General features: G+C 33.9%; 1 protein-coding gene across 13 annotated transcripts; it reads left to right on the forward strand.

Moving 5' to 3' along the window:
* Nucleotides 1-30,698: 30,698 nt before the first annotated feature.
* Nucleotides 30,699-86,952, forward strand: LOC100062681 (cylicin-2). 13 transcript variants are annotated; one of them, XM_070251889.1, is made up of 9 exons: nt 44,587-44,677; nt 51,868-51,908; nt 53,132-53,253; nt 54,881-55,241; nt 55,323-56,599; nt 76,456-76,626; nt 78,311-78,370; nt 86,080-86,125; nt 86,788-86,952. In XM_070251889.1, the coding sequence occupies exons 1-5, from the start codon at nt 44,661-44,663 to the stop codon at nt 55,964-55,966; spliced, it is 1,185 nt and encodes a 394-aa protein (XP_070107990.1). In that variant the 5' UTR covers nt 44,587-44,660; the 3' UTR covers nt 55,967-56,599; nt 76,456-76,626; nt 78,311-78,370; nt 86,080-86,125; nt 86,788-86,952. The 13 variants fall into 13 exon arrangements, with proteins under 13 accessions (XP_070107983.1, XP_070107985.1, XP_070107982.1 ...); XM_070251882.1 differs by lacking the exon at nt 44,587-44,677 and adding an exon at nt 30,699-30,780 and having other exon boundaries at nt 54,881-56,599; nt 86,080-86,129; XM_070251884.1 differs by lacking the exon at nt 44,587-44,677 and adding an exon at nt 30,699-30,780 and having other exon boundaries at nt 54,881-56,599.
* The last annotated feature ends 57,227 nt before the right edge of the window (nt 86,953-144,179 follow it).

A 144,179-nucleotide genomic window follows, 5' to 3' on the forward strand; every position in this document is an offset into this window, starting at 1 on the left:
ATAAGTCACAAGACAGTGCAAAGATTTGATGACATATGTCTGTGAATTCTATTAAAACTATTGTATTTTTGGTGGTGGTGGTGATGGTGGGGAATGGATAATTATAAAGCAATCACAGTAACTTTGTCATTCAATGAAATGGTGAAGAACGTATGCATGGAGTCTGTAGTTGCTGGAGATAACACAAATTTACAAATAGTTAATAGTTGTAATTAAGTGAACCTGCTTATTGATCTTTGCTTATCTTAGTATTGAGTAGTGAAAGAACAAGATTGAATATTCTCCTATTAGTTTTAGACATTCAGTTGTCTGAAGGCAAAGGGACAGAATTAAATGATTTATGAAGGTCTCTTATAGCTGTTTGAATAAAAGCTGAGCCCAAACCCAATTAAATTAAATGAAGGGCAAAGTTCTAATTTAAAATAGAATTGTTTTTATCAGAAGCCTCTACTGTCTGTTCCAACTTCTATAGTATTTCTGAAGACATAACAAAAACAAATGAACACTAACAAAAATACCTACAAAGACTTCTTACTCACAAGCAAGATGACAGAAAACCTAATATTAGAATTTTGAAGAACTCTTACAAATAGACAGATAAAATTGAATTGAGAAATTGATGACCTGAGATTTCTTTCATGGCGTCCACAAGCTTTACCTCATAAAACAGAATACTTTATAAAATATAGAAAGAGGTTTCATACTCTAGCCACCTCTTCCCCTAACTCTAAGTCCCAGTGTTTGGAAATAAACAAACAAATAAATAAACTCAAAAAACTGGGCAGCCTTGTCTCTATTTTACAGGTAATACAGTTGGAGACGTCTGAATCCTGTCTTTCTGATCTTCCCACAGTTTTTCTATATTCACTCAGAGACAGCAATTTCTTCAAGGAAGACAAGTAGAAGATACTTCTCCCGCTGTAAGTGTGTGGAGAGATAGGAAAATAGTAGCACTTCCTGTTGGAATGAGGTTAGTTCAAGCATCTGAGGGCACATCACCAAATCTTGGTGAAATTTGGCTTCTAAATATTTCACAATATTTTCTAGTCTATTGTAATCCCTCAAACACATAACCACTGCAAAAGCTTCCTAAAATACTTAATTCCTTTCTTCTTTGAACCTTCTTTTCTGCAAAGACCTTTTGAAATGCATATCTTAATAGGTAAATCCTTATATAATAGCATTTAACGTCCTTTCAATGATCATAGAAATAAATCTATCTGCTGAAATTCATCTCATGCTCCTTTCCACTTTCTCTTTGCACCTCAGTCACACACACTGGTATTGTTTTCGTTTGTTTGTTTGTTTGTTTGTTTGTTTGCTGAGGAAGATTCATCCTGAACCAACTTCTGTTGCCAATCTTCTTCCTTTTTTGCTTGAGGGAGATTTACCCTGAGCTAACATCTGTGCCAATCTTCCTCTGTTTTGTATGTGGGTCACCACAACAGCATGGCAGCCAATGAGCGGTGTAGGTTTATGCCTAAGAACTGAACCCAGGCTGCTAAAGGGGAACACGCTGAACTTAACCACCAGGCCACAGTGCTGGCCCCCACACTGGTATTCTTTAAGTTCGCCAAAGGACATCCTCTCTTCTGCCTAATGTCACTGCAAAAATATTGCCTCCTCAGGGAACTTTTCCTCTCACCTTTCCTTTAATTGAGATCATTTGCATTTACTTCATTGCATAAGACTTCCCTGACTGTGAAAACTAGAGCAGGCTTTTCTATCCTCTTATATTTAGATCTCATGTTGTTTTCAGTTATATATTTATGTGACTGATTATTGTATTTTCTGCACTCCTTTGCATGCATACACCAGGAGATGAGAGATTATGTGTGTGTTAATTACCACTTTCTCCTCAGCAATTAACACAGTGCTGAGCACTTGGCAAATACTCTCTCTCTATATATATACATGTTAAAGGAATGAATGAAAGAGTGAATGGAAGTAATGGGTAAAGCTAAGTTTCTATAAAGTAAATCTGCATTAGATGAAGCCCTGCTAAGAAAATTATAATTCTGCACACCAAGTTTCACCTATAGCTGAAAATCAGGAAAAAGAGAATTGTCATCTTTGAAATGCAGTTAGAGCAGGGACAAGGGAAGTTCACACATCATATCAAAGGATTCTGATTATATATGACTTATTCAAGGTCAACTTAACGTTCACCATAAATAGCCTAGAGAACGTTACCACAAAATACTGCACTGAAAGGATAGAATCAAAGCACACCACTGAAAATTATCTGTTACAGGTTTGAGTATAAAATTAAAATACTAGTGAATATTTAGTAAGTTTTAATAGAATAGAATGAGAAATGGCTGTATTAAACATGGCCAGAAAGCCTTATGGATAGCACAGATTCAGTTGAAACTATGAAACCTTGATGTGAAAACACACAATAAGAAGATAAACATGATGAATAAGCATGGAAGATTACAAGGAAAGAAAACATATAAGAGCACTCATAACAGAAATACAGTAAAATACACTTCAAATTAAGGAAGATGAGACTTGAGACTGAAGGTTATTAATATTGACAATCAACTTTGTTTCAAGTGTATAAATAAAGCAAATTCTGAGCAAAATACTTGTAAGAAAATAGGTACAAAATTATCATTCTGTGAAAGTGATATCATTATCCTAGCGATTCCTGTTAAGAATTGTGAAGGTTCTGAGATTTTAATGAGCCTTCCACAATTCCATGGATTCCAGCAGATGATAGGACACTACTGGGTCAGAGACAAAGGACTTATTATCATAGAACTACATGCAGCATGAGCTCCATGATTGCATAAGTTCCTCTCTGCTCCCAAGTCCGGTAAGTTTGTTATGGAGTGTGTAGATGCTGCACACAAGTGGATTTGTGTTACAGCCAACGAAGCCAAAGATTAGGAAATCTCAATCTTTTAAAGGAGACTTCTACCAAATCTTCCAAATCGTTTTTTTCTCTTTACCTTTCGACTCCCTTCACCCATTTCTCCTGCCCACCACCTCCCACCTCTGGCAAGCACCAATCTGTTCTCTGTATCTGTGAACTTCCTTTTGTGTTTGTTTAGATTCCACATAGAAGAGAAATCATATAGTATTTGTCTTTCTCTGTCTGACTCATTTCACTTAGCATAATGACCTCAAAGTCCATCCATGTGTCACAAATGGCAAGATTTCATTCTCTTTTATTGTTGACAAATATTCCATTGTGTACATGTATATCTACCACACTTTCTTTATCCATTCATCTATCAATAGGCACTTAGGTTGTTTCCATATTATGGGTATTGTAAAGAATGCTGCAATGAACATGGGGTGCATAACTCTTTCTGAGTTAGTGTTATTTTCTTCTGATAAATACTCAGAAGTGGAAGTGCTGGATCACATGGTAGTTCTATTTTTAATTTTTTGAAAAACTTCCATATTGTTTTCCATAGTGGCTACACCAATTTACAAACTCACCAACAGTACACAAGAATTCCTTTTCTATACATCCTCCCTAAAACTTGTTATTTCCTGTCTTTTTAGTAAAAGTCATTCTAACAGGTGTGAGGTGATGCATTTCAGTTTCGATTTGCATTTCCCTGATAATTAATGATATGAGCATTTTTTCATGTACCTGTTGGCTATCCATATATCTTCTTTGGAAAAATGTCTATTCATATCTTCTGCTCATTTGTTAATTGGACTATTTATTTCTTTTCTGCTATTGAGCTGTGTGAGTTCTTTATATATTCTGAATATTAACTCTTTATCAGATATACAATTTGCAAATAATTTCTCCCATTCAGTGGGTTGTCTTTTCAGTTTCTTGATGGATTCTTTTGCTGTGAAGAAGCTTTTTAGTATGATGTAGTGCCACTTATTTATTTTTATTTTGTTGCTTTTGCTCTCAGATTCAAAAAATCATTGCCAAGACCCAAGTCAAGGAGCTGACCACCTATAATTTCTTCTAGGATTTTTATGGTTTCAGGTCTTATGTTTAAGTCTTTAATCCACTTTAATTTTTTTGTGTATGGTATAAGACAGTGGTCAAGTTTCATTCTTTTGCATGTGGCTGTCCAATTTTCCTAACGCCATTTATTGAAGAGACTGCCTTTCCCTCGTTGTATATTCTTGGTTTCTTTCCAATAAATTAATTGACTGTATATGCATGGGTTTATTTCTGGGCAGTCTATTCAGCTCCATTGATCTATATGAATGTTTTTATGCCAGAACCATATCATTTTAATTACCATACCTTGGTAATATAGTCTGAAATCAGGGGTTTGATGCATCTAACTTTGTTCTTCTTTCTCAAGACTGCTTTGCCCCTTCAGGGGTTTTTGTGGTTCTATACAAATTTTAGGATTATTTTTTCTATTTCTTTGAAAATTTCATTGGAATTTTGATAGGGATTGCATTGAATCTGTAGATTGCTTTGGGTATTCTGGACATTTTAACAATATTGTTTCTTCCAATCCATGAGCACAAAATTTTTTCCATATATTTCTGCTGTCTTCTGTTTCTTTCATTAATGTCTTATACTTTTCAACATATAGGTCTTTCATCTCTTTGGTTAAATTTCTCCTAGATATTTTATTGCTTTTGATGCAATTATAAATGGGATTGTTTTCTTAATTTCTCTTTCTGATAGTTTGTTACTAGTGTATAGAAAAACAACAGATTTTTGCATATTGATTCTGTATCCTGCAACCTTACTGAATTCATTTATTAGTTCTAACAGCTTTTCAATGGAGTTTTTCAGGGTTTTTATATATAATATCATGTCACCTATAAATAGTGATGACAGTTTTACTTCTTCTTCTCAAATTTAGAAGAATTTCATTTCTTTTCCTTGTTTAATTGTTCTGTCTAGGACTTCCAATACTATGTCAAATACAAGTGGTGAGAGTGGTCATCTTTGTCTTATTCCTAATCTTAGAGGGAAGGCTTCCAGATTTTCACTATTGAGCTTGACATTTCCTGTGGTTTGTCATATATGGCCTGTATTATGTTGAAGTATGTTCCCTCTATATCCACTTTGTTTTGAGTTTTTACCATAAATGAATGATGAATTTTGTTAAATGTTTCTTCTGTATCTATTGAGATGATCATATGATTTTTATCCTTCAATATATTAATATGGTATGTCATATTGATTGATTTGTAGATATTGAGCGATCCTTCAGTCCTTGGAATAAACCTCACTTGATTGTGGTGTATGGTCCTTTTAATGTATTGTTGAATTTGGTTCGCTAATATTTTTTTGAGGATTTTGCATCTATATTTATCAGGGATATTGGCCTGTGATTTTCTTTTCTTGAGGCATCCTTGTGTGGTGTTGATATCAAGCTAATATTGGCTTCATAAAATGAGTTTGGAAGAGTTCCCTCCTCTTCTACTTTTTGGAAGAATTTGAGAAGGATTGGTATTAATTCTTCTTTGAATACTTGGTAGAATTCACCAGTGAAGCCATATGGTTCTGAATAATTGTTGGGAAGTTTTGGATTACTGATTCCATCCCCTTCCTAGTAATTGGTCTCTTCATACTTTCTATTTATTCATGACTCAGTCTTAGGAGACTGAATGTTTCCAAGAATTTATCCATTTCTTCTAGGTTGTCCAATTTGTTGGCATATAATTGTTCATCATAGTTTCTGATGATCTTTTTGTATTTCTGTGGTATCAGTTGTAACATCTCTTTCACTTCTGATTTTATTTCTTTGAATCTTCTCTTTTTCTTAGTGATTCTAGCTAAAAGCTTGTCCATTTTGTTTATCTTTTCAAAGAACCATGTCAGTTTTATTGATCTCCTCCATCCTCTTTTTATTCTCTATTTCATTTATTACTGCTCTAATCTTATTTTCTTCCTTTTACTAACTTTGTGCTTCATTTGTGCTTCTGTTTCTAGTTCCTTGAGGTGTAATGTTAGGTTGTTTATTTCAGGTCTTTCTTGTTTCTTGGCAAATCTTCACAGTCTTTGCTCCAGAGGGAGACAATATCTTTATTTTCATGGCAAGCAAACAAATCTGGCTTATGGCCTACAGGGAGGCACTATCTCTACTGTGCAAAAATGTTAGCTGTAGAAATATCTTTGAAAAACTAGCCTTTTAAAAAAAACTGTAATGACTTTGCTCCAAAGATATTCAGCTACCCAAGGCCTCCATGGAGAACTGGCTGGTAACAACATCAACAAAAAACCCCAAACAGAAAAAGTTTAAAAATTTCCTGCATATGCTGGATAAGAAACATTTAAAAAAAAAAAAAACATGCATCTTGTCTATGGATGGCAAGTCTCAATATTGCTGATGAGTAGTTTTTCAAAATTTACATCTAAATTTAAAAACTTCTAATTGAAATTTCAAGGGATATAAATTTTTTCCAAAGAACTTTTAAAGTTTAATTAGCAAAATTTGTCAAGGAAAACTTTGATTTACAGGGCTATTCAGAGAACTTTTATATCTTGAATACGGATGGTTATAAAAATGTATAATAATTTTTTAAATGTGTGGTATTGTAACAAAAAAGATAAGTTAATCAAATGATGAGAATATAATGCCTTGATCTGAGGGTCTCTCTTCCATATATACATATTTCCATTTCTATATACTCCAAATAGATTCCTATGTGCATATCAATTTTCAAATGTACTTCAAAATTAATCTTCCCTAATTCTAATAAATCATTTTTTCACATTTCAATATATCTGAATTCAAGAAGCCTCTTAAAATTAACATGTGATATACAAAGTTTAAGTTTTCAAAAGATAGATATAACTAAATAGGCGCTATTATAAATTAGAAAATTGAGGAAATATGGGACTATAAAACATATAAATACTTATGTGAAGCAGCCATTTGAGTTCACATAAATAATTATACTCAAATAGTTGATAATTAATTTAAATAAATATACCTATATGGTTGGTTTGTGGTATATACACACAAATAGCTATCTATCTGTTACCTATCTATCCATCTATCTATCTATCATCTATACATAAAAAGGGGAAGCTCAGGGCTGGCTTAGTGGCATAGTTGTTAAGTTCATGCACTCTGCTTCGGCAGCAGAGTTTCATGTGTTCGAATCCCAGGCACGGACCTACATACTGCTCATCTAGCCATGTTGTGGTGGCATCCCACAAACAAAATAGAGGAAGACTGGCACAGATATTGGATGAAGGCCGATCTTCTTCACCAAAAGAAAAAAAAGAGAGAGAGAGAGATCTCTAGTTTAAACCAAAAGAGAGTAAACAGCTGTTGAACCTTGGAATAAGAATGTCTTTCTAATTCCACTTGCAGACTTTCATATTTAAAGAAATAGACTGATAAATTTAAGACCTGTGTATCCCAAAAAATCACTAACAAAATTTTTAAAAACCACATTCTGAGAAACAATTTCATGCTATAGGATAGAGAAAGTGTAAAGTGCCTTAATATTTCTTGTGTTCTTACAAATCAAGTAGAAAAAGCTCATATGAGGACACAGGGAGAAGGCAGCCATCTACAAGATGGAATGATATCTCTCATCAAAATTCAAATTTTCTGGCACCTTCATCATGAACTTCTAGCTTCCACAACCATGAGAAAATCAAGGTCTGTTGTTTAAGCTGCCTGGTCTAGTATTTGGTTATGGAAGTTGAGCAGGCTAATACATTTGCAGACACTTTAAATGCATTTGATAAACATCATCTTCATTATTTTTTTCAAAAGCCACCAAATTGGAAATAATGAGATGTTTACCAAGTTTAATTAATAGTAACCAATAGCATAAAGATCAACATGAGGAGAGCTTCTAATAAAAATCATATTATCATTGTTCTGAAAGATATGTGAAGAGAATTTAAGAAAAATAAATAAAATGTATTCTACAAATGAACACCAATAATATTTGACGTACAATTTTCACCTGAAAATAAAAGGAACCATCTATAGTTAGACTAATGAGATAGTTTGGAAATGCAGTTTGTTGAAAATTATGTATTGAGAAACTTATACTGTTCTCTAAGCAAATAGCACACAGTTAGAAATGTAAAGGAAAAAAGTTCAGAGAGAAAATTTTTTTAAACTTTAAAATGAAATTAACAAACCAGCAGAGCATTTATGAAGAAACCTCAAATCTTTAACAAAGTACTTGAAAGAACTTTACATAAATAGAGAGAGCACAAAGATTTCCTCTAATATTAAACGTTTTTTTTTTAAATTTCTCTATTTAATTTGTGTATGTGCAAATAACTCAAACCCTACGTTAAATCACTAACACTGGTTTACTCTTCTTGAAGACATTTTTGACAAATTAAGAATTGTTTTATATTCTTTTCCAAACTTTTAACATTCACAATATATGAATGCTTAATTAGAAAATATTTAAAGCTACAATATTGACTTAAATTCGTTACTAACCTGTAACAATGTGCGAAATACCTGGCTGCTCTGCAAAGTATCAACTCACATGTTTTCCACTGATTATGAATAACTCCCTCAAGAAAACATTGCTTTTTCCTGCATTGAGGATACACTTTCTCAGGGCAAAAGTTTACATTTTAAATATAAATTTATTTAATATTTATAAAACGATTATATGCACAGCATACAATACAGTATGCTGTAGATATAAACATACAGCTGCGTATAGATTGATCTGGGTCAACAACTGTCAAGTCAATGGATCAGTTTGCAGAGAGCCCAGTCAAACACATCTTTTAGAAATTTAGCAGCATCCAGAGACTGTGAGAAATTGATTTTTTTTCACTTTTTCTTTCTTTCTTTTTTGTGAGGAAGATTGGCTCTGAGCTAACAACTGTTGCCAATTTTCCTCTTTATGCTTGAGGAAGATTGTTGCTCAGCTAACATCTGTGCCAATCTTCCTCTGTTTTATGTGGGATTCTGCCACAGTATGGCTTGATGAGCGGTGCTACACCTGCACCCAGCGTGAACCTGCAAACCCTGGGCCACTGAAACTGAGTGTGTGAACTTAACCACTACCTCACTAGGCCGGCCCCTTTTTATTTTTTTTAATGCAGTATTTGCCTTAATTTTTGACTCAGCCCATATATTTTTCATGCTGGTTTCTGAAGTCAATGATTATATGGCATCGTGTATTGAAAGATTTTCTAAAGTTCTAACATTAATGTTTTAAAAAGTCAGTCTTTGAAAAAACGCAATTGAATTCCAACATTTCCTGCGACTGTAGGTATGTTGACTTAAGGGTATTTAAAAAGATCCTATGAGATGTAGCAATTTCAGTACCATGATGTAAGCATTTTAATATTTGAAATGATAGAATAGGGCACATCTACATAATAAAATATATCAGTCAAAAATGTTTAATAGCATTTGACTCTTCATTTATTTATTTTTAATTTATCTAAGTGAATGACTTTACTGTGTGAGTATTGTCCTTACTCAACAAACCACATAATTCTCTGGTAGAATATTTGTGCATTATTTCATATATCATGTTATTATGGGGAAGGTAATTCCTTTTTGTTTGGATTCTTTTCTGTCTCTCTCTTACTCTCTCACTCTCTCCATATATACCTATGTATGTATAGAAACTATATCTCATTTACACAAAGTTCCTTGAAATCAAGTATTACTCCATTCTCTAACTCCAGTTCATAGCACAGTGTACCAGGTTAATATAAAGTAATCAGTAAATATTAGTTGAATTCAACTTTACCCCATTTGTGTAGGATTGGTGTTGTGGTATAAGTATTTGCTGCTTGAAATTAAGCTAAATTTATCATATCTGGAAGATTGATAAGAGATAAATGATTAGTATAATTTTCTTCTGGCTCAATTCTTGCAACTCACTTATTAGCCTTAGAAAAGGGAGAGAAGCTATGAGGAAAAACCATAAAACTCTGCATGACCTGAGGAATTTACTTTGCCACTCTCTCTAAAAATAATCCAACAAGAATAGAAGCCATTGTTCTAGTCCACCTTGCAATGACTTTTGCAACTTTTTATGTAGCTACTAGGTAAATGCAGTTGTTATTATCTGGAGAGAAAATAAACTTTTAAAAATACTTCTGAGAATGTAGATTTTGATTATTGAATAACAGGACCTGCATATGGGAAAGGAGAGATGCCACTGATATATGGAGCATCCTAGGAGGCAAGACTTATGAGGACAAAAGTACATAATACTGGAAGTGTAGAAATCAGCAAATGCCTGTCTAGTTATATACCAAAAGGTCAATCTCTATATTACAGTAATAGTATATTTCATATACTCTCACCAATGCATTTGTTCCTTTGAAGCCATCAGAATCTATTATGGCATATCCTACAAATATATGATATACATTTTTAAAAATCTTTTTGAATTTTCATATTTTGATTTACCATTCTCTGTAGATTTTCTATCAAATGGAAGGGCAATATATCTTTTTTTTATTCTGGTAAAAAACACATAACATAAAATTTACCACCTTAACCATTTTTAAATGTACAGTAATGTCAACTACATGTGAATTGTTGTGAAACATCTGTAGAATATTTTCATCTTGCAAAACAAACTATATCCATTAACAATAACTTTCCTTTTCCCCCTCTCTCTAGTCCCTGACAACCACAATTCTACTTTGTTTCTAAGAGTTAGAGTATTTCAGATACCTCCGATTAAAGGAATCAGGCAATATTTCAGTTTTTCGTGACTGTCTTATTTCACTTAGCATAATGTCCTCCAGGTTCATCCATGTTGTAGTGTATGATAAGATGACTTCCTTTTTAAGGCTGAATAATATTCCATTGAGTGTATATACCACATTTTCTTTATCCATTCATCCACTGATGAACATTTAGTTTACTTTACTTCTTGGCTATAACGAATACTGCTGAAGTGACCATGGGACAGCAGATATCTCGTTAAGGTAATAATTTTACTTCCTTTGGATAGAAACCCAGAAGAGGGATTGCTGGATTATATGGTAAGCGTATCTTTACGTTTTTGAAGAACTTCTATACTGTTTTCCATAGAGAATGAACCATTCTACATTCCTACCAACAGTGAAAAAGGCTTCCACTTTCTAAAGCATCTTCTCCGACACTTCTTATTTTCTGTTTGCTTTGTTTTATTTTGGTAGTAACACTCCTAATATGTGTGAGGAGATACCTCATTGTGGTTTGGATTTATATTTCCCTAATGATTAGTGATGTTGAGCATCTTTTCAAATGCTTGTTTGACATTTGTATATCTTCATTGGAGAAATGACTACTTAAGTCTTTGGACAATTTTTTTTTCTTTTTGAGGAAGATTAGCCCTGAGCTAACATCTGCCACCAATCCTCCTCTTTTTGCTGAGGAAGACTGGCCCTGACATAACATTTGTGCCCATCTTCCTCTATTTTATGTGGGACGCCTGCCACAGCTTGGTTTGACAAGCGGTGCATAGGTCTGCATCCGGGATCCCAACGGGCAAACCCAAGGCCACTGAAGTGGAATGGGCACACTTAACCACTGCACCACCAGGCCAGTCCCACTCCTTTTTAAATCAGTTATTTGGTTTTTTATTATTGAATTGTAGGAATTCCTTAACTTTGGGTATGTGTCCCTTAGATATATGGTGTGTAAATATCTTCTCCCCCTCCATAGATTAAATTTTACTCTGTTGCTTGTTTCCTTTGCCATACAGAAGTTTTAAAGTTTTATATAGTCACATTGTCTATTTGCTTTTGCTGGCTGTGCTTTTGGTGTCATACACAAGAAATCATTGCCAAATCTAATGTCATGAAATTTTTCCCTTATGTTTTATCTTAGGAGCTTTACACTTCCAAAGTTTTACACTTTCTTGTGATTAGGTGTTTAATCCATTTTGAGTTAATTTTGGTTTGGGATCATGGTTAGGCCCATATTTCTGGCTCTTACTATCACTCTGCGATTATAATATGGGATGGAAATATTCTTTCTCATTATAATCCAGCAACCAGATAATGTAAGGTCAAATATTTTCTCTTTTCTCACTATTCTAGTGCTATTTCTTTTACTTTTCACAGATTTATTATTTTCCTTCTTTTTTTAAAATTTAGATCTGTTTTATTCCAAAGCACTATTAGATTTACTGTTATATTTTATTCCTGTTTCTATTTTAGGAAATTGGTAACCAAGGTTCTCTAGAGATACCCATTTCTTTGTACACCTACATTGATTAGCTGTTTCAGCTTTATTTTACATTTTTAAGAAAACATTTTATCTATGTTATAGTCAGAAACTCCTTTCACTTTTTTCTTAACCATTAGCCTGAAAGGTTTTTCTTTTTTTGCTTTAAAGTCTCAAGAGTAGAGACTTTGCCCCTGCCTTCATTATGACTGATAAAGAGAGGTTCGTCCATTGTGAAGCTCTGAAAACATAACCTGTCCTCTGCTTCTAAGGACCAAGGTGATTCAGTTCTCTCTCTTATAGTTGAAATGATTGACAGTGAAAACTATAGCTTTTCTTCCCAGGGAAAATAAATTTTTGAGATTCTTCTCTCTTCTCTCTCTCTATGTGTGAGTGTGTGTGCATGCGTGCGTGGGTGGGTGGGTGTTTATGCTGTGTGTGTTCTAATGTGCATATGCAAACTCTATATACATAGATATGCATATGTATGTATTTAAAAAGTAATACAAATTCATAATTTCTCAAGGCAAAAATGAGGACACTAAAAGAATATCAGACAGACACCTCACACTTTCCATCCTTCTCTTTTGTTACATATAAATGATCTCTAGGGAAACTGAACAGCATAGGCCTTGCTGTACCATTCACTCTGACACTATCTAAACTATCTCCTTTTGCAGGTGACTCAGGGGTGCAGCAAGGATTTTCTCGGGTTTTTCTAGCAATCTCTGTTCCATGTTTATGCAGTAGCAGGTACTCACCTGTCTTGATGACACTGATTCCATTTAGGATAAATCTAAATTCAGAAATAAATCATTCTTACACACAACTAACTTATGGTTATCCACAAGCTGAGAAATATCTAATCAACAAATGCATGGAACTATGAGAAGTTTAAGTTTGACACAAAGCAAGTAGAGATAAATATGTTATTGCGGGGTTGAGTCATTACTGAGGTACTAAAGCATTATATGATCATGATGCCAAGCCTCTGAGCAAACACGGCTTTCCTGTTCCTCAAAATACGTACAAATCCTCAGTCAGCAGTTCATCATTCCACAGTTGTCCTGGACCATGGTTCGCAAATCGAATACCAAATTCTCAACACCATCACAAAACACACCAGCCAGAGTTTCCTTTTTAATCAATGCGAGGGAGAAACAAATGTGAAGGTTTCCTAGTCTCTTAATGCACAAAATCTAAATTGTACGCTTTACATATTTAGAGTACCAAATAATTACTTATTCCCTTGTAGAATTCTTCTTAAACTCTTCAGCGCCCCCTTTATTTATCCAATTAATAGATAATCCAAATTGGATAAATCCAATTTATCCAATTAATAACTTTCTATCCTCCTGTGGAAAAGACAACACTGACACTTGATACTCCCCTGATGAGCCTATTAGGTCCAGTTATATCCAACATAGCAAATATTTGTCTCTTTCCGTCTGTTTGCTGGAGCAAACTTAGAGAATGTGGTATGTTATGGTGGCCTATCGACACTCAATGTTTGAAAAGGGCCATACTGTTTCCGCAGTTTTGAGGACAACAGGCAAGAACTCTGACAAGACCCTTCATTCATGTTGCCTCTTTTGCTGATACACTCTGTTGACTACTGATACCTAAATTGTGCATATCATTGCTCCATCTTCAAAAAAGAGATAATTATCTTCAGAAGAGCTATTCTAGATTTCTGGGAATGCCTGCAAGAAGGGATGAATGGCATCTCCCTCCTCAAGTGGACAATTCTAAATTATTTGATGGACCTGAGATTTTCTATAACCTGGAAGCAGGAGGTTTGAAATAACTTGTTTGAAAGCAATGATGAGAGCAAAATAAAGCTGCATCCTACCTGGTCAGATCATTCAATAAACTGTTTACAATAGCATTACGATATATTGTTATTGTCTGTTCTCATGTACATCACTCCCAACACCATTAGACTGTAAGCTATAAAAGACAGAGATAATGTCTTATTCTCTTTCAAATTTTCAGACATTTAAAAGACATTAATACCTAAGCCATGGTCAATATATAATGGCTGAATAAATCTATATTAATGTGATAAATTTTTTTTTGTATTGATTCTTTCAGTCAATCTAGGAATCATTCACTCTCTGTTTAAGCCTAAGAAGTTAAAATATAGGTAAGCATTTTCAGTCATTTCCTCAGTTGGTCTTCTTTGGACAAGGTTGGAAGTGATTATTTTCCCTGTGTTCTTTTGTGTGTGGGGGTGTCTTTCGTAAGAACACAACATTAGCTCTATCATCATAACATGCTTTAAAGATCACCATAGGGCATCATTAACTATAAGTACTGTGTTGTACAGCAGATCTCTAGAATTTATTTATCTTGCATAACAGACATTTTATATCCTTTGAAAAACAATTCTTATGAATTATGTTTAACATTTTACTTACAAGCTGTCAAACAAAAGAGAAAGACATAAATAATCCTTGAATATTTAGTATATACCATTAGTATATATATTTAGTATATACCAGCTAGGGGCACTCTTTATAGAAAATTGTGTTTAATTCTCACAACAACCATAAGCAGGAGAGCTAATTAACAATTATTCAAATTTATGATCACAGGTGTAATAAAGTTTTACATTGTATAATTGTGCATATATGACTCATACAGATAAATTCTTAAATCCAAAAATACTTATAAACACATTTATAGCTTTATATACTCTCACACATATGTAAGAAAAAATGCAGATTCTACTGTAAACATCAGGACTTGGTTACATCATGTGTGTGAGTCCTATTCACTCAAGAATTAAGGAGCATTCAGCATAGCAGCTGTAGAGATCTATATCCATATGTACTCTATCAAAAGCCTGTATTTAGTTTATAAATTACTCATTTTGTATTATTGAAATGCTACAAAAGGAGAAGGAAATCTTCCATTTTGTAGGTAATTATGTGACACATTAATGACAGAGGTTTTATGACCATCCTCTTGGAAGAAATAAATAAATACATGAAAATAATTGTTGACATACATTTTTAAAGTTGAACAGCTTATTTCTATCATTTGGAAAGCTCACAAGAGAAGTGTGAATGGTACTTGACATTGTTATGGGAATTATTAAGATATAATGATTTTTCATGAATTTAATACAAAGTAAATATATATCCAGTTACCCATATTATGATAGTCATACTTTAAGGCTGAGTATCATTTCCTTACAAAGGTTATAGTGAATCAGTGTTTTTAAAACTGCAATATATGACCTGCCTCTGGGTTACAGATTTTGTTTTTTAGTCTATGACTAGGATTTTAAAATAAGAGATAAGCTAGAGTGTATTGAAATAATAGAATAGAATAGAATAGAGTAGAGTAGAGTAGGAATTGAAAGTATGGTTCATATGTAACATGGAGAATTTTTTTAATAAACTTTTTTTCTGTATATTTACTTATATGTATGAGTGTACTGGGTCAAGATGAACAAAACAGCATATTGTTATTGTGATCATAATCAAAATTTTCGAAATCACTATTTTAAATCACCGGCTTTTGTGAAAACTTAAGATTCTTTTGAGAATCGGATGAAATTTATGTATATGCAACATTTCCATGCCAATTAATTATGGTTTCCCTAAAGGTCTTCTGTGGATTAATCTCTTATTAACTGAGAAATGCAGGTCAAGTAACTATAGACTATGTATGTTCTAATTGCTTCTCTAGTTTTAAGTGTCCTAATGATGGTATTTTCAGTTATTAAATAGCCTAAGTAGGAGGTTGGTGTCAGATAAAAAATATTAATTATATTGAAAATAAAGAAGGAAAAACTCTGGAATTGCAGCTAAAATGGGATTAGCTTGACTTAGATTGGGAGGTGATAAAAATGTAGCTGAGTTGAAGGAATAATACATGGGGTCTAGGAGATGTGTACTGATGAGGATATAAACTCAATGCCAGTGTAGGTTGATGAGAGGTCAGTGACCATTTATTCAATACATATATATTAAGCATATATTATATGTCAAGAACATTAGAGAAACTAGTGATACCGAGATGAAGAAAAAGAGATAAAAATCCTCCCTTCATGGAGCTTGTGTTCTCATGTGACCTAAGGGGAAACATGTGTGGAAGATGGTTTTGTAGCTGGCAAGGCAGGCATACAGACTATAGTAAGACGGATTCTGTGAGAACAGTACTATGAACCAGAGGAAGTTTACATTAATTTGGTAACTTTAACAAGAAATAGAGGAAAACACATCGGAGCAGTTTGTTTGTAGATACCTAACACATAGGTAAGAAAACTTTGAAGAAATTTTGACACAAATTATCATTTTTGTTTTAAAGATAACATTAAAATCTTCTCTCAGGGTGTAGTTTCATTCTTGTCCAACAAGCTTGAAAGTTAGGTCAAAAAAGTTGAAATGCAAGGGCAACCTAAATATTATTCTGGAGAAAAGACAACATAATAATTATACATCTCACAGAAAGAAAAACATATCTATATAATAATCTAGACAAACAAAAAGAAAGAAAATTGACTAAAATAACAATGAAAAAATCTTCAAACCATATGTCGTCAAGATTTAAATATGTAATTTTCATACAATAGATGCATTTATAAATGATTTTAATCCTCTGTATGACTTCTCAAATATTGTTAATATTTACAGCTCTAGACAAAAATGTCACAATCATGTCACAATCAGGATTGTTGAATTTTTCAATAATACTATCAAAATGGTCTAGTTAGTAGGAAAAAAACTTAAAAATTAGTTCTCAACTTCCAGAAAATATTCTCATGCTTCATAAATATGTATATTCTCTTTGCATACTATTTTAAAATTTTATGAACAGAATGAAAAATACTGCATTTTCAGCAAAAATTAATTCATTTTACAAATCTGAACTAGAAAGAAAACATAACTTTGGAATAATTAGACATCTGTTGTACTGTCTTCTTATTACATTCCTTTTAAAAAAATTCACTGCAGGGGCCAGGACAGTGGTGTACCGGTTAAGTTTGTGCAATCTACTTGGGCAGCCCAGGGTTTGCTGGCTCAGATCCCTGGCAAGGATATACACTGCTCATCAAGCCATGCTGTGGTGGCATCCGACATATAAAATAAAGGAAGATTGGCATAGATGTTAGCTCAGGGACAGCCTTCCTCACACACACACACACACACACACAATGTTAACTGCAGAAATTTACATATTTGATAAAACACAACTTATGATATGTAATTATTTTATCATTTTACTAAATTCCATGACAGTTCTAGAATAATGAAGCCCAACTTTTGCACTTGAGAACAATATAGGTGAATCATTAATATTTTGAAAAAAATAAACCATTATTTACCTATATACACTCTATTTTTACATCTTTGAATAAAAACATGATAAACACATATCCAAACGCACCCTCATGTAATGTGTGATACTATTTCTAACACTTGATCTTAGAAATACATTTACATGTTTATTTTCACGTGTAGATTATCACCTGATGGAGGGCAGAAACCATGTCTTTTAAATCATTTTTTATTAGTTTAGCTTTCATTGTTATTCTTTTAAAATTGATGTAAATTTGTGTGGCATCTTTGAAGATTGAGTAAAATGTTTGAGAAAGCATCAGCTCTACTCCGTGGAGTCCAGAGCAGTGATTGTCAATGCTTATTAACTCTTGATAAATATAGTTTTGAAATTTATACTATTTCATTTTCTAAAATGAACATAGTTAACTTTCATAATAAGAACAATATAATTTATTTTTATTGTTTAAACTTTAATATATTCATTTTAATATCATTTTCATAGATAACATTTCAGATTTAACTTTCTTTACTGTTTTTAAAGTGAGTTCAGGAAAACTCCCATTCAGCATGAATGCTCACTATTTTTCTGACCAGAATTCCTTAGTCAGCTTCTTACTCAAGGTTAATCTCCAAAAAGTAGCCCTCAGTGTTTCCTGTATGGATAAAAAGATTTAACAAGGTACTTCTGTTGTTTGTAAGGTAAATATTATGCTGAAATTTATGCCCAAACTAATGTGCTTCTTTCTTTTTACTTTTACTCAGTACTTATCCTCATAGTGCCATTACCCGACTATCATTGCGTCTCGGGCATTTTGCTGAACATTAGAAGAAAAATGGGAAAAAAGGAAACTATTATCTTTATACACTATTATGCTGTCCTTCATAGTTTATGTGTTTGTCCTACCTAATTTCAAATTAATCTATACCATAACTTTGTGAATCATGTTTCCAAATTATGAAAATATAAACTTTACAGTGCCCAATATTAACTTAAAGAAGTCATATACAGATGGGTAGAAATCTTCTATTTTTTATTTTATTTTATTTCTTTGAGAAAGGTTATCCCTGAGCTAAAGTCTGCCACCAATCCTCCTCTTTTTTCTGAGGAAGATTGGCCTTGAGCTAACATCTGTGCCCATCTTCATCTATTTTATATGTGGGACGCTGCCACAGCATGGCTTGATAAGTGGTCTGTAAATCCGTGCCAAGGATCCGAACTTGCAAACCATAGGCTGCCAAAGTAGAGTTCATGAACTTAACCACTATGCCAACAAGCCAGCCCCTTGGGTAGAAAGCTTTTAAATGGTCAATTCCTCCATTCTCTTCTTAGAATACCCTCAAGGTAGAGTAGTTTTGAAGGACTTACACTGGACTCTAGCAAGAATGATCTTTTATAAGGCAAATCATCACACCTCTGCTTAAATTCCTCCCATGACTCTCAGCTATTGGAGGATTACATGAGAAATTCCCCCAACTATCTTCGTGTTACATTGGTTTCCATAATTTGTTCATCAGTAACAACATCAACGAAAGCAGAAAATATCATTTAAACTTATTAATGATTTTGATAAAGTATAAGGAATTTAACCCATTTGTCTGGCTTTTATGTGGGTAGGTGTGTGTGAAACTTCTATATCCAATACTGAGGTTGCCATTTTCCTCCTTCACACACACACAGATCTAAAGAGTAAAGTATTCCTATCTATGAATTTTTGCTTAAAAAAAATGTTGATTCAATAGAAATGGATCTGAAAAAACATCAAGCTCTATATTTTTCTTTTACAGTCGGGGACACTGAAACTCAGATAAGTGCCTTTTCTTTGTCTCATGCAGTATGATAGAGATGTTAGGTGGGAACCTACAACTCTTGACTCCCATCCCAACACACTCTTCCCATGTCACTATCTTGTCTTGTTATATTTCTAACCGGTGTGCTTGCTTCCCCCACTACCATTGTCTAACCTTCTTTTCTCAGGATACAGACATTATCACAACCTTATTCCTGTCTAAATCCCAACCGCATCTCCCAACATCTTTCCCTTTCCTTCAGTTGTTCCACATAAACTACTTTTGTTTCTCCTTTACTCCTTGACTTTTTATACTTCTATTACTTTATGGAAGCTCATATACTTCTCATCCTTTGAGAACCAGATTAAATATCAACTTTCTATAAAACATTACTCTCTGAATTCTCTGGGAAGGTTTTGTTCTCTTTGTGAGCACATAACTTCTGAGATTTGCCTCTGCAAATAGAAAGATTATGAGGTATTTGTGCAGTGGTTAAAAGAACTGCTTCTGGAGCCAAACTGAGGAGGTCCGATTCTGCAATCTGCAATTTAATCAAATGTTGCCCTTGGGGCTTGGGATAATAATAGGGATAACAATGGAAACGATTTCATAGTGCGAATTAACAGAGAAAACACAAGATAAATCTTTGATGATTTTTATTTTTACTTTTACTGCAAATTCCTCAAAATATCATTTCCTCAAATTGGTTGGAAATTACTTGCTTCCATGTTTCTCTGTATTAATATACTCAAGAAAATTTATAATGTAATTCTTGGGTTTGCATATCATAAATAGTACAATTCCTCGTGTGCAATAGAAATTCAATAAATTTTTGGCATATGAATGACTAAATAAACTGAGCATCTGTAATCCTGTATCAAATGATCTAGCCAAAAGTGACTTTCATGGAATCCTATATTAAAAAATACAATGTTTTGACAATCATTGTACAAAAGATGCTTAGATTTGACAGATCTTTGCATTTGGAGATTACTCTCCAAACAAATAAAACAGATATATATTACCATCAGAGTTGAATGGAGTAGTTGGAAAAGAAGATTTTCAATCACCAGCTAAAATCAGTTTGCAAGGGGAAAAGAGTACTGAAGCTAATTAAATTTGTAGCTAAGCAGAAAGGAGGGAAAGCAACCTCCTAACTACACAGTTTAGATGATTCTCCAAGCTAAACAGTGATATATGGGTAAATGTCATTGATGATAAACTGTTTACCCAATAGCGTTTGCATTCTCTTGGTTGTAACAGAAACATAATATATAGTAAAGATAAACTAAAAATTCTTATCTATACTTTTATTTCCCTAGATTACTTCTTACGAATTAGTATTCCAAAATGATGAATGAATTTTGAATATGGGCTTTTATTTTAAAGCAGGAGAAGAAGGACAGATTACCCATTTTTTCTATATAAAAAAAAGACAATAAGACCTGTCATTTACTGAGATATGTTTACACATAGCAACAACGACTCCTCCGTACTCCAACAATCCCTTACAACAAGATTCAATAATCATTTTAAAATTTATCAAATCATAGCAATATGCCTAAAGCAACAGTTTTCAAAGTGTGGTTCCTTAACCAAGGAGCATCATTTTCATTTGGGAACTTGTTAGAAATGCAAATTCACAAGCCTTACCAGAGAACCATTAAATCAGAATCTCTGGAGTTGTGTCCCAACAATCAGTATTTAGCATGTCCTTGGGTGATTCTGATACATGCTAAAGAAATGTTCCCAAATAAAAAGATGCATATTGATACCAGAATTGAACAGAGGAAAGTAGATATATGTTAATACCCAAGTTTAATGGAGCACACTAAACCATGGTTTTAGATGTCTGAAGTTCTTGAAGATAATTAATCTTGTCTATATTTACAGATAAAAACTTGAGGACAAAAATTAGATTATATCTTTTATTCACTGCTTCAAGTTAGTCAATATTTTGGAAATAGTTTTTTCTATGGAAACATCTTGATTTCTTCAATCTGTAAAAATACACCATGCCTGAAAATACTTGATTTAACTTTATTACTAAACTTCTGTTTTATCAGACTAGTTTCACACAACTTTGCAACCATTTGGACAAAGGTGTGGGAAGCCAAAATTGACCACTGCTTTCAAATTCTAAGTTGTGTTTCCAAGAAGACGGTGGGTAAAGACTCTGGCACTTATTTATTTGACTTCGTACTCAATAATTTACTCAATTTCAAATTTATTAATTTATTCAACAAATGTTTATTGAGCATTTACTTTGTCCCAGGCACTAGATAAGAGGGAGATCTCTCCAGAGGTTTCCTGAACAGTGACATGAGCTTACAGAAAGGAAATTCTTGAGGGTCACAGGGAGGACCACTGGGAGGGCCACCCCTTGAATTTTTTTAATCCCTGTGGACTGTGAGCAGATAGTTTCAAAAAGGGTATTAGGTATCCTCAGGTTCTAAGTATAGAGCTACCAATATTCACAAAATGCATGTACAAAAAACTTTAAAGTTTGCTTTTGACATCAGTCATTATATGAAGCAGAATAATACTTTTAGTTGCTTCTTACTGATAATCTCTCCATATTTACATGTTCGATTTGATGTGGAAATTCAAAGTTTATTTCAATAGTCAAATAAATTCAAAGCTCACTTCAAATCCACCGACACCTTCTGAAACCCAATAAGACTTACTGTGGTAGTCAGTGAGCTGAGCACATGACAAAGTCTCTGGTAACTTCCCAACACACAGAAATATTAGACAAACATATTTAAATATAGTAAATACTTAGTCTTGTTTGACACCAAAGAAACTTTTTATAATCCAGAAATAAAGAGATCTTACCAAAAGACAGCTACAAATAGAAATACATAGATGTGAGTCAGTGCCCCTATGTAGCTCACACATTGTGAGTGATTTGAACCTTGGTGAACCTATAAGGTGAAATCCACTCTTCTTCCAAATATATACAAATGTCTTTGCCTCCGTGCAATCTCTTTCCCCATTCCCATCCATATAAGGGAACGTCTTTCTTTGCTATCTTCAAAATGTAAATTTAGCCCCTTTCTACCTTCTTCACCTGTAAGGGGACTGTGTCACTTCTGCACATGCCTCAGTTCCGAAGACTAGAAGGGCCTCTAGTCACCTTCCTGTGTATGGAAGTTTTCTCCGCTCCATCCATCCCATGTTGCCTGTATTTGTTATGTACTCATCCTGTACTAGGTGCTGAGGTCTGGATACCCCTGGTGTGTGGGCCTATGGTGTTGTTGGCCTCCTTCCTCCTTTGCACCAACATATTGTGTGACCGTTGAAAAACAAACAAACAAAAAAAGCAAAAAATCCTTAACCAAAATAAAGCCAGAGCCAGGAATAAATCGCCCAGCTATGAAACGGAGCTGAAATGGTGCAAACTTCTAGGTTTATGGATGAAACTACCAGTGGTGGAAGACTAGTGCTGAAATAAACCCAGACCTAAAGTAAAATAAAAGTAGAAGGTTGTCAACCCCAGTGTAAGGAGACCGAGCCTAGACAGCTACATAAGGATTGATGGGGAGTTCTGTCCCACAGGACCAAGACAGAGGAACTTCAAGACTCCAGTAACCTGAAAAAGGGCCACTAATAAAGCTCAAGGAAAAAAGATACAAGGAAAGAATAACAAGTGTGTATGCATGTGTTCAGTTTGAACGAGATCTTTTACTCTGTAAAAAATAATTATGATATTAGAAAGACCTAATTTGTTATACTCAAAACTATGATTTATGTAAGAGATACCATTAATCAGTAAATATTTCAATCTTATTTTAATTTCTAATGCCTCTCCGCTTTACTTCTTTGGAGAGTGATTTTATCCCTAGCTAAATCCCGCATTTATTGAAGTATTCTCATTACATTACATTCTTCTTTTGCCATTCTATAATCACCTTGTTATTCAGATATATTTATTTATGTGGTGGTAGAATCTATTGTGGATATTCAAGTTTATCTATGATTTTGCTGTTTAAGAGGAATATTGAGATCCTGGGCATTATCTCTGGTGCCCAAACACCATTTTGATCTTAAAGAAGCTTTCAGGTGTTGATTGGCTGATGTATATGAAGGGACCAGGATATCCCAGGATATGACACTGGTAAACATACACCTGAGAAAGTGGGTTCAGATATCATTTGCATAATTGTTTCTTCTACATTTCCTTATAATGCTTTCACCATAAATTATGAAATGTGGATTGTAGTAAATTGACAGAGTGTCATTAAATAAGAGACTGTTTAGCTGATCTGTCTGTACCGGGCAGGAGAAGAATAATTGAAAATGTCCGATGAGTAAAGAGATACGAATAGTTGCTAATTAACTGCACATGGGAACAAGTGATGGATATTTACTGATAAAACCTATGCATAGTAGTATTAACATATAAAACTGTTTAAATCCAATCCTTCCTTCTTTAAGGAAATGTTAAAATCCTTTACATGTATGTATAAGGCAAATGTTATTATCACCTGTCTTTCCAGATTCTCTGTTCATTTTCTTAGTTCATTAATTTTTGACTCTCTCCTGTAAACTCTGGTGGTTTATGATAAGTTGGTGCTTCTGTCTATACTGGTATGATTATTGCTGGAAATTCTTATTCTCTCATTCTGCTATTGTGTATAGGTTATAGGTTCATAAATCAAGTCACAACATAGGATGATAGATAAGACTGCATAATAAAACAACAAGATACTGTGAAAAAGGATCTGATTAAAATAACAAGAATTGATTTAGATCACACTCTCCACTAACATCTGCAGGAGCTAGACTACAGAAGAAAGCCACATGCCATGTCTAAATATATGACTTGTAAATCAAGTTAAGACCATGATCCAGCCTGCATTTCTACCCAGGGCCAAGTCGCTCCACACTTTTTCTGATCCAAGGGCTGAGTTTATGATTTTTCTCATCCCCACTCGCCATTCCCCCCACCCTATTCTGGTAAGTTCTTTGGAGAACCATGTACACACACACACACACTCTAGAGCTCAATCAACCCTATCCTCTGGCCTAGGGGCAGGTTTGGTTTAAGAGCTCAAGCTCTCTCTCTCATAAATTTTGTTTGCTCAGTTGGTCACTTAACTTTCAAAACACTCTTACAAGATCAAAATGAAAAAAGAAAATAGAAGGTTTTGTTATTTCTGCTTGTGATCTGGAGAGTCCACTAAATTCAATGCTTTTTTTTAGAGAGAGCCAAAAACAAAAATATGACAAGCTTTTTAACAATAAAATATTAAATATACATATACAACATTTAAAATGATTCCATAAATGTGGAAGATAATATAGAGGTATAAAACTTTTTACAGGCACAGAAATGACTAAAGCATCACATTGAAAAGGTTGTTGTATCAAGCTGCTTTAAACATTTCCATTTTATTTTGCGATTTGGTTGAGTTGTTTGTTTGTATGCAATATAACTACATCTCTGGAGTGTTGATTTTTCTCTTCAGTGTTTTAAATTTAGACTTTACAATTATTCTTGTCATATTCCAGTGACATTTTTCTATATCCCTTGATGCTTCTGCATTTATTAATTTGATTTCTTCTCTAAGGAAGAGATGTCTATTCTCTCCTCCTTTATTTCTTCATTCAACTACTATTTGTGAATTCAAGGATATTTATTTTGTTTCATGAGTTGTAGCCAAACACAGCTGTTATTTATTTTCTTGCTCAAATTGTTGCAGCTTTGTCTACTGGAAGCTCTTTCAGTTTGGCTCCTGTGTGCTTTCGACTGATCCTTATCCTTTTTATTGAGCAATTCAGTTTTCATTTAATCTTAATCTTGCAGGGGTTTCAAGATAATGATAAGCCCAGAAAATTTATAAAACTGTATTTACAATGTGATCTCAAATTATAAGTAATTATGTTCATGGAATAAGTTACATTCCATGATTTAAAAACCTATTGATTATAATTTTATACTTATTTTTGTGATATAAAGTATATATCATGACTTCAAAGCTGTCATCTCTGATGGAGAAAAAGAACAAATTTTATTATGCGTTTTTGTATTTTTAAATTATTTTCTAACATGAGTTTTTATAGTGAGAAAAATATTTTAAATTAAAATAAGTACTAGATTGTGGATAAGAAGCAGACTTTTTCTTCATCAGTTTCGACATCGCTATATGACATTTTCAAAAATAAATAAATAGATATATGAAACTAACAGCTGGCAGTGTGTTTTTATTGATATCTTGGTTTCTAATACAAGGAACTGGTGCTCTTAGAGAAGTGTTCGATTTTAGAGCCAGAGTAAGGAAAATATATATATATTTTTTTGAGGAAGATTAGCCCTGAGCTAACTACTGTCAATCCTCCTCTTTTTGTTGAGGAAGACTGGCCCTGAGTTAACATCCATGCCCATATTCCTCTACTTTATACATGGGATGCCTACCACAGCATGGCTTGCCAAGCAGTGCCGTGTCCGCACCCAGGATCCGAACCGGCAAACCCCAAGCTGCTGAGGAGCAGAATGTGCAAACTTAACCGCTGCACCACTGGGCTGGCCCCAAGGAAAATATTGATGAGCCTAGAGCAATCTATGGCAGCAAAAATAGGGAAATACTCAAGGAAAAGGATGGGACATGTTGAAAGCACACATTGTCAGAATTCTACAAAACAATAGACCAGTACTCATTAACATGGTCAAGGTCATGACAGTCAAGGAAGGATAGAGAAACTGTCACAGATTTGGAGAACTTGGCAGCATCCAAATGCAGTGTGGATCCTAGGTTAGTCCTGGAACAGAAAAACACTTGTGAAAAGACTGATAAATCTGAATAAAGTTGGTAGTTAATTTAATAGGATTGCATCAATATTAACTTCTTAGTTTTGATGGTTGTGTATGATATTAACATTAGTTTTGGTCATAACGTAAGGTGTTAACATCAGAGGAATGTGGATGAAGGTTAAAGAGAAGTATTATTTCTGTTTTTTTAATTTTATTTTTATTTTAATATTATTAAAGAGAATATATTATTTTGCAATTTACTGGCAATTCTAAAATTAGTTTAAAATAAAAATTTAAACAAATTTATAAATTCACTTGTGACTTCTTCTTGACTTCTGGGCTATCAGAAGAATTTTAATTTCCAAATATTTGGTGACTTCCCAGCTACCTTGCTATTGATTTCTAGTGTAATTCCACTATGGTGCAAGAATACATTTTATATGAGATAATTTTTAAGATTTGTTTTTATAGTTGATTATATATTTTATTTTAGTGAAAGCTGTATATTTACCTGAAAACTTGAAAAAAGTAAATATTCTGTTGTTGGACTATTTTAAATGTAAATTAGGACAAGTTGTTTGATAGTTTGTTGGGTTTTTATATTTTTAGTATTTTCTGTCTATTTTTCCTAATGATTATTAAGAGAAGAGTGGTAAAGTGCCCAACTATAATTTCAGATCTATTTCTCCTTTCGGTTCTATCAGCTTTTGCTTCATGTACTATAAATTCTGGTTTTAGATACAAAATATTGAGGAAAATTATGTCTTCTTGATAAATTGACTCCTTTATCTTTATATAATGTTCCCCTTTATCCCTCTTATTTTTCTTGCTCTGATGCCTACTTTGTCATTACTGCTTTCTTCTAATTAGCATTTTCATGTTATATATGTTTCTTTTACTTTTAACACATCTATGGCTTGCATAATTTTTTATGAAAAGTTGCTATAATTCTTATTTTGTTCTTTGGTATGTTATGAGTTTATTTTTGCTTTTTCTAGACCTTCCTTTTCATCAGTGTTCCTAACCATTAATAATCAGCAAAATCAAATTTAAAACAACAGTGATATAAAATCACGTCACTTCAAACCAGCTAAAATTATAATAACTCATAATAACCAGTATTGGTGAGGATGTGGATGAACAGGAGCTCTCATACACTGCCGGTGACGTAGGCACTTTGGAAAGCTGTTTCTCATTGTCTATAGTTGAATATGACTATACCTTATGACCAAACACTTTAATCAATGTTATATGCCAATATAAATGTATGATTACGTCTGCCAAAATACACATCCAAAATAATTCATAACAAAATAATTTCTAATCGTTAAAAAATTGAGGTAAAATAAATGCTCCTCAACTGTAGAATATATGGGTAAACTATGATATATACACATAACGCTTATAATACCACACATTATAATATATACGTAAAAGTTATGAACTGAACATAAATATACATAACTATATACAAAGATGAATATCAAAATGCATATTGAAAGAAGCCACAAATAAGAAAATACATATTCTATGATACTATTCATATAGATTTCAAAAATAGATAAAATTAATACTGTTATAAGACAAAATAATGGTCACCTTCAGGGAGAGCATAAAGGATAAATTGAATATGTCATAGGTTACTAGTAATGATCTAGAGGCAATTCAGACAGTTGTTAAAAGGTTTCCCTATGATAATTTATCATGCTGACCACCTATGATTTTACTCATGTTTGAAAATAAAAAAATAAAAATAACTTTTGATATTTGCACAATTTCCTGGTCAATTTTTACAATAAGGATACATAGTACTATAGTATACAAAATATCTTAGAATGTATTTAATGATTTTATTCTTGCATTTATATACCCTTGTTAGGGATCTTAATTCTTTTATGCAACACAGAAAAGGATAAATAATTTGATTATACATGGATGGATAAGTAGATAATAGACAGATATACAAATCATACATATATACTGTCGATGCAAATAATTCATAACAAACCTATAAATCAACATTGAGGTGATTATGAGCCAAAGAAAGGATTATAACCCAGGAAGGCCTTAGAAGTTCCAGAGAAGCATGGGTTTCAGTACACTCTAATATCTTCTTAGAAGAAAGAAAATACATTGAACACACCCAGGATACATTTTTAAAGAGGCATTCAGTTGCAAATTAGCAGGTCAACATGACTATGATGCCAGGAAAGGGAATAATCTGGGCATTACCAATAGGGTGTTGTTACCAATAGGGCATAGAAGGGGAAATATGCATTCTTTATCTCAAGAGAGATCCCTTACTTTAATGGATAAGCAGATGTACAATGTATGTTTCATAGGCCATAAGTCAGGCTTTCCAGTTCCAGACGAATCAGTTTTGAACTCAAATAGTTACATCTCCTATACCTCAGTATGTGAAAATCTCTTGTCAATACGTAAGTATGAGCATACATACATAAATAAGTAAATCACTGAAACCCTCACAAGCTTGAAGAATCTATTTTAATTATGTATATATTGATTTTATGGGAAAAATTATATACCGTATTTTTAAATTAGTAACATATTGCAAAATCTTAGGAAATAACTGAATATCAAAGACTAACTTACCTTTTTATTGTGTTATTACAAGAAATAAATGAGTTAATGTACACAAATTATTTTATAACCCGTAAAGCACTTAAAATATATTATATATATTTATATTTATATAAATATTCAAGTATAATATTTATGTTTGAGGACATGCTTCCTAAGGTCAATGGCCTTTTAAAAACAACAAAAATGCTTGCATGTGGTGAGAGTGTTGCTGCTAGGTAGATGACAAAATCTCAGGACATAAAAATAATATATGAGGCTGATATATTTCTAATAAGCCTCAAATACTAAAGAAAGCCTTTAGTCGAATTTTGGCTTGTCATAGGCAGAATTCTAAAAATGACTCCCCAGTGACCCTTCCTCTTGAGTGGAGGAGGAACTCCTGAATATGAAAAGATAAAATTCCCATGATTATGCTAAGTTATGAGGTACAGGTGACCTTAAAATGGAGAGATTATCTAGGTATGGCTAGCCTAAACATTTGAGCCTTTTAGAAGACAAAGTTTTCCTCAGCTTGTAGCAAGAGAGGAATGCAGAAAAGCAATAGAGATTTAGACTATGAAAAGGACTCAATGAAACCTTGCTGGTTGAAGACGGAGGAGGTCATGTGAGAAGGAATGTGGGCTGATTCTAGGAGCAGAAAGCAGCTCATAGCTGATGCTGACAGCAAGCAAGAAAACAGACACATCTGAACTACAGCCACAGGGAACTGAATCCTGCCAACTGGGATGTCTCTTGGAAACAGACTCTTCCTCAGAGCCTCCAGCTAAGAGCCCAGCCGAGGCAACAAACTCATTTCAGCCTGTGAGACAGGGAGCCGAGGAGCCAGTTGAACTTGCCTGAGATTCTGAAGTACAGAATTATGAGATTATAAATGTGTTTGGTTTTATACCACTAAATTTGTGGTAATTTATTATACAGCAATAGAAAACTAATGCAGGCTTATTATACAAAGATCGCTAACTCTCTAAGATCTTTTTTTCTTTCTTTTTTGCTTGAGTAAGAGTGGACCTGAGCTGACATCTGTGCCCATCTTCCTCTATTTTGTATGTGGGATACCTGCACAATGTGGCTTGAAGTGTGGTATAAGTCCTCAACCAGGATCCAAAACTGCGAACCTGGGCCACCAAAGTGGAGCATGCTGAACCTAACCACTACACTACTGGCCCAGCCCCTCTCTAAGATCTTGATAGATCACACATATTTAGTTAACAATGACAATAAGAGACTAATTTGAGTGGTCATGGTGCAGAAAGCAAGCACGGTTGGCTGCCCAGTCATGATTTGGATCCTACTACATGCTAATAGAAGAAATGCATTGGGCATAAATACTTTCATAAACAACATATAAAATCCTAAACAAAATATTGTGGATTTAGAATCATACTTTATTGAATCACCACTTTGCAGGAAAATATCAGCATTAATAGTATTAAGTTAGTGGATAGTGAGACAATTAGATCAGAGAAACCTGAATTCCTAAATCACCTTATGGAAGCCCCACACCCCAACCCCTATAAAACTTACCATAGCCTGAGACACGTGAGAAACTTCCATTGAGCAAAACTGTTGAGATTTTTGTGGTTTATCTCTTACAGTAACTGAAGGTTAATAAAACTATTCCTTAAAGGAAAAAAATTAGTTGAAATTCTCCAAAAAAAGCTAGATAATGGTAACATGTTCAAATATCACTCTATGTAGTATTTGTATTCATTTGTTTAGTGGGTTGAAGTCATGGGTGGAATAAAAATTATCTAACTCAGATCTGTCAGTAAGATGATAATTTTAATAAGCATCTAGCCTTCTTTAAAATTTGGTATCTATGAGCAACCCATAAGGTTAAGATGGATAAGGCAATGTAAAGTTATGCAAATGGTTTAACAACAGAAACATGAATGTCAAGGAAGTTAGGATTACAATGAATCTTAACAAGTAAATGTGAGGTTCATCCGTTTGTCATATCAGTCAATAAATTAAAGCTACAAGAAAAATTGAAACAAATATTTTATTAAGATATAAAATCAATCAGTTATTTTAAAACTACTAGTTGTATTTAGTAAGTAATAATGAGTGAAAGCAAACACCAATTTTAGACTGAGTATTAGAGAATATTTTAAAACACAAGTGCAAGTGGCCCCCTGGTTTTTCCCCTTTAACTCCCAGTGCTCTTGGTTTCTTTATGATGTCACACTCAACATCACTATTTGAACTTACAGTGCTTAAGTTCTGGCAAATCACAAGTGGGGTAAATGGCTACACCAAGCTTGTAAGTCTTCTCAAATTTTATGTTTCAAAAGAATTGCAATGCTCTAGTTAACTTTACATTTATTCTCTTTAGTGTAAAGAGATGTTTCTGCTATTATTACTATGCCATTAACAAATAAGAGTCTCTGTGTTTAGCAGACACATACATTCCCAAGCAACATCACTGTTTTGATTCAAGACATAATTAGTTCATTTACTTCAGTAAAATACATACATTTTTCAATCTTATTCTTCATTTTTTATCATATGCTATTTTGGAACATACAGAATAAAACAAGTCGTGGCTCTTATTCAGGGAATTATTACCTTCTTAGGAGCATTTGGAAGTTTATGGGAATTTTCTTTTACGTGATTGAGGAGTGCTACTGACCTTTAGAGGGCACAGATCAAAGGTGCTAAGCCTTTGGTAATAAGTGGGGCAACCCAATACAGAGAAGACCGACTAAATGCTAACTGTATCCTCTTTGAGAAATACTGATTATGCAGAAGTACTTTGCAATGACAAGCAGATTATCCAGATATGGGAAGCTTGAAGGTAGTAATTTCCTCACACTTGATTTATTTTGTGTTAAAATGATGTAGGGAAAGAAAATCTTTGAATTATGTAAACCTTTTTTACTGTGAAGGTGTGGAACAAAGACTAAGGCATGGAACTCTGGAATATAATGGAAAGTGAAACTGGGTTTTGTTTGGACAGTAGTGTTAGAGGGAAGGTGAAACACAAATCTTGACAATAAACAAAACTGGCTTCCCATAGGCACTGGTGTGTATTTCATAATAACACAATCTTTAATTTAAAGGATAACTTTTGGTACAAGATTTGAATGTATTTGTCATGATAACATTAGAGGTTCAGTGACTATCTGTCTATTACACAGTAATCTGTGTTCTGATATCTAACATGACAGAATTACACTATATCATAATGCTTAAGTACAATAAAATATTGATGGCATTACTATCACCATGAGCATTACATGGATTTCAAAGAACTTCACAACAATGGTTTAGAAGTTATTTTTGGTTTTACGACTTCGTCTTTATGTTGTTTTCTGGTATAATTCCCAAACTTTCATGCTGCTGTAGAAGGAAAGTGTGGCTGGATTCATAATCAAATGGCTTTATTGCTAGCCAATGAAGCATACACAAAAATCCTTAATAATAAATCCTCATATTTCCTTGGGTCCAAGTGGCAAATTCTAATTCACTTAACAGAGACTTTAAGATGCAGAAAATAATTTCCTATTTTGTCTTTCCTCTGAATTCTTCTAACGATGACATGACCTTAACTTTAAGACTTAAATTTTAGGGGCCAGCCCAGTGGCGCAGCGGTTAAGTTCACACACATTCATTTCTTGATGGCCCAGGGTTCTCTGGTTCAGATCCCAGGTGCGGACACGGCACCGCTTGGCAAGCCATGCTGCGGTAGGCATCCCACATATAAAGTAGAGTAAGATGGTCACGGATGTTAGCTCAGGGCCAGGCTTCCTCAGCAAAAAGAGGAGGACTGGCAGCAGTTAGCTCAAGGCTAATCTTCCTCAAAAAAAAAAAAAAAAAAAAAAGACAAATTTCAGTGCCATGGCTACTAACTTGTAGTGGATAAAGAAAATTCTTCTCTTTGAGCTCAGGCTTCCCCTCCACACTTATCCCTCTTTAATACCTTTATTCAACCAAACCTCAACAACCCACTAAAGAGTTTCACCTCTTCTTGCCTTTGCTTCCAACTCACGTTGTGTCAGTCAACTCAGTACTTCCATTCCTAATAAACAGGTCTGAGACTTCTGAGAAAGTGGGAGAAGTTTTCAGCAAGATTTAGCATCAGATAGGGTATCTAAAAATCTGAACTTTTAAATTTCCAGTGTTACCTTCTGGATATCATATCCACTGTACATTTTATCTTTCTTTCCCTTAAGTTTAATTAACATGGTCCTATCTTATTATCTTGACCTAGGGATCCACCTTGATATAGAACAGAGTTTGTCAACCTTGGCACTATTGACATTTTAGGTGGGATAAGTTTTCACTGGAGTTGAGGACTAGGGTGGGGTATCCTGTGCTTTGTAAGATGTTTAGCAGCATCCCTGGTGTCTACCCACTAGATGTGACTATTAGCGGCACATACATTCACCAAAAATACTTCAGACATTGCAAATTGTCCCCTGGGGGAGAGGATTCAAAATAAACTGAGGCTGAGACACACTGCTCTAGAAAATGTTAGAAAAAGACAAAAAAAAAAAACCTCACCAGACTACACATAGAGCCATCCTTCACCAAGACAATAACCATGTGGTAGTTGAGCTATGCCTTTATAGGAGACCCTCTAGCAAATACAAGAATGACTCAGGCCCCAATCAGTCCCTGGAAAACTTTCTGCCAAGTCTTTGATGGCCTTATGAGCCATACAGCTGATCCAAAATCCAAAGCCTGCTGGCAGGATATCTGGGGATACTCACACATACAGGTTGTCTGTGGGCATTTCAATTAAACTGGAGGAGATATCAAATCATTGAGAGCCTGTGCCCTTTGAATTTATTATACATTTAAAAAATATCCAGAGAAAGATACAGTTAAACACAAGAGTAAAAGCAGGTGTATTTTGTACTTAGATTAAAATTTTTTAGACTAAAATAAATAGCAGACATAAAGGTGGTTAAGTGTTAACCCATTAAAAAAGAAAAATTTCCAGCAGTAACATAGAAATAGATTTTTCTCCTAAAAAATAAAGTCCCCCATGTGTCCTACTTTGGGATCTCAACTTTTTATTTAGGAAAACCTAAACCTAGCTTCCCTTTCTAAGTCATGAACACATTACATTCCACAGGGCTGACAATGGGTCCCTTCTGTATTTGAAAATTTCACAGATACTGAGAGTGATTTTGCAATGATCAGATGTGTGGCCCTAAAGTGAAGGCAGATTTGTGGTTCTGTGTTCCATGGCATCTTGGTTAAGATGAAGTATTTGTTATTGTGTTTCTTTATATGTATATACATATCTGGAGATCTTAATTCAAGACCTGGTCATATCAAGACTGAACAATCTTTTTGAGTTAATTAATTAAAGAAGACCAATAAATAATTAAAGTAGACCATCTTCTAAGTCTTCAGCGACTTATTTAAAAAGGATATAAATAAATTTATGTTCATATGAAAATAGTTTCAAAACACAAAATAATAAAAGATACACTGACAGTTTATGTTTCTTTTTTTAATAAGAAACTTGAAAAATTGAATCTAAATGCATCCTGGTCTAGAAAATTTCTTGACTCTCCCAAAAAGGCAAGGGAAGAGATGCTATTACCAGCAGAACCATACTTAGGGGAAAGAGTGAGAAAATTCTGTCTCAAAAGATTAAATTATTTAACTGTTTATCATATGCACATATACATAGAGAGTGAGAACTAGGGTATTTGGATCATTGCTGTTTTGGAGTCTTATAAACTCTTCTCAGTAAAAATGAAAGAGAACTAAATTTATTGATTTGTCGCTAACCCTAACCTAACCAACCTTAAGAAGTATAGAAATTTTCAGCCACATCATTAAGTTACACTGTACCAGTTTCCAGTCAATCCACTCTGCCTCTCCCAGCCAAATGGCTGGTAAGATACCAGAGACAGCCTTGGCTATTTTTGAAATTCACACAAATTAAACCATACAGTATATGCTTTTGTGTTTCTGGACTTTTTTTCTTTTAGTATAATATTTATTTGGATTAATCCATGTTGCCATGTTGCTTATATCAGTAATCCATTCCTTTAGTTTGCTGGGTAGTATACCATTATATATATACCACACTTAGTTTATCCATTCTTCTGTTGCTGGACATTTGGGTTACTTTATTTTTGGGTTATTGTGAAAAAATCTGCTATGAACATTTCGTCCAGTTCTTTTTTGTGGAGTTCTCTTGAGTAAACTACTAGTGGAAATGCTAAATCATAAATAGAACATGTGTATGCTTAGCTTTATTTTAAAAATATCAAGTGGTATTCCAAACTGGTGGGTTTTTTTTACACCCACCACTAATGCTGAATATGTCAGATGCTCTATAGTGTTGCTGGCTGTGGTGTCATTAATCATTAATTTTAGCTGTTCTAGCGGATATAAAAAGCATCTTCTAATCAGAGAATATACATCTGTCATTTTCATTTTACATCATATCATTTTCTTAAATTTATATCTTCCCGTTTTTCAAGTTATGGAAATATAATTAGTTTATGTAATTAGACCCAGTATCATATAATCTTATCACACTAACTTACAGCTCCAAATAATTATTATTGTAGATGTCACTGAATAATCTATTTACTCAATAATGTCTTTTGTGAATAAAGACAATTTCATTCCTTCCTTTGCAATCTTGACGCTTTTATTGCCTTAAGGAACAAAATAACGTCTGGATTCCAATGTTGAGTAGAAAGAGTCAGTATCTTTGCCTTGTTTGATTCATAGAGCCAAGACAGTCAATATTCCACCACTGAGGTTGATTTTAACAGTATGATGTAGACACATTTTATCCATTTGAGGAAGATGCCTTCTATTCCTAGTTTTCTGAGTTTATAATTATGAATGAATGTAACTTTTTTCAAAAATTATTCTGCATATCTTAAGATTATCAGATGAATTTTCTTATTTATTTTGTTATTTGGAGTGACTGCATTGGTCGATGTATATAAATTAAAGCAATTGTAGGGGGCCGGCCCGGTGGCACAGCGGTTAAGTTCACACATTCCTCTCTCGGCAGCCTGGGGTTTGCTGGTTTGGATCCCAGGTGTGGACATGGCACCACTTGGCCAAAGCCATGCTGTGGTAGGCATCCCACATATAAAGTAGAGGAAGATGGGAATGGATGTTAGCTCAGGACCAGTCTTCCTCAGCAAAAAGAGGAGGATTGGCAGTAGTTAGCTCAGGGCTAATCTTCCTCAAAATAAAATAAAATAAAATAAACAAACCTTACATTCCAGTGAGTAAACCTCAATGGTCATGATATATTAGCAATTTGATATACTCTTAAATTGTTAAGGATTTTTTGTTGTCTGTGTTAATGAAGGGTATTCATCCATAATATTCACTTCTGGTAACATCTTTGAGAAGTTTTAGTGTCATGGTTATTTATATTTGTCTCAAAAATCAGTTGAAACATCTTTCCCATTACTCTTGTTTCTGAAAACAAGTAAAGTTACTATTTTTCTTTAAATTTTTTATATAACTTAGTAAAACTGTCTTGTCTGTGCTTTCCTTTCTGGGAAAGTTTTTGATAGTGAATTCAATTTATTTAAGAATTATAGGACTATTCAAATTTTTATTGTTTCATGATGTATCAGTTTTGGTAAATAAACTGAGTTTTACAAGGAGCTCATTTATTTCACTTTAGTTGCTGAATTTTTACCATGAAGTTGTTAATGATATTCCTCATTAACCTTTAAAATCTATTGAATTATAAAACCTATATCAGTTTTAATACTTGTAATTTGTGTTTTCTGTTTTTCTTCATCAGTCTTTCCAGAAGTTAACCAATTTCAATAATCTTTTCAAAAATACAAATTTGGATTTTTAAATTTGTTCTAATTTTGTTTTCTTTTTCATTGATTTTGGCTTTATTTTCTCCCTTTAAATTTGACTTTGTTTGATGTTTTTCTAATTTTAAAGCACAGGTTTAAAAGATTGATTTTAGACTTTTTCTACTGTAAGGCATTAAATCTATAAATTATCCTCTGTGAACTATGCATAGTATTCCACAATTTATGTTACATTATTGTTCAGTTGAACAATAATCTGATTGTGATTGTGATTTCTGTTTGTCCGCTAAGTATTTAGAAGGAGCTGTTTATTTTTTGAATATTTGTGTATTTTCTATATAATTATATTTATTTCTAATTCAATTGCTTGGTGATCAAAGAATAATCAATTTCTCATCCAATTGTTCTATCAGCTTTTGCTTCATGTACTATAAATTCTGGTTTTAAGTACAAAACATTTAGGAATGATGTCTTCTTGATGAATCAACTCCTTTATCTTATCCCTCCCAAACAGCAGCAATCTTGGTGCAGGATCTCATGCGGGAGTTGGCGTGCAACTCTGAGAGGAGAAGGGGTAAAGGTAGCCTTTTGTGGGAACACCATCACTCTTGGTGTTGCCTCCAAGCCCATGGGAACCCTCCACACTGAGGAGGCTAAGCAATCGCAGTGGCCTTTCCACCAGGCAAGCACCCCAGGAGGGCACAATGGCTGAAAAGTGGGAGCACCTGGAATCGTGCATGCAAAAGAAAGCAAATCTCCCCCATTCTGGCATACCAGCTCAGTCAGCGAGCCACAGAAGGGGTTTGCCACCAGTGTGTTTGCGTGTCTACAAGTGTACAGCAGTGGCAGCCAGTGGGCAAATCCAGATGGGCCCTGATTGCAGGGCTTCCAACAGATAGGCATAGCTGCCAGCGATCACTGCAGGCTCAAAATACACATCTCTTGTCCCCTTCCCACAGTGGTGGCAGGTGGAATCTGTAACCCAATAGTATCACTATGTGATGGCACAAGTCCACCCATCAAACAATACTCCAGACCAGAAGGAAAATGACAAGTACCCAGAAATCAACCCCAAATCACATAAATTTACAATCTAAATGACAGAAAATTCAAAATAGTTATCATAAAGAAATTGATCAAGTTACAAGAAAACTCAAAGACAGTTTAATGAAATCAGCAACAAAATCAATGAACAGGGGGTATTCTTCACAAAAGAGATTGAAACTATAAACAAAAGCCAATCAGAAATGTTGGAGATTTCTGTGTTCAAAAACACAATGTATGAAATAAAGAAAAATCTGGAATCCTTAAATAACAGTGCTGAATTTATGGAGAAAAGAATTAGTAATTTAGATGACAGAAATATAGAAATGATTCAGATGGAGGAGGCGAGAGAAATAAGACTAAAAAGAAATGAAGAAATTCTCTGCAAAATATCCAACTCAATTAGGAAATGCAACATAAGGATTATAGGCATTCCAGAGAGAGATGAGAGGGAAAAAAGAGCAGAAAACTTGTTCAAAGAAATAATAGCTGAGAACTTCCAAAACCTGGGGAAGGTGCTAGAATTACATGTAAAAGAAGCTAATAGAACTCCTAATTACATCATATAAGAAGATCTTCCCCAACGCATATATTAGTAAAACGGGCAAAAGTCAATCACAAAGAAAAAATATTAAGGGCAGCAGGGCAGAAGCAAACAACCTACAAAGGAACCTCTATCAGGCTTTCAGTGGATTTCTCAGCAGAGATCTTACAGGCTAGGAGAGAATGGAATGATGTATTCAAAACTCTGAAAGACAAAAACTTTCAGCCAAGAATATTGTATCTAGTCAAAATATCCTTCAGAACTTTCCCAGATAAACAAAAGCTGAGGGAATTCATTGCCACAGGACATCGCCTATAAGAAATGATTAAGAAGGCCCTCTTACCTGAAAAAATAAAGTAAAGGGTTTACACAGCCTTGAGCAAAAAGATAAAAAAACAGACAAAATCAGAAAGCCACAGCTCAGCTCTCTATCAGAACAGGTTAGCAAACACTTAATTATAACATTAAATATAAAGGGAAGGAAAACATCACAATAACTATCATCACTTCATTTTAATCACAAACTCACAGCACAAAATGCAATAAGTTGGGACAACAATAACTTAGATGGGGAAGAGGAAAGGGATGGAATCTGCTTAGACTTAGGAAATAATAAGCTATCAGAAAATGGACTATCTCATCTATGAGAACTTTTATACAAACCTCACAGTAACCACTAAACAAAAAATCAGAACAGAGAAACTACTGGTAAATAAAGAGAAAACTAAGAAAGCCATCACAGAGAACCATGAAACTGGTTTGGGTTTTGGAAAGATACAGGATGAGAAACAAGGGAAATACAGAACAGCTGGAAAACAAGTGATAAAATAGTAGAATTAAGTTCTCATATATCAATAATCACTCTAAATGTAAATTGATTGAAATCTCCAACCAAAAGACACAGAGCAGCTGGATGGATTAACAAAACAAGACCCAACAATATGCTGCTTACAAAAAACACATCTGAGTTCTAAAGGGAAACACAGGCTCAGAGTGAAGGGATGGAAGATGATACACCAAGCTAATGGCAAACAAAAGAAAGCAGATGTTGCTATACTTATATCAGACAAAGTAGACTTCAAGGTAAAAAAGGCAATGAGAGACAAAGAGGGGCAAGATATAATGAGAAAAAGGACACTCCACCAAGAGGACATAACAATTATAAACGTATATGCACCTAACACAGGGGCACCAAAATAAAAAAGCAACTATTAACAGACCTAAAGGGAGAAATTAACATCAACACACTAAAAGTAGGGGATCTCAACACCTGACTTACATCAATGGCTAGATCATCTGGGCAGAAAGTCAATGAGGAAGTAATGGAATAAAATGAAAAACTACACCAGATGGACTTAAGACTCTCAAAGACACATAGAAGACTCTCAAAGATAGAGCATATGTTGGGAAACAAGGCACGTCTCAATAAATTTAAGATTGAAATCATATCAAGCATCTTTTCTGACCACACTGCTATGAAACTAGAAATCAACTACAAGAAAAAAGCTGAGAAAGTGAAAAATATGTGGAGACTAAACAACATACTACTGAACAATGATTGTATCAGTGAATAAATAAAACGAGAAATCAAAAATATGTGCAGATAAGTGAAAATGAAAATACACAATACCAACTTATATGGGATGCAGGAAAAATGGTCCTAAGAGGGAAATTCATAGAAATACAGGCCCATCTTAACAAACAAGAAAATCTCAAATAAGCAGTCTTAAACTACGCCTAACTGAACTAGAAAAAGAAAAAGAAACAAAGCCCAAAATCAGTAGAAGGGGGAAATAATAAAAATCAGATGGGAAATAAATTAAATAGAGACTAACAAAACAACAGGAAGGATCAATGAAACTAAGAGCTGGTACTTTGAGAATGCAAACAAAATTGGCAAGCCCTTAGCTAGACTTACTAAGAAAAAAAGAGGGAAGTCTCAAATAAATAAAATTAGAAATGAAAAGGGAGAAATTACAATGGATACCACAGAAATACAAAGGACTATAAGAGAATACTATGAAAATATATATGTCAACCTATTGTATAACCTGGAAAAATTGGATAATTAGACTCATTCAACCTCCCAAAAATTAATCAAGAAGAAATAGAAACTCTGAATAGACCAATCACAAAGCAAGAGATTGAAACAGTAATCAAAATCCTCCAAAAAAATAAAATTCCAGGACCAGGGCTTCTCTGGAGAATTCTACCAGACATTCAAAGAAGATTTAATACCTATCTTTCTCAAACTAGTCCAAAAAATTAAGAAGATGGAACACTTCCTAAGACATTCTATGAATCCAACATCATTCTCATCTCAAAGCCAGACAAGGGCAACAAAAAAAGGAAAAGTAGAGGCCAATATTACTGATGAACACAAATGCAAAAATCCTCAACAAAATATTGGCAAACTGAATACAGCAATACATTAAAAGGATAATATACCATGACCAAGTGGGATTCATAACAGAGATCCAGGGATAGTTGAGCATTCACAAATCAATCACTGTGATACACTACATTAACAAAATGAGGAATAAAAAACACATGACTACGTCAAAAGATGCAGAAAGCATTTGGCAAGAGCCAACATCTATTTATGATAGAAAAAAATTCTCAATAAAATGGATATAGAAGGAAAGTACCTCAACATAATAAAGGCCATATATGACAAACCCACAGCCAACATTGTGTTCATTTGGGAAAAACTGAAAGGCATCTCTTTGAGAACAGGAATAAGATAAATGTGCCCCTCCCACTGCCCCTATTCAACATAGTACTGGAGGTTTTGGCCTGAGCAATTAGGCAAGATAAAAAAAAAATAAAAGGTATCCAAATTGGCAAGGAAGAATGGAAACTCTCCCTGTTTGAAGATGACATGATTTTATATATAGAAAATCCTAAAGACTGCATCAGAAAACTGTTAGAAATAACCAAATACATCAAAATTGCAGGACACAAAATCAACTTACAAAAATAAGTTGCATTTCTATACACAAATAACAAACTAGCAGAAAGGGAAATCAAGAATACAATCCCATTTACAAGTGCAACAAAAAGAATAAAATATCTAGGAATATACTTAATCAAAGAAGTGAAAGATCTATACAATGAAAACTACAAAATATTATTGAAAGAAATCTATGATAACATAAAGTAATGGAATGATATTCCATACAAATAGATTTGAAAAACAAACTTTTTAAAAATGTCCATACTACCTAAAGAAATCTACAGATTCAATGCAATCCCAATCAGAATCCCAATGACATTCTTCACAGCAATAGAACAATCTTAAAATTCATATGGGGTAACAAAAGACTCTGAATAGCTAAAGCAATCCTGAGAAAAAAGAATAAAGCTGGAGGCATCCTAATCCCTGACGTCAAAATATACTACAAAGCTATAGTAATCAAAACAGCATGGTACTAGTAGACAAACAGACACACAGATCAATAGAACAGAATTGAAAGCCCAGAAATATAACCACACATCTACAGAGAGCTGATCTTTGACAAAGAAGCCAAGAACAGACAGTGGAGAAAGGAAAGTCTCTTCAATAAATGATGTGAAAAGTGGACTTCCAGATGCAAAAAATGAAAGTAGACCATTATCTTCCATCATACACAAAAACTAACTGAAAATGAATTAAAGACTTGAAGTTAAGATGTGAAACCAAAAACTCATAGAAGAAAATATAGGTAGTTCACTCTTTAACATCTACATTAGAAGGCTCTTTTCCAATACCATGTCTACTTGGACAAGGGGAACAGAAGAAAAAAGAAACAAATGGGTCTATATCAGACTAAAGAGCTTCTGCAAGGCATAGGAAACCAGGAACAAAATGAAAAGATGACCCACCAACTGGGAGAAAATATTTACAAATCATATGTCTGACAAGGGATTAATCTCCAAAATATATAAAGAACTCACACAACTCAACAACAAGAAAACAAACAACCCAGTTAAAAGTGGACAGAGGATATGAACAGACATTTTTCCAAAGAAGATATACAGATGGCAAATAGGCATGTGAAAAGATGTACAACATCATTAACCTTTAGGGAAATTAAAATCAAAACTATAATGAAATATCACCTTACACCTGTTAGAATGGCAATAATTACCAAGACAAAAAACAACAAATGTTGGAGAGGATGTGGAGAAAATGGAACTCTCATACACTGCTAGTGGGAATGCAAATCGGTGCAGCCACTATGGAAAACAGTATTGAGATTTCTCAAAAAATTAAAAATAGAAATACCATGTGATCCAGCTATACTACTGCTGGGTATTTGTCCAAAGAACTTGAAGTAAGCAATTCAAAGAGACTTGTGCACCCCTATGTTCATTGCAGCATAATTCACAATAGCAAAGACATGGAAGCAAAACAAGTGCTCATTGACCAATGAATGGATAAAGAAGGTGTGGTATATATATATGGTATATATATCTATTATATATAGATATATATATATATAATAGATATATATACACACACAGGAATACTACTCAGCCATAAAAAAGACAAAATCGTCCCATTTGCAACAACGTGGATGAAACTTGAGGGCATTACGTTAAGTGAAATAAGTCATATAGAGAAAGAGAAACAGTGTATAATTTCACTCATGTGTGGAAGATAAACAAACACATTGATAAATCAAACAGATTAGTGGTTTCCAGAGGGAAAGGGAGTTGGGGGGTGGGTATAAGGGGTAAAGGGGCACATATATATAGTGACTGATAAATAATAACGTACAACTGAAATTTCACAATGTTTTAAACTATTAGGACCTCAATAAAACTTTTAAAATGCATTCTTGGGTAATCTGAGACTTAAAGGGACATCATATACATTAATTATTTAGCCCAATAAATTCACAGCTCAATTATCAAAGTAATACAAGCTGAAATAGCAAGTACCTTTCCTTCTCTCTTCTAACATAGACTCATTCTCTATGAAATAATCACATGCAATATTAAAAATACAGAATTTTTTGATATAAAGCTAATGCCTCCCACTCAAAAACAATATCTTAATAAACATTTAAAACAGAATGGTTTTACTTTGTACAAAGCAATAGGTCTATAAAGCATTCATATCCACAGCTGTAATATACACAGACAATGATTTCAGCTTCCTCACAGTCTTCTAAAAATGCAATTAAACCCTATTTATCCAGACAATTTTATGATTCGTGGAGTTGACTCAGAAGTTTTATTCTAATGCCCCCTGTCACTTGTACAGAATGATATTACACACCAAAGCAATCCTTGAAGATGCTATCTCATCTTTATTAAACTCTGTGGACTGATGTATATTTTCCCAACTTTCACCTGGATAAATAGACTGACTTGTTCTCCCCACTTCACGCATCACCATTTCTAGTATCAAAGATGTGTTTAGGATCCTCTGGGGCCCATTCTGCAGATTTGTCTGCTGCATGTCACCTTTCACTTGTGAGGGGCCTCCAGGCTGTAGTCCATGCTATAAAAACAAACTCAAGTTTAAGAGAGCCCAAATACAAGCTAAACTTTCTGCCATCAATATTTTAAAAATCCCCTCATTGTTTATAGCCTGCCGTTGTAGTAGGACCCATGCCTGAACAACAGGTTAAGTCCTATAGATCTCTAAGATTCAGACTCCCTCAGGCTAGATTCTAGATCTTGCAAGCAATTGTGGGACAGTGATTTCAAACCTTTGCTCTAAAGGAGTACTGACAGAATTTCCCATTACAAATATTCCAATGTACATCTTTAAAGAACCAAAGCCAAAATATTTTTATCAGGCTCAAAGAAAGTATTGGTGTTTTCCAAAATCCATCACAGCTCCCTTTACAGCCCAACTCCATTAGCAAAATTCTCTGCATTGCCTAAGAAACTAGCAAGAAGAGGAGGCTCCTGGTCAATTGAGTATCTATCTACATAGGAAAGCCCTTTGTGTGAATTATGTTTTTTTCTTTTTTTTTTTTAAAGATTTTTTTTAATTTTTCTCCTTTTTCTCCCCAAAGTCCCCCGGTACACAGTTGTATATTTCGTTGTGGGTCCTTCTAGTTGTGGCATGTGGGACGCTGCCTCAGGTTGGTCTGATGAGCAGTGCCATGTCCGCGCCCAGGATTCGAACCAACGAAACACTGGGCCGCCTGCAGCGGAGCGCGCGAACTTAACCACTCGGCCATGGGGCCAGCCCCGAATTATTTTCTTAATATATGTTTTTCCCATGAAATAGAAACAACTTTTGATTATTACGATTATTACAATTGGGGTGAAAAAGAGGGGGGAGGGGACAAGATGAATCAAAGTGACAAGCAATAAAAACTCAACTGTGAAAAAAAATATTTGTTTCTATGAGCAACACATAAGGTTAAGACGGAGAGGGCAGTGTAAAGTCATGCAAAGCGTTTAACAAAATATACATAAATGTTAGGGAAGTTAGGATTACAATAGTTCTTAACAGATAAATGTGTATATTCATACTTCTATCATATCAGTCAATAAACTAAAGCTACATGAAAAAATGAAACAAGTACTTGATCAAGATGTAAAATCAACCAGTTTATTTTAAAACTACCAATTGTATTTAGTCAGTAATAATGAGTGAAAGCAAACACAAATCTTAGACTGAATATTAGAGAATATTTTAAAACACAAGTACAAATGGCCCCTCTGGTTTTTCCCCTTTAACTCCCAGTGCTCTTGGTTTCTTTATGATGTCACAGTCGACATCACTATTTGAACTTACAGTGCTTAAGTTCTGGCAAATCACAAGGGGGGGAAATGGCTACACCAAGATTGTAAGTTGTTTTCTCAAATTTTATGTCTTCAAATAATTAAAATGCTCTAGTTAGCTTTACATTTATTCTCTTTAGTGTAAAGAGATGTTTGGGTATTTAGAAGGAGCTGTTTATTTTTCAACTATTTGTGTATTTTCTATATAATTTTCTTATTTATTTCTAACTCAATTGCTTGGCGATCATAGGATATTCCCCAGAGATTACACAAAGAATTAATGGACCACATCTACGTACCACTTTTTAAATCTCAAATTTAATAATATTGTTTCATGAACCTGAAATATCTCCTCTTTCATAGCACTTAGAATAGAGAAGTTCATAACCATGCTGAAAATAAAAATTTCTTCATCATTGTATAAATGTACTTTGGGTAGATCCAAACCTAGAGATTCAGATATAGCGAGGTAAGTAATTTTAATGCATGTCGTCAATAAAGAAAACAGTAGACCAGATAATGTATTGGTTAATACATCCTAAATTGTATTCAATTAGTTCATTCAAATTTTTATAAAGTAATAGAAATGTGCCAGGTCTTATGCTGGGGACCAGATCTTTAATGAAGGAATCAAGATTTTTTTTTAAATTGAGGTCACATTCGTTTATAATGTTATATAAATTTCAAGTGTACTTCATATTTCAACTTCTGTATAGACTGCATTGTCTTCAATACCAAAGGTGTAGTTGCCATCCATCATTATACACATGTCCCTTTACCTCTTTTGCCCTCCTACCATCCCTTCCCCTTTAGCAGCTACCAATCTCTTCTCCATATCAATGTGTTTCTTTATCTTCCACATATGAGTGAAGTCATATGGTAATTGTCTTTCTCTGTCTGACTTATTTCACTTAGCATAATACCCTCATGGTCCATCCATGTTGTCACAAATGGCAAGATTTCATCTTTTGGCTGAGTAGTTTGCCATTTGCCATTGTACTTATATACCACATCTTCTTTATCCATCCTGTGTCAGTGGGCACTTAGATTGCTTTCAAGTCTTGGCTATTGTGAACAATGCAGCAATGAATATAGGGGTGGAAGGATCTTTCCAAGTTCGTGTTTCCGTTTTCTATGGATAAATACCCAGAAGTGGAATAGCTGGATCGTGTGGTATTCTAACTTTATTAGGAATCTCCATATTGATTTCCATAGTGGCTACACCAATTTATGATACATTTTTTTTACTGAGTTCATAATAGTTTACATGATTGTGGAATTTCAGTTGTACATTATTGCTTGTCCCTCACCATAAAAGTGCTCCCCTTCATCCATTATGCCCATCTTCCACTCCCCTTCCCCTGGTAACCACTGAACCATTTTCTTTGTCCATGTGTTTGTTTATATTCCACATATGAGTGAAATCGTATGGTGTTAGTCTTTCTCAAGTGGCTTATTTTGCTTAGCATAATACCCTCCAAGTCTATCTATGTTGTTGCAAAGGGGATGATTTTGTCTTTTTTATGGCTGAGCAGTATTCCATTGTAAATATATACCACATGATCTTCATCCAATCATTGTTTGATGGGCACTTGGGTTGTTGCCATGTTTTGGCTATTGTGAATAGTGCTGCAGTGAACGTAGTGGTACATCTGTCACTTTAGATGGCTGATTTCAAGTTGTTTGGGTAGATATGCAGTAGTGAGATAGCTGGGACATATGGTATCTCTATTGTCAGTTTTTTGAGGAATCTCCATACTGTTTTCTATAGTGGCTGCACTAGTTTGCATTCCCACCAGCAGTGTATGAGTGTACCCTTCTCTCCACACCCTCTCCAACATTTGTTATTTTTAGTCTTAGTTGATTATAGCCATTTTAACAGGTGTCAGGTACTATCTTAGTGTAGGTTTGATTTGCATTTCCCTTATGATTAGTGATGTTGAACCTCTTTTCATGTGTTTATTGGCCATCTGTATATCTTCTTTGGAAAAATGTCTGTTCATATCCTCTACCCATTTTCTGATTGGGCTCTTTGCTTTTGTGTTGTTCAGTTGTGTGAGTTCCTTATATATTATGGAGATTAACCTCTTGTGGGATATATGATTTCTAAATATTTTTTCCCATTTGGTGGGTTGTCTTTTGATTTTCATCCTGGTTTCTTTTGCCTTGCATAATCTCTTTAGTCTGATGAAGTCCCACTGGTTTACTTTTTCTTCTGTTTCCCTTGTCTGAGAAGACATGATATTCGAAAAGATCCTTTTAAGTTCAATGTTGCAGAGTGCACTACCTATATTAGCTTCCAGGAGTTTTATGGTTTCAGGACTTATCTTCAAGCCTTTGATCCGTTTTGGGTTTATTTTTATGTTTGGCTTGAGAATATGGTCTGCTTTCATTCTTTTACATGTGATTGTCCAGATTTCCCAACACTGGTTATTGAAGAGCTTATCTTTTCTGCACTGTATGTTCTTGGCAGCTTTACCAAAGATTAGCTTTTGTAGATGTGCAGTTTTATTTCTGGGCTTTCAGTTCTGTTCCATTGATTTGTGTGCCTATTTTTGTACCTGTACCATGCTGTTTTGATTACTATGGCTTTGTAGTGATGCCTTCAGATTTGTTCTTTTTTCTCAGGATTGGTTTAGCAATTTGGGGTCTTTTGTTGCCCATATGAATTTCAGGATTCTTTGTTGTACTTCTGTGAAGAATGTCATTGGGATTTGGATGGGGATTGTGTTGAGTCTGTAGGTTGCTTTAGGCAGTATGGTAATTTTAACTATATTCTTCTAATCGATGTGCCTGGAACGTCTTTCCACCTCTTTATGTCATCATCAACTTCTTTCAGGAAAGTCTTGTAGTTTTCATTGTCTAGGTCTTTCACTTCCTGGGTTAAATTTATCCCAAGATATTTTATTCTTTTTGTTGCAATTGTGAATGGGATTGTGTTCTTCAATTCTCTTTTTGTTAGTATGTTATTAGAGTATAGAAATGCTACTGATTTATGTAAGTTTATTTTATAACCCTGCAACTTTGCTGTAGTTATTGATTATTTATAATCATTTTCCAATGGATTCTTCGTGGTTTTCTATATATAAGATCATGTCGTCTGCAAACAGTGAGAGTTTCACTTCTTCATTGCCTATTTGAATTCCTTTTATTTCTTTCTCCTGCATGATTGCTCTGGCCAAAACCTCCAGTACTATGTTGAATAAGAGTAGTGAGAGTGGACACACTTGTCTTGTTCCTGTTCTCAGAAGGATGGCTTTCAGCTTTTGCCCATCGAGTATGATGTTGGCTGTGGGTTTGTCATATATGGCCTTATTATGTTGAGGTATGTTCCTTCTATACCCATTTGATTGAGAGTTTTTATCATAAATGGATGTTGGATCTTATCGAATGCTTTCTCTGTGTCTATTGAGAGGATGATGTGGTTTTGATTTCTTATTCTGTTAATGTGGTGTATCACGTGATTGACTTGCAGATGTTGAACCATCCCTGTGTCCCTGGTATAAATCCCACTTGATCATGGTGTATGATCTTTTTCATGTATTGCTGTATTTGGTTTGGTAAAATTTTTGAGGATTTTTGCATCTATGTTCATCAGTGATATTGGCCTTTAGTTTTCCTCCTTTGTGTTGTCCTTGTCTGGTTTTGGGATCAGGATGATGTTGGCTTCATAGAATGTGTTAGGAAGTACTCCATCTTCCTTGATTTTCTGGAATAGTTTGAGAAGGATAGGTATTAAATCTTCCTTGAATGTTTGGTAGAATTCTCCAGAGAAGCTGTCTGGGCCTGGACTTTTATTTTGGGAGAACATTTTTATTACTGTTTCAATTTCTCTACTTGTGATTGGTCTATTCAGATTCTGTATTTCTTCCTGATTTAGTTTTGGGAGGTTTTAAGAGTCTAAAGAATTTATCCATTTCTTCTAGGTTGTCCAATTTTTTGGCATATAGTTTTTCATAGTATTATCTTACAATCTTTTGTATTTCTGTGGTATCCATTGTGATTTCTCCTCTTTCATGTCTAATGTTATTTATTTGAGTCTTCTCTCTTTTTTTCCTTAGTGAGCCTGGCTAAGAGTTTGTCAGTTTTGTTTAATTTTTCAACGAATCAGCTCTTTGTTTTATTGATCCTTTCTACTGTCTTTTTTGTTTCAGTTTCATTTATTTCACCTCTAATTTTTGTTATTTCTCTCCTTCTACTGACTTTGGGCTTTGTTTATTCTTTTTCTAACTCTGTTAGGTGTAGTTTGAGACTACTTATCTGAGATTTTTCTTGTTTATTGAGGTCAGCCTGTATTGTGATTAATTTCCCTCTTAGGACAGCTTTTGCTGCCTCCCAAATGAGTTGGTATGGTGTGTTTTCATCTTCATTTGTATTCAGATAATATTTGATTTCTCCTTTAATTTCTTCAATGATACACTGGTTGTTCAGCAGCATGTTGTTTAATGTCCACATTTTTGCCTCCCTCCAAGCTTTTTTCTTGTAGTAAATTTCTAGTTTCATAGCATTATGGTCAGAAAACATGCTTGATATTATTTCAATCCTCTTGAATTTGTTGAGGCTTGCTTTGTTCCCCAACATATGGTCTATCCTTGAGAATGTTCCATGTGCACTTGAGAAGAATGTATAACCTGCTATTTTTTTGGATGGAGTGTTCTCTATATTTATCTACTAAGTCCATCTGGTCTAGTTTTTTATTTAATTCTACAATTTCCTTGTTGACTTTCTGTCTCGTGATCTATCCATTGGTTTTAGTGGACTGTTGAGGTCCCCAACTATTTTTGTATTGTTGTTGATATCTCCCTTTAGTTTTGTTAATAGTTGCTTTACATACTTTGGTGCTCCTGTGTTGGGTGCATATATATTTATAAGTGTTATGTCTTCTTGATAGAGTGTCTCTTTTATCATTATAGACTGCTTCTCTTTCTCTCCCTTTACCAGTTTTGCCTTGAAGTCTACTTTGCCTGTTATAAGTATGGTGACTCCTGTTTTATTACATTCACTATTAGCTTAGAGTATTGTCTTCTATCCCTTCACTCTGAGTCTGTGTTTGTCTTTGTGGCTGAGGTATGTTTCCTGGAGGCAGCATATTGTTGGGTCTTGTTCTTTAATCCATCCTGCCAGTTTGTGACTTTTGATTGGAGAGTTAAATCCATTTATATTTAAGGTGATTATTGATATATGAGGGCTTAATGTTGCCATTTTATCACTTGTTTTCTAGTTCTCCTGCATTTCCTTTGTTTTTCATCCTGTGTGTTTAAGCCTACCAATTGAGTTATGTAGGTTTTTATGTTGTGTTTCTTTGTTTCCTCCTTACTTATTTGTGTCTCTGTTATGCTTTTTTGTTTAGTGGTTACCATGAGGTTTTTATGGATAATCTCATAGATAAGATAGTCCATTTTCTGATGGCCTCTTATTTCCTTAGATTAAACCAATTCAATCCCTTCCTCCTCCCCTCCTAGTTGTTTCTGTCACATCTTATTTAATCTTGTATTGTGAGTTTGTGGTTAAAATTTCAAGATTATCTTTCTTTTTGGTGTTTTCCTTCTCTTTCCATCTTTAATGTTATACTTGAGTATTTCCTAACCTGTTCTGATGTGAAGCTAGAATTTTCTGATTTTGTCTACCTATTTATCTCCTTACTCTGTGGTTTGCAACCCCTATATCCCCCCCTTTTTTTTTCAGGTATTAGGGCCTTCTTGAGGATTCCTTGTAGAGGGTGTCTCGTGGCAATGAATTCCCTTAGCTTTTCTTTATCTGAGAAAGTTTTTATTTCTCCACCTCATCTGAAGAATATTTTCACTGGATAGAGTATTCTTGACTGAAAATTTTTGTCCTTCAAAGATTTGAGTATGCCATTCCAGTCTCCTAGGCTGTAAGGTTTCTGCAGAGAAATCCTCTGAAAACCTGACAGGGGCTTCCTTGTTGGGTCCAAGAGCTGCATATTCTGAGCTCTCTGTGTTCTCCACGATCCCAGGCACTGGAGCCAGAGCTGGGCAGGTGGGGCGGGGCACTTTCTTCTGAGTGCTTTTGTGGCTTACTGGCTCTGCTCTTCCTATCTGCTGTCCTGGGGTGTTGGCTTGATGATATCACCTCCACCATAGCTTCCAACTTGGTAGGGGGCTTTCCCTTAGGCTACGAGGGACCTCAGGGAACTTTGATGTTCCCGTGAACAAGTATCCCTTCCCTCTCAGAGGCCACGTGCAGTCCCAGGTTACAGTCTTTTGGGGAGACAGCAACGTTTCTCTTATCCCATTCCACGTCCTGCTATGGGGGCGCCAGCCTCTCTGTTCTCCAACATATGTCTGTGTGGGTCTCAGACATCTTTTGTGTTTTGCGAGTATACTCTGTTGGAGTATGAATGTCTTTTTTGTTGTATCATGGAAAGGAGATATTCCCAGGAGAGTTCACTCTGCTGTGATGCTGATGCCACTCAAGATACTTTTTTGTTAATATACTTTATTTCTTAATATTTATGTATTGTCAAAATAAGTAAAACTGTATGAGAGCATGTTTATATGTGTTTAAGCCCAAAACTCACTCATGATCAACAATGGCTTTATTTCTGTAATATAACAGGATGATGTAGAATATTTTTCTAGCAGATCTTAATAATTGTCTCCAATACAAATAAATAAAAGTTAGATTATAAAATTCCAATTTATGGAAATAAACATGTTCATATATTACTAAAACTAATGGAAACTTATAAATTGAAAATACATTGCAACATATTTTTATTTCTTAGATTTTCCTGGAGAACGAAAAAACTCAAACCCTATATCAATAGTGGTGGTGCACACTGACACATACATTCCTAGACACACTCATATGCCATTGAATGATTTGGATTTGTTTAATTATTTTGAAGATCTGATTTTACCTAACCATACTGTTTTTAAAGGAATGTCTTATCTAAAATTCAATTTAAAGAGAATTTGGAGTGTGAGATGGGGAAAAAGAATTCATTCACATTTTTATGATGAAAAATAAAGTCTACATTTCAGATATGATAAGTTGGTGAGGCTTTTTTTTAACTGGTTTTATCCACCTTGTTTTTAGTTTTGTTGAAGTTTGTGCTAAAAACACACATTGGCTCATCTCTATTTTTCTGGAATAAATTAATATTACATAATAATAGAGATCTGAGAATGAAAAATATTTCTCTGCTGCTGGTGGCAAGCAGTTATACATAATAATGAGATTGAGTGATTTTGTATAAATTAATTAAAAATTTTCCCTCTTATTTTAATAGCCAGAAAGCAAGCTTTGGGACCTCTGGTAATTACATTCCAGGTAAGAAGAATTCAATTTTATTTTTAAATATATGATTAATTTTAGGGATAAGTTATCATTATCCTCCATTCAAAGTGATAAAGCAATACCTGTCATGGAGTAAAATAAAAATCAACTTTTTATTTTCCAAGGCACCTTTCACATGGGCTCAATGAACACCTTCTAAAGATATTTTGTTTTTAAATCCAAAGAAGATTAAGCAAATACTCAGCAACAAAAAGGTGGACATATTTGCAGATTAGAAATCATATAATCAGATCATTCTGTTGAAAGACAATGTAGAAATTGGCTAAACAACTTCTCACCCATGTCAGGAATGTCTTCTACTACATTCCTGATAGATTTTATCAGGCTTATAACTGGCCAAAAAATTCATTACTTGACAAGGCCAGTCAATCAGATTTTGAAGGACTTCATATATCAAGTGATTATCCCTCACATATTGAACCTAAATATGCCTCTCATTCTGTATATTTTCTCATTGATCCTGATTCTGTCTTTGGGAGAGTCACAGGACAAGTCTATTTTCTCTTACACACAGTATTATTGCACATACTTAAACACAGTGAAGACATCTCTCTCACTGGTCTCATTGGTAACCTAAATGACTATAACCATTTCTATTATAGTTTCCAGGTAAATTTATCATCCCAGTCACAATTCTGTAGGTACCCTTTATCTGTCAATTTTCTTCATTAATATGCCACCTATGACAATGCAGTTCTTAGGGGTATAACATTTACTCTTGTAGCTTGGAAAATGATTACCAACTAAGAGGATCTTAAGCATCAACATTTAGATTCAATCATACGTTTACTAAATGTTTTATAACAGGTACTTCCCTAAGCACTTTGGGGGTTACAGAAGTAGTAATTATATTTTCTGTTCTCAATAGAATTGTAATCTAACCCAAGGAGTACAAAGCAAAAATCTAGACTGGAAGAGATAGAAAGATGAAAAGGAAGCAGAAAAATTGTTTTTTTCCATTTATATTACAGAATATTAGTTTCACAGTGACTATTTTATACAGTTATCTGTAAAGCTGGTCAAAAATCAATTTTTATTTTCTCCTATCAATAGCAGATATTTTCAAATATTACCAAATAAATGAAGTCATGATTTGAATCATTTGTTCATTACATGAAATGTATTAGCTTGACAATTATAATTCTGATGAAATCTTATTTACTCTAAAAATTATGTTTAATATTTTCTTATCTCAGTCAGTGAATTAAACAGAAAATCATGGAATCAGCAATACTTTACTCTGGCATTTCCCAAACCACCACGGCCAGGAAAAAAAAGGAGATCAATGCCTTCCCAAATACGAGAAAATAAAATTCCTGTGAGTATTGAAAAGATCATATAATTTTACTAGTAATAAACTTGTGAAATCATATGTAGGTTACAGATCAATGCTGACCAATGATATTTCTATGATGATGCAAATATTTTATATCGTAGCTCTCCAATGTTGCTCTTAAACACTGGAAATCAGGCTAGTGTAACTTAGGAACTAAATTTTACATTTCATTTCAAAACAGATGTGACTTAAATACCAAATTGGATAGCATAGTTAAAAGCAATTCAAATTCTACTACTTGAAAAAAGTAAATCTATTTTATTTGCATTTCATGGTATAAAAATTACCCTCCTATTTCATATTAACTATTTGTTCATAAACCTCACATTATAAAAAATATATATCCACAGAGCAGGAAAATCTGGAGATCCTAATGCTACAGTTAGTATGAACATTCACAAAATTTTCCCCAGGTGGAGAAACGCCCTAATGAGAATTAGGGAGTTACATTATAGCCTGATACAGTTTCAGTAACATTTCCTGTAACATAGAATCTAGGATTCTGAATTTTGGAAGATAAATATCTTCCAATGTTTCTGGAGCCATTGTGGGATATGAAAATGTTCAGAAAAAGTTTTCACAAGATAAATGTGTCCTCAACTCTTGTTCACTTTATGGAAAATGTATCCGATCACCAGTGATCCAGGTTTTTTCTGTCTTCTCATGTTCTTTTCCTTTCTTTTCTTTACTCAAAATATTTTTCCATGTTTTGCTAACATTCTTTCCAAAATTTGCTATTTTTGCAATTAAGTTTTTGCAAATATTTGGTTAGACATTCCAAACAAAATGTACCATTCTGCACAAACTAATGTGCACTGAATGTTACAGCTTTCATTATTACAATTTCCTATCTGATAATACTCAATTTGTGTCTTGTCAAACAGGAGGAGTTTCAGGCTTTTATTTTACTTTGTGTATATGTGAGGGAGATTGGCCCTGAACTGACATCTGTGCCAATCTTCCTCTATTTTGTATGTGGGATGCTGTCATAGCATGGCTTGATGAGCAATGTCTGGGTCTGTGCCTGGGATCCAAACCAGTGATCCCTGGGCCACTGAAGCTAAGCACATGAACTTAACCACTACACCACCAGGCCAGTCCTTAGGGTTTTACTTTTAACCACAGGTAGCATTCTAAATTCCAGGAACGTTGAATGTGGCAATAGAGACCAGGATATACGTGAACATTAAACTATTAGATATTAGAGAATAATTAGTTTCTGCATTAACATAGGAATGGAAGGTGGGCAAGACATCCCAAGAATTCTCAAGAACACAGAGTCCAAAAGAAAAACCTCTCCTGATTCTGAAGAGAGGTTCTGATATGTCATTAGTTAGTGGAGGTCTCTACTAATTTTAGTATAAAATCTCAAGGAAATATGAATATCCTCTAAATTGAAATTATGCGGCAAATTAGGCATAGCTATCCATTAGTCCAAAAACAATAAAATTGAAAAAGCAAAATAAACTATGAAATCTACAATTTATCCACTCTTTATCAATATCTAAGATCTTTTCATGGTTGAAGTTAAAATGTATTTGATAGCTGCTAAGAAAGGCTGTGTAAATCACACCCAAGTTGTTCATCATTATTTTAACCAATATTCCAGGAATATGATGCAGACAAATTAAGAGGAGTTCATAGACGACCATTATGGATGCACCGTTCTTTAATGACAATTTCCGAACAACCATCTGCTTATTTAGCTGTCAGGACTCAGCCTTCATCTAAATCAGCTGGTCTGCCAAAGAAAGATGCTGAAGCAGCTGGTGTAGGGACGCCCTTATCTACAGCAATAGATAAGAAAGATAGAGAAGACAAGGCAGAAAAGAAGGACAAATCAGATTCAGAAGCAGAATCTACAGCTTTACAGGAGGTAAAAAAGAAAGATTCAAAGAAAGACAAGGGTATAGAAATAGGAACTAAAGGTGAAAAAGACATTGAAAAACCAGATGCCAAAAAAGGTAAAAGTTCAAAGAAGGGCAAAGAGTCAGCTACAGAATCTGAGGATGAGAAAAAAGATGAAAAGAAAGATGCCAAAAAAGATAAAGGTACAAAGAAGGGCAAAGAGTCATCTACAGAATCTGAGGATGAGAAAAAAGATGCAAAGAAAGATGCCAAAAAAGATAAAGGTGCAAAGAAGGGCAAAGAGTCAGCTACAGAATCTGAGGATGAGAAAAAAGATGCAAAGAAAGATTCCAAAAAAGATAAAGGTACAAAGAAGGGCAAAGAGTCAGCTACAGAATCTGAGGATGAGAAAAAGGATGCAAAGAAAGATGCCAAAAAAGATAAAGATGCAAAGAAGGGTAAGGGGTCACCTACAGAATCTGAAGCTGAAAAAAAGGATGAAAAGAAAGATTCCAAAAAAGATAAAGGGTCAAAGAAGGGAAAGGGGTCATCTCCAGAATCTGAAGGTGATAAAACAGATGCAAAGAAGGATAAGGATGAGAAAAAAGACAAAAAGAAAGCCAGTGAGAAGGGTGATGAAGCAAAGGACAAGAAAAATGCAAAGGAGAAGGGGGATAAAAAGGATAAGAAAGACGATAAGAAGGCCGCTAAGGCAGATAGCAAATCAAAGGAAGATGTCTCAAAAGATACTGCCACAGAATCTGCTGATGCAAAGAAGGATGCAAAGAAAGATGCAAAGAAGGATGCAAAGAAGGAGGCAAAGAAGGAGGCAAAGAAGGGCAAGTAGGCCTTGCATAATAATACAAAAGCATATTTGATAAAACAGTTTTAATATTCTGAAACTGAATCTATGAGTGTAAAGGGCAGTTCAAAGAATTAATCAAATAATTTTAAAATGGAGCAAAGAAGACTACAAAGAAAGACTCAGAAGCTTCACTAAAAATGTAAGACACGTATTAAGAAAAATTAAGAGACAATTTGTGGAAGGACTTGGATGATATTTGTGCTAAATTTGGAGATATAAAGGATTCAGTGAAAGATCCCTAGAAAGATTAAAGAAGAATATTTAAATAAGAATACAGAAATTAATGATGCTGGATCTGTGGATACAAAATCCCCAAAACAACAGTCTTCAAAAAATTCCAAGGACGTGTGGGTTGAATCCATAGATTCAAACACTCTGAAGCTGCATCTACAGATTTAAATCAAGAACCAGAGGAGTCATGAAGAGAAGTTAAACAAATTTCAGAAAGTCTACTTTCAAATAAATACAAATGCAAATTAAAGGTAGCATTCTTCAAAAAAAAAAAATATCCTTACTTCCTTGTGAACGTATACCACTGTCTATGAAGTTTAAACAGCCACAACCAGGTGGATGGATGTTGATTGTTTCACTTTCAAGCTCAGATAAACACAATTGGTAAGTTAGTTTTGTTTTATTTCAAGCCAAATAGCAACAAACAATAACTGAATCAATGTAAGGTCTGAATTGATATGTAACATTCTTATAAAATCTCTGTAATCTGCTGATTAGAATTTTACTAGAATTTATCAAGTATGAGTTTTCTCATTATAAGAAATATTTGAAGTATTTAGTGGGAACACCACATGAATGAAGATTTAAAAAGTGTCAGTGAAAAGGCTAGGGGAAGTACAGTTATTTATTGTGAGGGAGAAGAGACTGGCTTATGATATATGACAACTTTAACAATCACTTATTGAGAGTATTTTTTTTAAACAGAAAATAGTGGACAACTTCTCTCCATTTAAGGAAGGAGGAGGGGGCTGGCTCTGTGGCCTAGTCATTAAAGTTCCATGCACTCCACTTCAGCAGCATGGGTTTGCACATGCGGATCCCAGGTGTGGACCTATTCTACTCATCAGCCATGCTGTGGAGGCATCCCACCTACAAAATAAAGGAAAGTTTGGCACAGATCTTAGCTTATGGCTAATCTTCCTCAAGGGAAAAAAAAAGAAAGAGGAAGATTCCCAACTGGCGTTAGCTCAGGGAGCATCTTCCTCACCAAAAAACAAAAAAAACGGGAAGGATGAAAATCAAAATTGTCCAAATTACCAATGTGAGTAAACTTAAATGAGGCATATTAAAGAGATTCCTGATAAATTGCTAAATATGCATACAAAACCAAATTAATGAGAATTTAAGACTAAGAGTGAAAATATCTGCATGATGTTATTCAGATATGGAAACAACTTTATATATTTATAACTATATTAAACTCCTTTGTGACCCATAAGTCCTATTGATGTGAAGAAAAATAAAAAACTATATAAAGCAAAATGCAAAACCCTTGGACTTCCCAATTAACAGCAATTAAATCTTTTCTGATTTAAAATATTCCCTCTCAGATAAACTCAACATTGTTGCAGAACTTGCTAAGTGATTTTCTCTCCCCTTTATCCTTCCCAGTATAAACTCTGGATGCAAGATGAAGCTTCTAGATATTAAAGGAAGGGACTCCTATTTCACATGCTCTCGAGAGCTAGCTTTCTAGAAACAGTGAGGTATAATTCTTTTACCTGTTCTTTAAACGTTGGTCTCTGTCGCCCTACATCAACTACTCAAGACTCAATGGCTATTGTAACTCATGGTCTTCCGGGCAGCCCTACCTTGCTGATTTGGATCAGCTGTGATGACAGAGTCAAATCCTGCCCCGCTGTTCTCCTCTCTCCCTTCCAGGAAATTCCTCATTCTCCTTCTGCTTTTAGTAAAATTCTATGGTCTGATGTTCAAACTTTTCTGGAAATGTCAGCATCTCTGAGAATTTAAGGAATCATTTTAAATCTCCCTTTTCTTCTAAAAAAAGTCCTTAAGATTATTTTCTAACATTGTATTCAAAAGCCAAGTTTTAGATTTAAATTTAATGTATAGTAAAAGGACAACTGAGCTTGAGCCTTTACAGTTCTGCTGAAAAGCATCAGTCACCAAGAAACTTCATGCAGCCAAAGTCAAGAGCAGTGTCTTTTATCCAAGCCTCTCTTCTCTTTTCTTTCTATTTCTCTGAGTTATTCCATCCATTCCCACGGCTTTATATACCATTCTTATCCTGTTGAATCTTACATTTTAAACCCAGTACTGCTTCTCCAGTCAGCTCCAAATTCAGATATCCAAATATCAAACTAAAGCATTGACTCTCTTCGACATCTCAAAATTAACATGCCCCAAAGAGAATTCTTGACACCCCAATCAACCATGATGTCGCACTTGTAAACCCCAAAAACCTCCTAAATGCAAGTGAAGACCCCCACTTCCCCTCTCATCCCCCCTCACATCCCATTCTCAACACAGAAATCATCATGCTCCTCATTACTCTAAACCTTCTAGTGCATTGATGTCACATTTAGCGTAAACTTTTCATTTGCTCTGGTTTATAAGGCCTTTAATGATCTGGCTGCTGACTACTTCTCTGCCCTCATCTGGTACCAAAATTGTCTACCATGCTCTTGTCACATTGGATTTCTTCCTATATTTAATTACACAGATCATTACGGTTTCAAGGCTTCCCACTTATTCCCTCTGCCTATAACAAAATTCTCCTAGAACTTCACCTTGCTGCCTCCTTCAAATTATCCAGTCTCAGCTTAAATTTTAACTTTCCAGACATTTTTAATAAATTTTATTTTTTTAGAGCAGTTTTAGGTTCACAAAAAAAATGGATCAGTAAGTACAGAGATTTCCCATATACTCCCTGCACCTGCACATGCGTAGCTTCCCCTACTATCAACATCCCTCACCAGAGTAGTGCATTTGTTACAAGAGATGAATCTACATTGACAATCATTATCAGCTAAAGCCCATAGTTTACATCAGGGTTCACTCTTGGTGGGTGTACATTCTACGGGTTTTTAAAAATGCATAATGACATATATCCACCATTATGATATCATACAGAGTAATTTCACTGCCCTAAAAATCCTCTGTGCTCTGCTGATTCATCCCACCCTTCCTGTTACCTCTGGAAATCAGTTCATTTTTACTGTCTCCAAATTTTTTCCTTTTCAAGAATGTCATACAGTTGGAATCACAAGAGTATGTATTCTTTTCAGAAGGGCTCCTTTCATTCAGTAATATGCGCTTAAGCTTCCTCCATGTCTTTTCATGGCTTGATAGCTCATTTATTTTTAGTGCTGAATAATATCCCATTGTCTATATGTACCACAGTTTATTTATCCATTCACCTACTGAAAGACATCTCGGTTGATTCTAAATTTTGGCAATTATGAATAAAGCTGCTATAAACATCAATGTGCAGATTTTTGCATGGAGATAAGTTTTCAGCTCCTTTGGGTAAATATGCTGCAGTGCAATTACTGGATTGTATGATAAGGATATATTTAGTTTTGTAACCATATTGTATTGTATACTTACAAATTCGCTAAGAGGGTAGATCTTATGTTAAGTGCTCTTATCACACAAAAAAATGATAATATAAAAAGAGAGTGGGATGAAACTTTTGGAGGTTATGGATATGTTTATGGCATAGATTGTGGTAATGGTTTTACATGTGTATACTTAACTCCATACTCATCAAGTCATCAAGTCATATACATTGAATATGAATAGCTTATTGCATGTCAAAAAATAAAAGATACATATACATACACATATGTATAATATATACCACACACACACAAACATATAAAAACATAAATACATACAAAAGAAACCTCCAAACTTTCTCTTATAGTGGCTATGCTATTTTGCATTCCCATCAGCAATGATTTAAAGTTCCTGGTTTCTACACCCTCCACAGCATTTGATGTTGTGAGTGTTTCAAATTTGGGCCAATCTAACAGGTGTGTAGTGGTATCTCATTGTTGGTTTGGTTTGCATTTCCCTGACAACATAAAATGTGGAGCATCTTTTATGCTTATTTGCCATCAGTATATTTTCTTTGGTGAGGTGGCTGTTAAAATCTTTGGTTCATTTTTAAAACAGGTTTTCTTTACTTATTGTTAAATTTTAAGAGTTCTTTGTATATTTTGGATAATAGCCCTTTATCAGATATGTCTTTTACAAATATTTTCTCTCAGTCCAGGGCTGTTCTGTTTATTCTCTAGATAGTGTCTTTCAAAGATCAGAGTTTTGTCTTTTTAAAGATTGGCACCTGAGCTAACATCTATTGCCAATCTTCTTTTTTTCTTCTTCTTTCTCTCCCCAAAGCCCCCCAGTACGTAGTTGTATATTTTACAGCCTCTGGCTGTGCTATGTGAGAAGCCACCTCAGCATGTCCTGATGAGTGGTGCCATGTCCACAGCCAGGATCTGAATCAGTGAAACCCCAGGCTGCCTAAGTAGAGTGCATGAACTTAACCACTCGGCCATGGGGCTGGCCCCCAGACTTTTTTTTATTATTTTAGTAAAGTCTAGCTTATCGATTCTTTCTTTAATGGATTGTCTAAAAAGTCATCAGCAAACCCAACATCATCTAGATTTTCTCCTATGTTCTCTTCTAGGAGTTTTATAATTTTTCATTTAAATCTGTGATCTGTTTTGTTCCAGACATATTTCTCTGCCCATCCTCTCATTGTTCACTTCCCTATTACCCAGCTGCTTCTGTCCTTTAACATACTTCATTCTTCTAGGTAGTAGGTACAACCATGTCTGGCTATATCTATCCATCCATCTATTTTCTAATCTAATTTATCTATCACATTCCTATCTATCTATCTAATATAAATCATTTATTGCATATTGCCTTTCTCCCTCACAAAAATAAAAGCTCTGCTAGGGAAGGAAAATTATATGACTTATTTACTGTTACATCTTCAGTGCACAGAACGATCTCAAACATGTAGTATACATTCATTAATGATATGTCATGTAAATGAATAAATACAATGTGGAGTACCTAGTAGAAATAATAACTGACTTCGGGTGGGCCTCTCCAAAATCCCAAACCAAAATATACCAGTCTTAGCAAAGTCAAACTAAAATAATTATCAGTGTCCTTTTGGAAAGGGAAAAGTTCCAAAAAAGGCAGTTTTGATAGTTTGTGGCCATTTACAAAGCAGGCTACAGTGTTCTCTTATTTTAGTGTGATGCCATATGGGAAACATAAACTATGTTGTGATTCTAAGGTGGTGTCTATACAGGCTTGCAGAACTTTGTTTTCATTCTGACCAACTGTGTTTATTTTTAAATTTTATATCTATCTATTCATCTATTTATTTGTTGCATAGAATGATGGCTCCCAACATTGCAAGATTCCTAATCAAGGAACAAGGACTTATTTATGTTCTTTAATAAGGTGAAAACATGGATTTTAACATGTTATTGTTGTTTTGTTTTCTTTAGAAAAGTTATTGTGGCTTTTTCATAATTTTGTAATTGGTACTTTTATAGCATTCATGCTTGTGATAGCATTTAAAAAGTACAGAAATATACAGAGAAGAGATCAATTTCTCCTTTTACTCCACTCCCATCCCCAGTTGACAATTCAAATATCTTTTTTAAAAGTAACTTTCCAATTGCTTGCCAATTTATTTGGATTGTTTGTGATATTATTGAATTGCAAAAAGTTCTTTATTGAAGAGATTCGATTTGCGTTTTTTTGAGGAGAGTGAAAAGTAGAGAGGGAAAAATTTTCCACTGACCATAAAGTAAGGTAAGTATTTTTCTTTCTATAAATTGAAATCTCTTCATCTCTAGAATGCAGTATTGAACTAGATGATATGAAATTGAAGCTGGTGGGTCTACAGAGTAGGAAGGGTGAAAAATATAAAAATGGGCATCCTCTTGAACTTCACTGCCTTAAGACTCTCTCAAACTGTTTCCTTTTCTGCCCAGAAACAAGAATTATTCTTTCCGCATTTGAAAGAAGATACAGTTCACAGAGTACTGCCCATAAGATTCTAATTCTTCAATTGCTATTTAACTCACAAGGATAGGGCCCAATCTCATTTTACAAGGTTCCTCTCAGTGTAACCATATTCCGTCTCAAATGGTTAGCTCAACTTGGAAGTTATGTTACCTAACTTCGTACCTTTCCTAGTTATAGATTGGCATGAATAAGTAAAAAATATATAGGTATAGGTATGTGTGTGTGTGTGTGTGTGTGTGTGTGAATCTGTGTATTTCTCACTACCTAAGAGCAATTAAGGATTTTATCCTCTCCAAAATCCAGGGGAAAAAGTACAGGTATTGGTTTTGAGTCTTTACAGTAGCTCTGATTTCTGCCATAAGGTACTCAATTCTTATATAAGGCCTACTAGGATCACCTAAAAAGGACTTTACTCATCAGTTTAGACCCTGACCTATGGCAGAGGATTTTAGCATTTTTCCAAAGCTAATAAACTTGGGTATTTTATGACCCAAGTTCCGATTTTAAGTTCTGATTGTTAGAAAGATAATGGAAATGATTAAAGGAAAAAGTTTAAAGTTGCAACTCAAATGAAATACAGGCTTTTGGTCATGAAAATACAAATTTTATAATAAAACAATAAAAAATTCCAATTAATAAGATTTAATACAATGTCTCTAACAAGTGTCTAATTTCCTAACTTTTAGTTTATTGCTAACTTTTTCTTGTCACATACCAATGAGCAGCAGAGATGATTGACTGTTTATGTGTAGGTTGTTTCTCTGATCTTTCCTTGCCTGATCTTCTTAGTACCGAGGCCAAAAGGAGACATAAAACAGGATGGAAGATAAAGTCAAAGGCAGAGACCCATGTGCAGGACAACCTCCTACTCAATAATCCTGCTATATATTTCAATTCTCAATTTAGACTTTTCATCACGTAATTTTTATGTGGAAGATACTTTTCCTCTTTTATTGATTAGTTTTCCCTTGTGTAAAACTTAGAGCTATAAAAGTGAAACACAGGTGTTAAAGAATTGCTACTTTTGTAGGCTTGTTGGTCAGTGACTATGTGATTAAGTCACTCCAAAGACGTGCAGGGGTGGTTAAATATTTTCATATGTGACTAAAATCACAGAAGAAATATCATAAAACAAAAACAAATCTTGTCTTTAGAAATATATATGTCCTGAAAGGAATATGTAAGAGCTCTGGACCCCTTATGTGGAAAATTAAAGTGGTCCAATAGATCATTATTTAGTCATCTTTGATACTGTAAAATTCTATAAATACTCCACAATATATGAATCATCATCTGCAATTGTATGGGTATTTGCAAGGTGTTTTTGGTTTGAGTTTTTTCTCTTCTGTACATGTGTGTATATGTGTGTGTCTGTCCACACTTGCGTAATATTGTCAATATGATAGAGCAAAAAAGGAAAAAATGTTAAAAGTGAGTGTCCTGAAAAATGAAATAATTGACTGACTTGAATACTTTGTAAGAACTCTGTTTTATGTAGGAGAGAACAAATATTACATTACACCCAATAGAAAATATACATTGATTTTCTGAAATTATACAAACCTTTGGATATTATCAATTTTATTTAATTCCAACAAAACCACTACCATCAATAATTCCAATACAGAAATAAGAATCATCAGTAACTATTTCTTTTGCAGTCAGAAAAATATTTTCCACTTCAGTTTTCATAGGGCTGAAAAATGCCAATTCTCTATTTTATAAATGGGAATAGTTCAAGCTTTGTCCTAGACTTTTAGCATGCTACCCCCACTGAAAAGTCTACTCATTACCTGTTTTACAGTCTACACTATAGCATGAAGTAGACGTATGGAGATTAACAAGACTTCCCCATGCCCTTCATCATGTCCTTTCAATTCCTAGTATTCATGGGCTAATTCTTTCAAAGGGTTGCACTTTATCCTTCTGCGTTCTCAGCGATATTCACATTACAGGACACACATAGCTCCTCAAAAATGTTGCTTTCAAAAAATGAAAGGATTATAAAAATTTTCTCCCATTTCATAGGTTACCTTTCATGCTGTTGATTGTTTCCTTTGCTGTGCAGATACTTATCGCTTGTCTTTTTTTGTTTTCATTGCTGTGCTTTTGGTGTCATACCCAAGAAATCATTGCCTACACCAACGTCATAAAAATTTTCCTCTATATTTTCTTCTAGGAGGTTTACAGTTTTAGGTCTTACATTTAAGCCTTTAACACATTTTAAGTTAATTTTTGTGTATGATGTAAGTAAGATGTGGGTCTACTTTCATTCTTTTGTGTGTGAATATTCAGTTCTTCTAAATTTGTTGAAGGGGTGATCTTTTCTCCATTGTATATTCTTGATACCCTTGATGAAGCTCAGTTGACCATGTATGTGTGGATTTATTTCTGGAATTTCTATTCTGTTCCACATGTTGCTATATTTGTTTTTATGCAAGTATCATACTGTTTTAACCACTGTAGCATTGTAATATATTTTGAAATCTAGACACTGATTCCTGAGGCTTTGTTCTTCTTTTTCAAAATGGTTTTGGCTATCTGGGGGTCTTTTATGATTATATATGAATAATAGCACTGTTTCTATTTTTGAAAAAAAAACCTGTCATTGGAATTTTGATAGTGATTGCATTGAATCTGTGGATTGCATGGGGTAGTATAGTCATTTTAACAATATGAAGTCTTCCAATACATGAATGCAAGATGCTTTCCATTTTTTGTGTGTCTATTTTCTTTCATTAATGTTTTATAGTTTTCAGTGTACATATCTTTCACCTACTGGGTTAAGTTTACTCCTAAGTATATTATTCTTTTTCATGCTATTTAAATGGGATTGTTTTCTTAATTTCCTTTTCAGATAGTCTGATGTTATTATAGAAACACAACTGATTTTTGTACAGTGATTTTGTATCTTACAATTTATTTCTAAGTTTAACAGGTTCTTGTGGAGTCTTTCAGATTTTCTACATATAAGATCATGTCATCTGCAAACAGAGATAATTTTACTTATTCCTTTATGATTGGGATGCCTTTTATTTCTTTCTTGCCTAATTTCTCTAACTGGGACATCTAGCACAATGTTGAATAGACATGCAAGAGTGGGCATCTTTTCCCTGTTCCAGATCTTAGAGAAAAAGCTTTAGATTTTCAAGCCTGAGTATGATGTTAGCTGTGGGTTTTTCATATATAGCCTTTATCATGTTGAGTTAAATTCCTTCTAAATCTAGTTTGTTAAGAGTTTTTAATCATGAAAGGATGTTGAATTTTGTCAAATTCTTTTTCTACATCTATTGAAATGATCATGTTATTTTTGTGTGATTCATTCTGTTAATGTTGTGTATCACATTATTTTGTGTATGTTGAGACATCCTTGCAACCCAGAGATAAATCCCACTTGATCATAGTGTATAATCTATTTAATGTGCTGTTTAATTTCGGGTGATAGTATTTTGTTGAGGAATTTTACATCTATGTTGATCAGAGATATTGGCCTATAGTTTTACTTTCTTGTATCTTTATCTGGCTTTGGTATCAGAGTAATGTTGGGGTCATAAAATGAGTTTGCAAGTGTTCCATGCTCTTCCATTGGAAGAGTTTGAGACAAATTAGTGTTAATTCTTCTTTAAATGCTAGATAGAATTCACCAGAGAAGCCATCTGGTTCTGGGATTTTCTTTGTTGGGAAGTTTTTTATTATTGGTTCAATCTCCTTACCTATTACTGGTCTATTCAGATTTTCTGTTTCTTCATGATTCAGTCTTCGTAGGTCATGCATTTCTTGGACTTCATCCATTCTTTTAGGTCATCCAATATGTTTATACAGACATATCCCATTTTATTGTGCTTTGCTTTAACGCACTTTGCAGATATTGCATTTTTTACACATTGAAGGTGCAAACTGCATCCAGCAAGTCTACTGGCACCATTTACCAATAGCATTTGCTAAATTTCAGTCTCTCTGTCACATTTTCGGGATTCATATAATATTTCAAACTTTTCCATTATTATTATATTTGTTATGGTGATCTGTGATCTTTGATGTTACTATTGTAATTGTTTCAGAGCATCATGCACCACATGCATATATGGTGAACTTAATCAATAAATGCTGTCCGTGTCCTAACTCTTCCACCAACCAGCCATTCCCCCATCTCACTCCCTCTCCTCAGGCCTACTTATTCCCTGAGACCTAACAATATTGAAATTATGCCAAGTAATAACCCTACAATGGCCTGTAAGTGTTCAAGTGAAAGCAAGAGTTGCCTATCTCTCAATTTAAATCAAAAGTTAGAAATAATTAAGCTTAGTGAGGAAAGTATGTCAAAAGCCAAGATAGGCCAAAAGCCAAGCTTCTTGTTTCAAACAGTTAGCCAAGTTGTGAATGCAAAGGAAAATTTCTTGAAGGAAATTAAAAGTACTACTCCAGTGAACACACGAATGAGAAAAAAGAGAAACAATCTTATTGCTAATGTGGAGAAAGTTTTATGAGTCTGGAGAGAAGATCAAACCAGCCTCAACATTCGTTTAAGACAAAGCTTAATCCAGAGCGAAGTCCTAACTCTATTCAATTCTGTGAAAGCTGAGAGAGGAAAGGAAGCTGCAGAAGAAAAGTTTGAAGGTAGTAGTGGTTGCTCAGTGAGGTTTAAAGAAAGAAGCCAGCTCCATAACATAAAAGGGCAAGGTGGAGCACCAAGTGCTGACGTAGAAGCTGTAGCAAGTCATTCAGAAGATCTAGCTAAGGTAATTAATGATGGTGACTACACTAAACAACAGATTTTCTATGTAGATGAAAAAGCCATATATTGGAAAAAGATGTTATCTAGGACTTTCATAGCTAGAGAGGAGAAATCAATGCCTGGCTCCAAAGCTTCAAAGGACAGACTGACTCTCTTGTTATGGGCTAATGCAGCTATTGACTTTTAAGTTGAAGCCAATGCTCATTTACCATTCCAAAAATCCTAGGGGCCTTAAGAATTATGCTATATCATACTCTTCCTGTGCTCTATAAGTAGAACAACACAGCCTGGATGACAGCACATCTGTTTACAACATGGTTTATTGAATATTTTAAGGCTACTTGAGACCTACTGCTCAGAAAATAGGTTCCTTTCCAAATGTTACTGCTCACTGACAATGCACCTGGTCATCCAAGATGACCATCTCTGATGGAGATGGACAATGAGATTAATGTTGTTTTCATGACCGATAACACAACATCATTCTTCAACCCATGAATCAAGGAGTAATTTCTACTTTTCAGTCTTATTATTTAAGAAATACATTTTGTAAGGCTATAGCTGCCATAGATAGTGATTCTTCTGATGGATCTGGGCAAAGTAAGTTGAAAACCTCTGGAAAGGATGCACCATTCAGTTGTTGCCATTCAGAACATTTGTGATTTATGGGAAGAGGTCAAAATATCAACATTAGCAGTTTTGGAATAAGTTGATTCCAATCCTCATGGATGACTTTGAGGGGCTCAAGACTTCAGTGGAGGTAGTAGCTGCAGATATGGTGGAAATAACAAGAGAAATAGAATTAGAGGTGAAGCCTGAAGTTGTGACTGAATTGCTGCAATCTCATGGTAAAACTTTAACAAATGATGTGTTGCTTCTTATAGATGAACAAAGAAAGTGGTTTCTTGAGATGGAATCTACTCCTGGTGAAGAATGTTGAAATGACAGCAAAGAATTTACACTATTACATAAACTTAGTTGATAAAGCAATGGCAGGGTTTGAGAGGATTGATCCCACTTTTGAAACTAGTTCTACTGTGGGTAAAATGCTCTCAAACAGCATCACATGCTACATAGAAATCATTCATGAAAGAAGAATTAATTGATAGAGTAAACTTCATTGTTTTATTATTTTAAGAAATTGCCAAAGACACCCCAACCTTCTGCAACCACCACCCTCATCATCAGTGGGGCAAGACCCTCTACCAACGAGAAGATTGTGACTTGCTAAAGGCTCAGATGATGGTTGGCATATTTTTTAGCAATAAAGTATTTTTTAATTAAGGTACATACATTGTTTTCTTAGATATAATGTTATTGCAGAATTAACAGACTAAAATACAGCACAAATATAACTTTTAAATTCACCAGAAATCAAAAAAAATTATTTGATATGTTTTATTGCAATAATCACTTTATTGTGGTGGTCTGGAACTGAACCAGCAACATTTCCAGGTATGCCTATAACTGTTAATAATAGTCCCTTATGATCCTTTTTATTTTTGAAGCATCCCTTGTAATGTCTCCTCTTCTGTTTCTGATCTTATTTGCCTTCTACCTTTTCTTAGTCTAGAAAAAGTTTTTTCAAGTTGATTTATCATTTCAAAAAACAACTCTGAATTGATTTTTCTTCATTGTAGTTTTATTCTCAATTTCATTTGTTTCTGCTCTAATTTTTGTTATTTCTTCCTTCTGCTAACTTTGGGCTTGGTTTGCTCTTTTTCCAGTTTCTTGAAGTTTAAAGTTAGGTTGTTTATTTAAGATATTTCATTATTTTTAATGTAGGAATTTACTGCTACAAACTTTCCTGTTAGTACTGCTTTTGGTACATCCCATATGTTTTTGTATGTTGTGTTTTTGTTTTCATTTGTCTTGAGATAGTAATTTGCCTTTTGATTTATTCATTGACCTACTGGTTATTCAAGAGTATGTTGTTGAATTTCCACAAATTTATCACTAAACCTACGCATATATAGTCCACTATGCTTTGACAAAGGTGCCAAGAATACACGTTGAGGGAATGATAGTTTATCCAATAAATGGTGTTAAAATAACTAGATATCCACATGCAAAAGAACAAAACTAAACCCATATCTTACACCATATACAAAAAATAGTTCAAAATGGCTTACAGACCTAAACATAAGAACTGAAAGAGTGAAGCTCCTAAGAGAAAACATAGGAGAAAGCTTCATAACATTGGTCTTGGAAATGATTTCTTAAATGTAATATTAAGAAATAGTCGACAAAAGTAAAAAGTAGACAAGGGGACCCCGTCAAATGTAAAATCTTCTACACAGCATAGGAAACAATCAACAGAGTAAGAAGGCAACCTAAGAAATGGAATAAAATATTTACAAACGATATATCTGATAAGGAGTTAATACTACAAGTATAAGGAACTCCTACAACTCAAGAGCTAAAAATCAAATAACTCATTTAAGAAATGAATCAAGAACTTGAAAAGACACTTCTCCAAAGAAGATGTACAATGGCTGACAGGCATATGAAAACATGCTCAACATCCCTAATCATCAGGGAAATGCAAATCAAAACCTTAATGAGATATCACCTCACACCTTTTAAGATGGCTATTATCAGAAAAACAAAAGATAATGTTGATGAAGATGTGGAGGCATTGGAACCTTTGTACACTGTTGCTTTGAATGTAAACCGGTGTCACTACTATGTAAAACACTATTGAAGTTCCTCAAAAAATTGAAAATAGAACTATCATATGATCCAGCCATCCCACTCCTAGGCGTATAGCCAAAAGAATTAAAAGTAGGATCTCAAAGAGATATCTGCACTCCCATGTTCATTGTAGAATTATTCACAATAGCCAAAATGTAGAAACAACCTAATGTCCATAAATGAATGAATGGATGGAGAAAATGTGATATACACATGCAATGGAATACTACTCCACCTTCGAAAAGAAGGAAATCCTGTCACATCCGAAGACATAGTTGGACCTGGAGGACATTAGGCTAAGTGAAATTAGTCTGTCACAGAAGGACAAATACTGCATGATTCCACTTATACCAGGCATCCAAAATAGTCAAACCCATAAAACAGAGAGTAGAATAGTGGTTGCTAGCAGATGGAGGGAGAGGGAAACGTGGAGTTGCTGTTCAGCAGGCATTAAGTTTCAGGTATTTAACTTTCATCAAACAAGATGGATAAGTTCTAGAGATCTGCTGTACATCATCATGTATATAGTTGACAATACTGTATTGTGTACCTTAAAATTTCTTAGCAGAGTAGATGGCATGTTAAGTGTTCTCACCACAAAGGAAAAAAGAGGAGGAAAAGATTAATGGATTATACAGCTAACCTTGGAAGTATTCCTCCTCCACCAAAGAATTTCTTATTTTGTACGTTTTTTGGAAAAGTGCTTAGCTTCTCAACTTTTGCCCATTCCTTATGATACTCCTTTTAGATCAAATTTCTCTAGACTCTTGGATTTTCTAAACTATATAAATATTTTGACAGATGAAATCCCAGAGATTTTTCTCTAATACCCACTAATGAGAAGACTGAGGTCAATAAAGATTTAGTGACATTAAGTTTCCATAGTCTCTCAGTAACAATATTTGGATGAGAATTCTGGTCTTCAAACTCCCATTCCACTGTTTCTGCTTACGCCTAGTAAGAAAAAAGTTTGATTATTGAATGTATGGCCTTCTCACCAAAACATCTCTAATTTAAGTTTTGCTTGGTAGCTCTATTTAAATACAGATTAATGGAATCAGTATTTTCAGGCTTTATTGACGATAAGGAAATAAGTAATGTTATGATCCAAACCATAGAAATACACATATTTGAATTCCACTCAAGAAAAATATATTTGATATGCAAAATACAACATTTCCTTGGTAACAATCAATATATTTTATTTCATCATTAATTTGAGTTGAATAACTGATAAAATTGCCTTATTTTTTGCTTCATATAGAACTGACTTTTGGTTCTGAATATATAAATTCTCATAAATATACCTAGAGATAGCGTCCATATTTTTTCAAGTAGAATGCAAACAAAATGTATAAATGTAAATGAAGATTTAAATAAAATTTAAATTACAATAAATTAATTCGAGAAGTAAGATTTTCTTACAACAAGTTTGGGTGAGTGATACATTGTCTTTTTACTTTCAATAAAAGTTTCTAATTTTAAGATAAAATGCTTTATCTTATTAGGTTTGATAAATAATGATTATTTGCTATTAAAAGAAGAAAAGCTAAAGTTTGTTATTGCAGCTTTTCTGAAGATTGAAATTACGACAAAATAAAAAGTGTAAAATAAGCTTCTATAAGCTATTAAATGTTTTGACTTAGGCATCATCACTAGTAAAATATTACATTCTTTGTATCTGAAAAAAATCTTGACAAAATCTGATAAACTTCAAGAATTTCTCCATTAAAGATTTTCTTTTTTCACGTAGATTCAATAAAGATTGTAATATCCAAATATTTAGCCAATTTCTTAAAATAGTTTCTACTCCTTTCCTGATTGTCAAACAATTATGTCCACGGTACCTATTTCAGACAATTAAAAATCTTCAATAGTCATGCTGCCATGAATAAAAGCATTAAAAGTTTTATTGTATTGGCAATTTACCCTATTTCTATTAATACATAAGTATTTTAAAAAATAAATGTGTGAGCATATAAATATTATGCATAATTATAAATATATGTAATTATAAGTCCAGACTTCAGTAATGTATCCTGAATTTTAAAATATATTTACTACTGGATAATTTCAATTTGTCCAAATATTCCAGAATTTCCTAACTGATTTTTGCTATGGGGTAATTTAGTTGTTTTAAATATTATTTTTACTACACCTTAACATAGAAAGCTTATATAATTTTGTTAAACACTTTATACAATGTTCTTAAAAATATTCCTAGAAGTGGAGTAATCAATTATTTGAAGATTTTAAGGCCTTCAGAGCCTTGCCACATGTTTTCTTCATTAATATTGTGCTATTCAGCATTCCCAATAATAGTTATGAAAATATTTCTCTCGTTCTGCTCCCACTCAGAGCTAATACTGGCATTATGTTTTTAAAAAATTATCTTCTTTTTTTGCAAGGTCAATACCATGTTGTCAGTTTTATATTATTATTGTTAAGAAGTTAATTTTCAATTTTTAAAATTATAACATAACTATAATATATTTTGTCAATTGAAGTGCAAAAATATTTTTGTTTCCTATGACATAGAATACTTAGTGTTTATTTACTCACTTTTTCTCCTGTTTCCCAAGTGTCCATTTTAAACCATATTTAGTGGCTTTTAGATTACATTTTTCACGTTTTATTTTATGTAGCTGTTCTTAAAACACTCCTTGATAGATGCAGTGTTTTTAATAACATTCACAGAAGTTTTATCAGTTTAACAGAAATAAGATTTCCTATAGTTTAGCCGTTTAAGGAAATGAGAACTGAAGTCAGACTGCCTAGGTTCAAATCCAATTAATGATGTAACATTGTATAGAGTAGTTCCTCTCTCTTGGTTGGCCTCATTGTGGCCAAGTGTGTAAAATGTGAATGATAGCAGTAACTCAGAATTAAAAAAAGAGTTAATGTTGGGCTGAGTTGGTGGTGTAGTGGTTCAGTTCATGCGCTCCACTTCCGTGGCCCGGATCCTGGGCACGGACCTATGCAAGGCTTATCAAGCTATGCTGTGGCAGGCATCCCACATAAAAAGTAGAGGAAGATGGACACGGATGTTAGTTCAGGGCCAACCTTCCTCAGCAAAAAGAGAGGATTGGCAGTGGATGTTAGCTCAGAGCTAATCTTCCCTCCCACCGCCCCCACAAAAAACAGAAAGATGGAGTTAATGTACATAACTAATTGGGAAAATGCCTGGTATATAATAAGCACTTCATAAAAGTCAGTTTTCAATTAAAGTAAATATAGGATTTCTATATGCAAAGCATAGAGCTAAGTGTTTCCAAAATACTATATTATATAATCTTCATTACATTTTAGCAGGTTATTATTATAATTCCATTTTTTAAATTAGAAAATCAAAGTTTATAAAGGTGAGGAAAATTTTACTAGATCACATAGAAGGTGTGGAATTTTGGACCCTGATTCACATCTCCTTTCTTCTTCCCCTGATACCTTTTGTTCCAAAATTTAAACACTTAACTTCATTCATCTCAATTGAGGACACTTTCATGCAAAATTTTGAAAATAGCATAAAAGTGATATATTTGTTGAGCTTTGAATATTTGTTTTGTATTTTCTTTGCCTACTTTCATAAAAGGCAGCATTGATGGTTTCCAAAACCTTGAATCTCCAAATTTCTTCCTTAAAACTCTCTGGATGGTAGTAATAAAAGCAGTATGTTACTGGCATAAAAACAGACACTTAGGCCAGTGGAACAGAATTGACAGCCCAGAAATAGTCAACTAATATTTGACAAGGGAGCCAGGAATCCTCAGTGGGGGATAAGAGAGACTCTTCAATAAATGTTTTTGGGAAAACTAGATAACCACATACAGAAAAATGAAATTGGACCCCAACTTATACCACTCACAAAGTTTAACTTGAAATGGTTTAAAGACTTAAACATAAGACCTGAAACCACAAAGCTCCTGGAAGAAAGCATAGGAAAAAACCTCTCAACATTGGTCTTGGCAATGATTTTTGGGAAATGACGCCAAAATCACAAACAACAAAAGCAAAATCAACATGTGGGCCTACATCAAACTAAAAGTTTCTGCACAGCAAAGGAAACCATCAACCAAATGAAAATGCAACATATGGAATGAGAGAAAATATATGAAAGTCATATATCTGATAAGGGGTTAATATCCAAGACATGTAAATAACTTGTGCAACTCATTAATAAAAAGCCAAACAATCCAATTTAAAAATGGGCAGAAAAACTGAATAGACATTTCTCCAAAGGAGTCATTCAAAGGGCCAACAAATACTTGAAAACGTACTCAACATTATTTACCATCAGGAAAATACAAATCAAAACCAAAATGATCTACCACATCACATATGTTAAAAAGGCCATCATCAAGAAGACAAGAAATAAGTGTTGGTGAGGAAGTATAGAAAAGAGAACACTTGTGTACTTGTTGGTGGGAATGTAAATTGGTTCAGCCACAATGGAAAACAGTATGGAGCTTCCGCAAAAAATTAAAAATACAACTACCATGTGATCCAGAAATGCCACTCCTGGATATGTATCCAAAGGAAATGAAAACAGGATATTGAAAAAATATCTGCACTATCATATTTATTGCAGCATTAATCACAATAGCCAAGACATACAAACAACCTAAGCGTCCACCAATGAATGAACAGATTAAGAAGATGTAAGATATATATATGTAAGATATATATATATATATATGATGGAACTTTATTCAGCCATGAGAAAAAGGAAATCCTGCCATGGTACAACATGGGTGGATCTTGAGGGTATTATGCTAAGTGAGATAGGCCAGACAGAGAAAGACAAATACTGTATGCCATTAGTTATATAGAACCTAAAAAACCCAAACTCGTAGAAACTGAGTAAAATGGTGGTTACCAGGGTGGAGACGGTGGGGAAATTGGAGAGATGTTGGTCGAAGTGTACGAACTTGGAGTTAGAAGAGTAAGTTCTGAAGATCTAATGCACAGTATTGTGATGATAGTCAACACTACTGTATTTCACACTTCAGTTTTGCTAAGAGATAGATCTTAAATGTTCTTACCACAAAATGGAATGATAAGTGTGACGTGATGGAGATGTTAGCTAACACTACAGTGGTCATCATATTATGGTGTATAATGTATCAAATCAATATGTCATACACCCTAAACCTTCATGGTGTTATATGTCAATTATATCTCAATAAAAATTGACATAATTGAATTAAAGTCAATAAAGAAAAACTATAGATATAAGTATTGATATACCAACAAATGGCAAAGAAAAGATAAAATTTTAAATGAAGTATACAACTTCCAATAGCACCAAACATATCAATTAGCTTTGAAGAAACATAATGATGTGCATGATCTCTACAATGAACACCACAAAATAACATTGAGAAAAATTTTAAAGGCCTACATAAATGAAGAGATAGATTACATTTATGTATTTGATGTTTCAATATTTTAAAGGTGTCAATTCTATAAAAAAATCTCTCTCTATATATATATTTAGCTATATATATATATAGGTTCAATGAAATCTCAATCAAATTCCCATCTAGTGTTTTGGAGAAGTGAAAATTGTAAATGTCATGAAGAAAGGTTACATCCAGAAAGTAGGAAGGGATAATGATCACAAAGTGGTACTTGGGGATCTGGGTGCTGGCAAATGATACTTTTCAAATTGGCTCTTTTTCTGATAAAACATTATTATGTTCATTCATATTTTATGCACTTTATGCACATATGTTAGATTTCAAAATAACAGGAGATTAAAAAGTTATAAAAGAGAATACAAAATACGCTGGGAGAAATAGATTCAAATATATAAAAATAGCTTTGATTTTCAATTTAATTTAAAATTTAAAGTCAGAGATTTTCAGATTGGATAAAAACAAAACTGCTTCTTTATTTTAATAAGCAGCACACTTAAAATTTAATTTTATAGAAAGGTTGAGATTAAATTCTACAAAAATATATAATATCAAAATCTAAATGATGGAATAGCTATATTAATATTAAACAAGATAGAGTTCAAGTCAAGGCAAAAGTTGTATTATTTATAAAGACAATCATATCATTTTTAAGAAACCCAATTTTTCAGGAAGTCAAAAATTATGAACAAGGGTGCATCTACCAATAACAGCTTCTGTTTATAAAAATAAAATACAGAATCAAAAAGTGGCAAAACGACAAATTGTCTTGCCTACATTAAACTTTTGGAAGATGATAATATATATCTTTCTACTAATTGATACATAAAGAAGAAAAAAATGGAAGATTTTTAACAAAAGAGTTAACGTGGACATTTAAAATTAATACATCAAATTTCAACAATTGGAGTATGCATATTTTGAAGCTTATGAAATCTGAATAGTTACCAGGTCACAAAAAAAGTCTGTAAAATACAATGCTTTTTTACTGGACAAAGATGACCTTGATATTCTTAAAGATTTATGGGCAATATCTCAGGAGATATATATATCTATGTGTGTATGTGTATATGTATATGTGTGTGTGCAATCAAATGTCAATCTTTTCTTCAGCATTTGAGAATTCTTGCAGATATCTATAAAATATTCACCACATATGGCTATCCTATGACAAAGCCTTTAATTGAAAAAAAAAAGAGTTTTGTTATTGGCCCCTGCTGTAGGTCCAATGTCCTTCACTGTATATGTATTCTCTCTATATAAAATCATCACATAGAAGAATTACTGGAATAAAATGGGCTTTGAATTCCAAAGGTTTAAAGTCAATAATTTATTTTCTTTTCACTAAATTGAAATGATGTATTCCACAGACACTTCTATGGTAGAGAATATATGAAAGTAGAGACATTGTTTAGGAAGAGTGAAGTAATAGTCAATACCACAGGTACATGAAGTTCTAAATTAAGAAATATGAGAAATTAAGAAATACAGTTGTATTTTTGGAAGCATAAATTTTTCTTTCATTAACACTGGCTATATAGCTTATCCCCAGCTGCAAACATTAATCATGTCTACACCGCTTTATCCTTTAGAGAATGTTATAAGAAGATGTCAAACAGGATAGAGATAATGAGAACATGAGCATGGGAAAACAAAGAGGAAAAAAATACACAGAAAAAGGAAAATTCATAAAGGTCCCACTGGAAGTACAACAGAATCTTGGCTATGAAGACTCTTCAAGATGCCATTATTCAAGATCTAAAGTATGTACTGAATCTTAATTTTGCTGAATTTTAATAAGGCTTAATGGTAGAGTGGTATATGAGAGTCCATCACTCAGCTCAATGTGATCTTTGTCTGCTGGGCCTTCAAATCTCATCAAAACATCCTCTGTCCAATCTTTGTGAACTGCACATTCGCTTTTGAAATGAGTTAAAATGTCTTTAAATGATCATCAGTTCCGTTTTGTAGATTTAGGAACGTTTTTTATTGGCACTACAGAAATAAATTTTGGTGAACTTGTTCGCTTGGAAAAATTAAACAGATTTTCTATTATGACTATAATTAATTTATATAACTATTTAAGACTTAGAAGATATTCACAGAATTTTCCCCATAAATATCACCTGGTATATTCTAGAGAAACAGGAAGTAGTAGGGAGTGTAATAAATCTAGATTTTATTTCTAGACACTTGTCAGAATTTATCGTCCACTAATAGAAAGGGATTGATGTATTTTCAGCCATTCATGAATTGTATTTATAATTACATTTCCTAAAAGAAAAGAAATGCACAATTTCTCCTTTGTCAACTCAAGGGCTAATTAAACTTTATTTGTACTTCTCAGTAAGACTTATATAACGGAGAGACAAACAGAAATTATTTAGACTCTCATTGTTGTATATTTTAATATTCCTGTTTCTCATATTATTATACTATACAATAAGTATTAAATTGCCAAAAGACTAAGGTGGTGATAAAAATAACAAAATAGTTATTTTACATATATTCAATACCGAATTTAATGTGTATCATTAAACAGTCTGTATCATCACATATGAAAAACAACATCATTTCACATTCTGAAAATGTGAATAAACGTGATAATACTGTTGGCTGAAGAGCCCATTTATGATTTTTATTAATTGAATATTAGTAAAAATTTAAGAAATTTATTTTTATATCTGTGGTCCTAATTCCTTATCAGAAATATCAATAATAATATAAAATAAAGGAAAAGTTCCAAATTAAAAAAGACAACTATTACAGATATATTTAAGATATATATCACTACTTGATATCTACTTTATCTTATTTCCATGAAGTATCAAGTATTGTTAATGAAAAAAGCAAATAGGAACCACTGAAAAGAGATAAGAAAATTTTACAAGTTACCTACAACAAGTGAGAATTCATGTACCACATTACTTGATGATCAGAAAAGCACTTTAAAACCAATGGCAAAATCCAAAACTATTTCAATACTATAATCATATTTCAAGCTGTTATTCAAATGCTTAATCTACAAAACATTTTTAAATTGAATTAACAGCAAAATCAACTAATATTTATTGATACTATTTGCTAAACATTTTTCTTATATTGTCAATCTTCAGAACAATCTTCATGTTACCTACGTTTAATTGAAGCTTAAAGAGGTTAAGTAACGTGAATACATTTGCACACCTAGTGGGAAAAGCAGGATTTGAATCTGAATTTGAATCTCATATGACACTAGCATTTATCATGGTTTTATAGTTTATCTGTTCTGAGATTTGGGGGAATTTTTCTTTAACACCTCAGCCTCAGTTTCTTCATAACCTCATTTCTTTATCTGCAAAAATGTATAGTTACGATAAAATTACATCAAATATATAAAGCTCCAGTTACAGAATTTCTTACGAAAGCCAACTAACTGTTCAATGCATAATTGCTTGCTTCATTTAGTTTCCAAGGAAACTCTCCTACTACTATTCTTTCTCCCCATAGCCTTTGGAGTATCTCCTAGTAAGTATTGCACTTTGCTTGTAGTTTACATGAGTTGGATTTGCAAGAATATGCTGTAGCCAGAGATATAAAATGATGAGAGATAAGTGATTTCTTGTAATTCTTCATAATGCCCATGCCATCCACTGGGAATTATAAAACAATGAGTAGTAAACATATTATTTCTGACAAAGAAACATTTTCAAATACCACATACTTTGCTGCTTCTCTGACCTTTTAGAAGGCTGATACCCAAGATTTTATCTTTGGTAAATTTTAAATGCCAGCATGTTGTCTATCGTTATCTTTATGTGCTATTAGAATCCAGTTGCATACATCAAAAAATAAGAATGGAATTTAGCTTATCTTAAAGCAGATAATAATGAAATCATTACAAGTTAAAATTCAATTGGGAGGATCCTAAGATTATCCCATTTTAGTGTGAATGTAGGGAAAAGTATTTTTCACTCGTAATAATTGTATTATTTTAATATATTTTCTAATTATATGGTTTTACTCCACTTTGAATAAATGTTTTTATGCATTTGTCTTCCCAGAGTGATGGCTGTGCATTTGAGGTTAATAGAAAGAGCTTTAGAAGTCAGGGGTTACACTAAAGAAAAATAACTAATAACTAACAAATTAAGTTTCCTACAGTAAATCCAACTATTTACAATGAGAAATATTAATAATTTTAAGAAATTTTAATGATAGCCACTAAAAATCTCAGTCTATAAAACTGTATATTTTATTTGAAAAATAAAATACAAAGTTTAATATTATGCATCTAACATTGTATAATAATAAAGTCAATAAAATTTATGACAGGTAGATTTAGGGTACAATGGGAGTCATAATACATAAAAATATTTATTAAATAATTACAACATTGAACTTGTCTTTTCATTCTAAAAAAATAAGCAAGTATTTTGTTTCACTTTTATGAAATGTAATTTTTATTACAACTGATTGTACATGCATTAAAAAGATTTTGAAAAATTTAAGTGAGTCTATGTAAAACATAATCTGCCCTGGTGGTCTATGGGTTAAGACTCAGCGGTCTCACTGCCAAGGCCCAGGTTCATTTCCCAGTTGGAGAACCACACCACACTTACAAAAAACTGGCCATGAAAACCCCATGAACAGCAGTGGAGTGTTGTCTGATAACATGCCGGAAAGTGAAAGGACAGCACAAAAAGACTGGGCAGGGTTCTGCTCTGCTGTACACAGGGTAGCTAGGAGTTGGAATCTAAAAATATTGAGTATATATATGAATGTGTGGATGTGTCTCTGTGTATGCATGTGTGTGTGTTCTATTTCAGAAATGCTACATTAGAATTTTAGGTTGTCTTAGAATTCTTTATTGTAGACACATAGAAGTCTCTCTAAAAAATTGAAGCATATTTAAATCAACTTCTGAATCATGGTAAAATCTGGCAGAGGTAAAGGCTTTTCTAGAGAAATTTCTAGTAAGCTAGTAATCACTTACAGAGTAGGTATCCCCTCTCTCCAAAATAAGACATAGCTACTCAGAGTAATATGATCTCTGTTTAAATACTATCCTTTTACTTCTTAAGAAGTCCGTGATATGGCAAGTTTAATGACATTTCCTTTTGTAACCTAGTTATTTTTCTCAGGACTCTTGTTGTGTGTTGAGATAATTCAGAGCAAGCTGAAGAACTGAAAGTCTGACAAACTTTAAAAATACTCTGTAAAATTCTCTCTTCTCTCTCTCTCTATGTGGTGTGTATGTGTGTGTATGTGTGTGTGTGTGTGTGTGTCTCTAACCCTCATTGCTTTTTCTCTATTTGTAACAGTTGTTTACGGGTTGGCAAAGACAGGGCAGCGCCTTAGGGCAGTTTGCTCCATCTAACCAAATTAGGACCTTGAACTCCCAGAGAATGAGGGAAACACATTTAAATCCCAGTCAGTAGCACATTCTGTTTTTCCCTATAATTATCAAGTGTAGCTGGATGTAAACAAATATTCCAAAAATAATGAAAGACAAATATTTATATATTATTTTATATAAATGTTACATTTCACACTAAACAATAAGCATGCTAGTACAAGTATTTTCAGTATCAATAAGAATTAATTATATAACAGTAATAGACTTAAAAAAAACCCTATAGGTTAATACCAAAATATCACTGTTTTGATATTTTAAAACAAGTCAGAAGAATCACTAATTGAAAATAAAAGCTTCGAAATGAAAAGAGTCACTACCAATAACGTAAGTTTCAATTCACCAAGAAAATATAATGATTCTAATCCTTTAAGCACCTAATAATATCATCTCAAAACTATCCAGTTGAATTAAATTGAAACATAGATCCACTCTCCTATTGGGACAATTTAATTCATCTCTCTCTGTAAATGGCAGACAATAAATATCAGTAAGAATTTTGATCTTAAAAACTTAAAATACCTGGGGCTGGCGCTGTGGCCAAGTCGTTAAGTTTGCGTGCTCTGCTGCAGGTGGTCAAGTGTTTCATTGGTTCCAATCCGGGGCGCGGACATGGCACTGCTCATCAAACCACGCTGAGGCAGCGTCCCACATGCCACAACTAGAAGGACCCACAACAAAGAATATACAACTATGTACTGGGGGGCTTTGGGGAGAAAAAGGAAAAAATAAAATCTTTAAAAAAAAACTTAAAATACCTGAATATACTGACAAATACATAATTTTCCACTTAATAACTAAGAAAATATATACCTTTTTCTCTACCATGCAAGTTCCACTCATGAAAACTGATCTCATTCAAGGCTCTGAGGCAAGTCTCAAGAAACTAAAAAAAAAAATCATTGGCCACAAATTAATTAATTTGAAAATCAAGAACACACATAGTTTAGGAAGATTCCAATTGTTTGGAAATTAGGAAATATCCCTGTATAACTCAAGGAACAAGAGAATTTTAATAAGGGGCCAGCCCCGGGGCTGAGTGGTTAGGTTTGCACGCTCTGCTTCAGGGGTCGGGGTTTCACTGGTTCGGATCCTGGGTGGGGATATGGCACCGCTCATCCAGCCATGCTGAGGTGGCATCCCACATGCCACAACTAGAAGGACCCACAACAAAAATATACAACTATTTACTGGGGGGATTTGGGGAGAAAAAACAGGAAAAGAAAAAAAGATTGCCAAGTTGTTAGCTCAGGTGCCGACCTTTAAAAAATAAAGAAAGAAAAATAAAATAAAATAAAGAATTTTAATAAAAGCAGAAATGAAAAGTAATGACAAAACTATGTAACAAAACTTGTGGCTCTAGTTAAAATTGTAGCAGAGAATTTTCTACAATAAAACAAGTTATAAAAACTAAAGCAGAATAAAATTAAACATCAAAGGAGAAAGGGAAAAATTATAAAAATAAGAAATACGGAAAAGAGAAGATCAACATAGTACCAGAAATTCTAATGTACCTAAGGGGAAAAATCTAAGAAAATGTGGGAAACATTTTTATGGGAAAAAAAAACACCATATATATGCATTCATAATACTTGTATAATAAAAATTTTACATATTTTATGTTTATATTTATTATACATATTTTACTGACATATTAAAGGAGATTAATGAATCAAGAGATATCACATATTCATGAATTAGAAAACTTAATATTGTAAGATGCCGCATTTATCAAATACTACATATAAATTCCAATGAAAATCCCACTAGGATTTGGTGGAAATTAACAAACAGAATATGAATTTTAAGCAGCCAAGGGCCAACAATAGTCAAGGAACTCCTAAAGAACAAGACTTATAGGCCAGATAACTATCAAGTATTATTTTTAAAGATGCCATAATTTTGACAGTGTCCTATGACAGTGATATAAACTAATCTATATTTCAACACATATGACTGTAGAATTCAGGATTGAGTTTATATATAAGATTCCTATAAATTTACAAGAAAATCACAAAGTATCCAGAAGATAAGTGGATACATACTTAAGAGCAATTTACAATGGAGGAAATACAAAAGCCTGATAATTCTAGTATGATATCATGTATTTAAATGTCAAAACATGCATCATAAAAATATAATTTTTAGTAATTTTCACATACATGATAAAATTCTAAAGAAAGAGAAGTGAAAAATAAAAAAAAAAAAATTGAGGCTAGAAGTCCTCTGGGTGGGAGAATTGGAGGTTGTAGTCAGGGAAAGGCTACCAGGGAGTCCATGAGACTGGAAAGTTCTGTGTTGGAAATGATTGGTGGGCTCACAGGTATTTATTTTATACTATTCCTTATGTGTCATATACATGTTTCATATGTTTTTTTTTATGATATATTTCATATAAAATTGCACAATGTAAAGAATATGATGGTAAGTTATACCAAGAAAGTAAAAAATATGAAAACGCAATGTAAGACATTTCCAGAGAGAATAAACTTCTCCTCTCATAACAAACAGAATAGCATCACAAGATTATCAACAAAGAAATAAAGTTCTGATTGACATCAGACTTAATATCTAGTGGAATTCCAGAGGTCAATGAATCCATATTAACCAAGATAGTCAAAACCTAGACTCTTATACCCAACCAAAATAGCATATACCACTGAGCATGGAATAAAAGCATTTTCAGAAATGCAAGGACTCAAAGTCTACCACGCAATGACTTACTAAAAGTGAGTTACTATTAAATGCATTCTTGCACACAAGTAAATTAATGAACAGTCATGAAATATCAGAAATAATGATGAGAAAGAAAGCAAGTAAAATATATAATTAATTCTAACAATTGTTAACTAGAAACAAAACCCAACAAAACAAAATTGTGTCCTTCTTTAATTTTGGTTATCTTATGCTTCTTTAATACTAGGTTTTGAATCGCAATAATTTTTTTCAGGAAAGATTTAGGTGGTCTCACTTTAGTCTGTGTCACAAGATGTATTTTTCACTGTAGGTTCTGACAGAGTTTTTCATTGGTGATATAGGAAGATTGTTAAAACACACGCACATACATGCATACACCCACAGCACTTGCATATGTGTATGTCTGTTATACATTCAACAAATCCTAAAAAGGAGAGAGCAGAAGTAGAACACCCTGTACCCTTGACACAGAGATGCTATGGCTAGGCTCCAATAAGTACTATATGCAATACTTTCAATGTTTGGTATTTAAATGCCGCATGGGAAGATGAAATCTATCAATCAAATTTTGTACAGTTGTTTTAATTATTCTCTATCCTTGCTTGGTGTTCGTATACACAGGTAGATTATTAACATAATTTAGACTGTTGTGCTCACTCACAGGTTCACAACTGGGATTAAAAAGAATAGGACTTCATTGTGGGAATCAAAATCTGGAACTTTAAAGGGCAAAGATCTTTTTATGGGTAGAGGTACACAGATTACTCTTCTGAGATGAAGAAATATTTTCCTGGAGGAATTAAAATAAATAAGAATTTCATTTTTCCAGAATTAATTTTATGTTTCTTGAAAAGTTATGATACATGCCAAATTTGTTTACATTTCCAAAGTATTGCATGCAAAAGGGAACAGCTGCCGTAGTAGTTACACCTGAAATTCTCAGAGTTGGCAATAATAAAAGAAAAAGTTTCATAGTGTGTAGAAAGGGTCAAAGAGTGACAGAACGCAGAATGCTACGGTTCAGCTTTGGAATAAGGAAGTTAAACCAAAAACAGACATAGGCATTGGAAATACATGTTTGTAGAGAAAAAATAAGCTGTGATTTCATTGACACCAAGATTAAGCACTAAACAATGTTTGAAAATTTAATGATATCTAAAATAAAAGAATCCTTGAGACAATTTTAACATGAATCTTATCTAAAATATTCCCCTCGAATGTTCCTGGAGTGTCTGCATGAGCATGTCAAATGGTATGGATCACTACTTTTCAGAGTGGAGGTTTTGCGTCTTTGACTGTTGGATGTTCTCCTTATGTCCAGTTATAAACTGTGCCTGTGCATATTCTAACCTTCTAGTTTCATTTCCTGTTTTTTCCCCAAACATAGTATCTATTCAACTTCAAATATATATGAAACCAGACAAAATGGAAAGATGGAGATAATATCAACTGCTGATTCCCAGTCAAAGCTCAGATCCAGAGACATGAATGAATGAATGTTAAATAAAAGCTGATAACAAAAACTCAAAAGCTGGGTAAAGAAAGTGGCCAAAGATTGAGGGAAAGCAGCAACCTCTGGTAGCAGAAGTTCCTCCCTATGGTGAGAGAACAGGCTATGGGACAGCTTTTCTTTCTGGCACATTGCCATGGGAAGACCATTGCCCCCAGCTGCTTCTCCTGGGCAGAAAAAAGATACAAAAGTTAGCATCACCGAGGCAGAGTTGTGAGGTGCAGGTAGAAATCAATGAAGGATGATTCCTCTTCTCCTGTCCTTTATTCACCCAAGCATTATAGCCAACAAAGAACAGCTCTCAGTGGATGTGATTCCCTGAATCACCTAATGGGAGTGAAGCAAAAGAGGGTGAGCAAGAATATGACGATGTGAAAAGTCTCCCAGGAGCCCTATTGTGAACTGCACGTAGGTGAGGGGTATTAAGAGTCTTCAACCACTGCATTTTTGACTTATCAAATTTTTTTATTCATGTCATTCACTTATTTCTTTTAGAATTTTAACTGACTTTTTGTGTGGGTGTGTGCTAGCCAGTTATCCCACTATTGTTATATTTTCTGCCATTCACTATCCTATAGTATATACTGTACTACATATTCTAATATAGGATTTTTTCTTTGTTTTGGTTTAAATTCTTTTGTCATCTCTGTCAGTTCCCTGTTAATTTCATATTGTTGTATTAGCTTCTCGTTAATCACTGCTTGTAAGAAAGTGACAAAAAGGAAAAAGATTCATGCCAATTGATTCAGATGATTTAGCAGGATAAGTAACTTCCTCCTAGGAAGAAAAATCTTCTTTGTCTCAGGTAAAGTACCTTAATGGAATAATGAGATATTTGGGCATAAAGAGGCCTTCCAAGCATAGCTCAGATAGAAGACATTTACATTAGAGAAAGCCAATTTCTCTCCATAAGAGATAAACAGAGATTTTCCTTTTCTTTTTTATTTTTTTTTTTGAGAGGAGGGAGGGAAACTGGCAGTCAGTGCTGGAGAATGTTATCCTAAGAGGCAAGGGTAAGATAGCAATAACAGAGGGCATAAGAAAGCCAGGGAAAAATCCCCTTTATGTGTAACAGATATCGAATTTTAGGACAGTGATATTCAGTATGTAAGTTTTTCTTGCCTCATCTATTAGTATCAACTGCTGTCTCACACTTGCAGTGAAAACCATTTGCACCAATAGCCTTGTTTTAATGGTATTTATGGAGAATAAATGAAGATTTAATTGGAAAAATGGTTATAGCAAAGAGCACCGAGAAGGAGATTTCAAAAGGGGATTTTAAGGTGGGCAGCATTTGTGAAAGATGGTTAAAAATGAACCAACTATTAAAATATATTCTATTTATACCAAATACTCCTAAAAGTCACAATAATATTAGAGAGATGGAAAATCTCATATTTCATTTGATTTTAAAGTTTTATTGTTTAAATGTAAAGGGAATCTACAAAATGATGAAGGTTTGAACTCACCTGGAATAGATTTATTTTATACTCTTTAATTTTCAAAGAAATTAGTTTTTATTTATTGCTTCTAATTTTAAGAATAAATTTATCTTGAAAAAAGAAAAAAACTATGGCCATCAACTAATTCAGTATGTTCTGTTTCTCTCTTCAGAAACTTCTCTTTCACGGTATTTCCCCATACTTATATATACTTGAGTGTAAGTAAGTATACTCAAAATGTATATTTTCCTAAACCTAGCATAACTGGGTATCACTTGCACCCCATTTAACTTTTTCTAGGTGTAGTTGATAAGGCTTTCCTAGAATTTATGAAGGAGGGGGTGTATTAATTTTCCAGGGCTTCCATAATAAAGTACCACAGACTGGGTAGCCTAAACAAGAGAAATGTATTTTCTCACAGTTCTGAAAGCTAGAAGTCTGAGCTCATGTGTCTGCAGTGTTGATTTATTCTGAGACATCTCTTCTTGGCTTATAGATGGCCACCTTCTCCCTCTTTCTTCATATGGTCTCTCCTCTGTGTCCTAATCTCCTCTTCTGACAAGGACATCAGTCGTGTTCGATTGCTGCTCATCTTAATGACCTCATTTAACCATAATCACCTACTTAATGTCCCTGTCTCTAAATATTGTCACATTCATATGATTTCAACATCTGAAATCGGGGGAACACCATTATGCCCATGAAAGGGGGTATATGAGACAGGTTTATTTCATGGTTTTAATCACTCAGAATCCTAATGTGGTGGGTTTGGAACTCACAGCTTCAGCAGGGGAATTTGTACTTATTCTTCAGGTAGAAATAGCTGCATCTGGATAGAAGCTTTAACATCTTACTTGAATCTCATCTGATTATATTCCAGGACTACCATGAAGATGTATCAAAAATTCTACCATACTGGAGAGTCCAATATCCCATTCAGTTGGTGGTCTTCCTGGCAAAAAAGTTGCTTGCCAGCTCTAATTTAGAATGAACACACTAAACCCAATGGTGAAAAAAACAATTAAAAGAAAATCTACTCTCCATACGACATGTGTCTATTTCTGCGTTCTAACCTAATTCACAGCCATCTACACACAATTGTCTGTGGTTTCTGTTTTGCCCAACTATTAAAACAGTCTTAGTTAAAATGATCTATTTTTTCCTACCGTTCCACTTGAACTGCCTTTGGCTATTGCTCCTCAAGACTGGAATATGGAGGGGCTGCTTCTCTCCTTTATCACACAGTAGCTTTGTCAGGAATTTCAGGATTTCCTCAATGTGTGCAGTGATATGTTTGACATTATTCCCTCCCTAACTTCAACACTGATTTTTTTCATTTTATATTTTCCTATTTTTGTAATTTGGGTTGGTTCTTGTATGGATTTGAAAATTTGCACTTACTTTAAGCTATAATTCCCCAGAATTCTCCATTTGTAAGGCCTACTACTACGTGGATGCTCTAAAGATCCTCACAATACCAGTATTCAGGTCCCCATGCCTAGTTTTCCCCAATAAATCACATTTCTCTTTGACAGTTTGAAATTTAGCAAATGAATTTTGTGAACATGTAGCCATTTTAACTCAAAGTCATCATCAGGGAACAAAATTCTTGTCAACAAAACTAAAATTTAAATCAGTCAATATCAGGCCATATAATTTCCCTTTAATGGATCACTTTTGAATTTCATATGTTCTTTCAATTGAATGTAAATCATTTACCATCTGGTCCAAACTTATTTTTCAGTTTTACTCAGATTATTTTTCCACTTTCTTCTTTAATCCAACAATATGTCAATATTCCTTTTATTCCAAAATAAGCTTTATACTTTCCTTACTTGCTATTTTTATCACATTGTTTTCTTTGAGTGTATCTGTCAAATATTTATCCCCCAATGTCCGTGCTTAGCAGCTAGCTTCACAGCAAGCTTCCAGTCCATCTTCTATAATCTGAGCCCAAGGCCCCAGAAGGGCATCCACTAGAGGAATATCCAGCTCTGCTTGTCTTCATAAGCAGGAATCAGGGTAAGTATGGATAGCAGTGTAATTCTCCCAAAGGAATAGTGTTTAAACTCTCCATCAATTTTTTTTAATTCAAAGAATTAGAATTCTTCCAATTTTTCACTGACTGGTACAGTTGTATACATCCCAGCACTTGGCACTGAATGTTCTCCAGTCATCATTTTGAAGTTCTTATCTTTGAATCTGTGTTTTTGTAAATGAGTCTTAACAGACAATGCTGGGTTGGAGTAGGTAGTGTCAGATTTTAATGAGGGCCCTGCCATGTCTGGGACTCGGCAAGGTGGTGGCCATCCCTGACTCAGGCAGGCAATTCTGTGGTGCCTTCCAAGAGGACTTGGTGGAGGCCTCTTTACCCACTCCCCATCCAGATACTGAGCACGTCCCAGCATGGAAATTGCAATCCTTCAGGGTTACGCATGGCTTAGAGTGGTGGGCTCTGGGGAAATGGAAACTGATTTCCTGCTCCTAGTCATAGCCTTGCATTTTCATTTTGCACTAAGCCCCTCAAATTATGCAGCCAACAATGCCTCCAATGAAACACCCAGCAAAGAACTACTCTATACCAACTATTCTAAAGTAATAAGAGCTCCTTTACTCCCAGCTACTCACAAAGTTCAACATTTAAAATCAAACAAGAGTGACACAGGGGTAAAGGGCACTCCACAGCCACTGATTATATTTTTTTCTCTTGAATGGTTTCAATAAACGTTGTTATTGTGTTAAACTGAATTAATACAGTTCTGAAGGTAAGATGTGTACATATCTGAATAATTAGAAAGCACATATAAGTGCAATCTGAGACAAATAACGTTCTATATACAAAAGTTGTAAAGGCACATTTCATCACAGTGTGGTACCCAGATTGTGTCCCAATTCTGGACCTATCACTTTGTAGATATGTATTCTTGCAACATGCTTTATTTTCCAAATATCATATTTTCATTGTTTCTAAATTTTTATCTGTTTAAACCTAAACATATGCTGGAAATAAAATAGACGCTCAATAAATTTTAATCACCTTCTTACTCTAAAACAATTACCTTCTATTATTAACTTGGAAAATCACACTGAACTGGTAATTACCTCCCACAATATATCACATAGGTCATGGCCTGGAAATAAAAACATTGACACAAAAAGAACAAAATTAATTTTCACAATTAAGTAAGAGATTTAGAGTTTCCAGGAGGATCTGAGGAAGGGTAAGGGGTAGGCAGCACCTCAGAAAGAGGGGAAAAAGATGAAGATGATGTAATTGGCAGACCATCACATCATGTTGTTGGTTACATCAGTGTTGATGGCTAGAGAGAATTATTGAAAGAATTTTTAAGAACATACTTGAACTTTTTGCTATTTAGTAATGTCATATAGTATCCTTCAATAAAATAATTCCCAATGCTCAGTAAAATTCACAACTACGTACAGCCTTGGACAGTAATTTTGTTAAGAGTTACAAAATAAAGGGTGCTCCACTAAAGAAGTACACCACAGTGACCACCAGTGATAACTCACAGGCATGGCTTAATCCAACAACTGTTAATTCACCAGGAGTAAGAACTCAATCCAAATATGTGAGCTTCCTGGACCACCTTTTCTGGAGAGAATTGGGTAATAATAAACTATCACTAAAAATAATAGCAAACACTTAGAGAGTATTAAACACATAACAGACACTGTTATATACAACACAAAAACTACTCTGAAACAGATAATATTAGCATATAGATAAGGAACCTAAGGCACTGTCACACAGGTTACAAGTGGAACAGCCAGGATTTGAACTATGACTCTTCATCTCTAGAGCCTGTGCTCTTAACCTCTACTTCACAAGACTTCTCTGTACTGATTCAGGTTCCTAATAGAGGTGAATGAGATTTCAATTTTTCCCCAGATAATATATGACTTATACCAACTTGGATCTTTTTCTCTTTTACTCAATAAACATGGGGAAATAGGTAGCCAGAAGTACAAAACCATTGTACTCCATTTTCCCCCAATAGGTTAGGGGTCACCTTTTTCTTCTTTCTCAATTGCTTCGGACAGTCTAGTCCATTTCCGATGGTCCAGCAGGAATAAGATTATAGATTTCTGAAACAGTTTATACTACACCTATTTTACGTTTATTTCATCCTGAGATTTGTATCTTTTCAAGTGATATGTAAGTGATATTATTTGTTCATGATGGGTCAATATACATAGTATTTTCCAATTAGATAATTATTATAGCTTCTACACCATTTTTCACTGTATTTCATTCAAAAATGGTAAAAGGACCTGTATTAGACTTTGCAATTACTATTACATTGCTGAGACTGTTCCTGAGGACTCCACAACATAACATTTCACAGGTGGTGTTTATTTGATACATGACATTAGACAAAGCAGAAAAAATGGGCAAAAACAACATGCCCAACATGTCTGGATTGTGTTTCACTTGTGAATTTAAGCAAGTTTTCAGTGGCTTTGGCAGTTAAAATAAGGCAAGGCTTTTGTCACTGCTGAAGGTTTATTTTAGTTTGTTTAGAAATTCATTTCACTTACCTTGGAGGTAATGAGTCAGCGTTTCTAGCCAAGACAGACAAAGGGTCATACCAAGTCTAGGAAACTGCATAGAATGTACATATACTCTTTCTGTGTCTTTGACTCTCGATAACAAAAATTTTCATAGTGATGTATACTAAAAATCCTAAAATTTATTAAACAGCTATTATGTGTCAGGAATTATGAGCCTTATCACAGGACTCTCCTTCTCTTCTTAAATTGTCTTAACATATTTTCCTGATCTACCCCAAAAATACACTCCGTATTCTGCTCTTTTTTCTCCCTGCTCTGATTTCATTAACATAATCTTATTCTTCTTTGATCTGATTTAATGTTTTCATTAAAAAATGATTGTTGATTAGTTAATCACTCTTTTCTCCCTACCTCTCAGGAGTCAGCCTGCCTGAGAGAGTACCTCTAGACTGTGAGTTCAATAAGGGTAAGCTCTGCCTCTCTTCATTGAGGGAGATGAGGAGCCTAAAGCTTCAATTGAGGTGTGTACTGCTGGACCTTATTCAAATGGTCTGGGGACTACACTGGTGGATTTGGACAAACAGTAGTGACCTTTGCAGTATGAGAACTTGACATTTAATTGTGTATATGTAGCTTTACCTTCTATCACAGGAGATGCTGAAGCTGAATGCAATCTCCCTTAGGCATTGTTGAACAAAACAACTTGTCCTGCTTTTTCTAAAGCTGCTGATTTGAATGAGTGCCACAGAGGAACTGTGTGCGAGCTTCTAGCTTTAACTTGTCAGCGCCCCTTGGTAAGCACACTAGATCGGCTACCCCAAATTCCATTTGGGATAAGAAGTCAGGTAGGGAACAGGAAATATTCACCTTATATGCAAATGGTTATTCCTGGACACAATAACCAGGGTCATATGTGGTCTCAAGTTAATTCTAAATTATGTCTGAGACCCAAACATGAGTTTTCCCATGGAAAGGTGTTACATTTCATCAAAACATAAAAAGAAAAGAAATGGTGGCTCTTATTGCAAAAATATGCCAATTTCTTAAGTCAAGTTAGTTAAAATACCCATGAAATTACTACAAACCCAAATGATAAGAAAGTAATTTAAAAGGCCTGAAATTGGAGCATTGCCTCTGGAAATCAAGTTTGCAAATAAATCAGCATAGAAGTAGAGTGGATTCTGTCTTACTGTCAGAATGAAAACAAAATAAAGGAAGAGGGAAAATAATTAAGCTAAAAGCGGAGAGAGATTTCCTTAACAGAAAGTGAGGAAACATTAAGAGACAGATTGGATACATATGAAATGAAAAATGAGATACTGATGGCCAGAATAGGAAAATAAAAGGAAAATATAGGTTACTCACATTTAACTATCTTTAAGGAAGACAGTAGACAACGTGTCTTAATTGTTAGCACGGTCCACAATTAAGAAGGCAGCACATTCTCAGGGCAGCTCTCATTTCGTGCAAACATAGGATTCAAAAGGTGAGTGGAAATTAAGTGGTTTGATTATACCAGATTTTTTTCACTCTTTAGAAGACAATTTTCACATGTGGATTTTTTTTCACTTCAGATATGTTAAATAAAGCACCATATCAAACATCAAATGTTGAAGTCAATTTAGTATAAAAAGGTCATGGATTCTGAAATAGACTGTTGTTTTGATGATGATAAATATTACATTGTTTTTTCTCTATTCATGATCCATCACTCAGATATCATTGTGTCTCTGCAAAGATCTTTAATACCATTGGATTTATGTTCTGGAACATAAATTTTCCTGGGAAAGTTGCTAGGAGCTGAGATTTGACTCTTTTAGTATTTAGGACTATGGGGCTGGTGCTATAATAATTTTATTTCTTATTAGTTAAACTCTTAGAAGTAATATTCAAAAGACACTTGGCATTGGATTTAAACAACTTCTGCTGTCCTAAACAACTTAGCACCTCTCCACAGAGAAACACCTCAGATCGGAACTGCTGTTTGAGGCCCAGCTTTACCAAGACTTCTCCAAATTAATCCATCATTTGAATCCACCAGTCATTTGCTAAAGTTACAACAATGTGTAACTTTATTGAAGTTTTTGGCAATTGTTGCCAATGCCAAGATTGCTCAGTTAAGCTGAAACCAAATTCTTTCACAGAAATTGAGAGATGATAAATGTTCACTGTTCTTTGAAACAACTAAGATTTGGTATAACTTGTGATTCAGCAATAGGAAGTGAAGTATAGAGCAAAAGATTTACATAAAACCTTTGGCTTGCAATCCCAATGTTCTGCTTTGGTGAGCTAGGCTGGACCATGTTGTGAAATTTTTTACCCAAACTTCAGATCTTCAATTCTAAAACAATGCAGTTAAAAGGCCTGCTAGAATTCTAACCCCTCATGTAAGTCTTGGATCATAAAATCTGTATAAATTTACACAAGGAGAAACAACAAACTGCAACAAACCATTCCACTCAGATTCTATCCTTGTTCATCCCCAGTCTTAAATATTATTTTAATATTTTCTCACTGCTGCGAATGAGATATTTTATTCCACATTATTCTTCTTACTATCACTCTGGCACAAAAGAAATCTATGGTATTTGTGCATTTATTTCACCACAAAACACTTCACTGAAACAGGTATTATTTCTGATAGTTGTTCAGCTCATTATCATATGATTTTTTAATGTAGATTATCCTAATACCTGCAGCATGGGAAAAAAAAGCACTCTCCCCATACTTACATCTTATGTAATTTTCCTGTAATTGCATTGCCTAGCACTCCAAGAACAGATATAAATAATAATAATAATAAAGATGACAGTTGGAAATAGTTTTGTTGTAAGCTTTAATGTGGACACCTTTAAGGTCCATTGTTACAAGGCACTGCGTGCTTACTTGACCTGTTTCACTTTGCTTATGTCATCTATAGTTCATTTTTGTAAAGTTTGAAAATAATCTTAACTCCTGTAATTTCATCAGTGGGCTTTTCAGAATCTCTGCTTTGCCTAATTATCCCTTTCCCTGTTAGATGCTGGGACTAGAAGAATGAAACACATGGGACATCATACAATATCTCCATTATAAAAGAAGTCCATCAGTGTTTCTCTTCTTTTCCATTCCTGTTTATGTCTAATGTTAATTTCACCCTGTCAAAGCACAGCAGGCAATTGTGACTTAATATCTGCTGGGTTTTGATTTTACTCTTAAGTATTTCAGAAGCAAAACAAGTCATCAGAATGATAGAAAGTACTGAATTTTATACTGTTAGTCTCTTGTCTTTTTCATTGATATTTTAATAGAAGATTGCTAAAAATTTAAATGGAACATGAGCTGGATACCTCACTAAAATATCCTATTCCAAGATATTAGTAATTTCTAAGCCGTTAATCCACTCACAGCAATCCAGCTCCTATATTCCTTGGCCAGAAAGTGCCAATGCTAACCATGTTCTTCTAAAAACACTCTTGATATCGAAGCTGAAGTGAGTTCGCTCCTCGTTGTACAGCAAGCCAGTCTCTGACACAGGGCGTAGTGGAAGAAAGTAGGAATTTTATTATTGCACAGCACTGAGCAAGGAGAGAGGGCAGCGAACGCTGAAATCCCAAACTCCCCAAAAAGCTAAAAGGAAAGGTTTTTATTTGGGATTTTAGGTAGGTGAGGAGGAGCATATGGCCCTGCTGGTCAGCAGGTTTCCCACCAGCCTGTATCTCTTTGTGGGGAGGAGATAATAAATCCAAGTGCTTATCCGTGGCACTGTCTGTCTCCATGGAGGATAGTGGATTCTGGAGCCAGGAAGCCAAGGAGTAAGAAGGGAATAAGTGTTTTGGTTTTAACCCCATAGATGCTGTGTTTAATGCAGGGAAACTGATATCAGGGTCAGTATCACTCTCATCCTTACACACTCTAAAACAATAGTATTGTGATATATTTGTATTATGCTGATTGTTCCTTTCCATTTCCATTGTCACCTCCTACTCCTTCAGTTGATCTTTAAAAGTTGAAACATTTCTAGTCCTTTTTTGTCTCCCCTTTTCTCTTCCCCTCCTCCATTCCCTACTATATAAATACTCTTAAAAGGAGATCCTATCCAGTCCCACGCTTTGAACTGCCTTCATTACTATCTCTTATATATCCATCTTGGGCATTGAGCTCTCTCTTAAACACCAGATCTGAATATTCTGGTTCCTCAAGTTCCTTAATTTGTTGCCTTATAGGTACTCCAAAGTAAAAATGCCCCAAGTTAAATTTTTTATGTTCTTTTCCAAACCTGGTACTTTCTTTCAATATCCTCTATCAGAACTTACAACTACTCTCCAATGATGTGTTCATTTGAATGTCATTATTTATTTCTCCTTCAAACACATTTCCCTAATCTGCCCCCACATCTCTCTCACATTTATTTACTTCTTTGCAGACCTATTGCCGTCATCCTAGTCCAAGCACCAACACACATCACACATGGACAAAACAGCCTCCATCTTCCTGCTTATACTCCAGTGCCTTTCCACACACTTCTCCCCAGTGGTAGGCAGAAATGTGATAGGATTTTTAGTACAAATCTAACTGTAATCTTCATGATTAAATTACTAAATGGTTTTTAATTTTTGTAGGCTGAAAAAAATATGGCTTTCAAGATCTCTCGAGTTCTTACACCTACCTCTCTCTCACATCTTTCGACTCCTTCACTGATTCACCACAATTCAGCTATGACAGATCAATTTTTGTTTCCTGAATGCAGCATATTTTCCCTCACAGTTAAAATATTTTATCAGGGTGAGCTCCCATGACATTTTCTGCTTACATGGTTTCTTGTATGTTTCTCTTTATACCATTTGGTGTACTTTACTTGGCTTTTTAATCTGTCTCTTTGTCACTAATTGAATTTCATTCCACTACATTTTAAACATTTGACTTAATTTCACATTTACTCAAGTTACACCTGTGATCTTTTCTTCGAAAACACTTTTGTAATTCTTATTATCACATATACAAACATGCACAGACACTCACTCCTATACAGCTTCATGGACAGTACCATATTAAGCCTTTATTACAGTTGTTTCTTATTATCAGTTTTTTATCAGGCTTCTATCAGATTTTACAATAATATAGGCAAAAATTAATAGCTGGGTTCTAATCATTATAAATAAAATGATTATTTGTCAAAACAGAAACTTTCTATGTTTAATAAAATCACATTACAAATATCTGATTAATTCTGTGAAAACTAATAAAGGAAAACTTCATTTAAAATGGAGTCAGGAGGCCAGAAGGGGGCTCCAAGCGGTATGACTGGAGGTCAATTATAGTAAAGATAGTCATTTACAGACCCTAATAGAAAGAAGTGATGGACAAACAGGAATACAGTCAATTATAGACTCCAACAGAAAAAAGTCATCAACAGGAAAGAATCATCAATTACAGGAAGCAATGTACATTGCATCCCAGACTGTAATCAACTGCCCCAACAACTCACCCAGTGACAAGCCAACTCAACTCATCACAACCCTGAACTCTTTTCTCCAACAGACTTTCGTTCAAAACACACCCTCCTAATTTCCTCCATTTTCCCTAAAAAATAACACTCCTCTCCTTTTATTATTAGATTTGCCTATAGTTTACCATAGCACGAACATCACAAATTGTGATTCTTCAGCTATTCCTGAATAAACTTGTTTTTTTTTGTAAAATAACTGGCTGTTTTATTTTTAAGGTTAACTCTTTTGCCTGAGGGAAATACTAAACATCATGATGGTATTTTTCATTATCATCACCTTTGTTTCTTCTTCCTTAACTTTACATGGGGTATATTCTGGTCTATTTTCTTGTCTTTAGAATCATTTTTTGTTATAAGCTATATTTACTTTATCTATTGATAGTAGCAACAGGCATTTGTTCTGTATATTAAAATGAGGACAGTACTGCAATCTTAGTCATTATTTGCCATTTACTTCTCCAAATCCATGGGAATTAGATGCAACCATCACTATGGGAACCGTTGATGTTCTAGAGATCTCACATTTCAAAAAGCATATACTAATTTCAGAATTTCTCAATGTCCCAAATTCGTGCAATATTCTGCACCAAAGTTTTGGAAATCTGCCATTCTCTCCTTCAGAGTATATAAACATTGGGAAAAAGCACAGCTCCTAACATTTCACAGATATTTCTTCCAAAAACAGTCCTTTCACTGTTGTGTGTATATGTGTTAATTTGCCTACTTACACCATTATTTTCAAATGATTGACTGAAAATCCTATGGAGAGGTGAGATTTCCAGAATGACAGTTTAAGGAATTGGGGAAATCTCTGTCCCAGTAAGATATCTATTAAGCTGTTAAAATTTGCAATGACAATTATTTAAAGTCTCTGGAGATTTATGAAAGAATTTACAATAATTTGACAAAATTGGAAAAATTTAGCAAAAATTGACACAGCTTAATATGGATAGCCTTGGCACTTGAACTAGAGGCTGCAACCATCACCCACAATTCTGCCTTGCGGATGAGCAGTCCAGTAGACTCTATAGTCAAAGGACAGTTCTCACCTCCCCTGGCTTTATGGGTAGAGGAGCTATTCTAGGTGGATTAGGCTGGCAAACACCAGAAGATCCCATTTTCTACAGCTCCTTACTGCAGAAGGCCTATCTCTTGTGGATGGTGGCAGCAGGGCAATCTTCCTACCTCCAACTTCTAATACCTCATAAGGATTGGGTGGGGCAGCTGGTGAAGCATATAGTCCTTCCTTTCCTACAGAGCTCTGTGTTGCAGGACAGTGGCTCTTGTGGGCTTGGTGGTCAAGCATCAGCTCTAATGTCCTCTAGCTTCCTCGGGCAAAAAAATTATTCCTAATAAATTTGGCAGCCAGTGAACGTAGCAGATCCCAACCTCCTGGTTCTGGTCTACACAAGGTCCATATTGGGCAGTTCCTGCTTCTCCCTGACAAACAGCTCCTCTCCACAGTGAAGATAATCTCTGAGGCATCTGGGGAAGGTCAAGCTCCCCACTCCAATTGCCCGAACATGCAGCTTCTACTGTATAGTCCAGAGGTTCTTCCAAGGAGGGGTCTGAGCAAGACTCAAAAACTAGCAACTCCACTGACCTTGCCAAGTGATCTGACTTTAATTGGATCAAGTTGTGGAACAATTTATCCCCTAGGACACGGTCCCCAACAATAGAGCAATCAGCTAGCAATTAATGGGGGCTAACAGCTGGATTTGATAGCAATACAAGCAGACTAGCTGGAGACTTAAGGGGAGATCAGGAAAAGAGACTGCCAAAGAGTGTCCAGCTAAATACAAAATTAAATTTAGAAAACAAACATATATATAAAAATATTTCAAATGCTTAGGAATAAATTGGACATAAGAAGTACAAGACTAGTACACTGAAATTATGAAACTGTTGAAAGAAATGAAATAAGTTCTAGACAAATGGAAAGATATTCTACATTCATAGATTGAAAGATTTATTATTGTTAAGATGCCAATACTCCTTAAATTGATCTCCAGATTCAATGCAAACCCTAGTAAAATTCCAACTTGTTTTTTTGCAGAAATTGGTGAGATGATCCTAAAATATTTGTGAAAATCAAGACCCAGAATAGCCAAAATAATATTGGAAAAGAACAAAATTAGAGGACTAACACACCTCACAATTTTCAAACTAACTACAAAGATACAGTAATCAAGACAGTGAGTTACTGGCATAATGCTCAACATATAGAGTTATAAGATAGAAATGAGTCCAGAAAAAAATCCTTAAATTTATTTTAACTTGATTTTTGTCAAGGGGGCCAAGATAATTCAATGAGTCAATATAGTCATTTCAAAAAATTGTGTTGGAACAGCTAGATATCCACAAGCAAAAGAATGAAATTAGATCCCTATTTCACGTCACATAAAAAAATTTACCCAAAGTGGATCACAAACCTAAGCGTAATAGCTGAAACTATAAAATTCTTAGGGCAAAACAAGGGAGTAAATCCTCATGACCTTGTTAAGCAATGGTTTCTTAGATATGACATCCAAAGCACAAGGAACAATAACAAAAATAGATAAACTGGACTTCATCAAATTAATAAAAAAGAAAAAAACCTCTGTACTTCAAAGAACATCATTGTGACAAACAAAACCCAAAGAAAGGAAGAAACTATTTGCAAATCATATATTTGGTAAAGAATTTGCCTTAAGACTATATGAAGATGATTTACAACTCAATACCACAATAAATAATTAAAAATGGAAAAAAATCTGAATGGATATTTCTACAAGAGGCCAATAAAGCATATGAAAAGATGCCAACATCATTAGACACTAGGGAAATGCCACAATATGTTCCTTCATGCTTACTATGATGGTTAAAATAAAACAATAAAGGGGCCACCTTGTGCCGCAGTGGTTAAGTTCTCACGTTCTGCTTCAGTGGCCACGAGTTTGCCAGTTCAGATCCCGGGTGTGGACACGGCCCTGCTTGGCAAGCCTTGCTGTGGTAGGTGTCCCACATATAAAGTAGAGGAAGATGTGCATGGATGTTAGTTCAGCAAAAAGAAGAGGATTGGCAGCAGGTGTTAGCTCAGGGCTAATCTTCCTCAAAAAAAGAATAATAAACATAAAATAATAAAAAGTGCTGACAAGGATATGGAGAAATTGGAAGCACCATGCATTGCTGGATAGGTATGTAAAACAGTGCAGCCACTTTAAGAAAACTTCCTGGCAGTTCTGCAAATAGATATACATAGAGTCACCACATGAACCAACAATTCTATTCCAAGAGAAATGAAAACACAGTTATACCAAAAAGATGTATTTGTACGTTTGTAGTAGTATCATTCATAAGAGCCAGAAAGTGAAAACAACTGAAATGTCCATCAACTGATGAATGGATAAACAAAATATAGTATGTATCCTCAAAATGGATTATTATTTGACAATAAAAAGGAATGAACCTTAAAAACATAAGGCTAAGTGCAAGGATCAAGTCACAAAGGACAATATAATTTATGACACCATTTATATTGAGGAAATTAATTTAAAAACCTTAACTAAATTGGAATCCGGAAGGGCTGTAGGGGGAGCACTCATGCCCTATCATACATCTTCAATTACACCAGTTAGAGACTGAAGCTTGCATCTTGAGCAGGAAGTAAAACTACTTTACTACTGAAGAAAGATTTCTCCCCTCAGCCAGCAATAGCCAAGCCAATGAGAAATGCTGCAGCTAAGCCAACGAGAAGCCATTGCTGCCCTGAACTGTTAATTTCCCCCATTAGACTTTCATTTAGAACAGCCCCACGCTACTCTCCCTTTTCCTCTATAATGTCAGGTTCCCTCCTTTCTTTTCCAGATTTGCCTTTGGCTTGCCATAGCATGCACATTGTGAATTTCAATTTTTTTGGCTATTCTCGAATAAACTCTTTTTGAGATAAAATAACATGCAAAATTGCTTTATAAGTTGATGATATAAAATGTCTAGTATAAGTAAATATAAGGGACAGAAAGTAGGTAAGTACTTGCCTATGACTGTGGTGAGAGTGGGGGTTTGTAGAAATGGGGAGTGATCGCTAATGGGTATGGGGTTTCTTTTTGGAGTTATGAAAATATTAAAATTGGTTGTGGTGATGTCTACACAATTTATGAATATACTAAAAACCACTGAATAGTACACTTATGTGGATGAATTGCACACTATGTGAACTATATCTCAATAAAACTTAAAAATATAAATAATATCATTGTAGTTTTACCTTATGACATATCTTTGCATGAATCTCCCATATTTAGGAAACATTTCAGAATTTTTAGGCCTGATTTTATAATATAATCACTACATATTCAACTTTAATTTTATACTGATTAAATAGTAATCTTCTTCTTATTCTTATTTTTATTATCAAATTTTAGTTTATTGCTCAGAATTATAGTTAAAATTGATGTGAGCCACTAAGTACTTTTGTTTGCACTAATTTTTTCAGAGATTTCTTGCATATCCCGTATTGCCAAGTAGCTGTTTTATGTCTTCCCACAGTAGAGACATATAATTGATTATATTTGCTATTTTTTAATTTCTGAAATAAATATGATTTTTACAAGAATAGTTTAATATGTGTATACTTATTGCCCTAACACATATTTTCTCATATTTTTATATTTCTCCTCCACCTTCCCTCTTCTTCCTTTACCACTTTCTTCTCCTGTTACTTCTTCTTCTGCTCCTTCTCCTGTCATTCCTCTTTGTCATCTTTGGCTTCCTCCTTATTCTATAATTCTCGGATTTTTTTAACATTTTTAAAAATAAGATATTTCCCTTTATAGATCACTATTTTTGCTTATTATTTTCTTACAATTTAGAAGCCATACAGTGATGTGTTACTTTTGCTCATTACACAAATAAGGCCATATATTCACCTTTGAATCTTTACTTCTCTAAATCTTCATATTAAGGAATTTTTTTCTATTGCCTTCTTCCCTGGTAAAATAAAGAAATTGATCCAATTGTACACTCCCAACCCACACTTCCTCCTGCATTAAGTTTCTGGTCGGTCAAATTTGGGATGGTTAAATTTTGACTCAGTTTTTCCCATTTATTCTCTTTTATTTTTCCTGTGGCAATTATTATATTAGTTTACATAGATTGCCTAATACATGCAAATATTTTGAATTCTATTAAGATTCTTATTTACACTTAGTTCTGAAATTCAATAATTTTATTTCTTAGTATCTTTCATTTTACTTAATTAAATTTTAATTCTTTGTTTTTATTAATTTCCTTATTGGCTAATAATCTCTTCTTTATATAGATTTTCAGGAAAGTCATTTTTAGTGGCACCCTCACTAATTTAGCTCAGTGATGTTATTCTGCTGTTGTTCCCTTCACAAATAAATATAATATAGCATTTAGGTCTCTCTTTTTTCTCCTCTGCCTCTTACTGTCCCCCCCACCAAAATTATTTGGTAGATCATTCTCTATTGAACTGTGGCTCTGATAGCAATATGTTAAATGGAGTAATATTACAGAATATTCCATTAGCAGACAGTATTAAGAATGGACCAATAGGGGCAGGCCCTGTGGCCGAGTGGTTAATTTCTCGAGCTCGGATTTGGTGGCCCAGGGTTTTGCCTGTTTGGATCCTGGGCGCGGACCTGACACCCACTCATATGGGCATGTTGAGGGGGCATCCTGCATGCCACGACTAGAAGGAGCCACAACTAGAATATGTAACCATGTACTCGGGGGATTTGGGGGGAAAAAGCAACTAAAAAAAAAAAAAGATTGGCAACAGTTGTTAGCTCAGGTGCCAATCTTTAAAAGAAAGAGTGGACCAATAAAGGTATGAGATTAAAAATAAAAACAAAAAACTTAAAAAGACAAAAAACTAATTTACTTAGAACAGACATTTTCCCTAACGTATGCCTAAAACTGTTTCAATTAAGACATTTATTGAACCCAGGAAAGCTTTTTTATAATAAAATCATGATTATTATTTGTTTTATATGTTCTTGAATAAAATTCAGTGCTACTATGTTTCTGTACGCTAGATCTGATCTTTCTCCTATATAATATTTCCTCTGTAATTGCTTTAGATTTTTGCCACATTAATTTGCAATCTGGTATAGAGTGTTTTTTTTGTACTCAATATCACTGAAAATCTTTTTTATGTTGATTTTCTATTCAGGGTTGTTATTTAACACATAAACATATGGTTGAACTTACAGGACCCTTCATATTACATTATTTCATTCAGATATACTTTATTTCTTTTACTCTTCTGTGCAGGCCAATCCTCAACATCTATTATCTAATTTTTTTCATCAGTGATTTCATAATACAGCAATATATAATACAATGTGTATGGTACCTTAAATTTACTTTTTTCTACTGATGTAAATTTTTTGTTAGAAGTGCTTTCTTTTACTTCTCAAGTGTTACTTTCCCTTTGTTCTACATAGTAAATTATTTCAACAGTTCTCATGAAGTATTGCTGTCTCTTTGCCAGAATTAACTGGGAAAGGCATTATCTGTTCCTGTGAGTAGATGCCCCTCTGTCTCTGCAATTTTCCCCTGATATTAGTCTTAAAAAATAAATAAATAAATAAAACAATTTCCATCCAATCCTAGTACTGAAGGCTGATGTTTGTTAAAGAAAATTGATAAGCTCTAGATCAGAAGACTAAGAATGAAAAAAGCATTAGAAGCTAAAGTAAACTGCTCTGTCTCTTCTTGGTGCTTAGTTTATTAGCTATACTAGAAGTCAATTTTACATATCCATATATTTAATCTGATATGTAAATAACTGTCTGACCTTCTTAATTTATTAAAAGTTTAAATTTCATCATTTAAATGGGGAGTTATTAAGGAATTATTATTCACCTGCCCATGAGTTTCATGGAATCCAATATTTCAGTTTAAAAAGAATTATTCTTTATTTTTAATCTAATTTATTTAGAAGAGAACATTGAATCCTACCTGTTACTTTTCCCCTATAAGGTTACTAGTGTTCTGCCCATCAAAGCAAATAAATAAAAATCCATAAGTCAATATTCACACACACACAAAAACCACTTTTAAGCAAGGACATTACCTTCAACATCACCCACAACAGCATTGCATAATTTATAACAAGGTGACTCCAAAGATATCCTCTGGTCCTCCCTCACTCATAACCAGCCAAAATATCAACAGAGTAAATGAACTATAAAAAAATATGAGACTTCTGGTTTTATCTGTGATACATGAAGAGCTTCAAAGTAGTCATTTCAAGTTGTCCTTATAACAAGAAAAAGTTGTACAAACTAAAAATCAATAACTTTTCTTGAGTCCGTCAGAGAACCGAGCTTACGGGATACACTAACCACCCTAAGTCAGCAGACAAAGATGAATCCAGAGAGTGACAGCTGAGATCTACTTACCTGGAGCAAAAGCCTCTGAAACCATAAAATGGTAAGAACTTTTGAAAGGCAATTTTGATGAATGGTTGAGTACTGATTGTTAAGAGAGTGAGAAACTCCTAGAATCCCTTGGAGGCTGCAGGTTTAGGTGGGTCACTACACTTTCATTGGCTTTACCTCCAGGAACTTCACCAGGAACTTGTAGTAAGAACAGTGGCGAGACCAATCCTGTCAGGTTGCTGGCAGGAGGACGAAAGAGGAATCATAGTGAAATATGTCCAGAGCCTTCTTGATAAGAAAGATGTCCTCTCTAGGACAAAAACTTTTCTGGACACTTATCAAGAATTTGGGGGAAAAGGCATCCTTCCCATTCCAGCACCTTCTAGCCTTCTTGTCTCACATCAAGGGGGAGGGTACTCTGCAAGAAGAAACACTTTTGAAGTTCACAGGCCACAAATACGGGTTCACTAAAGACTGAGATTTAATTAGAAGATTATGGAATCCACCAGCTCCCCCATACCATACAACCACACCAATAGAGCTCCAGGATAATACTAGTGGATTACAGCTGAAAGGCACAGACTCTCTCTGTGTGGAGGAGTGCTGAGGGAAGCCCAGTCAAGATAGAAGACAAAAATAAGACACTGGAGGAATATGGAGCCTTGATAACTCCAGCTATAGCATACATTTAACGCAGCCTAACTCCTAGCAAGATCAACATAAATACTCATACTAGAGATCTATTTACTTCAGTTACTATTATCCTAAACGACATGCCTGAATTTCACCCAAAATTTATAAGGCATGCTAAAACGCAAGAAAAAACACAGTCTGAAGAGACAAAGTAAGGATCACAACCAGACACCAGTATGACAGAGATCTTAGAATTATCAGACCCAGGATTAAAATAACTTTGATTGATACGTTAAGAGCTCTAATGGAAAAACACTGCAGCATTCAAGAACAGTTCAATAACATAATCAGAAAGATGGAAGTTTTATGTAAGAATTGAAAGGAACCGCTACAAACAAAACACACCTTAAAAGAAATACCTTTGATGTGTTCATCAGTATACTCAATATGGCTAAGGAAAGAATCAGTGAGCTTGAGATTGTCTTAATGGAAACTTTCCAAAATGAAATTTAAAGAGGAAAAAGAATAAGTAAAAACACAAAACATCTAAGAATGATGAGGCAATTACAAAAGTGTAACATATGCATATTTGGAATTCCACAACAAAATAAAAAAGAGAACATAGAAGATGAAATTTTTAAGCTAATTTGATGTAATAATGTCCAAGGACTTTCCAAACTTAAACATGTACACCAAATCACAGTTCCAGAAAAATCAGAGAACACCAAAGGCAACAAAACAACCACCACCACCTGTCTAGGTACATCATCATCATAGCATGCAGAATACCAAAGACAAAGAGACAATCTTGGAAAAATCCAGGGCATATGTTTGTGGGGGTACCTTATCTGCAGAAAAACAGGGGGAATAATTGTAGCAGACTTCTCAAAAGACAGTGAGTGAAATATGTAAAATGTCATAAGAAAAATGCAACCAACGTAGAATTCTATATCCAGTGAAATTATCCTTCAAAAGTGAGAAGAAATGATGGTCTTCACAGAAAAAACAAATCTGAGCGGATTCATTGACAACAGATTTGCCTTTCATGATAGGTTACATGATTTTATTCAGGCAGAATGAAAATTATGCAGGTCAGAAAACTTGTTCTACATCAAGAAAGGAAGTATGTCCGAGAAGGAATAAAATAAGATAAAACACAATGTTAATTTTTCTTGGTAGTAATCTAAAATATAACTGTTTCAAGTAATAATAGTAAAAATGTATTGGATGATAGCATATGGAGGGTGAAGTACATGACAGCAATGTCACAAGGATGGAAAGAAGGAATTCAGAATGCTCTGTTATAAAATATCTCCACTGCACATGAAGCAGTACAGAATTATTTTTAAGGAGGAATTTAATTAGTTCAAATGTTTATTATAAACACTAAGACAAAAACATTTTTTTTTTTTTTGAGGAAGATTAGCCCTGAGCTAACTACTGCCAGTCCTCCTCTTTTTGCTGAGGAAGCCTCGCCCTGAGCTAACATCCGTGCCCATCTTTCTCCACTTTATATGTGGGACGCCTACCACAGCATGGCGGGCCAAGCAGTGTTATGTCCGCATCTGGGATCTGAATTGGCGAACCCCGGGCCGCCAAAAAGTGGAACATGCACACTTAACCACTGCACCACCGGGCCGGCCCCAAAACTTTCTTTTTTTTAAAGAAAGCATAGTTGATATGCTAAGATAAGAGATAATATGGAATCATACGAAAAGTTCAATCAAAACCAGAGAGAAAGAAATCTCTGCAAAAAACTTGCAAACATGATTGACATTAACCCAAATATATCAATGATAATGTTATTTGCAAATTGACTCCACCAATTTAAAGCCAAAGATTTTCAGGTAGATAAAAAAACAAGATCCAACTATACATTGTCTACAAGAAACTCATTTTATGTGTAAAAACACATGTAGATCAAAAGTGAAGTGATAGAGACATATCATGATACAATAATGTTCTTAAAAGCTGAAGTGGTTATATTAATTTCACAAAAGCAGTCTTCATAACAAAGAAAATTAACAGATATAAAACAGACATAACATAACGATTAATAAGGCAATCCTCCAAGAAGACAAAACAATCTTAAATGTGTGTATACCTAACAGAGAATCAAAATATGTAGGACACAATGGACAGAACTGCATGGAGAAATAGACAAATACACTTATAGTCAAAAACTTCAAACTCCTCTAAAAATAATTGATAACCAAGCATGAAGAAAATTAATAAGGTATAGTTGATCTGAATAGCACAAGCAATCAACCTGATCTAATTGACACTTAAAGAATATTCCATCAAACAACAGCATATTCCTGTTGCATACATATTCTTCTCAAGTTCACATGAAATTTTCACCAAGATGGACCACATTCTAGTCAACAAACATGCTTTAACAAGTTAATAAAGATAATACAAAGTATGTTCTCTGATCACAACGGAATTAAACTAGAAATCAATAATGGAAAGATAGCAGGAAAAGCTCCAAACATTTGTAAATTAACAACACATATAATTAGTGTATGAGTCAAAGAAAAAGTCTCAAGAGAAATTAAAGAATATTTTGAACTAGGCGAAAATGAAAAATCAACTCACCAACATCTGCAGTGAATGCAGTGTGTGGAAGGACATTTTTGGAATTAAAAATATATTATTAAAGAAGAGAGATGAAAAGTTAACAAACAACGTAAGCTTTCATATTAAGAAACTAGAGAAAGAAGAGCAATTTAAGCCTAAAGCAAGCAGACAATAAATAATAAAAATTACAGCAGAAATGAGGAAAATTGAAAATGTAAAAAATATAGAGAAAATCAATAAAATCCAAAAGGTGCTTCTTTGACAAGATAAATAAAAGACATCACAATTAGCAAATCAGGAAAGGATCATCATGACTGATCCCACAGACATTCAAAGGAAAACTATTGACAACACTACAAATTTAATAACTTTGATGAAATGAAACAATCACCTGAAAGAAACAAACTAATAATTTCACAAAAGGAGAAAACGATAATATGAATAACCCTATATTTAAGAAAGAAATTAAATCGATTTTTAACTTTCCAAAAAATGCATCATCAAGTCCTAATGGTTACATTGGTGAATTCTACCAAACATTTAAAGATCTTTTCCAGAATATAGAAGCAAAGAGAGAATTTCCTAACTCATTCTATGAAGCCAGCTCTATGCCAAGTAATATCAAATCCAAATAAAGACACTACAATGAAGGAAAACTATAGACCAACATATCTCATGAATATAAGCACAAAAATCCTCAAAGGATATTAGCAAATGCAGTCCAACATTGTATATGATGATTAAACAACCCAACCACAACTTTCAAACTTATTGAAGGCATACAAGGCTGGCTTGACGTTTGAAAATCAATCAGTACAATTTATCACATTTTATAAATGTATCAATTGACATACGAAAAGCATTTGACAAATCCAACATCCATTCATGAAAAAAACAAAAAATTAGCAAGAAAGAAAACTTTGTCAATTTGATAAAGAACATCTACAAAATATCTACAGCTAAAATCACACTTAATTGTGAAAACTGGATACTTCTCCACTGAGATAAGGAAGAAAGCAGAGATGTCCTATCTCATTACTCCTCTTCAACATCACTGTGTATGTTCTAGCTACTGTAACAAGACAAGAAAAGGAAATGTGAGGGGCATAGATTAAAAAGAAATAAAACTGTCCCTATTTTCAGATGATTGTGTATAAAGAAAACCTCAAAGAAATTACAAAAAAATAATGATAACCTCCTGGAATTAATACATAAGTATAGCAAGGTCACAGGATACATATACCTCACCCAGATTCCCCTATCACGGACACTTTAATATTTGTCACAATTAACAAACTCATGTTGATATATTATTAACTAAAGTTCATACTTTTTGAGAGTTACAAAGATTTTCCCTAATGTCCTTTTTGGGGTTGAGGATTCCATCTAGGTTATCACATTATGTTTAGTAGTTATGTCTTCTTAGGATCCTCATGGCAATGACAGTTTCTTAGACTTTCCTTGTTTTTGATGACCTTCATGGATTTTTAGGGGGTCTGTCAGGTATTTTATAGACAAAAAATTGTCACTTTATTGATAATTGTCTGATGTTTTCTCATGATTAGATGGGGCAATATGGAAACTCTGAGCTGCATTTCAATAATTCTGTAAATCTAAAATTGTTCTAAAAAAAAACATTTACTAACAAACTACAAAAACCACACAACAATGATAAGGCAAAAGAAAAGTATTCTAAAGGTGTGGCTTTATTTCCTAGACGAATAAATGCAATGTTATTTGAAGGCTATACAAACCTAATAATCAAGTATAAAAATTATAGTCAAGGCAAGTATAATTTTAGACCTTCTATCTCTCATTTGTCCTATGAGCAGGAAGCCATGCATAGCTCTCGGAATTCTGAATTAGCATTCCCTTTTAGAAACCTCTCCTCTGTCTAAGAATTTGAGCCCTAGGATAAATGTAGGACACAGCTGCATTGACCCATAAGCCAGAAGGCATTTTGCCCAGGAAACTCTGTGGAGCAAGCTTCGTGAAGAAGAGAGGGAGCACATAATCTTATTTCTTCGAGGGCTACATTTTCCATTTATTTCATCTCTAATGTAGATTTGAACTCTTAATGAAATTCATTAGATAAAATATTTGCTCAGCTGTGCAGGTTGATTCAAAGTTACAAACGTGCCTCAGAGCACAATTTTTGATTTATGAAAGAAATGTGTTGAAAGCATTTTTTTTGATAGAATCAAATTGCAAGCTGTGGCATTTTAACAATGCCTTGTGAATTTCAATTTCTAGAATGATCACTGAAGCCCATCATATTATTTGGTGGGAAAAAATTGATGTTGTTTTATTTATTGGACGCCATAAGATAAGATGTTTTAAATTTTTAAGTAAAACTAAAAGAGTATTAATTTGGTTTGAACTTTGAAAATCAAATTCAGTAACATTATTTGCATGTTATTTCTATTTAAATAGTTTCATGCAAATTATAAAACAAAGCATCAAGAAAAAACTGAAGTCATTCACTGAGGGGAATCTGATCATTTGAATAGTAAACCATATTCATGGGGGACAGACATTTTAATTTCTGATGAGTTCACCTGCCTTTAATACAAATTTTGCCAAAATTTAAATAATTACTCCTAGTTTACATATCAAAATACCTTCAAATTAAGTGTAGATAACAACCATCAATTTAGATAACATGTCAAAATATTCTTCAAAACGCTACAAGGTCTCATTTACCCCCTAAATTTTATGTGCTCCACTCCTTCACAGTTCACTTTAGCTAGACTTGAATATTCATATTTCTGCTTATAAGTGTAAGCTTGTGCATATTTCTTGGCCAGGCTGATCTTTTGTTTGCTTCTTTGCAAATTTCTTATAGGGAAGGGGACAGTAACCATCTTATAGTCTCAATACGAGGATTAAATGAGATATTTTACATTAAATACTTATTACAAGGCGCGGCACATAGAATTCCTCAGTAGTATTTGTTGCAGGTAGGACTGGAAGAAGGAAAAAAAGCTGAAGGAAATCACATTGACTGGGCATCTATTTTGACCTATTTTGACTGTCATAAGTGATACAACCAGAAGACAGGGAAGACAAATTCTATTCTACATAAGGCTACAGTGCAGTGGAAAAGGAAGAAATGCAAACCAATAATTACAGGAAAGCATAATAGGTCCTATAGCAACCTGGAGGAAGAGAGCAAGTCCCTGTACGGGAATATGAAGAAGATACACTGAAGAACTTAGAAGGCTTTATCAATTCGTACTGATATCAAGTTGAAGTCTCAACCTTGCTTCAATTTTTAGACTAGTCTCAACTAGAGACATGTTCCTAGAATCTACCTTAATACCCAATTTTCAACAAAAATAACTATTTGTATATCTTTCTCTTTCTAGGACTATCAGATCTTCGTGATTCAGTCTGACTGGGGCCCTGCCCCATAAACACTTATGCAGGACAGTTGATCACACTGCTTAGAATTCCAAGCACAGTGTTCCCCTAATTCCCTTCTGATTTTCTCAAATCGACTATTAGGTTTTCAATTCCTCGTCTTGGAACATGAGAAGATAGGATGTTTTGTGAAAAGTAAATTTACCGAAAAGGGCTTTTGACTACCTGGGAAACAGCAGTCAACATAAGACAAAATAAAAAACAGAACATTTTGTTGGAATTCACATATTATATATAATGAGAATACAAACCCTTACTTAGACCTTTCAGTATATCATGATATTCTAATTCAAAGTTCTACAGCTGTTTACTAATGCTCAAAATAGTTTTTATTATAATAAAAATATTGTGTATATAAAACAATTGAGAAATACAAAAGATATCAAAAGAAAAAAAGTAACCATAATCTGATTATCCATAAAAACACTAAGTGTTTTCTAATAATTTTTAAATTTTTCTATATCCATATATTGCTTTTAACATATGCATCCTTATAACATTTTTTTCTTAAATAAAATGTTCTTCAAAAACTTTACTCATTAAGCCTCCATAAAATTTCATTGCACTGGTGTAGAAATTAGCCACTCTACTTTTTAAGTCATTTGGTAATTTTTTCAATTATAAATTATGATACGCTAAATTTCATTATATATATATGTGTGTGTATATATATATATATTCTCACCATTCTGAATTTTTCTCGCACAGATTCCGTGTAGTATAAAAAATACACTATCAAATAAGGTAGTGATTTTGAGGCTTTCGATACAACTTAAAATCCTTCCAACAATGTAGGAGCATATCAATCTCACCATACAATATGAGCTCTTAATGTTTTCTTTCTACAAATCAGCAAATTTGACAAGCAAAAAATGTCATTGCTACTTTTATTTGCTTAGTTTTTTTTTGTATTGCAGTTGAACCGTTTGTAACTTGATTATAGGCAATTTCTATTTCTTCTGTGAATAATCTATGTTCTTTATTTTCTTCACGAAGAATGTTTTCCTATTCATTTTTTGTTCTCCTAAGTGTATCACGAATACTGAAGTTTTGTCATCTTATGTGTAAATCTTTCTCCCAATTGTTTCTCCTTTTCTTCTTGTTCTTTTTAACTTAGAGAAGTCTTCATTTTTTAGGTATTCTGGTCTATTGAACTTTTGATTTTTCATTTTCCTTTCTTTTTATAGGAAATATTTTAAGTATTCCAAACATCTAGAAAAGTTCGTTTCAGGTTTGATGTCGCATATTTAATCCAATTGTAATTTGTGTTGATGTGTGATATGAAGTAGAGGTCCACTAGGTTTTTTCCCTTCAAATGCTATCTATTGTGTAACAACATGGGTGTTGCAATCTCAGAATGCCTATAGGGAGAAAGAGAAACTTAGAAGAGCTAGAGCCAGGAGGTCGGTTCAGAAAATTGTTTCCATACTTCAAAGGCTGGCTTTCTGCTTTTCTTGTCATTGCAGACTTTATATCCTAGTTTTATCTGTATATTGGGAGTGAGTCAGTATTTTTACACTTATTTGAAGCTACTTCCCAATTACTGTTTCAGAAAATGCAGCACATATTTTTAGTTCAAGGATATACTGTGTTTATTATGGCCAAAAATGTGATTAGTTGAAGTGAGCCTATACATTCTTTTAGTTTTGGTAGAATGCACATAATATTTTCATTTTAGCTATTTTTAAATGTACAGTTCAGTAATGTTAAATCTACTCACATTGTTGTATAACCAATCTCCAGAACTTTTTCGTCTTGCAAAAGTGAAATTCTAGACCCATTAAACAGCAACTCCTCATTTCGCCCTCCCGCCATACCCCCGCAACCACAAATCTACTTTCTTTTTCTATGAATTTGACTACTATAGACATCTCATATAAATGGAATCACACAGTATTTGTCTTGTTGTGACTGGCTTATTTCACTTAGTATAATGTCTTCAAGGTTCATCCACGTTGTAGCACGTGTCAGAATTTCCTTCCTTTTTAAGTCTGAATAATATTGCGTGTGTATATATACTACATTTTGTTCATCTGTTCATCCATTAAGAAAGACTTGGGTTGCTTCCACCTTTTGTCTATTGGGAATAGTGCTGCTATGAACACAAATGTACAAATATCTCTTTGAGATACTGTTTTCAATTCTCTTGGATATATACCCACAAGTGGCATTTCTGGATCAGATGGTCACTCTATTTTTAACTTTTTTAGGAACCATCACACTGTTTTTCATAGTGGCTGCACCATTTTACATTCCCACCAACATCAGAGCCTATACTTTGAAATTTAATTTTCTCTCATGTGTTGTGTGTAGGACTAGTGCCAGCTTTTCTATTTTATTTGTTACATATCTTGATGGACACAATAAAATCCTAGAACAAAATTCCTTAGTAACAATGCAAAGTTAGTGACTATCCCAGCCCCGTTCTCCAGAGTGAGGGCTAAAACTCTCTCCTTCCGCTGGGGTGAGAAGTTACAAAATAACTGTCTCATCATTTCAGAATTTCTAGATCAGTGTTTTCTCAGTTGTATTCTATACTTTTGAACTTCATGTGACAACAAAGACCAACCACAAATATTGTTTTTCATTAACCATGCAATAACCCAACCATATAATATATACAATTTAATTTTGGACTCTACTAATAGCATCATAGAAAGTTCTGATTATTGTATTTTGATTATGGCCATGGGTATATTTGGCAAGGCAGCTGTCAGGATAGTTAACCAGAAATCTGAGACTGCTTACGTTCTCGTGCCCTGCCAACTGCAAATCCTGCAGTGTCTTTGGCTTTCTAAAACTCTCTTGGAACTGGTTCCAAACATTTCCTCTGAAATAAGATTTATGGTAATTGCCACACTGATTCTGTAAATGGCCCTTATCCTGAATTAGTGATATTTTCATTAGAAGCTAAGTGGAAGAAAACTTTCTCTGGCTAACTAACGTGTAGAATGCTAAAAATCTTAATAAGTATAAAGGTTTGTTCTCAATTGAACCTCTTTCAAATAGAGAAATCCAGAGCTATAGAATCCTAACAGTGGCGCAAGTCCTCAGGCAGTGCATGTTTCCACACAGGAATTCCACAGTTGAATCTCTTCAAGATAACATTTCAGGATAAATATATAGGCAGCAGTGAGAAGAAGATGAAGTACTGAGATTTATGAGAGAATATCACAGAAAGTTGAATTTCTAACCTACAAGTAATAAAGACTTTGAAAAAAATAATGTTTATCCATCTTTTAGGTATTTAAAATTAAGCTGTGTTTTCAGTTGACCATGAATAAATGATGACAGGAAAAATCAACTGTATATTTTACTATTACCGTGTTATGTATCTGGTACATTTTAAATGGTCTCAGTTAGCAGCCAGGCAGAGATTTAAAGACTAAGTAATAAATCATTATGTCAGGCACTAGGAGCCAAGGTCTTTAGGTGTGTACATGTGAAAACATTTGTATCAATTTATCACAAAGTAGTGATCATTAAACTCTGAAGAGAATAATGTATATATCAAAAAAGTGATGTGTTTATATTATTATTTTACACTCTGGTTAACAAGCAAAATAATGAAATCTGTTTCCTTCCATAATATACTGGGGTATCCAATAAATAAACAATTCAGTATTTTACCAGAGTCAGGAGAGGTTAAGTGATATGACAAACCCAAAATCTCTGCATCTTACCTACTAAAACCATCTTTCTCACTTACTTCATGGACAAAGCAGGCTAAGAGGAGGCTCTGAACCCTGCAGACATTCAGGCATCTCTGCTCCTTTCCTCTTAAGGCTCCACAGTCCTCTTTGTACAAAACATCTTGTATACTCAGCTGATGGGGAAAGAGAATGGAGGATTCAAGTGGGGAGTTTGATAAACCAGGAATGGAATTAGCATCTATCACTTCTTCCCACAGTCTATTGCCCAGAACTCAGTAACCTGGATGAAATTTCCAGCAAGGAAACACTGAGAAATATATTCTAACTCTGGTTCCAGGAATAGTCCCTGCTTCAGTGTTTAATGGTCATGTCTCTTCCTCTTCACGAACTGCATAGTCATGTATTTTGCCATTTTCTTCTGGGTTGTTCATTTCTTTCTATTAATATACAGGTGTTCCTTACATATTTTCTATTGTAATTCTTTGTCATCTATATACATTTTCTTTTGGTATCCTCTCTTCTGTGGCTTATCTTTTTTTTCATTTTTTCATACAAAAATCTTAAAGTATTGATATAGTAAATATATATTTTCTTTAATTGTATTTACTTTTGCTTATCTTTTCTTTCTTTATCCCATATATCTGATATATCCTAAACAGTATACTTTATCTTTTTTCAGAAAGTTTTAGAGGTACACTTTTCACACAAAACATACATTTTTTGGTTCGTGGGGTTTATTTATTTATTTATTTTTTAAGTGCATGTTTTGCTTTGGAACAGGGTATAGTTTTTGTTTAATGTTGTCTTTTCCATTTTTCACTTTTGAAAATCCAGTGAGAGAGGACATTATAATTCCTTTTTTTCCCTCATGCCTTCCAGATTTTTATATTTGTGTGCTACATTTTAGTTGAATCCCTTATGTTAGTCATTAACAACACTAGTTAGCCTTTCAACTTTGTCCTTTCTGCTATTCAGCCCATCTTTTATTTTTTTAAATCAACAATTATATCTGTCATTTCTATAGCTCTTTTTTTAATTCCATGAAGATGATCCCTTATTTGATTTTCCATAAGTTTTAAATAGGGTTACTCTGAAGCCCTCTTCTGATTGCTTTATAAATTCACAATTGGCTCTGCTTGTCTTATCTTGTTCATAGTGTTGGCTTTCCTTTAATCCTTGCTATTCACTGAATTTGTACTTAGCATCTGGATAGGATAACCAATTCATGCATCCTGGTTTTCCCAGGATGTTCCTGGTTTTAAAACTGGAAGTTCACAACCTAGGAACTCTGTAAGTCCCAGGCAAATTGGAATGGTTGGTCTCCCTAATTCCAGGTCAAAATTCTCTGATGTTAGTCTTGGGCAGCGGCTTTTTTCCTAAGACCTTGAAGGGTTCTGGATACTACTTTAGGGGATTCCAATTGTTTTCCAGGGCAGCCTTGACACACAGGGTTGCAATTTTAACATACCCCTTTGATTTCCCATCTCCTTGCTTTATTGTATAAATTTTTGAGATTTATAATTCAGCAAGTGTACCCTTTCCTAATTTGGAAATCGTAGTATTTTTCAAATTTATTTTAATATGGTTTCTATCATGTTTCATAAATATCTGTGACTAAGGAACAGTTTAGAGTGTATGCTAGGAAGGTATCTTTTTATCAATATTCTAATTATTCCTCATGTAACCTGATCCCTTCGTTGCTATTGTTGTTATGCATAGAATCCATGAAGAACACATTACTTAGTGAGAACTATTTAATGCAATCTTTTGGAAAAGCAATGCTGTTAGAAATTGAGAGTACTATTGGATGTACTGACTATGAAAGACTTCAGGAAAATTTTAATCAAACGGATTGATACAGTATAGCTTAAAGAGGAGTATTTGGCATACATATTATACATATATATGTGTGTACACATATATTATATGATATATATGTAAATGAATATGTATAAAGTTATGCTAAGCCTTATTAATAGGGGTTATTCAAATATAAAGTAAACGTATGTTTCATGAATTTTAGGAGCCAAAGATAATATCTTAATCAGGAAAGGACAGATTAGACTAAGGTGAAAGCAATCATTTAAGTATTTGTAGTATAAACAAAATAAGATGATTTACAGTCTTGGTCACGATGGACGATGGACTAGCTTGTATTTGACTAGCCTCTCATGAAAAACCATTATAAAAGTTGCATAAAACACATAAACAACCATTTGTAGCTATTGGAGGTCAACCAAAGCAGTTAGGACCAGGGATGGATTCATTCCTGAGATAAGGGAGGCACAACTAGGGGCATTCACATTTATCCTGGGTTATTCCCTAAAGACACTCTCTGATATAAAGCAGAGGAGAAGATTTTGAGTAGAAAATTTCACTGGACAGGGAAGACAGAGATAGGAGTCTATACTATCAGAACAACTAGGAACTGACGTGGGAAATTTGGATAAGGAAGGAATGATAAGAATCAAGTCCAGCAAATATGCATACAATTTCCTTTAAGGAATCTGACAACCTCTATGCTGCATCTTTTCAAACAAGAAAACGTCAAAAAACTCAGCATAAATCAATACTTTTGAACTTCACGTGACAGTAAAAAGCTGTGAGGGTAAAAAGCTGTGAGGGTAAAAAGCTGAGCACAGATGTCAGCAAATGCATGGTGGTGGGGAGACAGATATTTTGGGCCTGCCAGGTGGAGGGATCCTGGTATACCCATAGGATATTTCATAAAGACCTCAGAATAGCCATGCTCTAGGAGTAATGGTGAAACAGCAGTAGAGAAGCCTTAATAAAAGCTAAAATTAATCCTTGAGTTGATGATAGAGAGGAGCTTGTACTCTATCTGCCTGCCAGAAAATAAAACTCTTAGGAGAAAATAACACTTTAATCTCCTAATAATTTTCAAATATAATCCCAAGCAAATATTTCAAGACAGGATCCAGGAGGAAAAAAATAAAAAAGGAAAAACAGAACCACAGGGGATTCAGGTATCAGAGTTCACAGTGATTTAAAATTATCACTAATATGTGCAAGAAAGTAGAACAATGAAGAGTATTGACAGGAACATGGAATTTATATATAAAAAAGCAGTAAAGTGAAAAATTTCAAATTAAAAAACAGAAGAATTAAAATTAGATATTTGATAGATGGTTTAATAGTACGTTGTACACAGACATCAATATTAGTGAACTAGAAAACAGATTAAATGACAGAGAAAAGTGATATACATTGCTGAAAAGAAGGTAAGAGAACTATGGATCACAAGGACAAGTTTCAATATCTTAAAACTGGCACATCAGAAGGAGAAGAGAGAGAGTATAGTGGTGAAATCAATACAATGAATAGACAATGATTTCAAAATAGACATCAAAGTATAGATTCAAGCAGCATTCTGGATCTCATTGAGGTAAACATTAAAAAAAAAAGTGTCAAGCTTCAGCAGTTATACTCAACATGATAAACACCAAAGACAAAAAGAAAATACTAAAGGTAGATAGAGGAAGTGAGCTATTTCTTCTGAATAAACAAAACAAAGATTTAAGTCTGGCATTTAAATCAAAATTACATAACACAGAAGACTATGGAGTGGCATTTTCGACTTGCTGAAAGAAAATAATTGCCAACTTAAGTTTCTACACTAAGCAGGGATAGCCTACAAAAATACAGGTAAGAGAAAGACTTTGTTTTAATCCAGTAAGCAAAGTCTAAGTGAATTCAATGTATGCATTGAGAGAATATTATAGGAAATTTTGCAAACAGGAAAAAAAATTCCATATGGAAAGACTTCAAAGAGAAATAAATAAACATAAATGAACTTACACTATTTAAAATATAATTAATGACTTGTACATTTTAAAATATATTCAGAATTATAATATATGAGCAAAGAAGTACAAAATAGTAGAAGGAGTTAAGGAAGTTAAACAGTCATATGACTTTTACACTGTTCAGAAACTGTTGAAAGTACAAATTTAGGTCAAGAATGCATGTCGTAATCTCTAGGTTAATTATCAATAATATAATAAAAAGTAATAAACAGATAGATTAAAAAAGAGGTATAATTGGGGCTGGCCCCGTGGCCGAGTGGTTGGGTTCGCGTGCTCCGCTGCAGGCAGCCCAGTGTTTCGTTGGTTCGAATCCTGGGCGCGGACATGGCACTGCTCAAGAAGCCACGCTGAGGCAGCGTCCCACGTGCCACAACTAGAAGGACCCACAACGAAGAAGATACAACTATGTACCGGGGGGCTTTGGGGAGAAAAAGGAAAAAATAAAATCTTATATATATATAAAAAAAAAAAGAGGTATAATAAAAAATACCTGAGAAACATAACAGAAAACAATGTTAGAGAGATAAGAGCACAGAATAGATGGTACAAATATTAAACAAAGAAAAAGATGATAAAGTCAAACAAATATATCAGTAATTAAATATAAATGTAAATACTACCATAAAAGGAGGTGGTCAGAATTGTTACAAAAATTCTAACAATAGACATGCTTTTTAAAATAAGGACACAAAATAGTTGAAAAGAAAAAGCTAGAAAAAACTGACATTAAGTAAACACTAAGTGCATAAAACAAGTTTAGCAGTATTATTTTGGTCAATGTAAACTGGAAAAATAAATAGAGTAGAAATTAAGGGAGACATTTCATAATGATTGAAAGGTCAGTGCAAAGGAATATATAGTGAATATAAACTAGTATGTATACACTTTATAACTTGGTTTCAAAATACGTATAAAAATATGTATAAAACTGAGAAAAATAATGTTAGCAGCAGCAGTTAGAGATTTTTGCATTTCTCAGTAAATATCTGATAGATTAAACAGACAAATATTAGTGAGTTTAACAAAGATTTGAAAGTTTAAATATCACTTCTTAAATATCTGTGATGAAGGAAGATTGTTTTTAAAATTTCCAATATGTTCAGACAAAACTTTTGTAAGACAAAAATTTGAAAAAAATTCACAAATCGAAATTCAAATTTTTATTATTAGATTTTACAAATAAAAACTACATTTCAATTAAATACAATCAGTAAAACATATGAGATAAAAAAGAACTACATAAACTTACACATTGTTCATTAATTAATATGCAATTGATAAAGATATGGTAGTTGTATTTTTAATCTTTTGAGGAATCTCCATTCTGTTTCACATAATGATTGAACTAAATAAACATTCCCACTAATAGGACAGAGGGGTTCCCTTTTCTATGCATCCTCGCCAACACATATTTCTTTATCTTCTTCATGATTGCTATTCTAACAGGTGTGAGGTGATAGTGTGGTTTGGGTTTGCATTTCCCTGATGATTACTAGTGTTGAGCATCTTTTCACAAGCCTATTGGCCATTCAGATATCTTCAAGAATTTGATGAAAGAAATTGAAGACACAAACAAATGGAAAGATATACTGTGTTCATGGATAGGAATAATTAATATTGTCACAATGTCCATGCTATCCAAAAGCATCCATAGATGCAATGTGATCTCTATAAAAATTCCAATTACATTTTTCATAGAAATATAAAAAGTGATTTTAAAACTTGTATGAAACCACAAAAGACGTCAAATAGCCAAAGCAATCTTGAGAAAGAAGGACAAAATTGGAGGCGTCACATTTCCTTATTTAAAACTATACTACAAAGGTATAGTAATTAAAACAGTATGGTACTGGCAAAAAAAAAAAATAGACACATAGACAAATAGAGCAGAATAGAGAGCCCAGAAATAAACCCTCACATATATGGTCAACTAATATTTAACAAGGCAGCCAAGAGCATTCAATGTCAAATGATGCTGGGAAAACTGGATAACCACACGCAGAGAAAGGAAATTGGACTCCTATCTTAAACTCAAAAAATTAACTCAAAATGAATTACAGACTTAAACAGAAGACCTGATACAGTAAAAATCCTAGGAGAAAACATGGGGAAGAAGTTCCTTGACATTGGTTTTGGCAATGATTTTTTTGATATGATGTCAAAAGCACCAGCAACAAAAGCAAAAATCAACTTGTTGGACTACATCAAACTAAATCTTATGCACAGCAAAAGAAACAATCAGCAAAATGAAAAGGCTATCCATGGGATGGGAGAAAATATTTGAAAATCACGTATCTGATCAGGTCAGGGGTTAATATGCAAAATATATAAAGAACTTGTACAATTCAATAACAAAAAACAAACAATCCAATTTTAAAGTCGACAGGAGGACTGAATGGACATTTTTCCAAAGAAGACATCCAAATGCCAACAGGCAGGTGATTGCTTTTCTCAATGTGCGATACAAGATCATTATCTACTTTAATGATAATCGTAATTAAATTATGAAACATCTCACAATAATATACAGAAACTCTGCTTTTCCAAGCTTCTAATTTTGTCTTTGCCCTTTAATCCTATCTACCATTGAAAACAATGTTGCACTCCTTCTAAAAGTGGCTTTATTAAGGTCATTAAAAATTACAATGGGTAAACATGTTTAAAAGTTAGGGCCAAACTGCTTTCTTAGCTTGCTATAACCCTAAAGAAGAGTTCTTTCCATAGTTCAAATGTTTTTGACGAAATTTTCCCCTTTGAAAACCTTCATACCTCAGCATGCAATGAAAGTTTTTTAATGATGAGCTTTCATACTAATACATAAAAAACATCTTAAATTGAGCAATTTACCCTTAACGTACTTCACAGTTACTCTGCCGCTAAGTGCACTTGTTCAGTTTACTGACTTTCTCTCTCTCTCTCTTTTTTTTGCTTTTGTATAAAGAGTTTTTGATAAAGGAAACATTTGCTGGAAGTTGCTTAATCCAAGAAATCACTCTAGAATGCTTTCCTGTCCTTGTAGTTATACTATCAGAACTAAATAATATAGACAACCTAAACTTCAAAAGGCATTAAATGAAAATGGAATCTATCACAGTCTACTGAAGAATGATTGAAGATGGATTTTGAAAAAATTCTTTACTTGCTTAATTTTGAACTAAAGTTAAAATGAATATTCTAAGCTTGCTGAAATGATTTTAAATAATACATATGGTTTACATCACCATCATATTTGGATTGCAAAAATACCCTCCAAAATTGACATTAGCAATATATTTGAATTCACCAAATTTTAACTAATGAATGCGTTAGTTTTCTTTGTTACATGAGTTGATCTTTCACTTCACTAACCAGGAATACAATATGTTGAAAAAAGATATCACTGGAAAATTGTCCAATTATCAGCAAACATCTTTGGAATATTGTGGTGTTTCTTTTTTCTTCAGTTCTAGCAACCCGAAATGATACTTTATAAGAATCTCCCAAAACCATTTCTTTGTTTCTATGTTAAATTCTGAACATCTGCTTGTGGCATCATAACACAGTACACTTTTGCTCAAAGAATTTTTATTTGAATTAATAACTTTAGATTTTTCATATAAACGCTGCTGCTTAATAGTTGATGGTTTTATTGATCCATTAACCATATAATTCACAAACAACATGCTGTGGTTTGAGCACTTCAGTACTAAATATGGCTGCAAAATGAAACTCCATATATGAGAGAATGTACATACTATTTTGAATGACATTAATTCCAAATTACTTGCACCATCATTGTTTGACTAGCATAGCTGCATTAAGAAAAGTCAATGTGTGTGTATGTTTGTGACATAAAGGACAGGAAATTTTGTTTAATTAGTAAATTAGGGCTGAAAATAAACATTAATGTTATTACTTACCAAATTTGACTAATAGTATTTAACTATAAATACAAAACTGGCTTGATTACAAATGAACTTTATTTTTAAACTAGCAAAATAAGAAAATAGCTAAGTATTTACACTTAGTTATAAAAATAAATGAAACCTTTTATTTTCTTAGATTTTAATAAATTTTGGAAATTTCTAGTGCTATAAAGTAGAGTCCAACTCCTAGCGACCCTGTGTACAACAGAGTGGAACTCTGCTCCATTTTTTGCGCCATCCTCTCTCTTTCTGTGCTATAGCACACAAAGCACTGCCACTATTCATAGAGTTTTTATGGTTGATTTTTTCGGAAGTTGGTGGCCTTAGTCTCTAAGCTCCAGTGAAAGCTGTCCACCATGGATGACCCTGCTGGTACTTGAAATACCAGTAGCATAGCTTTCAGCATCACAGCAACATACAGTCACCACAGTATGACAACTGACAGACAGGTGGTGTGGTTCCCTGACCAGGAAACAGACCCAGGCCACAGCGGTAAAAGCACCCAATCTTAACCACTAGACCACCAGGGCTGGCTAACTTTGGGGATACAGCTGATAAATAGCCTTAATATATCACTTATAATATGTCCTCCTGCAAAAGACTAGTTCATAACACCCCCTACATGTAACTTACCATGTGAGTTGACCCTCACACAAACATGTCTACATACCATTCATAGAAACACATGCACTGATCATGTGCATAGGTGTTGTGGCCACATCAAATTGCGCGAAAATTTCTAAATGCTTACTTTCAATTACTGTAATTGCTTCATTTGAATACCAGTAACAGTGTGTAAGACACCACTAGTATAAGCACCACACTTTAATAGCACTGGTACACAACACTACGCAAACCCTTAATGTATAATATACAAGCTTTTAAGGACATAGGGAATGTTTCCTCAAAATATCTTTTTTGATATATTTCAAAGGATTGAAGTCATATGGAGCATATTCTCTGGCCACATTAGAATTAAGCAAGGGAAAAAAGATTGATAGAAAGTCTTCAAGAATTTAAAATTAATCAATATAATTATAAACAGCATGTAAGTTAAATAATAAGGCATAATGAAAATTAGAAAATATTTGAAACTAAATGATAATACTATGATATCTCAAAACTTACATGATTCACCTAAAAGAGTACTTAAAAGGAAATGTATTGTTTTAATACATATATTAGAAAACAAAACAGGCTAAAAATCTATTACCTAAGCTTTCATCTCATAAGCTAAGAAAGAAAAGCAAATTGAACTCAAAAAGAGGTTGGGGCCAGCCTGGTGGCATAGCATTGAGTTCACACACTCCACTTTGGTAGCCTGGAGTTGGCTGGTTCAAATCCCAGACACAGACCTATACACCACTTATCAACCATGCTGTGGAAGGCATTCCACATATAAAATAGATGAAGCTTGGCACAGATGTTAGCTCAAGGCTAATCTTACTCAAAAAAAAAAAAAATAGAGGTGAAGAAAGGATCTAAAGAGGTAATAGCAGAAACCAATAAAATATAAGGCAAATGAATAATATAGAAAGCCAACAAAACCAAAAGTTGGTTTTTAAGAAGAGTAACAAAATTGATAAATTCATAGCAAGGCCAATCAAGGAAAAAAATGAAGACACTGGAGAAATTAATGATAAAAGGATATTGAAAGCAATTTTATGTCAATCTATTATTCACTTTAAATAAGCTGGACAAGTCCTTGAAAGTCACACATTATCAAATCTGGCATAAGAAGAAATAGAAAATCTAATATTTATCTGTAAAATTAATAGAATCAAGACTAATCTCCCCATATAGGAAATACTAGACCTAAATGACTTCACTTGTGAATTTTTTCAAACATTTGAAAAAGTAACATCATTATTAAAAAAACAGAAAAAATAAAAAATGACTTGGCTCTCTCCTAAATTTTAACGAAAACAGCAGAACTTTGATACATATACATGGTAGGTTAATGAGAAGGAAATAACATTATTGACCAATATCTCTCATGATCTTACATGCAAAAATCCTAAACAAAATATTAACTACTTAAATCTAGATGCATATGAAAGGCTGCCATATCATGAAAAAATTGGGTGTATTTCAAGATTTGTTTAGCATTCTATAATAAAATCATGTCATCATGTTAAAAACTTATAGCAGAAAATATATAATCTCAAATGTAGAAAAGAATAATTCGATTAAACAACACTGTTTCAGGATTAAAACTCTCATCAATATAGAAATAAAAGATAATTTTTAAGTATGAAATATGGTATTTACAAACAAGTAAGCAAGAAACACACACACACACGTAATAGTACAGGACTAAACTCTTTTGTCCTAATGCTGGGAACACAGCATGTATGATCAGCATAACCACTTCTATTCATATTTCACTGGATTGTCTAGCATTTGGAGTAAGGCAAGCAAAATAAATAAAAAGTGTGAATATTTGAGAAAAAGAAATTAAAATTACTTGTAGATGAAAACATTATGTAGAAAGCCTAGAAGAATATGAATATACAATATTAGAAATAATAAATTATTTTAACAAGATCAAACAATAAAGGTCAATGTATAAAAATCAATTCTTATTCTAAATGCTTCCAAGAAACGAATAGAACATTATATTAGAAAAATATCCTTTAGAATATCATCAAAAAAACATGTAATGCCTGGAAATAAATCAACCAAATGTGTTAGACGTCTATTCTGGAAATAAAACATATTTGAGGGAAATTATGAAAGGAAAGCTCTCTAATAATGTAAGGACATAAGCAGAAGAATACTGTTAATGAAACAGTTGTTTTAGAATATTTGCCTATATTGGTTCCAATTCTTCACTCCTCCTTGCAATCTATGCCCTATTTGTAATACCACATCAGTCTGACCCTAGGCTCAGGTACATGACTTGCTTCAGCCAATGGAAAGTTAGGAAACATGACAGAAGGAAAGATTTTAAAAAGGCTTATGTGATTGGATTAGTTCTTGATTATTGCATCTCTGTCTTTGCCAGGAGAACATGCCTCAGCTTTATTGCTTAGGATGAGAGATATGTGAAGTGGAGGCAGGGCAATTCAGTCGCTCCTTCATCAGCTAAAGGTCAGCCAACTCCCAGGCATACAAGCAAGCTCCACAGAGACAAGAAGAATTATCTGCAGACTGTTTTACACTATCAGCTTCTCCAGGAGGCAGTAGATTCTCAAAAGAGGACATGGTCTCGAGATGTGGATCAAAACAAGTACGTGGCCAAGAATCTCTATGGAATAACTTCTGAAAGAATTGAGATAGTATGGAATAGGCCTACTTAGTGGGATAAAAGGTACATATTTAGCCTCAGAGTACAGTCCCACAGAAGCCTGATCCCATAGTGGCTGTAAATAAATATATGAAGAGAGTTATGTCTGGAAAGCAATGTTGCTGTTGCTTTCAGAGCACTAATCAGATATATATAGATATAAAGCCCACTAAGTATTTAGGGAAACTGTACTCACCATAGGATTGATTTGGTGAAAGAGATGATTAAATTTGTTTAAAAATCTCTAGGCATCCAACATGCCACAGGCAGGAATCAATCTAAAATATGTTCTGTAGAGGCCTATATTTCAATTCTCATGTCAAAAGTAGCCAAGAGTATTGGGGGAAAAATTGACATCTCACAGGTCAGAGTCATGCCATGGAGAGCAATTAACTGAGAAATCATTCTAAGACAGCAGAACTGGGATATAATTTTTTATATTCTCCATTGAGTAGGGAACATCACATTTGTCCAGCAATATTTCAGAATTGGTATGATCCAGTGACTGCAATGTACATTCAATTCTTTCTGTTTTTGAATGTGACTATTTATTGAGACGATTCTGTCTCTATTCCACCATTTATGTAATGGGTCTGTGGCACAGGTAACTTGTCTTTTTATTTCATAGGTGTATGGATCTAGATATGTAATCACTGGATCAAATATAGATCATGAAATACTAGTTTTCTAGCCTGATATCATAATGAGGTGAGATAATCAGGGTCTTGGGATAAGAGTGAGCGTGTTTTACATGTAGACAGGATGTAAATAGACATAGGATGGAGTTTGGCAGATCAATTGCACTGATGGACACTAGTACTTCCTTCTCTCTCTACCTATAACTTTATAAAGTCTTCCTATTCTAGTTCTGGATTTGCCATGTATCTTTAATGGCAAGTTAGTCAAAATGGTGCAAGATGTCTTAAAAATCTTGCATGTGCTTGTCCAGCAGTCACTCTAGCACTTCTGAATTTGCCATGAAATTATTCTTAGGCTAGTCTGCTAGAAAAAGAAAGATACATTAAGTGAACCTGGGTCATCTCAGTTACTCCAGAAGGAAGCTGACTTATTTGGATATTTATAAATGGATATTCATCTAACCCCTAAATATATGAATAAGTCAGCCAAGACCAGATGGACCACCAGTCTCACTCTTAGGTTCATGAACCAAATAAATGCTAATTGAACTAAGCCACTGAGTTCTGAGATGTCTTATTAGACAGAATTAGTATGAAAATAGATAATGAATGCAAACCTTGACCTCTACAACACACCGTAAACACAACTTAATCCAATTGAATTGTAAACAAACATGAAAGGTAAGGCAATTTTCTACAAAAAAAATGTGGAAACATATTATCATGACCTGGGGTAAGGATAATGTATTAATGGGCATAAAAAACACTAACCATAAAAGTAAATATGGATTTAATTGGACTTAATTAAAACTAAGAATTTATATTCATTAAAGGACACCATTATGAGAGTAAAAATGTAAGCCACAAGGTGATAGAAGATACTTGTAATACATATATCTGACAAAGGATTTATTCAGAATATTATGATCTCTTATACATTACTGGTATAATATGAGGGGCATAGTTTGTGACTTCATTGACCCTAATTCCAACATAGGAAAAATAAATAGGCAGGCAAATAAAATGAGAGCATGAAAGGAGTCTGAAAAAAATTAATTAGATATTATGATAGGAAACAATGGAGATTTGGGAAGATTTTACTCGAACCAAAATATACGAAGGAGGCAGCTATGCAAAAAGGGAAGAAAATTTATGAAGACAGACAAGATAGGATCTGGGAAAGGTAGGTCCAGAGGAAAACTGAAGCATAAATGAGCTGTTCATCTATCCTGAACATCACTTTCCTTTGGCTTCTGGTTCGGACACAAGAGATGAAGAAAAAAAAGCATTTTTATTTTATTCTTAAAATCTATCAATTATTTCAAGGCCACTTGTATCTCTGTATTTGGAAAGTTGATCCCTAATTGGTTTAAACAACAGTTTATTGTTTTATATACTTTAACAGAAAGGTGCTCAAATCTTGCCAAGGTATAACAGCATACTTTTCCTTGTTTCTTAAAGAAACATGGTAGAATGAATTGTTGTAGAGAATGTGTGCATGGATCAGCAAGTACAATTTTCTAAGGAAAAAAGAGTGGGTTTTGTATCAATCATGACAATGTCTTTTTAAGAAAAAACAGTCAACAGATCTTCAAACCAGACTATAGATACATTGTAAAAAATAGTTCATTACCAAAAAAAGTATAGCTGGCTTGATTTTATAAAATATATCATTTCAGATATTGTAGCACAGTATTTCACAAGCATAAGAGTTAACAGTACATCAGATATGTTACTGAATGCTACTGAATGATAGCCCAGTAAAGAAAATAATTCAGTTTATAGGATAAATAAGGAACAAAGACATTGAAAAACAATGTGACTAACCATACCCAGAGGTAACTATTCAGACTCAATTTAGCCTTCTATTCCTTAGAATGCTGTCTATATATTAAATTTTGTGACTGAAACTCAGAGAAAAAGTGTATGTATAACCCTAGAAATATAATAGATGCAGCATATTCTCCAAGTGCGTGTTGGAAAGCCGATGTGATGAAACAATATTGTACAGGTCTCCATAGTTCAATGCTGGGTGAATGCTGTGACCAACAGACTGGGCCTCTAAACAGGCCATTCTTCACACATAGCATCAATTGATTCTGTCGAGTGGCCATAGCTCACTCTATAAATGTTCTTCGAATGGAGGAATCTGCTGGTCTAGCATCATAGGAGGTACCTCCACAGCTGGAATTTGCAATAAGGCACTCAGGGCATGAAAAGCAGGAACCAACATAAGCAAATCTAAGCAGGAGCTAGAAGTCTGGTAAGTCTGACCCAAACTTGACACAACTAGGAAAGACTAGTAGAAAACTGATGAAAAATGTGAATAAGAAAAAAACTTCCAAGATAAGATAGATGAAATCTTAAATTGGTGAAGGAGGAAGGACCGATAGAAATTAATCTTGATGGTTGGTCTTTACACAGTCCTAAAATAGATTAAAGAAGGCCCTGACCCTCTCAGCATATCTGACTACTCCCCCCATTCCAAGTTAGCTTCAACCGCTATGAAGATGGATGTTAAAACAGACTGAATCTTAGTTATACAAAGGCGTATGAATGCTTATGTTACACTTTTGTTTGGATAATTCATTCATGGGCCCATGCAATATCTGAAACTGTTCTATAGGTGTGATTCTGATGGATACTTTTATATTTTTGCAGAAGATTCAAGTTGCCTTACTGATTATCCTGTTTGAATTAAGACAAAGGAGTATTTATAAACCTGTATCATTCTACGATTCTGTAACTGAATATTTTTGGAAATTAAGTTGATAGAATTTTGATAGACAGGGACTCAAGACTGCCAGATTACTGTTCTGTCAATCATCACTTCTCCTGTGGGGTTCCCAGGGAAGCTATATATAATATAAGAAACAATGAGCATGATATTTGAAGAATCTTACTTAGAGCTGCACAAGCATCTGGACCTCCAATTTAGTGTTTTCTGGGAAAGGCTAATTTAGAAGAAGCAACTTAAACTTCAAGGTTTAAGTGGAACCTCCAACTCTCCTGGATTCCAAATATTAGCATGTTATCATCCTCTGGGCAGCTACATTGCTGCGTTGTCACACACAAAAAGGAGATGGTGTAACTTTTACTTTCCAGAAGGAATTTTGATCCACGAACAGACTAAGGGAAATTTATAGTACTAAAATAACAAGAGTTTATGTTTTAGTGGTTTAAGATAAGTTCATCAATTCCACAAAAAGAATATTAATAATTTCATGAGGCTTTTCTCTGAGCTCACTTTATCTTATTTGAAAATAGCTACTCTACTTTTCATCATAACACTTAGAATCAACTAATTGTATAGATGACGTCTTGAATGCATAACTGACTTAAGTTCACAAACTTGCTTAGAAGCAAGTTTAAAGTAAGACAGAAATTCTTCACCTATCAGTATCCTGGAAATATTTGAAGGACATGACACTCTCCAACAATGACAGAGGCACACTAAAGCCATGATTTTAACCATGGTTTGAAGGCAAGCATACACACAATGAGGGGGGAGTGAAAGTAAGGGGATCCCAAAGAAATGGAAGGTGGGGCATATATGCAGAGTCTGAAAAAATGTTAGTTTCCTTGTGTACACATAAAATAAACTCATCATTAAAATAAAATCCTTATTTAAAAATGAAACTGGGTCAAGGATAAGAAAATGGAACTTCCAAAGTGAAAAAAGGAACAGCTTTAAATACGCTAAAATAAAAATTTTCACTCATGAGACTGTAAGATTAAAATCACAACAAAAATACTAATTCCTAACATACCAGGGTACTACATGGAACGGGCATCTTCATGTATGACTAGTATGAGTAACAGTGTAACTGCTCTTGTGCGTGATTTGGAACTAAGGGTATTTATTTGATGGACTAATCTGACAAGGAAATATAAGATGTTTCATCTTATAGTCAGGAAAAAATACTTATTTATAACCCTGGACTCATTACTGTCTAGCTATCTAAAGGCTTAGGCAGATTATTCTCTAGCCAAGAGAAAATGCATGTCTCTCCTTACTTCAAAGCCCTGCTCAAACATTACATCCTCACTCCAGCATTTGTGCTTAAATCTTCAACCACTCAAGCTAAATAAGTTATCATCTGAAACATCCACAGTCATTTTCTGTCCCATTACTCACATATTTTCCTCATATTTCTTGTTACTAACTGAAATAATTTTCTTATATATTATCAATTTAATTACTACTTTTTTTTTTGTCCTTATTTGTTTCTGCTACCAGGGTACAAACTCTTCTTCTGAATTTAACTGCTTAAGTTAATTAGAATTTGTCTCTGTTCTTTGCCACTAAAAAATAACAACGTACTTGATTTATATAGGCATTCAAAGATGTGTGATGATTTTAAATCAACAATTATTGATCTCACAAGTTAATATATCATTATTGTTAGGAGAGTATCAAGTAGCTCACATAATCAGATAAATAGATTTTAAAAATCAAGTTCTATTGGGGCTGGCCCTATGGCCTAGTGGTTAAAGTTCCACACACTCCCCTTCAGCAGCCCAGATGCATGGGCTCGGATGCTGGGCATGGACCTAGTCCACTCATCAGCCATGCTGTGGAGGCATACCACATACAAAATAGAGGAAGACTGGCACAGATGGTAGCTCGGGGCTAATCTTTCTTAAACACAAACAAAAAGAAAAGAGGAAGATTGGGAATAGATGTTAGCTCAGGGTGAATCTTCCTCACCAAAAATAAATCAAGTTCTAGTGAGAACCAATGAGGTAAGACACATTGAAGCTATTTAAATGGAACTAACATTATCTGATACAATAACAAGTCAATGCTCTCTGTTACTACCTGGAGACCCACTGACAATGAACATTTGTCTACATACTTCTGGATGCTAAATTCAGCTGTCACATTTTGTCTCCAACTGACCCTGAAGCTACCCATGACTTCTTCAACATTAAACATCCTATGGAGAAACAATTAATTCATTGTAATTAAATCGCACGTTGTGTGCAATTTGCCAGGGTATTCAAAAAGTGGTTATCTGTTTTCCTTTTGATTAATATCATTGTCAGATTAAATATCCTGTCTTCGTGCTATTTGTTTTCAGTTAATCAATTTGTTTTTTTCTTTCCATTTTCCCCTTTCTTCTGCCTCCTTTTGAATTAACTGGCTTTTTGTTTCACTTTCATCTTCTGTTTTGGCTTATCTGCTATAACTCTTTGCTATGCTATTTTAGTTGTTGTTTGAGGGTATATTATACATATCTTTAATTTTTTAGTCTACTCTCTAGTAATATTATACCATTTCATGAAATGTATTTCTTATAATAATATATTTCCATTTCTCCCATGACAACTTATGGACTACTATTTTCAGACACTTTATTTTATGTATATGATAAATGCTTCACTACAATTTTAACATTTTTAAGATTCAATAATCTTTTAAAGAGATTTAAATAATAATAAAAGTCTTAACCATGTGTCTCTTTATTCCAAAATCTATATTTTCGTCAGGTATCATCTTCCTTCTGTCAGAAGGACTTCCTTTAACATTTCTTATAGCATATTTCTTTTGGTTATGACATATCTCAGCTTTCTAATGCTTAAAAAAGTCTTTATTTCATCTTCATTTTTGAAAAATATTTTCTTAACTATAGAATTCAAAGCAAGACAGTTTGTTTCTTACTGTACTTTAAAGATGTTGCTCCATTGCCTTCTCACCTGCTTTGTTTATGACGAGAAATCTGCTGTCATTCAATGGTGCTCTTCTGTCGCTAATGCATATTTTATTCTTCTGCCTACCTTTAGGATTTTATCTTTATAACTGGTTTTAAGTAATTTGATTATGATTTGCCTTTTTGTAGTTTCCTTTGTGTTTCTTTTACATGGGATTTGTTGTCCATCTTGGATCTGAGGGTTTAACATTTATGTCAAATTTCAAAAAAATGGTTGTCATGATTTCTTCACACGTTTTCTGTGCCCATCCTTTGTCTAGGGATCCCCATTACACATATTTTGGGCTACTTTAAGTTGTATTAAGCCTCAGTGTAGCTCAGTACTTTTATTAAAATCTTTTCTCACTCTGTGTTTCATTTTGAATAGTACATAATGCTATCCATATTTAAGTTCACCCTATACATTTTTCTATAGTGTTTTTGGCCATCAAACACAACCAGTGTATTTTTTAATCTCAGAATTGTAGTTTTTTATCTCTAGAATCTCAAATTTAGATCTTTTCTTATGTTTTATGTCTCTATGTTTTACATGTTTTTTGAGATATAAATCACACACCATACAATTCATCCATTTAAAGTCTGTAATTCTGTGTTGTTTAGTTAGCTTTCAGACATGTTCAATCATTAACACAGTAAATTTTAGAACATTTTCATCTACTCAAAAAGAACCTCAAATCCATTAGCTATCAACCCCTGCCTGTCCATTTTCCACTCCAGACCCAAGCAACCACTGATATATCTATGTCTCTATAGATTTGCCTATTCCCAATATTTCATACAAATGGAATCATAACACATGCTCTTTTATGAATGACTTCTTTCGCTCCATATAATGTTTTCAATGTTCATTCATGTTGCAGGTTGCATCATTATCTCATTCTCTTTGTGGCAGAATAAGATTCCATTCTATGGTTATGCTATAGAATGTTTATACATTGATCAGTGGATGGACAGTTGTTTCCACCTTTGGATATTATGAATAATGCTGCTATAAGTATTCATGCACAAGTGTATGTGTGGACATATGTTTTAATTTTTCTTGGATATATACTTAGGAAAATATTGAAACTGTAGAGTCATATGGCAACTCAATGCTTGTCCAGTTGAAGAACCTCTATTCTAGAAATACTTTTCCAAAGTAGCTGCACTATTTTAAATTCTCACCAGAATTATGAATATTTCCATTTCATGACATCCTCATCAACAATTGCTACTGTATGTTTTTTGATCACAGATGTTCTAGTGGGCATAAAGTGTTTTGTCTTTCCTTAATGACTAATGATGAGGTAAATCTATCTATATGCTTATTAACTATTTATATATCTTCTTGAGAGAAATGTCTATTCAAATCTTTCACCAATTTTTAATTGGATTGTCTTTTTATTGTTGAATTGTGTTTTTGTATAAACATAACATATATTCATTCCTAGATGCAATTCATTACCACAAACAATTTACAAATATTTTTGCTCATTCTGTGGGTTTTCTTTCCTCTTTCTTGCTAGTGTCCTTTAAAGTACAAAACTCCTAAATTTTGATGAAGATAAGTTTATCATTTTTTTCCTTTTGTTGACTTATGTAAAATTCAATACAAAATCTGAGGCCATGAAGATTTGCCCTTATGTTATCTTCTAAAAATTTGTTTTAGTTCTTACATTTTGGTCTTTGACCCACTTTGAGTTAAGTTTTGTATATGGTATGAGGTAAGGGTCAAATTCATTCTTTGGCAGCTGGCACTACACTTGTCCCAGTATCATTTGTTGAAAAGACTACTTTCATCCAGAATTTGCGTTGGTAACCTTGTCAAATGTTAGTTGCCCATAAACTTGTGGTTTATTCTGTACTCTCATTTCTATTTCATTGATCTATATGTCTATTTGCATGCCAGTACTACACTGTCTTGATTATTGTTGCTTTGTAGTATGTTTTGAAATGAGGAATTATGAGTCTTCCTACTTTTTTGTCCTTTTGAAAGATTGTTTGGCTATTTTAGGTCCCTTGCAAATCTTTTTGGGTTAAAGAATTAACCTGTTAATTTCTGCAGCGATGTCAGCTGACTTTCTGATAGGAAAAACATTAAATCTTTATTTCAATTTGGGGAAGTATTGCCATCATGACCAAATTTAGTCTTCCAATCTATGAACATGGGGTGTTTTTCTATTTATTTATATTTTCTTAAAATTCTTTCAAGAGGGTTTTGTAGTTTTCAGAGTATTATTTTTGCTCTCTTTTTGTTAAATTTATTCAAACATATTTTATTTCTCTTGATGCTAATGTAAATGGAATTGTTTTGTTAATTTAATTTTCAGATTGTTCATTGTAAGTTTATAAAAATACAACTGATTTTTATATCAATATTTTAGTGTGCAGCTTTCTTTGTTTATTAGTTCTAATAAACTGCTGTCAAACTCATCTGTTTAATGTTGGGTGTCACAAGTTCAGGTATCCCTATAACTCTAGGGCAGGAATCTGTCCCACAACAATGAGGTCATTAGGATGTGATTGAAACAATATAAAAATATACAGATTTAATTTTCTACAGTGATATAAATTAAAAATAAATTGAATCAACAATACATGTTCAATATACCCAGTAACAAGTTATCTCTGGTTCAAAGAAATCCTTTAGTATACAACAAATATTTCTCGTAATGTCATTCTTTTCTTTTTTGTTTTACCTTTTTTATTGATAATATTTTATATTATAATATTGTATAAATTTAATGTGTACAATGTACTACATTTATACTTTTATATATTGTAGTGTGATTGCTCTTGTACTGATATTCATTACATTACATAATTATAGTACAATATTGTTGTCTATATTCGTTGTACTGTGCATTAGATCACTATGGTTTATTTACTATTGTTGCATCAAATTGTCACCCTTTGTGTGTGGTAGAAACCCCAGTGATAACCTTAATTTGCCTTTTCTCAAGGTGGAACTAAGTAATTACTGGGATATGTTTCTTCAAATTTCATGGCAACTGAGAGTAGGACAGAGATATACACATGTTCATATCTTTCTAACTCATTTACTTCAAAGCAATTTCTTGAAGCTAATTCTGATAACTCCTCCACCCGAGGCACTGGATTCTCCCTTTTAGGAATACTATCATTTAACATACAGTATATTAAAAAATATTCTCTTCACATATAGAATACTACATCTTTACTCCTTCTTCCAAATTTAGAATATTGAGTGCACTAATGGAGATCATAAAGAGAATAAATTTAAACTACACAATTACTATGTTATATATTTAAGGTTTATTTTATAGGGGCCAACCCGGTGGCATAGTGGTTAAGGTTGTACACTCTGCTTTGGTGGCCCAAGGTTCATGGGTTCAGATACTGGGCCTGGACCTATTCACAGCTCATCAAGCCATGTTCTGACAACAACTCATATACAAAATAGAGACAAATTGGCACATATGTTAGCTCAGTGACAATCTTCCTCAAGTAAAAAGAGGAAGATTGGCAACAGATGTTCGCTCAGGGCCAATCTTCCTCGCTAAAAAAAAAATAAATAAATGAAAGATTTGTTTTACAAAGCAAATACTAAAAAAAGTAGTGCAACACATCATATGCCACACATTGTTCTAAGGATTCCCAAGTATTTAATAAGCGTTTAATAAAAATATTCAATAAACTAGGTTTTATTAACTATCCTCATTTAATAGATGATGTGATTGAGACTCAAAACATTTAAGTAATTGTTCAAGTAACAGATTGGGCATGTAATAGAAGTGGGATTCATATACAGCCAGCTCGTTCAAGAATCTGTGCTCATCATCATCATACAAGAGAAGATAAATATATTCAGAGAAAAACAATTGTTTATCTCACAATTGTATGATGTATAAATGTGTGAATTCACCAATGTATTCTGACAATATTTCAATTATGTAAACTCAAATTACATTTTGTGTTTCAATATTTCACTTTGTTTCTATCCCTCCCTATTAAGCATCTCTCTGAAAGTTAAAATTTCCCTTATAGGCCACTAAGCAATCCTCAGCTTCTGTTTTTTTCATAAGAAAGTCTCAAAAACTTAAGTTAATATTAATCTAAAAGTTGATGGCATGGTTGCAAAAGTAAAACTATTTTTACTTTCTGCATTCACATACATTCATTCACATTTTTAAACTCACAGAACTGTCACAAACACACAATTTTAAGCATAATAACAAAATGTTACTTCAAGTAATACCATCAATAGAACCTCTAAAATATTTAGCTACAAAAGAGGGTTGTAAAAGGTTTTGATTAAAGCAGTAATTTTTTTTAATTTTTGTTATAGTAAAATGACAAAAATGAGGAAAAACTGTAATTCGCATAGAACATTCTCTGGGATAGATCACATATTAGGCCACAAAATAAGTCTCAATAAATTTAATAAGGCTGAACTCATACCAAGCATATTTTTCACCTCACAACGGTATGAAACTAGAAATCAACTACAAGAAGAAAACTGGAAAAGTCAGAAATATGTAGCGATTACACAAATGCTACTAAACAAGTACTAGGTCAATGAAGAAATCAAAAGATAAATCAAAACTACCTGGAAACAAATGAAAATGAAAACAAGATCTCCCAAAATCTATTGAATAGCAAAAGCAGTGCTGAAAGAGAAGTTTATAGCAATATAGGCTTTCCTCAATGAACAAGAAAAATCTCAAATAAACAATGTAACATTACACTTAAAGGAACTATAAAATGAACAAATGAAGACCAAAATCAGTAGAAGGAAGGAAATGATAAAAATCAGACTGAAAATAAATGAAATAGAGACAAAAAAAGGCAATAGAAATGACCACTGAAACTAAGATCTGGTTCTTTGAAAAGATAAACAAAATTGACAAAACTTTAGCTAGACTCACTAAGAAAAAAGAAAGAAGGAACAAATAACTAGAAGCAGAAGCAGAAGTGGAGAAATTAAAATGGGTAGCACAGAAATACAAAGTATTGTAAAAGAATACTGTGAAAAGCTATATGTCAACAAATTGGATTACCCAGAAAAAAATGAATCAATTCCGAGAATCATACAAACTCCCAAAACTGAATCAAGAAGAAATAGAGAATCTGAATAGACAAGTCACAAGCAAAGAGTTTGAAACAGTAACCAAAAACCTCACAAAATAATAAAAGTCCGGGACCAGACGGCTTACCCAGTGAATTCTATGAAACATTCAAAAAAGATTTAATAAATATCCTTCCCAAATGATTCCAAAAAATTGAAGAGGAGGGGATGTTCCCTAACTCATTTTACAAGCCAAAATTGCCCTGATACTAAAACCAGAGAAGGACAAAATGAAAAAAGAAAATTACAGGCCAATATCACTGATGAACATAGATGCAAATCTCCTTAACAAAATATTAGCAAACTGAATAAAATACATTAAAAGGATCATACACCACAATCAAGTGGGATCTATTCCAGTGATGCAAGGATGGTTCATATCTACAAATAAATCAACATGATATAACACATTAATAAAATGAACGATATAGATTACATGATCATCTCAATAGATGCAGAGGAAGCATTTGACAAGATTAAGTATCGACGTATGATAAAAACTCTGAATAAAATGGATACAGAAGGAAAGCATCTCAACAAAATACAAGCCATACATGACAAACTCACAGCTAACATCATACTCGACAGTGAAAAACTAAATCTATCCTCTAGAACAGGAACAAAACAAGGATGCCCACTTTCACCACTCTCATTTAACATAGTACTGGAAGTCCCAGCCAGAGCAATTAGGCAAGAAAAAGAAATAAAAGCAATCCAAATTGGAAAGGAAAAAGTAAAACTGTCACTATATGCAGATGACATGATTCTATGTATAGAAAATCCTAGACAATCTACCAAAAAACTATTCGAAATAATAAACAAATATAATAAAGTTGCAGGTTACAAAATCAGCATAAGAAAATCAGCTGTGTCCCTATACACTGACAATAAAAAGGCAGAAAGAAAAATCAAGAATATAATCCAATTTCTAATCACAACAAAGAGAATAAAAGACCTAGAAATAAATTTAACCAAGGAGGTGAAAGATCTGTACACTGAAACCTATAAAACATCGTTGACTCAAAGAAATGGAAAAATTTTCACAGCTCGAAGATTGGAAGAATTAGCATAATTAAAACTTCCATACTAGTTAAAGCAATCTACAGATTCAACGCAGTCCCTGCCAAAGTTCCAATGACATTTTTCGTGGAAGTAGAACAAAGACTCCTAAAACTCATACGGAAAAACAAAAGACCCCAAATAGCCAAAACAATCCTGAGAAAAAAGAACAAAACTAGAGGTATCACACTCTCTGATTCCAAAGCATGCTACAAAGCTATAGTAATCAAAATAGCATGGTAACGGCACAAAAATAGACACTTAAAACAGAATTGAAGCCCAGAAATAAACACACACTTTTACTGACAGCCAACTTTTGACAAAGGAGCAAGGACATCCAATTGAGAAAGAAAAGTGTTTTGAGTAAATGATCTTGGGAAACTAGACAGCCACATGCAAAAGAATGAAACTAGACCACTATCTTATACGAGACACCAAAACTAACACAAAGTGGACTAAAGATTTGAATGTAACACCTGAAACCATAAAACTCTTAGAAGAAAACTTAGACAGTATGCTCTTTGACATCAATCTTAGCATTATCTTTTTGAATATGTCTCCTCAGGCAAGGGAAACAAAAGAAAAAACAAATAAATGGGACTACATCAAACTAAAAAGCTTCTTCAGGTAAAATAAATAAGCAACAAAATGAAAAGACATCCTACCAATTGGGAAAAGGTAATTGCAAGTCATGTATCCATTAATGGGTTAATATCCAAAATATATAAAGAACTCATACAACTCAATGACAAAAAAAAACAAACAACCCAATCAAAAAGTGAACAGAGGCCAGACTGGTGGCACAGTGGTTAAGTTTTCATGCTGCGCTTCAAAGGCCCAGGGTTCAGAAATTCAGATTCTGAGCACAGACCTACACACCACTCATCAAGCCATGCTATGGGGGCATCCTACATACAAAAAATGGAGGAAGATTGACAATAGATGTTAGCTCAGGGTCAATCTTCCTCACAAAATTGAATAAAAAAGGAAGACATTTTTCCAAAGAAGATATACAGAAGGCCAACAGGTACATAAAAAGATGTTCAACATCACTAATTATTACAGATATGCAAATCAAAACTATACTAAGATATTACCTCATGCCCATCAGAATGGCTATTACTAAAAAGACAAGGAATAACAAGTTTTGGAGAGGATGTGGACAGAAGTGAACACTTGTACAATGTTAGTTGGAATGTAAACTTGTGCAGCCACTATGGAAAACCGTATAGAGATTTCTTAAAAAAAATTGGAAGTAGAAATACTATATGCTCCAGCTATTCCACTTCTGGATACTTATCCAAAGAACACAAAAACACTAATTTGAAAAGATCTATGCACTGATATGTTCATCACAGCATTATTCACAATAGCCCAGACTTGGAAGCAACCCAAATGACCATCAACAAATGAATGGAAAAAAAGTGTAGTATGTACATACAGTGGAATACTGCTCAGCCATAAAAGAAGATGAAATCTTGCTATTTGCAACAACGTGGATGGATCTTGAGGGCACTATGCTAAGCACAATGTCAGACAAACATCATATGATTTTACTCAAATGTGAAAGATTAAAATAACAACGACAAACAAACACATAGATATGGAGAATATACTGGTGGTTACCAGAAGGGAAGGGGGGGGTCGTGGCAGGGCAAAAGGAGTCAAGGGGAACATGTTTATGATGATGGATGGCAACTAGACTTTTGGTGGTGAATATGATGTAGCCTGTGCAGAATTTGAAATACAATGATGGACACTTGAAATTTACATAATGTTATAAACCAATGTTATCTCAGTAAAAACATAAATCTGAGGGACTCGCCCCATGGCATAGTGGTTTAGTTCAGTGTGCTCTGCTTAGGCAGCCCAGATTTGAGGGCTTAGATGCCTTGACCTACACCCTTGTCAGCCATACTCAGGTGGTGACCCATATATAAAATGGAGAAAGATTGGCACGGATGTTAGCTCAGGACAAATCTTCCTCAGAAATAAATAAATAATTTTTTTTAAATGCCTCTTCATTATCTTCTTCACAGCTTTACCATGTCACTTTTGATAGATTACAACAAATCGAGGGTTCCTTATTACTTGTTTCCAATTTTCAGATGAACAGCTGCTCCCAATGTCCTCTCACTGTTTCTTATTACTGCTCTTGGACCTACTGACCATAACTTAGATCATGGACACCAAATCCTTGTATGTTAATTACTATTTAACAATCCTTTTGAGAATGAGAAAAGATATGAAATGTGTCCTTAGGAAAGCTTCCTTTACTCATTGAGCTCCCTTATTAAAGATTTGCATTTATGAAGACTTCATTTAGAGAAGTAAATTTAATTAATTTTGAATAATTCTATTAGCCATTCAAAAATTAGTTCTTTCAAGTCTAAGAAGCAATTCCAACTTCCAAACTTTTCTTTTTTATTGAGTTCATAATAGTTTACATCATTGTGAAGTCTCAGTTGTACATTATTTCTTGTTTGTCCTCATATAAGTGCTCCCCTTCACCCCCGTGCCCACCCCACCACCCTCCTTCCCCTGGTAACCACTGAACAGTCATGTGTTTGTTTATTTTCCACAAATAAGTGAAGTCATATGGTGTTTGTCTTTCTCAGTCTTGCTTATTTTGCTTAACATAATACCCTCCAGATCCATCCATGTTGTGGCAAAGGGGATAATTTTGTCTTTTTTAATATGTGAGTCATATTCCATTGCATATATATGCCACATCTTCTTTATCCAGTCAGTGGTCAATGGGCACTTTGACTGCTTCCATGTCTTAGCTATTGTGAATAGTGCTGCAGTGAACATAGGGTTACACAGGTCACTTTGGATTGTTGATTTCAAGTTGTTTTTGTAGATGCCAAGCAGTGGGATAGCTGGGTCATATGGTATTTCTGTTTTTAGTCTTTTGAGGAATCTCCATACTGTTTTCCATAGAGGCTGCACCAGTTTGCACTCCCACCAGCAGTGTATGAGGGTTCCCATTTCTCCACAACCTCTCCAACATTTGCTATTTTTAGTCTTAGTGATTGTAGCCATTTTGACAGGTATCTTAGTGTAGTTTTGATTTGAATTTCCTGGATAATTAGTGATGTTGAACATCTTTTCCTGTGCTTTTGGGCCATCTGCATATCTTCTTTAGAAAAATGTCTGTTCATATCCTCTGCCCATTTTTGTTCAGGCTGTTTGTTTTTTTATTTTTCAGTTATGTGATATCCTTATATATTATGGAGATTAACCCCTTGTCAGATATATGATTTGCAAATATTTTCTCCCCATTGGTGGGCTTTTTGTTTTGATCCTAGTTTATTTTGCCTTGCAGAAGCTCTTTAGTCTGATGAAGGCCCACTTGTTTATTATTTCTTTTGTCTCCCTTGTCTGAGAAAACATGATACTCAGAAAGATCCTTTTAAGTTCAATGTCGCAGAGTGTAGTACATATATTTGCTTCCAGAATTTTTATGGTTTCAGGACTTATCTTCAAGCCTTTGATCCACTTTGAGTCTATTTTTGTGTCTGGCATGAGATAATGGTCTGCTTTCATTCTTTTGCAAGTGGTTGTCCAGATTGCCCAACACCATTTATTGAAGAAACTATCTTTTCTCCATTGTATGTTCTTGGCAGCTTTGTAGAAGATTAGCTGTTCGAAGATGTGCAGTTTTATTTCTGGGCTTCAAGTTCTGTTTCTTGATGTGTGCCTGTTTTTGTACCACTACCATGCTGTTTTGATCACCATTGCTTTGTAGTACATTTTAAAGTCAGGGATTGTGATGCCTCCAGCTTTTTGTTTTCTTTTTTCTCAGGATTGCTTTAGCAATTCGGGGTCTTTTGTTGGCCCATATAAATTTCAGGATTCTTTGTTCTATTTCTTTGAAGAATGTCATTGGGATTCTGATTGGGATTGCATTGAATGTGTATATTGCTTTGGGTACTATGGACGTTTTTAACTATGTTTATTCTTCCAATCTATGTGCACAGAATCTCTTTCCAACTCTTTATGTCATCATCTATTTATTTTAATAATATCTTATAGTTTTCACTGTATAAGTCCTTCACTTCCCTGGTTAAATTTATTCTTAGATATTTTATTCTTTTTGTCGTGATTGTAAATGGAACTGTATTCTTGACTTCTCTTTCTATAAGTTTGTCATTAGAGTAGAGAAATGCAACTGATTTTTGTAAGTTGATTTTGTACCCTGCAACTTTACTGTAGTTGATTATTTCTAATAGTTTTTCAATGGATTCTTTAGGGTTTTCTATATATAAAATCATGTCATCTGCAAACAGCGAGAGTTTTACTTCTTCATTTCCTATTTGGATTCATTTTATTCATTTCTCTTGCCTAATTGCTCTGGTCAAAACCTCCAGAACTATGTTGAATAAGAGTGATGATAGTGGACATTATTCTCTTAGTCCTATTCTCAGAGGGATGGTGTTCAGTTTTTCCTGATTGAGTATGATGATGGCTGTGGGTTTGTCATATATGGCCTTTATTATATTGAGGTAATTTCCTTCTATCCCCATTTTGTTAAGAACTTTTCTCATAAATGGCTGTAGGATATTGCCAAATGTTTTCACTACATCTATTGAGATGATCATGTGGTTTTTATTACTCATTTTGTTAATGTGGTGTATCTCATTGACTGATTTACCTATGTTGAACCATCCCTGTGTCCCTGGTATAAATCCCACTTGATCATGATGTATGATCTTTTCGATATATTGCTGTATTTGGGTTGCCAATATTTTGTCGAGGATTTTTGCATCTATGTTCATCAGTGATGCTGGCCTGTATTTTTCCTTTTTTATGTTGTCCTTGTCAGGCTTTGGTATCAGAGTGATGCTGGCCTCTTAGAATGTGTTAGGAAGTGTTCTGTCTTCCCTGATTTTTTGGAATAGCTTGAGAAGGATAGTTATTAAATCGTCTCTGAAAGTTTGGTAGAATTCCCCAGGGAAGACATCTGGTCCTGAGCTTTTATATGTGGGGATGCTTTTGATTACTGTTTCAATCTCTTGCGATTGGTCTATTCTTATTATTTCTTCTTGATTCAGCTTTGGGAGGTTTTAAGCATCTAACAATTTATCCATTTCTTCTAGATTGTCCATTTCATTGGCATGTAGCTTTTCATAGTATTCTCTTATAATCCTTTGTATTTCTGTGGTATCCATTGTTATTTCTCCTCTTTCATTTTTCATTTCATTTATCTGAGCTTTCTCTCTTTTTTCTTTGTAAATCTGGCTAGCGGTTTGTCAACTTTGTTTATCTTCTCAGAGATAAACATTGTTTCATTGATCCTTTCTACTGTCTTTTTTGTTTCAATAGCATTTATTTCTGGTCTGACTTTTGTTATTTCTCTCCTTCTGCTGACTTTTGGCTTTGTTTGTTCTTTTTCTAAATCAATTAGGGGTAGTTTGAGATTGCTTATTTGGGATTTTTCTTTTTTGTTAAGGTAAGCCTGTATTGTGATGAATTTCCCTCTTAGTATCACATTTGCTGCATCTCACATGAATTGGTATGGTACATGTTCATTTTCATTTGTCTCCAGATAATTTTTTTTATTTCTTCTTAAATTTCTTCAATGATCTATTGGTTGTTCAATAGCCTGTCATTTAGTCTCCACATGTTTGTCCCTTTCTCAGCTTTTTTCTTGTAATTAATTTCTAGCTTCACAGCATTGTAATCAGAAAAGATGCTTGTTATTATTTCAATCTTTTTAAATTTATTGAGGCTTGCCTTGTTTCTCAACATACGGTCTATCCTTGAGAACGATCCATGCACACTTGAGAAGAATGTGTATTCTGCTGGTTTTGGATGGAATTTTCTATATATGTCTATTAAGTCCAACTGCTCTAGCTTTTCACTTAATTCCACTGCTTCCTTGTTGACTTTCTGTCTGGATGATCTATCCATTGATGTGAATTGAGTGTTATGGTCCCCTACTATTATTGTGTTATTATTAATATCTCCTTTTCAGTTTGTTAATAGTTGCTTTATGGACTTTGGTGCTCCTGTGTTGGGTGCATAGATATTTATGTTTGTCTTCTTGGTGGAGTATCCCACTGATCATTATACAGTGCCTCTCTTTGTCTCTCTTTACCTGTCTTACCTTGAAGTCTACTTTGTCTGCTATAAGTATCACAACACCTGCTTTCTTTTGTTTGCCATTAGCTTGGAGTATAGTCGTCCATCCCTTCACTCTGAGCCTGTGTTTGTCACTGGATCTGTGTTTACTGGAGGCAGCATATTGTTGGGTCTTCTTTAATCCAAATCACCACTCTGTGTCATTGATTGAAGAATTCAATCTATTTACATTTGGGGTGATTATGGATATGTGAGGGCTTAATGCTTCCCTTTTATCACTCATTTTCTGCTTCTCCTGCATTTCTTTTGTTTCTTGTCCCATGTATTTTGGTCTACCTACTGATGAGTTATGTGTTTTTTTTTATGTTGGGTTTCTTAGTTTTCTCCTTCTTTATTATTTGTGTCTCTGTTTTGCTTTTCTGTTTAGTGGTTACCATGAGGCTTGTATGCAAAATCTTGTAGATAAGATAGTCCATTTTCTGATGCCCTCTTATTCCTTTAGACTAAACCAGTTCAGTCCCCTCCCTCTTCCCCTCCTACGTTGTTTTTGTTACATCTTATTCTATCTTGTGTTGTTAGTTTGTGGATAAAATGACAAGGTTGTCTTTGTTTTTGGTGTTTTCCTTCCCTGTATCTTTAATGTTATACTTGAGTATTTGCTAACCTGTTCTGGTGTATAGCTATAATTTTCTGATTTTGTCTATCTATTTATCTCTTTACAGGGAATCCATATTTTGTTTTATCTCATCAATTGTGTCTTTCATCTCCAATATTCCTGATTGGTTCTTCTTTATAGTTTCAGGCTCTTTTGTGAAGTAGCTCCTGAACTTGTTGAATTGTTTCTCTACATTCTCTTTTAACTCATTGAGTTTTTTGAGGATAGCTATTTTTAATGTTCTGTCATTTAGATTGTATTTCTCTGTGTCTTTGGGATTGATTTTTGGGTACTTGTCATTTTCCTTCTGGCTT

This window comes from Equus caballus, chromosome 25, assembly GCF_041296265.1.
Source record: "Equus caballus isolate H_3958 breed thoroughbred chromosome 25, TB-T2T, whole genome shotgun sequence".
Classification (NCBI taxonomy): domain Eukaryota; kingdom Metazoa; phylum Chordata; class Mammalia; order Perissodactyla; family Equidae; genus Equus; species Equus caballus.

What these genes read in the sequence shown, in the direction of transcription:
- LOC100062681 (XM_070251882.1), top strand. An exon ending in CTCTGGTAATTACATTCCAG is followed by an intron (nt 51,909 to 53,131) that starts GTAAGAAGAATT and finishes TTCTTATCTCAG; the next exon opens with TCAGTGAATTAAACAGAAAA. An exon ending in TACGAGAAAATAAAATTCCT is followed by an intron (nt 53,254 to 54,880) that starts GTGAGTATTGAA and finishes CCAATATTCCAG; the next exon opens with GAATATGATGCAGACAAATT.